The sequence below is a fragment of the Pristiophorus japonicus genome, chromosome 18, assembly GCF_044704955.1.
Source record: "Pristiophorus japonicus isolate sPriJap1 chromosome 18, sPriJap1.hap1, whole genome shotgun sequence".
Taxonomy (NCBI): domain Eukaryota; kingdom Metazoa; phylum Chordata; class Chondrichthyes; family Pristiophoridae; genus Pristiophorus; species Pristiophorus japonicus.
In genome coordinates this window covers 91,226,512-91,370,690 of record NC_091994.1, presented here as the reverse complement: position 1 = coordinate 91,370,690, position 144,179 = coordinate 91,226,512, and the positions used below count along the sequence as shown (strand labels likewise).

At 44.2% G+C, this 144,179-nt stretch overlaps 5 protein-coding genes and 1 long non-coding RNA gene across 11 annotated transcripts in view; 4 read left to right on the top strand and 2 right to left on the bottom strand.

The window, feature by feature from the left end:
* pusl1 (pseudouridine synthase like 1) overlaps positions 1-12,616 on the top strand; it is a 112,634-nt gene extending 100,018 nt beyond the window's left edge. For both annotated transcript variants that reach the window (XM_070860336.1, XM_070860335.1), the window contains 2 exons: positions 5,900-6,062; positions 8,270-12,616. In XM_070860336.1, coding sequence (XP_070716437.1) covers positions 5,900-6,062; positions 8,270-8,301 — 195 coding nt within the window. In that variant the 3' untranslated portion in view covers positions 8,302-12,616. The remainder of the gene's footprint in view (positions 1-5,899; positions 6,063-8,269) is intronic.
* Positions 12,617-27,888: 15,272 nt separating this feature from the next.
* LOC139229070 (lysophosphatidic acid receptor 6) lies at positions 27,889-28,881 on the top strand. The gene has a single exon (XM_070860727.1). The coding sequence runs from the start codon at positions 27,910-27,912 to the stop codon at positions 28,879-28,881; it is 972 nt and encodes a 323-aa protein (XP_070716828.1). The 5' UTR covers positions 27,889-27,909.
* A 9,051-nt stretch (positions 28,882-37,932) lies between these two features.
* Positions 37,933-79,006, bottom strand: ints11 (integrator complex subunit 11). The gene is made up of 18 exons (XM_070860334.1): positions 78,906-79,006; positions 75,816-75,907; positions 75,633-75,730; positions 69,381-69,454; positions 68,637-68,865; positions 67,904-68,002; positions 66,634-66,668; positions 60,685-60,823; positions 57,419-57,483; positions 53,693-53,882; positions 51,810-51,893; positions 51,613-51,702; positions 49,379-49,541; positions 46,445-46,552; positions 43,430-43,491; positions 43,192-43,334; positions 42,587-42,716; positions 37,933-38,368 (listed from the first exon to the last, which is right to left on the bottom strand). Exons 2-18 carry the CDS (start codon positions 75,841-75,843, stop codon positions 38,300-38,302), a joined length of 1,806 nt encoding a protein of 601 aa, XP_070716435.1. The 5' UTR covers positions 75,844-75,907; positions 78,906-79,006; the 3' UTR covers positions 37,933-38,299.
* A 72-nt stretch (positions 79,007-79,078) lies between these two features.
* On the top strand, positions 79,079-84,126 carry cptp (ceramide-1-phosphate transfer protein). The gene is made up of 2 exons (XM_070860974.1): positions 79,079-79,197; positions 80,732-84,126. The coding sequence occupies exons 1-2, from the start codon at positions 79,079-79,081 to the stop codon at positions 81,252-81,254; spliced, it is 642 nt and encodes a 213-aa protein (XP_070717075.1). The 3' UTR covers positions 81,255-84,126.
* An 11,729-nt stretch (positions 84,127-95,855) lies between these two features.
* On the top strand, positions 95,856-102,055 carry LOC139229293 (zinc finger protein 774-like). 5 transcript variants are annotated; one of them, XM_070860973.1, is made up of 4 exons: positions 95,893-95,930; positions 96,741-96,832; positions 97,962-98,033; positions 98,973-102,055. In XM_070860973.1, exon 4 carries the CDS (start codon positions 98,990-98,992, stop codon positions 99,932-99,934), a length of 945 nt encoding a protein of 314 aa, XP_070717074.1. In that variant the 5' UTR covers positions 95,893-95,930; positions 96,741-96,832; positions 97,962-98,033; positions 98,973-98,989; the 3' UTR covers positions 99,935-102,055. The 5 variants fall into 5 exon arrangements, with proteins under 5 accessions (XP_070717069.1, XP_070717072.1, XP_070717074.1 ...); XM_070860969.1 differs by lacking the exon at positions 95,893-95,930 and adding an exon at positions 96,100-96,595 and having other exon boundaries at positions 96,684-96,832; XM_070860971.1 differs by lacking the exon at positions 96,741-96,832 and having other exon boundaries at positions 95,871-95,930.
* A 25,621-nt stretch (positions 102,056-127,676) lies between these two features.
* Positions 127,677-132,420, bottom strand: LOC139229292 (uncharacterized). The gene is made up of 3 exons (XR_011587700.1): positions 132,391-132,420; positions 129,402-129,483; positions 127,677-127,766 (listed from the first exon to the last, which is right to left on the bottom strand). It is a non-coding gene; the product is annotated as an uncharacterized lncRNA (long non-coding RNA).
* Between the last annotated feature and the right edge of the window lie 11,759 nt (positions 132,421-144,179).

Genomic DNA, 144,179 nt, shown 5'->3' with positions numbered 1-144,179 from the left:
AAGGGATACTGCTGTGGTGTAACCAGCTACAGAGACACTGTTTCCCAGCACAGTGTCGAGCATGTGTATCGTCCACAGCAGACTGTGCTGTGAAAACTGGTTCTCGACTGTACGTCATTCTGTAATATGAAGTTGATAGCATTTGTTATGCTTTGGTTCTAACAGCTACACCTTTTACACTAAGCCTCCATGTGTCCTATATCATGCTAAGTCCATCCAAATTCAGCTTGCTTTGCTTCTGAGGCTGGGGTTGGATAATGAGTAACTAAGGCTCTTGGCCTGCGGGTTGAATCCTTCAGCAGGAACTGAGCTGCCCCTCCGATGGTGCATTTACAGTAGCCAATAGTGAGTGTAGTGAAGTGTACGGACCTTCCCCAGCAGATGCTCAGTGTTATGTGGACAGTGATTAACGTATGCTGTGATCTTGGGCAAACCACACACGCTCATCCATCAGACACTGGAGGAAAACTGCAGGCAGAAAGCTTACAGAGCCCTCTGCTGGCTGAACCTGAGAAACAGTTTGATTAAGCAGTGATTGCACAGGGCTAACTTTTCATTTTATTAAACATATATATTGGGTATTTTGGTGGTGGGTGTAATGTATGCACCTGAGAGTATGCTCACAGGTTTGTAGAGCTGTTGAGTTGTGAGTGGCTTAGCCAGTCACGTGATGTTCACAAGACTCAATAAAACCCCAACCAGTTGGGTTCAGGGGATCCACGATGAGGCAGGTGGTTGTGAGCCTGGTGGATGAACTGATAGTCAGATTGTTAAACCTTTGTTAATAAACCAACTAGTTCTTAATAGCAATGTGTTGCTATGAATTCTTATGCAAATAATCCATGAAGCAAATACATTACAGAGGGGATATCAATGGAGCCACAATGATGGGTAATGGATTGAGAGCTGGATGATACAATGGATTCATACGTTTTCACCCCTGAGCTCAGTTCCATGGGAGAAAGGCCTTCTCCGATGGCAGTAAGAACACTGGGTTAAACTTGGGCTGGCTGTCCTAACCCAGTCACTCGTACGGCATTGCTCCTCTGAGGTAGTCATCGCCTGAAGGGTCATTGTATATCACATTGTATACCGCATTGTATATCACATTGTATGTCACATTGTGTATGTCACATTGTGTATGTCACATTGTGTATGTCACATTATGTATGTCACATTGTGTAGATCACACTGTGTATATCGCATTGTATATCGCATTGTATATCACATTGTGTATATCGCATTGTGTGTATCACATTGTGTATGTCACATTGTATATATCACATTGTGTGTATCACTGTGTATATCACATTGCGTATCATATTGTGTAGCACTCCACACACAACTCTGCACAAAAACAAACTGGTGAAGAATCACCTTTCATAAAGATGGGTATTCACTGTGTACAAATATACTCAGAAAGGACGTGGAGTAGTATCCCAGAAGTCTTTACTGTGGGTTTTGCAATTGTCTTTCTTTTACACCACATTTACTGAGAACTGGGGAGCAGCGACTGCATTTCCCCTGACATCCCCTTGGTGCAATGCAAGTGCTCTTGGCTCTGAGTTGGAAGGTTGTAGATTCAAGCTCCACTCTGGCCACTTGAGTATAAAATCTAAGCTGACACTTCAGGGCAGTACTGAGGAGCTGCTGCAATGTCAGAGGTGCGTGGGTTCCTGTGAAGACGCCTCGTGTTATAGATGGTAGGTAGATTAGCTGGGACTAGTGATATGAGTCACCACAGTCTGCCAGAGCTTGCTTGATTGCCTTTGGTGGTTGGGGAGAGTTTTTTTTCTGAATTGTCAAGGTTTTTTTCTGCGTATTTGTTGGCCCTCCCAGGAGATTGTATGGCCACGGGGGTAAGGGGGTGGATTTGCCAGCACGTGTGAGCTAGCCCTTCCCTGTCCTTTCTTATGTTTATCGGTGCTGACTTTCAGATGAGATATTGGATTGTATGAAACACAAAAGGATAGTATGCAGGTACAGCAAGTGATCAGGAAGGCCAATGGTATCTTGGCCTTTATTGCAAAGGGGATGGAGTATAAAAGCAGGGAAGTCTTGCTACAGCTATACAGGTATTGGTGAGGCCACACCTGGAATACTGTGTGCAGTTTTGGTTTCCATATTTACGAAAGGATATACTTGCTTTGGAGGCAGTTCAGAGAAGGTTCACTAGGTTGATTCCAGGGATGAGGGAGTTGACTTATGAGGAAAAGTTGAGTAGGTTGGGCCTCTACTCATTGGAATTCAGAAGAATGAGAGATGATCTTATCGAAACGTATAAGATTATGAGGGGGCTTGACAAGGTGGATGCAGAGAGAATGTTTCCACTGATGGGGGAGACTAGAACTAGAGGGCATGATCTTAGAATAAAGGGCCGCCCATTTAAAACAGAGATGAGGAGAAATTTCTTCTCTCAGAGGGTTGTAAATCTGTGGAATTCGCTGCCTCAGAGAGCTGTGGAAGCTGGGACATTGAATACATTTAAGACAGAAATAGACGGTTTCTTAAACGATAAGGGGTTATGGGGAGCGGGCGGGGAAGTGGAGCTGAGTCCATGATCAAATCAGCCATGATCTTATTGAATGGCGGAGCAGGCTCGAGGGGCGATATTGCCTACTCCTGCTTCTATTTCTTATGAGGCAAAGTTTCCCTGTGCAAGTGGATGTACAAGATCCTATAACACTATTGGAGGAATCGCAGGGGGAGATTCTCTGGTGTCCTGAGCAACATTTATTACTCAACCAACACCAACAGGAACAGAGTAACTGGTCATTTATGTCATTACTGTTTGTTGGACTGTGCAGTGGCAAAATTGCCTGCAGCATTTGTCTAAATTCCAACAGTGTCCACTTTTCATTGATGTGAAAGGCTCTACATAAATGCAAGTTCATTCTTATACATTCTGCATCCGACACAAAGGTACCAATACAGAAGTGATGTTTAAATTGTGACACCTTCTAGGCCCTGAGGATCGTAGACCACACTCTGAATTTCACTTGACAGGCACATTTTTCATTTCTGTCTTGTATGTTTGGTAAATATCTGTAGTCCCAGTGTGGAGCTGAGCCACTAAATTGGGAAGGCCCCGGGCATATTTTTCTATGATAATTACCTGGACGCAATGATTTGCATCAGTGGCAAAACCTCTATCCTAATGGAAAATGTTCTTAACAGCAATAACACCCTAGACAAAGGAATTTGTATTAATATAGCACCTTTCACATCCTCAGGATTCCAGCCCCTCAGATATTCCCTCACATCCCACTCCTCAAATATTCCCTCAAATCCCGCCCCCGAGATAGCCCACTCCTCAGATATTCCCTCAGAATCTGCCGCCAAGATATTCCTTCATATCCCACCCCACATAGTTCCTCACATGTTGCCCCTCAGACATTCCCGCCCCTCAGATACTGCCTCACGTCCCACCCGTCCGATATTCCCTCACGCCCTGTGGGGGACCTCCTCATCGCAGCGTGTCTGGGAGCCGATGGACCAAACCTGAATACACCAACGCTGCACTCTCCAACACATCGAGGCCCCCACACACACACACACACACCCCCACACACACACACACCCCCACACCCCCACACACACCCCCACACACACCCCCACACACACCCCCACACACACACACACCCACACCCCCACACACACCCCCACACACACCCCCACACACACCCCCACACACACCCCCACACACACACACACACACACACCCCCACACACACACCCCCCCACACACACACACACACCCCCACACACACACACCCCCCCACACACACACCCCCCCACACACACACACACACCCCCACACACACACACACCCCCCACACACACACCCCCCCACACACACACACACACCCCCACACACACCCCCACACACACTCACACTCACACACCCACACACCCACACTCACACTCACACTCACACACACACACACTCACACTCACACTCACACCCACACCCACACCCCCACACCCTCACTCACACTCACACTCACACTCACACTCACACTCACACTCACACACCCACACCCACACCCACACACACACATTTTTGAGCACAGTCAGCACGTAGACACAGATATTTTTGAGCACAATGCAATACAAACATTTCCGTTGGATAAACCCATATGCACTGATCTTAGCTACAAGACCTAATGAACCTCCTACTCACGTGAAATTTGGTGGCCTATCTGTCGCTAAAGGTTACTAAGACAAGAAATGGAAGAGAATAGTCAGACCTGCTGTAACGTTGTGGTTTTACAGTTCACAAGAGGTTAGCCTGGCGTTGTTTTCTCTTGAATTTGTTTATTCTGTAATACTGATGCTTCATTGTTGCTCATTCAGCAGATAAATATTGGGACGGTCGAAGCCATTGTCTTTGGTCCCTGCCACAAACTCCGTTCCCCAGCCACCGATTCCATCCCTCTCCCTGCCAACTGTCTGAAGCTCAGCCAGACACTTCGCAACCTTGGCGTCCTATCTGACCCTGAGGTGAGCTCCCGATCACCACCCGATCACCAAGATCTATTTCCACCTCCAAAACATTGCCACACTTTGCCCCCTGCCTCAGCTCATCTGCTGCTGAAACCCTCATCCGTGCCTTCTAGACTTGGCTATCCCAGTGCTCTGCTGGCCGCCATGAGTGCCATTGCTGCAGTACTGCTGGCTGCTTTATTTACAAAAACTCTCATTTTCAACGGGAAGTGGGATAAACCTGCATCATTGATCCATGTCCCACTCACCCTCCACCACCTGGCCACCCCGTGGCATTCACATGGAGTCTCCTTCTGAGAATGTGTACACTTTATAGGAATTACCACCAACCTCTTTTTGTTTTTTGCTGTTTTAGTTTCCATTTCTGTTGACTTTTACAGATAACTTCATAATAACTAGAAGCTCGCACGGGACAGAGAGCTCCTACATTACATTACATGAGGGTGTGAGGGAGTATACTCGTGTCACTGCTGTTACTAGCCCAGCACTGAGTGCTTCAGTTTGCCGCTGGATGACACGTGGTGGAATGTCCCATTTAACTATTGCTGTAATCTCACCTTTTGGAGGCCTCTACCTCTCGACGTGACTATTCCAACACACTCTTGGCTGGCCTCCCACATTCTACCCTACGTAAACTAGAGGTGATCCGAAACCCGGCTGTCTGTGTCCTAATTCGCACCAAGTCCCGCTCACCCATCACCCCTGTACTCGCTGACCTACATTGGCTCCCGGTTAAGCAGCGCCTCGATTTCAAAATTCTCATCCTTATTTTCAAATCCCTCCATGGCCTCACCCCTCCCGATCTCTGTAATCTCCTCCAGCCCCACAACTCCCCCCTCCGAGATGTCTGCGCCCCTCTAATTCTGCCCTCCTGAGCATCTCTGATTGTAATCGCTCAACCATTGGTGGCCATGCCTTCTGTTGCCAAGGCCCTAAGCTCTGGAACTCCCTGCCTAAACCTCTCTAACTCTCTACCTCTCTTTCCTCCTTTAAGACGCTCCTTAAAACCTATCTCTTTTGGTCACCTGCACTAATTTTTACTTATGCGGCTCGGTGTCAAATTTTTATTCCATAATACTCATGTGAAGCATCTTGGAACGTTTCACTACGTTAAAGGTGCTATATAAATACAAGTTGTTGTTATTGGGATGAAGGGTTGCCTCGGGCTGCTCTACTCTGCTCCCTAGTGGCTGGTTACAGTACTGAAGGAAGCATTCAAACAGGCCGATGACCAGAGACAGTATCTGGTACAAGAGCCAGTGCAGCAGGCGGAAGGAAAGCTATCTTAACCAAAAAAATAAAATGGAGCTGATAATGTTCCACTGTGATGGTGTTCTTAAAATGTGAAAGCTTGTAATGGCAGAACGTTTCGTTCCACCTATTTTTGTTGCAGGTGCGGAGAATGACAGGAGCTCTGGTGGCTGTTGGTCAGGGCAAGCTAACGCCCAGGCATATAGCAGATCTGTTGGAAATGCGGGATTCTCGGGCCTATCCACAGAACATTATAGCACCACCGGGCGGCCTGTTTCTGAAGAATGTGGAATATGATGAAAAGGGTAAGAAGCTAGAAAGTCAAAACGGTGATTGTTGTGTGACTTCTTATTTTTGTACACAAGAGAAATCTTAGCACAATAAACATGTTCAGGCACACACACACATACACACACATATACATACTCACAGGCACAAACATACACACACATATACAGGCACACACACACATACAGACACACTCACACACACATATACACACATATACAGGCACAAACATACACACACATATACAGGCACACTCACACACACATACAGACACACTCACACACACATATACACACTCACAGGCACAAACATACCCACACATATACAGGCACACTCTCACAGACACACTCACACACACATATACACACTCACAGGCACAAACATACCCACACATATACAGGCACACTCTCACAGACACACTCACACACACATACACACTCACAGGCACACACACATACACATACAGGCACACACACTTGTACAGACACACTCACATGTTCAGACATAAGATATATACACAAACACTGTTACACACGATACACATGCTCACTCACGCATACATAAACATACACTGATACTCACACGTACACATTGCATCGTCATGCACATATACAGACACACACACAAACAAACACTCACATAAACACACACTTACACTCACACATACATTCACATGCACATACAAACACACACACACGCTCATAAGCACACACATAGACAGATATTCATATAGACACACATACACCACGCTCCCGGATACTCCTACAACATCACTAACTTACATTTATATAGCGCCTTTAATGTAGTAAAATGTCCCAGAGTACTTCACAGGAGCGTCACCAAACAAAATTTGACACCGAGTCACATGAGATATTGGGGTTGGTGAACGAAAGCTTGGTCAAAGAAGTAAGCCTTAAGGAGCATCTTACAGGGAGAGAGAAGTAGAGAGTTGCAGAGATTTAGGGAGGGAATTCCAGAGCTTGGGGCCTAGGCAGCTGAAGGCACAGTCACCAATGGTGGAGCGATTAAAATCGGGGATGTGCAAGAGGCCAGAATTGGAGGAGCGCAGAGATCTCGGAGGGTTGTGGGGCTGGAGGAGATTACAGAGATAGGGAGAGGCGAGGCCATGGAGGGATATGAAATCACGGATGAGGGTTTTTAAATTGAGGCGTTGTCGGACTGGGAGCCAATGTAGGTCGGCGAGCACAGGGGTGATGGATGAGCGGGACTTGGTGCGAGTTAGGACATGGGCAGCCGAGCTTTGGATGAGCTCAAGCTTATGTAGGGTGGAAGATGGGAGGCCGGCCAGGAGAGTGTTGGAATAGTCAAGTCTAGAGGTAACCAACGCATCTGGGGGAAGGAGATCAGGCTCAGCTGTGATGCCCTGTGTTCGAGTAGCTGCTGAGACCTCAGTATCTAAGCTCATAATTGAAGAATTTCTGCTTGGGCGAGGTACTAAAGGTCAGCAGGCAACTGTGGACAGGATCGCAGCAATGGTCAGTGTGAGTTTCTGTGGAACAGGACCCCAGCAATGGTCAATGTCAGTTTCTGTGGAACAGGACCCCAGCAATGGTCAATGTCAGTTTCTGTGGAACAGGACCCCAGTAAGTGTCAGTGCTGGCCGAAGAGGACAGAGAAATACTTTTTAATGGGCAAAATCTAACTGAAGCAATTTAATACAGTGAATGTTACAGAACAGTGATGGAAGCGTCAACATTCAGGTAACCGCTGCCCCGGAGTGAGGGTCTGCCATTGGTCAATGCTGGACCGTATTTGGTGCTTTCCCAAAGCAGAGGGCATTGTTGTCATGACAGGAATTATTTTATTTGCAGGTTCTCTAATTTGTTTAAGCACCATCCTACAAATTATACTGACGTTTTGAGGGTAGGGATAGCTAGGTTTAAGATGTTATATTGTGCCTTCTACATACTGGATGCAAGGTTCATATTAAGCGGTTTGCTCATAACCTCTTCAATTGAAACCGCTGATTAGACAACAAACTCAGCAGTGTTCATGTGCAAAGCATATTTGTCTTGCATGTTAAAAGAGGTTGAGCTTGCCAACAGTCCTTGCGCTGTTATGCACGCCAGATGTTACAGCTGTGAGTCTTAAACAGATGTCAATGGCTGTGTTTCTTTAGCAACCGAATCTTGAAGGCTCCCAGAGGCTTAATTGTGAATTGTCATGACAACCGTAAAAAGCTGCCTTTTGTTTTGCTTTACAGATCTTGAGGTGGAAGAAAGCAAAATTCAGTGATTGTGGACGGGTCAGCGGGTTCAGTGAAGTGTCGTGGAACAAACTTCCGGCTCCATAGTCTGTTGTAGCAAATGGCAATTAATATCAAGAATGGATCGGCTTAGTTGTGCGAAGACTTGTTTATGTTGCGTAAACACTCCTGGATGTGTCACAGATTCTGGAGAAACAACAATGTTGGATGAAGGACACTGTTTTATGAACCTTGGAGACCACCGAAAATCACAGCACAGGAGGAGGCCATTCAGCCCGTCCTGCCCATGTCGGCTCTTTGAAATCACAGTCATGTTTAGCAACCCCCTCATCTCCCATCCCCACCTCCACCCCACCCCCGCTACGTGCCTGTACCCTGTAAGCTACTCGTCCTCAAGTACCTCTTGACGTGCTATTTCCATTGTCCCAACTTCCTGGGAATCATCTTATTCTGTACAACACTGTCTCTCTGTGTTTCATCATCATAGGCAGTCCCTCTGAATCGAGGAAGACTTGCTTCCACTCTGAAAATGAGTTCTTAGGTGACTGAACAGTCCAATACGAGAACCACAGTCTCTGTCACAGGTGGGACAGATAGCCATTGAGGGAAGGGATGGGTGGGACTGGTTTGCCGCACGCTCTTTCCGCTGCCTGCACTTGGTTTCTGCATGCTCTTGACGATAAGACTCGAGGTGTGTTTATAACCCCAGGGATTAATGGATCTACAATATACATTCCCAGCTTAATTTTTAAAATCTGGATGAACAGGTAGTTAGGAACAGGATTGGAGGCTATATGGATAACTATATGGATGGTCCATGGAACCAGGAGATAGGCGAGTTACCTGTGGAACGGGTTAGAGATGAAGTGTAACCTGTAAGCTTGGATTTTGAATTTGTGCTGATTACTCTTGGTGTTGGGGAGATATTTTTGCAGCATTTGATCAACTTGAAGATAATGAGCGAGGAACAGATGCTGTTGGCCCTCGGGAGGCAAGTCTGATGAGTAGAACAAGGACAGCCCCGGGTAGAAACGGGCTGTTTATGTTCTGTCTTTGGGTGGATTAGATCAGTCCAAGAGGAAGGAGACCATGTAGGGAGTAGCTCTATATCGGGGTCAGATGTTTAAAGCAATTGCAAGCTTCAGTGAAGGAAGAAAAAACAAATGCTCTTCAGAAATTTTGGCTTACATTTAAATGGCACAACATAAGAACATAAGAAATAGGAGCAGGAGTAGGCCAAAGGGATCAGGGGGTATGGAGAGAAGGCTGGGGTGGGGTACTGAGGTGAATGATCATATTGAATGGCGGTGCAGGCTCGAAGGGCCGAATGGCCTACTCCTGCACCTATCTTCTATGTTTCTATACGGCCCCTCGAGCCAGCTCCGCCATTTAATATGATCATGGCTGATCTGATCACGGACTCAGGTCCACTTCCCTGCCTGCTCCCCATAATCCCTTAAACAACCTGGCCATCACTAGGGCACAGCCATTGCCACCAGGCATAGCCGCACCAGATGGCCTTGCAGGATGCCCTCGACCAGCTCTGGGCCTGGAAGGCCCGGTTGTAACCTGCACCACCTCAGGCCGGGCAGCAGCAGTCTGGGTTGGCTGGGTGACAGGCAGTGACAAGAGCAATGGCGGAGTGGCAGTGGTGGGATCAGGAATGCTGTAATCCTGAGAGAGGACAGCAGGTTCCTTCTCCACTGACCCAGTGCCACTCCCCCGGGGCAGCACCTCAGCATCTCCACCAATCTGCTGCAGCACAGTTTAGTGGCCTGCTGCGACACCGTGAGACCCCTGGTCGACTGTGGTGGACCCAGCGGCGATGCCAGCAGTCAGACCATGCGTGGTCTCCAGCTGAGACTGCACGAGAGCAGTCTGAGACTCCATGGCAGCACTCACTGACTGCATGACAGCACCAAGACACTGCGTGGCATCATCTTGAGACTGCACGAGAGCAGTCTGAGCTTCCAACCATTGTCTGCATTACAGCACTCAGACATTAAGTTGCTTCTGCCTGTTCTGCAATGGAAGCTGCCATGTTGCCCATGACACACGTCATGAGGTCTGAATCCGCACGGTCTCTGGGAGTCCACCATCGTCTGCAGACTGGAAATGATCGACTCCATGGTGTGCACAGAGCTCTGTGCAATGCTGGAGGTGGACTCCTCCATGCTCCTTAACCACCTCTGACAGGCTCTCGGGCACCCTTGCCATTGCACCTATCATGTCCGAGTGCATGGCCATCACCCTTTGTGTGAATGCCTCCCCATCGAGGTCCTCACCTGAGTCCTGTGCAGCAGAACTCGCACGCGAACTTGCCCTCCGGAAAGATGGCTCCCGAGATTCCCTTTCCCCCTTGACCCTGCTGCAGCCCGCTGGGCCCCGGTGCATCACCCAGTGTGACCCCTCGAATAACCCAACCTCTGACGAACGCATAGTGCCAGTCTCTGAGCTGGTGCCAGTGGGTGAGAGAAGCAGTGACACAGTGCTTGGCTCCTCCGCCTCCTGCTCTTCCTCTTCCTCCATAATCTCTGTGGGGGGGGTGGTGGGGTGCAGGATCTACATCTGCTGGCTGGTTATCTGAAAGCATAAATGGCACAAGGTTCGCATTAAGGTGAGGGCAGTGAGGCAGGTATGGAGCAAGGAATGCAGACAGGATCTGGAAAGTGATAAAGCATTCTGGTGTGGGGGGCAGGAGGATGACAAAAAGGAGAGCACATAATGATACCATTGTTGCCCCCAGTGGGGTTGACGTCTCTGCCTGTCATCTCTGCCACTCATGTCCCACAGGATTGCAGAGGTGATATAGTTGTGGAAAAGGCACCTGCAACATTGCATATTGGTAACTGCTCAAGCGCATTTGTGACCACAGTCCATTTCCTCTTACCTCACTGGCTCTTACACTGACAGACACACACTAATTGTTCCACTATAATGACACTATCGCACGGTTCGACAAAAACAGGCAGCTTTTGTTTGATGTCCTGTGGTATTTCTTGCGTGACGCTCGAGGACGCTGCGTTTTATAGACGAGCGGATTTTCTGCAGCATTGCTCGGAGTAAGTGGGAGGATATGTTGTTTGAGAGAGCCGCTGGGTTTACAGACCAGGACACTGGGGAAGTGAGCAGTTTGATGGGGTAGTAAGTAGTTTGGGTATTCAGTATTCAGGGGAAGTGGGTACTTGTGATAGAGGAATGAGTAATGGGGGATATTTGGGCCGTTTTGAATCTTTGGGTTTGGATCATGCTTGGGTGAGGACTCAGGATGGTGGCGATGAGAAGGGAGAATGCGTAACGTGGCGAAGTAAGGACATAAGAACTAGGAACAGGAGAAGGCCTTTTGGCCCCTCGAGCCTGCTCCGCCATTCAATAAGATCATGGCTGATCTGATCATGGATTCAGCTCGACCTCCCTGCCCGCTTCCCATAACCCTTGACTCCCTTATCGCTCAAAAATGTGTCTATCTCTGCCTTAAATATATTCAATGTCCCAGCCTCCACAGCTCTCTGGGGCAGAGAATTCCATAGATTTACAACCCTCTGAGAGAAGAAATTTCCCCTCATCTCAGTTTTAAATGGGCGACTCCTTATTCTAAGACTATGTCCCCTAATTTTAGTTTCCCCTATGAGTGGAAATATCCTCTCTGCATTCACCTTGTCGAGCCCCTTCATTATCTTCTAGGTTTCAATAAGATCACGTCTCATTCTTCTGAACTCCAATGAGTAGAGGCCCAACCTACTCAACCTATCCTCATAAGTCAACCCCCTCATCTCCGGAATCAACCGAGTAAACCTTCTCTGAACAGCCTCCAATGTAAGTATATCCTTCCTTAAATACGGAGACCAAAACTGGCCTCACCAATACCCTGTACAGTTGTAGCAGGACTTCTCTGCTTTTATACTCTATCGCCCTTGCAATAAAGACCAACATTCCATTGGCCTTCCTGATTACTTGCTATACCTGCATGCTAACTTTGTATTTCATGCACAAGAACCCCCAGGTCTCTCTGTACTTTTTCTCCATTTAAATTATAATTTGTTCTTCTATTATTTCTGCGAATGTGGATAATCTCACATTTTCCCACATTATACTCCATTTGCCAATTTTTGTCCACTCACTTAGCCTGTCTATAACCCTTTGCAGATTTTTTGTGTCCTCACAATTTTCTTTCCTACCCATCTTTGTATCATCAGCAAATTTGGCTACATTACACTCAGTCCCTTCATCCAAGTTATTAATATAGCATGTGGAGAGGAGTTAGTTCAAAACAGCTTCCTTACACGCTGGATCTAGATAGCTAGCACAACTGTGATGAGTTTGATAGTTACATTTTTTATCAATAAAACACAGATCATTATAACCAAAGCCTTTGTGTTTGTTTGAGAAGCTTTTAAAATCTAATTTGTATTTTGTTTTCACAAAAGAACTCATTAGTTAACAGCCTGAGGAAAGACAATATATTATAGGAACAGGAGGAGGCCATTCAGCCCCTCGAGCCTGTTACACAGAAACAGGAAGAGGCCATTCAGCCTCTCGAGCCTGTTACATAGGAGCAGGAGGAGGCCATTCAGCCCCTCGAGCCTGTCACACAGAAACAGGAAGAGGCCATTCAGCCTCTCGAGCCTGTTACACAGGAAGAGGCCATTCAGCCCTTCGAGCCTGTTCTGCCAGTCAATGAGATCATGGCTGATCTGTGACCTAACTCCCTATGCCCGCCTTTGGCCCATATCCCTTAACACCTTTGGTTAATAAAAAGCTATCAATCTCCGATTTAAATTTAACAATTGATCTAGCATCAATTGCCATTTGCGGAAGAAAGTTCCAAACTTCTACCTCCCTTTGTATGTAGAAATGTTTCCTAATTTCACTCGTGAATGATCTGGCTCTAATTTTTAGATTATGCCCCCAGTCCTAGAATCCCCAACCAGCGGGAATAGTTTCTCTCTATCTACCCGTTGGATATATTCAAAAGAGAGTTAGATGTGGCCCTTACGGCTAAGGGGATCAGGAGGTATGGAGAGAAGGCGGGAGTGGGGTACTGAAGTTGCATGATCAGCCATGGTCATATTGAATGGCGGTGCAGGCTCGAAGGGCCAAATGTCCTATTCCTGCACCTATTTTCTATGTTTGTCCCTTGTTCCCCTTAATATCCTGAAAACTTCGATCAGATCACCCTTTAACCTTCTAATTCTAGGGAATACAACCCTAATTTGAGTAATCTCTCCTGGTAACTTAACCCTTGAAGTCCGGGTATCATTCTGGTAAACCTACGCTGCACAACCTCCAAGGCCAATATATCCTTCCTACGGTGGATCAGCTTGGTTGCACCCCATCAATAGACATCATCGGCACTCAATTGACCAGAGATAAGAGTGGACATCATATCCTGGAACTCCATCCATGACATACAGTTGCAGTATGGCTGGCAGGAAGGTGTCACCAGAGGCAGATGAGAATGTAATTTCAATATGTTGAAGCAGCAGATGTGATGTCATTTGGACATCAGCGATATTTTCTCGCCTTTATGTGAGAAGCAGACCGTGTTAATTTTATCAGTATAACTTGGGTGTCCAGGGTTTCTATGCTGCACCTTTGAAAACAAACTTATTTTAAAGGACAGTTTGCAAAATTACATCTTATTTTCAACTCTCTTTAGTGGATTTTTTCTTCCTTGGAGAGTCGAGCTATCTCTGGTGTTAAGGAGGCTTTTCAACACCGGGGTTTAGGCTCTCCCAATTCTTTGCTGTCAACATATTATTTGAAACAATGGTGCTGCTATTTATGCTATTTGGAGCAAGAAGTGAAGTAGGAATGGAGGATGCCAGACATGTCAGATTATTCCAGGAAGAGGATTTCAGTCATCCATCATTACTTCCCCAACCTGTAAGACAAAGGGGGATTTGCGTGAACTTGTCTGAGGAACAGTGAGTGTGCAGACTAAGATTCACCAGGGAGGCTGTGATTGATTTGTACCACATGCTGTAAGCAAGCCCAAACCCCAGGTTTGATGTGGTATGTCAATGGCTATGAAGGTAACTTCATCCCTAGACTTTTATACCCCAGGCTCATTCCCGAGCTGCCATGGGGTATATCGGCAACATCCATCAATCTGCTGTGCACAGTATCAAGCAGGCCTGCTGTAATATTGCCAGAGCTTGCAACTTCACTACTTTCCCCACCATCATCGTCATAGGCAGTCCCTCAGAATCGAGGAAGACCTGCTTCCACTTTTAAAATGAGTCCTTAGGTGGCTGAACAGTCCAATATGTGAACCATAGTCTCTGTCACAGGTGGGACAGATAGTTGTTGCAGGAAAGGGTGGGTGGGTGGGACAGATTTGCCGCACGCTCTTTCTACTGCTTGCGCTTGATTTCTGCATGCTCTCGGCGATGAGACTCAAGGTGCTCAGCGCCCTCCCGGATGCACTTTCTCCACTTAGAGCAGACTGGTCTTTGGCCAGGGACTCCCAGGTGTCGGTGAGGATGTTGCACTTTATCAGGGAGGCTTTGAGGGTGTCCTTGTAACGTTTCCTCTGCCCACCTTTGCCTCATTTGCTGTGAAAGAGTTCTGAGTAGAGGCGCCTGCCTTGGGAGCCTCGTGTCTGGCATGCGGACAATGTGGCCTGCCCAGTGGAGCTGATCAAGTGTGGTCAGTGCTTCAATGCTGGGGATGTTGGCCTGGTCGAGGGCGCTAATGTTGGTGCATCTGTCCTCCCAGGGGATTTGTAGGATCTTGCGGCAACATCCAGCAACTTGCGGTGTCTACTGTACATGGTCCATGTCTCTGAGCCATACAGGAGGGCGTGTATTACTACAGCCCTGTAGACCATGAGCTTGGTGGTAGATTTGAGGGCCTGGTCTTCGAACACTCTTTTCCTCAGGCGGCCGAAGGTTGCACTGGCGTACCACCAACTGGCAATAGCCTGAGAGCATGTTATTTACACCTATATATCCTTGTGTGTTCCTACATACAATTATGGACTGTAGGGGCTATCACCTCATCAATGTGTTGCTGGTCTGTGACCATCTTGGTATGGTCATGTAGATCAGTCCCATTTCCCAGGCAGCAGGGGTGATGTTGCTGGAGAGCAATGCTACCCTCTGCTGTCCTGACGCGTAATCCTACAAGGGCAGTTTACCAAGGTCATGATCAAACATACCATAGGCATTTAAAAAAAAAATTGTTCCTGGGATGTGGGTGTCGCTGGCAAGGCCCGCATTTATTGCCCATCCCTAATTGCCCTTGAGAACTCCCACAGTGCTGTTAGGGAGGGAGTTCCAGGATTTTGACCCCAGCAACGATGAAGGAACGGTGATATTTCCAAGTCAGGATGGTGTGTAACTTGCAGAGGAGCTTGGAGGTGATGGTGTTCCCATGTGCCTGCTGCCCTTGTCCTCCTAGGTGGTAGAGGTCACGGGTTTGGGAGGTGCTGTCGAAGTAGCCTTGGCGAGTTGCTGCAGGGCATCTTGTAGATGGTACACACTGCAGCCACGGTGCGCCAGTGATGGAGGGAGTGAATGTTGAAGATGGTGGATGGGGTGCCAATCAAATGGGCTGCTTTTGTCCTGGATGGTGTCAAGCCTCTTGAGTGTTGTTGGAGCTGCACTCATCCAGGCAAGTGGAGAGTATTCCATCACAGTCCTGACTTGTGCCTTGTAGATGGTGGAAAGCTTTGGGGAGTCAGGAGGTGAGACACCCGCCGCAGAATACCCAGCCTCTGACCTGCTCTTCTTGTCACGGTATTTATGTGGCTGGTTCAGTTAATTTTCTGGTCAATGGTGACCCCCCAGGATGTTGATGGTGGGGGATTTGGTGATGGTAATGCCGTTGAATGTCAAGGGACGGTGGTTAGACTGTCACTTGTTGGAGATGGTCATTGCCTGGGACTTGTGTGACACAAATGTTACTTGCCACTTATCAGCCCAAGCCTGAATGTCGTCCAGGTCTTACTGCATGCATTATCTGAGGAGTTGTGAATGGCACTGAACACTGTGCAGTCATCAGCGAACATCCCCACTTCTGACCTTATGATGGAGGGAAGGTCATTGATGAAGCAACTGAAAATAGTTGGGCCTAGGATACTGCCCTGAGGAACTCCTGCCGCGATGTCCTCAGGCTGTGATGATTGACCTCCAATCACCACAACCATCTTCCCTTGTGCTAGGTATGACTCCAGCCAGTAGAGGGTTTTCCCCTGATTCCCATTGACTTCAGTTTTACTAGGGCTCCTTGATGTCACACTCGGTTAAATGCTGCCTTGATGTCAAGGGCAGTCACTCTCACCTCACATCTGTAACTCAGCTCTTTTGTCCATGTTTGGACCAAGGCTGTAATGACCTCTGGAGCCAAGTGGTCCTGGTGGAACCCAAACTGAGCATCGGTGAGCAGGTTATTGGTATGATAATGTAGACACAGATCAGGGGTGTGCTACAATATAACCTGGCCAAAGTCTCCTGCATCTTCATACCATGACGCATGCTACATGACTTTTTGCAACCTCTGTTTCAGAACAGCAAGTTTCTGCACCTCCCGTGCTACTTGGTACACTCTCGTTCACCACATCCCCCTGTGCTGGGTGCACCTGAGCTGGTGCTATTGCAAAGTTTGAGTGTGGGATGATGCACACTGCGATGGAAAACTTAACTCCAGGTTCCTGGCCCCCATCTCTGCTTCACGTGGTTCACTTAGAGAAAGAGATGAGTAGCACAAGATAAAATGGTGCCTTGCAGACAACTTTTCAAATTTAAGTTGTGCTGAATGCACTGGATTCTTTCTTCAGTGTATGTCTTGTTGCCAGTGAGTAAGTGAATAAAAGAAAAATGAGCTGCAGAAATTTAGTACAAACCTGAGCTGTACCAGGCCTCCAATTTCCCGATCGCTTGTTTCCTCTGAGACCTCTCTGTCCTTGATCTCAGTGCCATTATTTACCCACACTCTGGATTTTCAGAGATTTACTTATTTAAACCCCTAGGTCTTTATGTTGGGGTTCAGCAGTACAGGAGCATGGTCCTGGCCGTTAGAGCAGTGGGGCAGATTCTGGGTTTTAGAGAACTGGGCACTGGAAGATTGTGTTGAGAGCAAAGAACAGTGTGAGACCCAAACGGATTTACATTGCAATGGTCAGATTTTGTGAGCTGTTATAGAATGTGGCCGGAAACTTTTCCTATCAATATTAAGGAGGTGGACATCTCTTTACCGTGATGAAGTTTTCACGATTATGAAAGGAACTGATAAAGTTGATCTCGGCAAATTGTTCACTATGGTAAAAGAGAACTCAAGTTAAAAATCAGAGTTAGGAACGAGAAGCAAAATCCCCCAAAGACTTGTTACCAGGGACAATACTGAACTGGACAGTATCACTGTGGTTAAGAGGCAGTGGATATGTTCTGGGAGAAAGGATTGAGGGAGATATGTGAAGAAAAAAAGATTAGGGAAGACAAAAGTAGGTCCCTTGCAGTCGGATTCAGGTGAATTTATAATGGGGAACAAAGAAATGGCAGACCAATTGAACAAATACTTCGGTTCTGTCTTCACGAGGGAAGACACAAATAACCTTCCGAATGTACTAGGGGACAGTGGGTCTAGTGAGAAGGAGGAACTGAAGGATATTCTTATTAGGCGGGAAATTGTGTTAGGGAAATTGATGGGATTGAAGGCCGATAAATCCCTGGGGCCTGATAGTCTGCATTCCAAAGTACTTAAGGAAGTGGCTCAAGAAATAGTGGATGCATTGGTGATCATTTTCCAACAGTCTATCGACTCTGGATCAGTTCCTATGGACTGGAGGGTAGCTAATGTAACACTACTTTTTAAAAAAGGAGGGAGAGAGAAAACGGGTAATTATAGACCGGTTAGCCTGACATCAGTACTGGGGAAAATGTTGGAATCAATCATTAAGGATGAAATAACAGCGCATTTGGAAAGCAGTGACAGGATCGGTCCAAGTCAGCATGGATTTATGAAAGGGAAATCATGCTTGACGAATCTTCTGTAATTTTTTGAGGATGTAACTAGCAGAGTGGACAAGGGAGAACCAGTGGATGTGGTGTATTTGGACTTTCAAAAGGCTTTTGACAATGTCCCACACAAGAGATTGGTGTGCAAAATCAAAGCGCATGGTATTGGGGATAATGTACTGATGTGGATAGAGAACTGGTTGGCAGACAGGAAGCAGCGAGTCGGGATAAACGAGTCCTTTTCAGAATGGCAGGCAGTGACTAGTGGAGTGCCGCAGGACTCAGTGCTGGGACCCCAGCTCTTTACAATATACATTAATGATTTAGATGAAGGAATTGAGTGTAATATCTCCAAGTTTGCAGATGACACTAAACTGGGTGGCGGTGTGAGCTGTGAGGAGGACGCTAAGAGGCTGCAGGGTGACTTGGACAGGTTAGGTGAGTGGGCAAATGCATGGCAGATGCAGTATAATGTGGATAAATGTGAGGTTATCCATTTTGGGGGCAAAAACACGAAGGCAGAATATTATCTGAATGGCGGCAGATTAGGAAAAGGGGAGGTGCAACGAGACCTGGGTGTCATGGTTCATTAGCCATTGAAAGTTGGCATGCAGGTACAGCAGACGGTGAAGAAGGCAAATGATATGTTGGCCTTCGTAGCTAGGGGATTTGAGTATAGGAGCAGGGAGGTCGTACTGCAGTTGTTCAGGGCCTTGGTGAGGCCTCACCTGGAATTTTGTGTTCAGTTTTGGTCTCCTAATCTGAGGAAGGATGTTCTTGCTATTGAGGGAGTGCAGTGGAGGTTCACCAGACTGATTTCAGGGATGGCTGGACTGTCATATGAGGAGAGACTGGATCGACTGGGCCTGTATTCACTGGAGTTTAGAAGGATGAGAGGGGATCTCATAGAAACGTATAAGATTCTGACGGGACTGGACAGGTTAGATGCGAGAAGAATGTTCCCGATGTTGGGGAAGTCCAGAACCAGAGGACACAATCTTAGGATAAGGGGTAAGCCATTTAAGACTGAGATGAGGAGAAACTTCTTCACTCAGAGAGTTGTTAACCTGTGGCATTCCCTGTCGCAGAGAGTTGTTGATGCCAGTTCATTGGATATATTCAAGAGGGAGTTAGATATGGCCCTTACGGCTAAGGGGATCAAAGGGTATGGAGATAAAGCAGGAAAGGGGTACTGAGGGAGTGATCAGCCATGATCTTCTTGAATGGCACCTATTCCTATTCCTGCACCTATTTTCTATGTTTCTATGACATGAATAATGCATCAAAAAGGGCCAGTTTTAACGAACTGATGTCCTTTCCTGTTGCTAAAATTTCCCATGGTTTTTGTTGTGAGTTTTCCCACTCACATTCTCAGGCAGTCCAATTATTCAGATTGTAAAAGAGTAGCAACATCATCAGGACATAAGAATTAGGAGCAGGAGTCGGCCATTCGGCCCCTTGAGCCTGCTCCGCCATTCAGTAATATCATGGCTGATCTTCTACCTCAACTCCACTTTCCTGCACTATCCCCACATCTCTTGATTCCCTTAATATTTAAAAATCTATCAATCTCAGTCTTGAATATACTCAACGACTGAGCCTCCACAACCCTCTGGGGTAGAGAAGTCCAAAGATTCACCACCCTCTGAGTGAAGAAGTTTCTCATCTCAGTCCTAAATGGCCAACTCCTTATCCTGAGACTGTGACCTCTGGTTCTAGACTCCCCAGCCAGAGGAACCATCCTCCCTGCATCTACCCTGTCAAAACCTGATTCAGTGACTTCAAATTATGTTTTCATGGTTCTGTGATTTGTGATTCAGAATCATGATTCTGTGACACAAAATTACGTTTTCAACTGAATTACCAATAACACAACTGAAGGTCAGTAATACTCTACAATCAAAAGAGATAAACGCTTACCATCATCTTAACTGTTCTCATGAAAGCAATATTACAAGGTCACAGGGGCTTGGACCTATAAGAATCTATTGATATTGTCACCGATACAGTTTAAAACCAAGATATAAGTCGTTTAATTCTAATTGTGATAGTTGAGTAGGATTTTGTGATGAACAATCTATTTGCTTAACAGGAAATTAAGTGCACCAAACGGACTAGGTTGCTGTGGTCCAAGAGCTATTTTTATGTTGAACCTGCACTGCTGTTCGGTGGTAGTTTGTTCAGTTGCCAACTTCAAAGCGATCTGTTTTCTGCACTTTCCATCTGTTGGGGAGACAGACTGCGATGGAAATCATTTGTCACTGCTGAAATGTGCGGGGGGAAGTTGCCGTCTGAGGAGTGGAGTGAATGTACTTGAGACTTGATTCCTGCTGACTGCACGGGTCCACGATTTTCAAAACAAATTCAATTCACTGAAGTTAGTGCAAAGCCGAGGACGATCAGATCTGAAAGCAAAAAAAAACCTGTTGGCCATACTAGGTGAGTGCTATCCAATATATTGCATTTCATTGCATAGATTTATCTATAAGACCGATTTCTAGAAAGTGAAACTGTCAATGTTCTTGTATGCTGAAAAAGTCCCATTAAAGCAATTATTGAAAAGAACTGTAAGTGTTTAATGCAACTGGTCTCCATTCTGCCATGTGACAATGTCTGGTGCGATTAATCCTGGCGTTTGCTGATACATAGACACTTTCCACTTTAAAAAAACAATGAGATTTTTATGTAGCAGTTTCAATATATAAATAAACCACTTTTAGTGCGAGGAAGTTGTTTGCTCTGCTTTTTACTGCACAGATCACTAATAATCTTATATTGGCGATAAGAACGTTTATTCTGCACTAATGTGGCTTCTGGATAAATGAGTCAAAGATACAGAGTGAGCGAGTTAGTGGATCCTGACAGGATCTGGCTGGAACACATCTACAGGTTTTGCACATTATAGTTACCGGTTTATGTTCGATGAAGAATGCTGCAACCTGTAGAAACTGTGCTGACAAAATGAAAATAAATATGCAGCTGCACAGATTGCTTCACGGTATTGCAGGCCTAACATATAGGGGGCGATTTTAACCCCACTCGCTCAGCAGAAACCTGGCAGGCAGGCAATTCAAATCATCCTGGCTCCTACCTGCCCGAAAGCCGCCATGATTGCAACATCTGCAATTTGAAGCTGCTCTCCTGAGCGGGCAGCAAGGACAGGCACCCAAAGCCAACAGGGTCCTTCTTTACATACCACGGCGTGGTGGCCCCGACCTGCGAGAGACCATCAGCGGCAGGTCGGGGCCATAAAAGGAGCGGCGGCCATGGGCAGCGTGGCGGCGTACCACGGCAAGGTGCAGCGCGAGCTGGTGCAGGAGGGCGACGGCAGCGAAGAGTGACGTCATCAAGGTCCAGGTCTGTGATTGGAGCGTGGGCAGGTACAGCAGGAGCGGCGAGGTCGGGGCGAAAGAGCGGTGAGAGACTGTAGAGGGATGTGATCGGGGCCCAGAGAGGCACGAGTTCAGGGCCAGAAGAAGCGAGGGCCCAGGGGCAGCACGGGCCAGCCCACACTGCGCTATGTGTACACACTAGGTCCGTGCAGCAGAGCAGGTCTCCAGGCGTCTTGGTTAACCTTTGCCACTGGACCACGACCTAGCTCTGTCAAGCCCGTGTGGTGGCTGGTGTGCAACGGCCACCACACGCTAAAAAAATCCACGCACAGGCATCTTCCACACTTCAAGATTTAGCTTGGGACCTGGAATATTAGGTCCTTCATTGAAACACCTGTGAACTCATCCTTTTTTGGCGTGGAAGCAAGTCATCCTCGCTTCGAGGGACCGCCTTTGATGATCTTTACATATGCATGTTGCGGCCTGATGACATCATCGAGACCCGACTATAATTTTAACTCAGGCCTGAGCGGGAGATCTACCTGTCAGAACTGATGTGTGTTTTGGATTCATTCTACTATTGTCAGACTGTTTATTGCACTGATTCAACTAATCTATCGGGAGCCAGCCCGAGATCTCTGTCTCACTAACAAGTAAATGTCCATCAGCTAAATAACAGAACTCACTACATTTGCAGCAAGTTGGATGTTGGCTTCCACTTCCAAAACAGCGGCCACAGAGATGGAAGGCCAGCGTCAGTCGTTCCTTACTGTCCCCTTCAATGTAAAACTCTGGCAATTTACTTTCAGAAGTGTAACTTAAAATACTATTTGCAAATTTGTTTAACAACAGTAATTGAATCACCCTCTGTCGTCTGAATCCTAGCCCTGAATGTCCTCTGGTTCCACTCTGCCATCGTGTGCACTCCCGCCTGCCCATTGGTTGCCCCCCCCGGCTCAGGGGCAAATGTCAGTCAGGCACCCCCATGATTGGAAGCGCAAGTAGTCCTCACACCTCGGGTAGGGAGGAGAGCACACTGGCTGTGGGGCCTTGCTTCCAGAGTTAGAGAGCCAGCTGAAGGTTTTTAAATCTTTAAAAAAATACAATTGGCCTGTTTGTGAATAAGCGATTTAGCCCTGTGATTGATTTGCTGTAGGGAAACGTCAAGCGTTTACATTTTAAATGCCCCATCTCCTTGGCAACAATGGAGACTAACGGACATACCTTGTGACGTCATATGTCATAACTCCAATGGCACAGAGAGGTGAGGAGGAAGTTCTTCACTCGGAAGGTTGTGAATCTTTGGAATTCTCTGCCCCAGAGGGCTGTGGATGCTGAGTCCCTGAATATATTCAAGGCTGCGATAGATAGATTTTTGGAGTCTAGGGGGAATCAAGGGATATGGAGATCGGGTGGGAAAGTGGAGTTGAGGCCGATGATCAGCCATGATCTTATTGAATGGCAGAGCAGGCTCGAGGGGCCGTAGGGCCTACTCCTGCTCCTATTTCTTATAGAAATATAGAAAATAGCAGCCATTCGGCCCTTCGAGTCTGCACCGCCATTCAATATGATCATGGCTGATCCTCTATCTCAACACTATATTCCCGCTTTTCCCCCATACCACTTGATGCCTTTTGTTTCTAGAAATCTATGTATCTCCCTCTTAAATATATTCAGTGACTTGGCCTCCACAGCCTTCTGTGGTAGAGAATTCCACAGGTTCACCACCATCTGAGTGAAGACATTTCTCAGCTCGGTCCTAAACTTCCTACCCCGTATCCTGAGACTGTGACCCCTTGTTCTAGACTTCCCAGCCAGGGGAAACATCCTCCCCGCATCCAGTCTGTCCAACCCAGTCAGAATTTTATACGTTTCAATGAGATCCCCATTCATTCTTCTAAACTAGTGAATACAGGCCTAGTCGACCCAATCTCTCCTCATACGACAGTCCTGCCATCCCAGGAATCAATCTGGTGAACCTTTGCTGCACTCCCTCTATGGCAAGTATATCCCTTCTTAGGTAAGGAGACCAAAACTGCACACAATACTCCAGGTGCGGTCTCACCAAGGTCCTGTATAACTGTAGTAAGACAACCTTATTAAGATTCCTTATTAAGATGGAGAGTGACAAAGTTAATTCGGAAACTAGGGTCCCGAACTTAAGGAAAGGTAACTTCGACAGTATGAGGCGTGAATTGGCTAGAATAGACTGGCAAATTATACTAAAAGGGTTGACGGTGGATAAGCAATGGCAAACATTTAAAGATCACATGGATGAACTTCAGCAAATGTATATCCCTGTCTGGAGTAAAAATAAAACTGGGAAGGTGGCTCAACCATGGCTAACAAAGGAAATTAAGGATAGTGTTAAAGCCAAGGAAGAGGCATATAAATTGGCTAGAAAAAGCAACAAACCTGAGGACTGGGAGAAATTTATAATTGAACAGAGGAGGACTAAGGGTTTAATTAAGAGGGGGAAAATAGAATACAAGAGGAAGCTTGCAGGGAATATAAAAACTGACTGCAAAATATGTGAAGAGAAAAAGATTAGTGAAGACAAACGTAGGTCCCTTGCAGTCGGATTCAGGTGAATTTATATTGGGGAACAAAGAAATGGCAGACCAATTGAACCAATACTTCGGTTCTGTCTTCACGAAGGAAGATACAAATAACCTTCCGAAGGTACTAGGGGACAGTGGGTCTAGTGAGAAGGAGGAACTGAAGGATATCCTTATTAGGCGGGAAATTGTGTTAGGCAAATTGATGGGATTGAAGGCCGATAAATCCCCGGGGCTTGATAGTCTGCATCCCAGAATGCTCAAGGAAGTGGCCCTAGAATTAGTGGATGCATTGGTAATCATTTTCCAACAGTATATCGACGCGGATCAGTTCTTATGGACTGGAGGGTAGCTAATGTAACACCACTTTTTAAAAAGGGAGGGAGAGAGAAAACGGGTAACAGCTCAGTGCTGGGACCCCAGCTCTTTACAATATACATTAACGATTTGGATGAAGGAATAGAGTATAATATCTCTAAGTTTGCAGATGACACTAAACTGGGTGGCGGAGTGAGCTGTGAGGAGGATGCTAAGAGGCTGCAGGGTGACTTGGACAGGTTAGGTGAGTTGGCAAATGCATGGCAGATGCAGTATAATGTGGATAAATGTGAGGTTATCTATTTTGCGGGCAAAAACACAAAGGCAGAATATTATCTGAATAGTGGCAGACTAGGAAAAGGGGAGGTGCAACGAGACCTGGGTGTCATGGTTCATCAGTCACAAAGTGGGCACGCAGGTACAGCAGGCGGTAAAGAAGGCAAATGGTATGTTGGCCTTCATAGCTAGGGGATTTGAATATAGGAGCAGGGAGGTCTTACTGCAGTTGTACAGGGCCTTAGTGAGGCCTCACCTGAATATTGTGTTCAGTTTTGGTCTCCTAGTCTGAGGAAGGACGTTCTTGCTATTGAGGGAGTGCAGCGAAGATTCACCAGACTGATTCCAGGGATGGCTAGGCTGTCATATGAGGAGAGACTGGATCAACTGGGCCTTTATTCACTGGAATTTAGAAGGATGAGAGGGGATCTCATAGAAACATATAAGATTCTGACGGGACTGGACAGGTCAGATACGGGAAGAATGTTCCCGATGTTGGGGAAGTCCAGAACCAGGGGACATAGTCTTAGGATAAGGGGTTGGCTATTTAGGACTGAGATTAGGAGAAACTTCTTCACTCAGAGAGTTGTTAACCTGTAGAATTCCCTGTCGCACAGAGTTGTTGATGCCAGTTCAATGGATATATTCAAGAGGGAGTTAGATATGGCTCTTATGGTTAAGGGGATCAAGGGGTATGGAGAGAAAGCAGGAAAGGGGTACTGAAGGAATGATCAGCCATGATCTTATTGAATGGCGGTGCAGGCTCAAAGGGCTGAATGGCCTATTCCTGCACCTATTTTTCTATGTTTCTATGTTTCTATCCTTATTCCTGTCCTCAAATCCTCTTGCAATAAAGGCCAACATACCATTTGCCTTCCTAACTGCTTGTTGCACCTGCATGGTTTGCTTTCAATGACTGGTGTACAAAGACACCCAGGTCCCTCTGTACATCGACACTTCCCAAGCCATCACCATTTAACTAATACTTTGTCCGTATGTTTTTCCTATCAAAGTGGATAACTTCACATTTATCCACGTTATACTGCGTCTGCCATGTGTTTGCCCACTCACTCAACCTATCTAAATCGCCTTGCAGCATCTTTGCATCCTCCTCACAACTCACAATCCCACCTAGTTTTGTGTCGTCAGCAAACTTGGAAATATTACATTTGGTTCCCTCATCCAAATCATTTATATATATATTGTCAATAGCTGGGGCCCAAGCACTGATCCCTGTGGCACCCCACTAGTCACTGCCCGCCACCCTGAAAAAGTCCCGTTTATTCCTGCTCTCTGTTTCCTGTCAGTTAACCAATTTTCAATCCATGCCAATACATTACCCCCAATCCTATGTGCTTTAATTTTGCACACTAACCTCTTATGTGGCACTTTATCAAAGGCCTTCTGAAAATCCAAATACACTACATCCACTGGTTCTCCCTTATCAATTTTATCAGTTACATCTTCAAAAAACTCCAGTAGGTTTGACAAACACAATTTTCCTTTCATAAATCCATGTTGACTTTGTTTAATCCTGTTGATATTATCTAAGTGTGTCATTATCACATCCTTTATAATAGACTCCAGCATTTTCCCTACTACTGATGTCAGGCTAACCGCTCTGCAGTTCCCTGTTTTCTCTCTCCCTCCTTTTTTAAATAGTGGGGTTACATTTGCCATCCTCCAATCTGCAGGAACTAATCCATAATCTATAGAATTTTGGAAGATGACAACCAATGCATCCACTATTTCCATGGCTACCTCTTTTAGTAATCTGGGATGCTGTTTTTCAGCCCCTGGGGATTTATCGGCTTTCAGTCCCATTCGTTTCTCCAGCACTATTTTCTTACTAATTATCATTTCCTTTAATTCCTCTTGCTCACTAGACCCTTGGTTCCCTAGCATTTCTGGGACGTTATTTATGTCCTCTTCCGTGAAGACAGAACTGAAGTATTTACTATATTGTTCTGCCACTTCCTTGTTCCCCATTACAAATTCTCCTGTTTCTCTCTGTAAAGGACCTACATTTGTCTTCACTAATCTTTTTCTTTTTATGTTTATGTTCTTATATCAGAATGCGTACGCCCTTTTGTGGATCGTGTATTATGTGCCCACCCCCATGTTATTTGGGAATGAACTCTCAAATGTTCACCGTTCCCCCTCATCTTTCGGATGAGATGTTAATCTGAAGCCCTGTCTGCCTCCCAGCTGACAGATCCCACAGCACTACGCGAAGATGGTCAGGGACGTTCTCCCCGGTGTCCTGGCCAATATTTATCCCTCAGCCAACATCACTAAAATGGTGCATCTGGTCATTTATCTCATTGCTCTTTGTGGGAGCTTACTATGTGCAAATTGGCTGTTCTTTCCCAAATTACAACAATGACTGCACTTCAAAAGTACTTCATTGGCCTTAAAACGCCACAGGACGTCCTGAGTTTGTGAATGCCACTATATAAATGCAAGTCTTTCTACCCTTCTTTCAGAATAAACATCCATCTGTTTCCTAATACAGTACCTTTTTCACCCAAATTACATTCTTTGTGACTACTTTCCTGCACCTGTAAATGTTGTTCCCCGACACATCTCCCAATACTCCTGTTATTGTCTCTGTAATCTCCTCCAGCCCCACAACGCCCCCCCGCCCGAGATGTCTGCTCTCCTCTAATTCTGCCCTCTTGAGCACCTTGATTATAATCGCTCCACCATTGGTGGCTGTACCTTCTGTTGCGTAGGCCCCAAGCTCTGGAATTCCCTGCCTGAACCTCTCCGCCTCTCTACCTCTCTTTCCTCCTTCAAGACGCTCCTTAAAACCTACCTCTTTGACCAAGCTTTTAGTCACCAGCGCTAATTTCTTCTTAGGCTTGGTGTCAAATATTTTTCTCTCACTACTCCTGTGAAGCACCTTGGGATGTTTCACTACATTAAAGGTGCTATATAAATACAAGTTGTTGTTGTTTATGATGATGTATGCTTTTCTGGGGGGTGGGGGGGGGGGGAGTTCTGTATGATAAATGAAAAATTATGTTTTTGTAAAAAAGCAGCAGTTTTCACTGTGTTCCTTGTAGATAACAATTCCTCTATCAATGTTTAATTTCTGTTGTTATGTGTCCAGATCTCCTGAAGATTGCCTTACAACCCCACACCACTGAGCATATAACTGGGTCGGGGGACAACTGACAGAGGACGTAAAGATGAACAGCTCACGAGGGTTTCCCTCAGACTTGAACTGCAATTATGAGGCTCAGTTCCAGTACTATTTATTCCCGGTGGTCTACAGCATTGTGTTTGTTCTGGGCTTGATTGGAAATGTCTCTGCCTTGTGTCTACTTATCAAGAAAAGGAAGCGAGCCTCCCCATCCTACGTGTACATCACAAACCTGGCTGTGGTCGACATCATTTACATTTGCACCTTGCCCTTTCGCATCTACTACCATGTCAGAAAGAACGACTGGCCCTTCGGGGACATCACCTGCCGGATCACGGGGACCCTCTACTTTGCCAACATATACATCAGTGTCGCTTTCCTCAGCCTCATCTGCATGGACCGTTACATCGCGGTGGTCTACCCAAGGAAGTACATCAGGATGAGAAACTCAAATTGCTCGATTGTGACCTCTGCTGCGGTGTGGGTGCTTGCCCTGGCCATCATGCTCCCACTGGTCTTTGGCGGTTCCCTGAACACCACCTTCAAAAACAACACCACAGCGTGCTTTGAGAACTTTGACCCCAACACCTGGAGCAAGCGGATGGCAGCGTACAACATTTTGGCGTTCTTGTTCGGTTTCGTCATCCCATTTACCACCATCATGATATTTTACCCATTGGCAGCCAGGAAAATAGCCCAGCTTAAATGCAGCGTTTACAGGGACAAGGCCTTGACGATGATCTGGGTCATCTTGGTGATCTCGGTTGTCTGTTTTGTCCCCTACCATGTCACCCATTTACTCCATTTCCTCGCTCGCTTGGACGTTATTCGAAACTGTGCTTTCAGCAACTTTCTCTACAAGACCCGGCGAGTTACCATGGCGTTGGTCAGCTTCAACTGCTGCCTTGACCCCCTGATATATTACTTTACAACTGCTTATTTTAGGTTGAATTTTGATAGAAGAAAGAGATTGCGTCAACAGGTTTACAGCATTGCCTGGCACAGGACTGGAAGTTGATATCGATCAACACGTGTGTAAACCACATGACTCGGGGGCCTGAAGAAATGCTGCTTTTGCACTTGCGCTTGCTGGGTTTTTGATGTCTCAGTGACTGCTTTCTGCTCTTCTATCCCAGTGCACTGGTTACCCCTGAAACCGTGTAGGTGGCTGGGCATCTGTGATTGGGTCACTGGCACCCACTACAATTTTTCAAAGTCTTTCCTGCCCTTTGCAGTCACCACTATAGTCAAATGAGTCAGGCATCAGTTTCCATTGCAGCATTCTCTGGCCGCACGCTGTTATCCCAGTTAATAAAGAAAAAAAACATATCATAAATTAATTATTCATAGTCCGAATTTAAATTTCATGTGTTAGGGTGTTAGGTTTGTTATTTTTTTTTTTACCTATTTAAAAGTGAGTTAGCGTTAGATTCAGAAGTCCACGGCTTGCTAATATTCATTAAGACCAATTGCCATTTTAGATAAAATTGATCCAACGGAGTACCTATTGACCAAAGGATTTGATAGGGTAGACAGAGCGAAACTATTTTCGGTGGTCGGGCAGTCCAGAACAGGGGGACATAACCTTAAAATTAGAGCTGGGCCGTTCAGGAGTGATGTCAGGAAGCACTTCTTCACACAAAAGATAATGGAAATCTGGAACTCTCCCCCAACAAGCTGTTGAGGCTGGGGATCAATTGAAAATTTCAAAACCAAGATTGGTAGATTTTTGTTCGGCAAGGGTATTGACGGATACGGAACCAAGCTGGGTAAATGGAGTCAAGATACAGATCAGCCATGATCTAATTGAATGGCGGAACAGGCTCGAGGGGCTGAATGGCCTCCGATGTTCAATCAGTAAGGTTTCAGGGAGGAAAATGATAATAAGACAGGACTATATTTTCCTGTGTGCAAAGTGTAACAACATAGTAGGCGCATTGAAAGAAAGGCAGTTATGTACATTTTTTTCTTAAACTAGAGCAAAATACTGTGGATGCTGGAAATCTGAAACAAAAACCGAACATGCTGGAAACACTCATCAAAGATCTCCACCAATGCTGCCTGACCTGCTCAGTGCTTATGTTTTCATTATGTAAATGTATTATGTTATTATTTCTAGTCCCAGTTACCCTCAATGCCTGAAATGGCTGCAGTGAGTTCGAACTTGTCTGGAAGAGCGACCCGTGAATATATTAGCAGATTCTGCAACTCCCACCGCCCCCGGCAAATATTACCAGATTCTGGTGACAGTCCAGCAAATATGCTGATGGGGTGAGATGAAACAGGGTGGGACGAGGCTGGTGTGGAACACAAACACCGGCACGGACCAGATGGGCTGAATGGCCTGTTTCTGTGCTGTAAATACTAGGTGAAATATTTGCAGATGCTGGAGAGTTCAACTGCCAATATCCCAAGGATAACTCACTGTTGGTGAACTCTGCAAATAGGAACACATTCCATTCAACCACTTATAAATAGTAACAGGCGCCCAGGAACCCTTGCAAATAAGACATTCCTGGTGACACCCTGCAATTTTAAGATATTGCATTGAACCCTCTGCAAATAGTAACCCTCTGTAAATAGTAACAAAAGTATTAACAGGTTCCATTGCACCCTCTGCAAATATTAATACATCCCTGGTGATCGTTTGTGTTAGATCTCTAATTTTCAATGAAATGCGAACTCCGGTTGTAGGTTTAACATAACTTTTATTCTGGCAGCTGCAACAAGCTCTTGGCTTTAAGCCAGGCCTTTGTCCTTCTGAGACACATGGCAAAACATGGCTGTTTTTATACCTGGCTCAATTTACAGAAAAGAACTTGCCTTCTTTGACCTTATTGGCTCAATTGATATACTGTTAACCCCTAATTGGCTCACTGCCAAAGGTCCTGAAATGTCAAGTTGATTGATGACTTAATGCAACGTGCTCCCACTCATGTAGCAGCTCTGACTGGGAGGTCTGTGTTTTCTCACAGACTGCTTGTTTGAATTCTCTATCAGTTTGCTAATATTAACAGTGTCCTGGGGATCAACTTGAAAATATCAACACCTGCCCACCAGGGATCACCCTGCAAATATTAACACACTCCTAAGGACCATTTTAAAAGGTAGCCAATGGACTGTGGTGCTATCATTGCAGAAAGCAATTTTTCTACATCCGTAGCTACAGAAATAAAGGGTTACTAAGTCAACAAAACGGATGAAGATTGGATAGAAATCTGATTATCTCAGGGGGCACTTGTTTTTTTTAATTCATTCCTGGGATGAGGGCATCGCTGGCAAGGCCGGCATTTATTGCCCATCCCTAATGAAGGGGGTGGTGAGCCGCCTTCTTGAACTGCTGCAGTCCGTGTGGTGAAGGCAGTCCCACAGTGCTGTTAGGGAGGGAGTTCCTGGATTTTGACCCAGCAACGATGAAGGAACAGCGATATATTTCCAGGTCAGGATGGTGAGCGACTTGGAGGTGGTGGTGTTGTTCCCGTGCGCCTGCTGCCCTTGTCCTTCTAGGTGGTAGAGGTCACGGGTTTGGACGGTGCTGTTGAAGACACCTTGGCAAGTTTCTGCAGTGCATTTTATAGATGGAACACACTGTAGCCATGTTGCGTCCATGTTTAAGGCGTGTGGAGTCCCTATGGTTTGGGAACCCCAATTTGAAAACCTATGGAGGATGGATTTAAAGGAGGGAAGGAATACTTATTGGCTGGTTGCTAATTGCGAAGAGCTTATCAAAGAGTTATATGCTGTGCATTGAAGAAAATGGAGTGGTTTAATCCCATTCTGGGTCCCTGCTGTCTTGTTGATGACATGGATTGCTGCAGTAATGTCCAGGTATATGCACGGTGATTTGCTCAGCTCTACAGTGTGAAAATGTTCCACAACAAACCTTACTAATCTGACCTCCAGGTGGCTGGCATTTTGCCCCCAAAATAATTTGAGTTTAATTCTGGTCTCTTTATTTGTAATGTTAGTCTTATTTTAATTTTGTCTTCCTCGGAAATGTAGTTCTAATTTTAGTCTTTAGTTTCCAATTTTTCATTTGTATTTCAGTCTTTAGGAAAATGTTAATTAAAAATCATATATTTTTGCTTCGATATTTTCAGTGTGGTCCTTTCTGGATTTTGTGTTTCAAAAATGTAATTTGTTGTTTCACGTCTCAAAATTCATGCGGCGGCAAGAAATAATAAGAAATAAACTGGGCCTTGAATGACATCGAAGGTCTTTGATGTGTTTCAGGATGTTTTACCACTATTTTTCCACAAAAAAATGATTTGAGTTTTTAAAAACTTTTTGTTGGGCTTCTAAGCAAAGCGTATTCTCACAAGTTTTTAAAAAAAAGAGTCCCTAGACAACAGGTGGTTAAATATGCTAAATAGAACTTGTTTTCCTGAGAAACTAAACAATAAGCTATTTGTTAGTTTGTTTACAGCTCATGCCCATTGGGTCATTTAATCCCTATCTGTCTTTGAACAGAAGGAGATAAGATAGAGGCTGAGACACAGGCTGGCAAAGAGGCTTTTTAAAACAGGGTGCCGTGCAGGCAGTTAGGTTCTTAAACAGAGAACTGCAAAAGCTCGTACCAAGCCCAGAAAGTCAGAACATGCTGGAGGAACAGTTAGAAGGTATCAGGGGAGACTTTCTGCTTGTAATATCAGCACAATTCGGGCTGAATCGGCCGTACCAGTGCAAATGATCCGAGGAATTTAAACGTGAGTTACGCCCAAAACCCACTTGCGTTCATGGCCCAGAAATCGCAGCCTCCCTGGGTGCGTACGGAGTTTCTACGGACCCGGGAAGTCATCGGAAAAGCCAGTTTTTGGCGCGCAATGCGCATGTGTTGAAAACCGGCTTTTCCAATCCGTCAAGTTTCTGGCTTGACAGATCCTCCACATATCGGGAGCGAGGACATTCGCATGGGTAAGATTGCGGGATTTACCCATATCTTGCCCAGCAAATGTCCTCAAAACTCTTGCGCCTGATGAATACAGGTGCATAGCCTACTGTTACAGGTGCAAGAGTTTTAAAACACACAAAAACATTTTAAAATAAAGTTATAAAAACATCTTTTATTGTTAAAAACCCTCCCCACTACGGTAAGTTTATTTTAAAGCATAATTAAAAAAACTTTTTAAAATTGGGAAAATATATATATTTTAAATATATTAACTTTAATTTAAATTAATAAAAATATTTTGTGCATTTTTTTATATCTTTTATTAGTATTTTGGGGATATTTCTCATTCATAGTAATAGGAGTTTCGTAAGTCTGATTTGGCAGATGGAGTATAATGTTGGAAAGTGTGAGGTCATGCACTTTGGCAGAAAAAGTCAAAGAGCAAGTTATTATTTAAATGGAGAAAGATTGCAAAGTGCCGCAGTACAGCGGGACCTGGGGGTACTTGTGCATGAAACGCAAAAGGATAATATGCAGGTACAGCAAGTGATCAGGAAGGCCAAGGGGATGGAGTATAAAAGCAGGGAAGTCTTGCTACAGCTATACAGGGTATTGGTGAAGCCACACCTGGAATACTGCGCGCAGTTTTGGTTTCCATATTTACGAAAGGATACACTTGCTTTGGAGGCAGTTCAGAGAAGGTTCACTAGATTGATTCCGGGGATGAGGGGGTTGACTTATGCGGAAAGATTGAGTAGATTGGGCCTCTACTCATTGGAATTCAGAAGAATGAGAGGTGATCTTATTGAAACATATAAGGTTATGAGGTGGTTTGACAAGGTGGATGCAGAGAGGATGTTTCCACTGATGGGGGAGACTAGAACTAGGGGGCATAATCTTAGAATAAGGGGTCACCCATTTAAAACAGAGATGAGGAGAAATTTCTTCTCAGAGGGTTGTAAATCTGTTGAATTCGCTGCGGAAGCTGTGACATTGAATAAATTTAAGACAGAAATGGACAATTTCTTAAACGATAAGGGGATAAGGGATTATGGGTAGCGGGCAGGGAAGTGGTACTGAGTCCATGATCAGATCAGCCATGATCTTATTGAATGGCAGAGCAGGCTCGAGGTGCCTACTCCCGTTTCTATTTCTTATATTCTTATTACTATGAATGAGAATATACTGCACCTGATTGGCTGCCCAGAACCATGTGACTCCAGCTCCAGGCCTGCGCACATGCTGACGTGCACGCGCTGCGACGCGCAGTCAGGGGAGGCCTCAGGACCGGGATCTCGCGTGGCCGGAGCAGCTTCAGGCAGGTGGGCATCTTTTTTCTAAGATCTATTCGAATGCCTGCAGGAAGGAGAAACTGGGATTTCTGGGCCCATGATCTTTTACACTGGTTCAAGATTCAATTTGCCGAGATTAGGCCCCGCCCACAGCACTGGCCACGCCCCCATGTCAAAATTGCAAGATTCCGCCGATTGCGCTGGCGAGGGAAGGCTCTTCAACTTGTGCTCATTTTCTTCGGAACACAGGCACCAAGAAGGCATGTTTTAAAAGTTTATCCATATCAAAAAATATTAAATGTTTCAGTATAGTTTTATAAAGTAATTTTCAGTGATTTTAAATCAGGTTACTCACAGCCGGAGGATTTATTAAAAATGCTTATTCATGATAAATCCATTTTCAGCTGTATTAATAAACCTGCTCCAAGTTACCGCTTTTAAATGCATCATCAAGGAATACTTTTTAATGGAAAGAACAAAAAAGGAATGATTATGTTCTGTAATGCTGCCTGATTGCGTTGGTTCATGGAAGATTTTACATTTGTGATTATGCAAATAAATTTTAGCAGAAACTTGCCTAGCCTGTGCAATTTTAAGCACATTTTGGGCGTAATTTCCCGATTGTGCCCAAAGTGGAAACTCTACCCAGTGTTTAAGTCAAGTAAAATGACCCAATGACATGAAGCAGCATGGCGTGTACTTTATTTTGAATCATTGTGAAGACAGGTTATACTGTTTGAATTACACTGGTCTGATCACGGCTGCCATATCCGATCTCAGCTCACCAAGTATTTCCTTGGTCCATTATCGAATTGAAGAAGCATTCATCCAAAAGGCAAAAATATTTAAGTTCAGGTCACAAGAGGCTGCAACTGTAGATATAAGTCAATCTGAGTTGACTCCACCAAAGATGCTCAGACCCTTACTGGTGCCACTAAACCACAGAAGGTACCTAAGGCAGACCTGAATTTGTAACGATCCATTGTTCATTTGCAATCTATAACATCTGCTCCAGAAGTTGTAACCCAATATGGTTTTAAATCTGAGAATGTTACAATCTATATTAACGACTTGGATGAAGGGACTGAGTGTAACGTAGCCAAGTTTGCTGATGATACAAAGATGGGAGGAAAAGCAATGTGCGAGGAGGACACAAAAAACCTGCAAAAGGACATAGAGCGGCCAAGTGAGTGGGCAAAAATTTGGCAAATGGAGTATAATGTTGGATAGTGTGAGGTTATGTACTTTGCCAGAAAAAAATCGAAGAGCAAGTTATTATTTAAATAGAGAAAAATTGCAAAGTGCTGGGAGTCCTGGTGCATGAAACACAAAAGTTTAGTATACAGGTACAGCAAGTGATCAGGAAGACCAATGGAATCTTGGCCTTTATTGCAAAGGGGATGGAGTATAAAAGCAGGGAAGTCTTGCTACAGTTATACAGGGTATTGGTGAGGCCACACCTGGAATACTGTGTGCAGTTTTGGTTTCCATATTTACGAAAGGATATACTTGCTTTGGAGGAAGTTCAGAGAAGGTTCATTAGGTTGATTCCGGGGATGAGGGGGTTGACTTATGCGGAAAGGTTGAGTAGATTGGGCCTCTACTCATTGGAATTCAGAAGAATGAGAGGTGATCTTATTGAAACATATAAGGTTATGAGGTGGTTTGACAAGGTGGATGCAGAGAGGATGTTTCCACTGATAGGGGAGACTAGAACTAGAGGGCATAATCTTAGAATAAGGGGCCACCCATTTAAAACTGAGATGAGGAGGAATTTCTTCTGAGGGTTGTAAATCTGTGGAATTCGCTGCATCAGAGAGCTGTGGAAGCTGGGTCATTGAATAAATTTAAGACAGAGACAGACAGTTTCTTAACCGATAAGGGAATAAGGGGTTATGGGGAGCGGGCAGGGAAGTAGACCCGAGTCCATGATCATATTAAATGGCGGGGCAGGCTCGAGGGGCCGTATGGCCTACTCTTGCTTCTATTTCTTATGTTCTTATGTAAATAATTTTAATGTTAGCCCCACCATTTAGAATTTTAATCAGATTTTGGTTATTGTCTTTGAAATAAATGTAGTTCTACTATTATGCTAAACCTTTATAAATCGCTGGTTAGGCCTGAACAGGTGTATTGTGTCCAATTCTGGGCATCCCACTTTATAGGAAGGATGTCAAGCCCTTGGGAGAGGGTGCAGAAGAGATTTAGCAAAATGGTATCAGGAATGAGGGACTTCAGTCATGTCGAAAGATTAGAGAAGCTGTGATTGTTCTCCTTAAAGCAGAAAAGGCTAAGGGGAGATTCAATATAGATGTTCAAAATTATGAGGGGTTTTGATAGAGTAAGTAAAGAGAAGCTGTTTCCACTGGCAGGGGGATCGGTAACCAGAAGACACACATTTAAGGTAATTGACAACAGAGGGAAGATGAGAAAAGAAAAAAAATTACATTGAGTTATGAAGTGGAAAGCACTGCCTGAAAGGGCGGTGGAGGCAGGTTCAATTACCGTTCAAAAAGGAATTGGATAAATATTTGAAATGGAAATATCCGCAGGGCTATGGGGAAAGGGATTGGGACTAATTGGACAGCTCTATCAAAGAGCCAACACAGGCACAATGGGCTGAATGGCCTCCTTCTGTGCTGTGGATCCAGAGGTGAGGCCTAGTCAATCCTCGCTGGCTGAGAGCAGACGAGAACAACAAATGAATAGGATCAGCTCAGTAAACAGAGAACTGGAAAAATTACCGCTTCCACCAGGCTGAGTATCTGTTGCCAACTTTTCTCTGAAACATCGGCTTCTGCAGGCTCAGAGGCTTACTGCTGGATATATTGCAATAGCACCTCTGATGTCGCTGAAGCTTCTTGCAACTTACTATGAAACCCAGCCACTGACCTGAATGGAGTATCTGTTGCACTGGCTGTGTCAAAGGACTGTATACAAGGGGTGAAGACCCAATCATTTATAAACAGATAACCATGGGCATGCATCCTGAAATGCACCGTGACACAAAGAGAGGGCAAGCAGCAGCATCTTGACTGATGGTATCGAAACAGAGAAAGTTTCAAAGGCTCTCCCATAAACCTTACTTCCTGTTGTCACTATTTTAGGTGTCGACTGGTGCCGAATGTCCAAATTTCTGAGGGGCAAAAAACTAAAAGTTCGGGATTTTGCCAAACCTGAATCCAAGGCTTGCACTGGTGAATGTTTGCCAACGTTCACCTGGATGCGAGCAGCTTGTGTCAGGACCCTCTCCAGAGTGGAGGGTCTGCAAACATCATGGCAGCAAGTAGAAGCAGACTCAACGATGGATTCTTGCCTTTACTGGCTCCTCAAGACCTCCCCGGCGATTATGGCCTGCAGCAAAGGCTCATGAAAGCCAAAGAGCCAGCAAGAAAAGAAACAAAACAAATCAACAAAGGCCTAGAAAACATTTATCTCCAAAATCTGGGCGTGTTTTACAGCCTCCCCGGCCTGAAGGTCCACTGGGAGAGCCCTTTCCCTTCAGCTGCCCTAGGAATATTGGATACTTGACACCTAGCATGCCCACTGGCCACAAATTACAGCTGCTTCAGACTGGCGGTTCAAACACCCAGCCCGGCCTGACTGGATAATGGAACGGAGTTGAGTTCAGGACTGCTTATCACATCATTTCCCATTCCACGAAACCCCAACTGCATCCAAAATCAGGGCATAATGGACACGGATATTGGCCTTGAGGTCTCGAGGGTACAGACTTTTTTTTGTTCGTTCATTGGATGTGGGCGTCACTGACAAGGCCAGCATTTATTGCCCATCCCTAATTGCCCCTGAGAATGTTTACAAAAGCTAACCAGCCCATCGCTGCACAGCAGAGGACATCATAAAGAAACACAAAATTGTCCACAAATTCCAAACTGTACTTTTAAAATTTATTTTGAAAACACGTTTCGGTAAAATAACAACCTGAAACAAATCAGTATGTGAACCACATGCCTTCTCAATTCCCAATCCGACCCACAGAAACATTCCTGATTAGAAAAGCAAAGCGGAACCACAACACAGTACTCTTTAACATGTTGTAAGCTGCAGGTTATGTATATCTCAGCACCCCCCCTACCCCCACATTTACAATTTTCTGTAAACTATGGCATATTTAACGTAACTCCTTGGATCCTGCTATGCATATCTCTTTTAGATAAGAGGCAAATATAAAAATATCAAAAAGGTAATCTTTCGATACTGTTTTATTTTATTTGTTTCAGTAATCCTGTGGATCAGAGAGCAATAGACTGTGGCAGTCCTTTCTTCAGTAGGGTTATCAGGTAACTGCCCAATTCTTCATCCTAGAAAAATAAAAATAATGAATAGTCAAGTCAGTAAGTAGTGCTTTGGTTACTGCATAAATTCACAAGCACCATGGAGAGCTGGACCTGCTTCTGGCTGGGGCAGAGATCTCCTTGTACCAGAGGTAGGTACCTGGTTAAGCAGGGCCAATGTGGTCTCCTGGACTAGTTTTGATCACCTAAGGGGGTTAGAGAGGAATTTTCCAGACGTAATTCCCCTAAATGGGACAGTCTGGATGGATTAGACAGTGTGGATGGATTAGTCAGTCTGTCATTTTTTGCATGTTTTGTGTGTTCTAGAACAGCTCAGTTTTACAAAGTTTTATTTTCTCTGTGAATTACTAAGGCATTCGACGCAGCCTCGATGGGCCGAATGGCCTCCTTCAGTGCTGCACTATTCTATGATTTTTCTACGTTAAAAGTGCTTTGTAAATTCAAGTTATTGTTGAAACAGTTCATCATATAAAATGTAATATGTTAATTAACTGTATGTTAGTTCCACTGTGTAGGGATTCCTTTGCTGAACCGCAGCGTTAGTCAGTTGGATTCACAAATCAAATGACTTTCCCACTTGTACTTTACTCAAACTTGAGTAATGTAATGAAACGTATGAACTTACCCCAGGTTACACGTTGGTAGAAATTAACTAGATGTCACTTTCATTCTGTTGCAGATAACCATTTGATTATTTTCTAATCCTCTATCACATAAAATGAAACCCACCTCTGAGTAAGGCATCACCCACTCAGTATTTTTGGGCCCGAGTTTCCGACATGCGCTAGAACGGCGGACCTCATTTTGTGGAATGAAATGCGCGCCAAAAACTTACTTCACGATTCTCCGAGTGCAGCAGGCCTGTTCAGCAGTCAGCGCGACGCAGCACAACAGCAGGGGGGGGGGGAGGGGAGGAGGGGAGGAGGGGAGGTGGGGAGGGGGGAGGGGGGGGGGCCAAAGCACGCCGACCCAAGCCCTGGCCGACTGGGCTCCTGGAGCGGGCAGAGTGCTGATTTCCAGCCTGCAGCCCGCTCCCGGTGCTCCCAAACCGGTAAGTGAGGTAGGAACTTTTTATTTTTTATTTATTGAATGATTTTTAAAAAAAAATTTATTTATTGATTTATTTATCATTTATTATTGATGATGGTTCTTTATTTTTAAAAGTGAAGTGTTTAATGCTTTGGAAAATCCCCTAACTTCCCTCTAACTTTCCTTCTCCCCCATCTCTGGTTACCTGCGCCTAATTCTAAAGTGCACGCAAGGTTTTTCTGAGCGTACAAAAGTCGACACTTACTCCGTTCTAAGTTAGTTTGGAGTAACTTTTCGGTGCCCAAACTTGCAAAACAGGCGTAAGTGGCTGGTAACGCCCCCTTTTGAAAAAAAAACTAAAACAAAACTAAACTAACTCACTAGAACTGGAGCAAACTAAATGCCGAGAATTGCGATTTCTAAGATACTCCAAACTAAACTAGTTGCTCCAAAAAAAATAGGAGCAACTTCACCCGAAACTTGGGCCCATTGTGGGCACAAAGTGTAACATTGCCTTGCCTGATCCAGTCCAAATGCTTGCAGTTGTTAGCTGGAAAATCCCACATTCTCTCATTTATGTAAGGAAAGTTGCCCTGGGTCACACAAGGTTAGAGCACTACAGAATCTTAATTACATCATTTACACATGTCCCTGAACAGGTTAAAGACACTGTGGGAATTCACATCTAACTAAGTGAACCAAGCACTTGGACTAAAATGATGAAAAGACAAGCTGAGAAACAGCCAGCCCCAGTAATTAAATGAGTAATGTAATGAAAAGTATTAATTTACCCCTGGGTTTAATTCCCTTTTGAAATTTCAGTCACAGGTTAAAAAAAATTACATGGGTGGGGGGTAGTGGGGGAGAGATAATCACTGTAAATTAGCTCGGGTCTCTTTGGGGAAAATGAATAAGTAAATTGTCAAGTTGGAGCGAGTTCACAAACTACATAGTGAAGAGTAGCAGTCAGTCAGAATCAGAATCACAAAAACTCAAAGAAACACAATCCTGGTGGTATAATTTCAGAGGACATTTTGTAAATATAAGTAATTGGTTTAATGCTCTACCAAAAAGTGTTCAATCAGCACCAATTCCCACTGAGTTGACCAGGAGAGACAGCTCAGTCCTGCTCTTTAATCCAGCTCACAGTCTAATCAGCAGATGGAACAATCACTCACCCCAATTTAATAACATGGATACAGAGTTACCATCCATCTACCAATTTTCCTAGAGATGGTTGCTTCTTAGTTTGAGCTACGGGAGGACACTAAGTATATCCAGTCAGCTATAATCTCTTCTACCTTCATTCTAAACAATTGGTTTACGATTCCACTACACCGAGCACACAGAAGAAATCTTCCCCTCATATCCCTTAAAAAGAAGTTATCTCAATACAAAGTGCAACATCTGACGAGCTTAATTCAGAAGGTGTGTAATAAACCTCTTATCTGCACTGCGATGCTGCTTTCAAGCTCTCACACTTCCCATTAGGTATCCATGCTTTGGAAGCCAAGCTTGTAATCGCCCAATCACATTTGCTGATTTACGTGATTTTGTCTCTGACTCGGTTCCACCTTGGGCCTCCATCGTTCTGATTTGTCAATAAATGAAAAGCCAGCAAGGAAGCCAATCAGTTACAGAGTTGCTCACTGGAAGGGGCATCTGTGGGAACAGTTAACCAATGATGGGCCACTGTGGAACGAAGATAGTTATATTCCACAGCTTCTAACAAGCAGGACTCTTTGCAAATGTATTTACTGAACTAGAGGGGAGGACTGAACATTGAAAAGACTTTCTGTGCACTTGCATGCCTTTGATGCACCAATTTTAAATAAACAATACTTGCACTTATATATTTCCTCTCCTGAAGGTGTTGGGTGTTGACTTCTGCTGAGGTATAATTTACTTTTCACTTTAAGCAGGTATTCAAACTTTTAATATATTGAAGCAAATTCAGTATCCAAAACGAATGCTTGTCAGAAGCTTACAGCTTTATGAGTTAAATAGCGCTACCAAACAAAATCATCACATAATGGTTAAGTGCCAATACGACAGCCCAGTCAGGACACTTGAAAGATAAACTATCTCCATGACAAATTATGAAAATGAGATTTTGGAAATGTGAATGTCAGAGTTGCAGAAACTGGGCCTAGGCCCCTGGCAGAATAAATTATCCAAATTAACTAGTCTCCCGTGACATTGCACTCGGGTAGTCTCGGGTCTGATATTTAGCTACGAAACTGGCCTTCCCCTTTAAGGCCACTCTCAGCCACTTTTATTGAGACCTGGGGCTGGATTTTTCTCCACTATACCATCCAAAAGTGGTTGAGATGGAGGATAAATGGGACAGAGAAGCTTATCACTGCACCTCCAGACCAAAATCTAGAAACTGGTCTGAGCTAAATTATGTGTTAATTGCTGTTGGTGGGAGAAATGTGCAGATTGCTTGTAAATTCTGTCTCCAGGCCAATCTGCAAACTATCTCAGAAATTAACTTATAATACATCTCAGAATGAAATGGCTGCCTTTTAAAAATAAAGTGTTTCACAGCCCCGTGCAGTGAGAAGAAGATAAGTTATTCACAGATCTATGGACTGTACCAGAGGTTTAAAGATCCCTATTTCACTAGTTGAGGTGTTGCTCCTCAACCTTTGGCTCCCCATCTTAGCAACCACCTTCAACCTGTGGGAAGAGCAGATCAGAGGTCCTCTACTGCTGGGTGTGCTCCTGCGCTTGGCTGTCACCACCATTCATAAATGGATTGGGGGATGTGTCGATTTATCAGCAAAGGTTTCATTGCTGGCCCACGGTTCAAGCCCTGAGTGATCCTGGAGTACAGGATGTCCCGCTGTTCACTAATAGCATTCTGCAATGGTGAGCATCACAAGGGATTGGCTGTCTCCTTCAATCTAATTTCACAATTGCAATTTAAGTTGCATTTCTTTACTTGAGGATAGTAGTTTGGAGATTAGCTCATGGTGTCCTCCTCCTTCTTGGGGGACGGGCACTTTTAGATGCTTGTGACATTACCCAATTACCTGTACAAAACAGGGCACTTGAAGTGTGACAGAGATTCTCAGAGCTTTTATCTGGATACACGATGACATGTGGAATATTTTAAACAGAAGGCTAGAGGTTTGCAGGATTCTCCACTCCACATGAAAGTCCCTGACTCTCCAAAATAGGTTTACTCACCTGGTAGGTCCAGGAAACTAACACATCTTTCGTACTCTGATCATCAGACATTGCACTGATTTTAATAAGAATGGACTCCACCATCACAGAGCCATCAGGGAGGTGTTGAATGGGATAGTCTTTCAAGATGCTTCAAAAGGACAATCAAGAAAGGAAAGAATAAATAGTAACGTTACAAATTGACTGGTCGAGTTATCGCGGTACCGTTACATTTTAATGCTTTGTAAACAGTAACTATTTTAAGCCTCTCTTAGTTGAGAAGGGAGGTGACCAAGCTACGGACATTTTCACAACGCTGGGGTTGAGGATTGTTACCAGTCCAATCTTTGGCCGGCAGTCTGTATTTTTTGAGCACGCTGTTTGTTATTTTATTTTTTAATGCAAACTGAAGAGCAAAAGTCCATGGATTCAAAATAAAGTTCAGTGGCACCAGCAATTATCACAACTGGACGAACTCTCTTTCCCTACATTCGCTGACTTGTCCCTTGCCGTTGTTCCTTGTGTGGTATATATGTAACTTCACCCCTGCACTTTGTTCCAGTTGCAATAAATACACACGAAGCTAGTTATTGCCTCAGCTGGCCCAAGTATGGCAGTGTACTCACTTTTTCAGATGGTTGTATATTCGGTTTAAGGTGTCCTGTTCCGAGTGGTGGTCCTGTATCTGAACCTTGCATGTATAGCGAAGATGATGCTCACTGAGACCCAACTCTTTAACTGCCTGTTCTGGAGAAACCAGGCGTAGGCTCTGCATGTAAAAGCAATAGAAGCGAATGGCTTTCATTTTCTTTCCTTTCAACTAATCTCCAAATTTAGATAAAAAATAGATGAAACATTACTCACATTATCCTTTATAATCAGTGTACCATGCATTAGTTTCGGTTTTTTTGGATCAGGTGCTGGACCTATAGAATGAGGGGGGAAAAAAAATCATAAGACATCACAGCATACATCAGTATCAGTGACTGCCTACAAAGCTAATCACTCACATTTCACGAAAACTTGGTTCTGTTATGTTATTGTCTTACAAATCATTTGATAAATTGGTGTTTAGGTCAGTTTCAAATCTCTGCATGAAACTGTAATGAATTTTCCTTTAATGCATTGAAGTAAAATTAATTTTAACAATGTCATTTTGTGGCTTCTCAGCTGCATCTTGCCCAGACCCACTAGCCTGCTCTCTGAATACAAATGGAGTGATAGCCTCCTGCATTACTGTCCAGCACTGACCTGCTATATTACTGTCTCTGACCCCTGGTCAGTAGGGCTGGACAATCAAAATGCCAGTGAGGGGAATGGCAACTTGTGCACCCAGTGTCACCATCAGCCACTCTCATGCCAGCTAATTTACACAGTGGTGCTATTTCTATGCTACCTCAACAATGTACCTTAAACTTCACACTTCAGGATTAAAACTTCCACTGCACATGTGTGATATTTCCATTTCTCATATCTTCTACTCTTGTGGTTTGTCAGACTGTAATTGAAACTTGGTCTCGACTGGTGCAGATAATGGAAAGTTTTGTGGTAAGGACTTGCTCTCACTAGAAAATTGGTTTCCATATTTACGAAAGGATATACTTGCTTTGGAGGCAGTTCAGAGAAGGTTCACGAGGTTGATTCCGGAGATGAGGGGGTTGACTTATAAGGAAAGGTTGAGGAGGTTGGGCCTCTACTCATTGGAACTCAGAAGAATATCGAAACATATAAGATTATGAGGGGGCTTGACAAGGTGGATGCAGAGAGGATGTTTCCACTGATAGGGGAGACTAAAACATGGGGCATAATCTTAAGTTTTAAATGGGCGGCCCCTTATTCTGAGATGAGGAGGAATTTCTTCTGTCAGAGGGTTGTAAATCTGTGGAATTTGCTGCCTCAGAGAGCTGTGAAAGCTGGAACATTGAATAAATTTAAGACCGAGATAGACAGTTTCTTAACCGATAAGGGATTAAGGGGTTATGGGGAGCGGGCAGGGAAATGGTCCTGAGTCCATGATCGGATCAGCTATGATCGTATTAAATGGCGGAGCAGGCTCGAGGGCTGTATGGCCTACTCCTGCTCCTATTTCTTATGTTCTTAAATACACAAACTATTTCACTTAGGGCCTTTGCAGATATCATAGGAGATGTTAGTCCTATTAGCTACATTGGTTTTGTCCTTTGACAGTGCAGCACTCCTTCTGGTGTCAGCCTGGAATTTTGTGTTCGGGTCTCTGGGGTGGGACTTGAACCCACAACTTGCCATGACACAAGGTGAGGGTGCTACCAACTGACCCACTGCCTGATCTGAAAGCCACTGCATAAAAGGGCGGTGGGAACAGATTCAATCATATCGGTCAAAAGGGAATGGGATACATTCTTGAAAAAGAAAAATTTGCTGGGCAATGGGGAAAGAGCAGGGGGAGTGGGAGTAATTGGATAGCTCTACCTGCAGGCACAGGCACCGTGGGCCAAATGGCCTCCTTCTGTGCTGTATCATTCTATGATTCTATGAATCCAAGCCTCAGAGTTGAAAGGTCAGTGCACCAAAGTGTCACTTAGCCCTCCACCACCCTTGATTTCCTGCATTCATAGGCTTACTTTCTGTAACATTCCCTGTCGTTATAAAACGGCACATCATCCGAATCATCGTCAGCAATGCCAATGGGAGGTCGACTTCTATCGAAGACGTTTTGTATGGAATACCAACAAATCACAACTGAATATTCTTAAAGCAATTTTCCAAAAAATAAAGTCAGGCCATTAGCCACTAACTGACCTCAGTACAATTAGACCTTGGGCCTTAAAGGGACAGGCCAAGTTAAACACTGCTCTACCTTTACAGATTACTACATTGTGAATTACCTTGTATAATGTTCCTTTCCTTATTAGAGTATCATCTCATTTACTAATCAGCAACACCATGGGAGAGCTGCCTGTGGTTTAAAAGTAACACATCCTTTGAACTCTTCTGAAGATATCAAAATTAATCCATCTGCTCCTAACTTTATTGGAATAATGTTTTCATATTGTATTTATTGCTTTTAGTTGGCGTCAGCCTTGGGTCTTGCCCGAGTCAGAAGGTTGTGGGCTCAAGTCTCAAACCAGAGACATGAGCACATAATCTAGGCTGGAACTCCAATGCAGTACTGAGGACTGGCAGAGATGCCGTCTTTTGGATGAGACGTTAAACCGCTTGTCCCCTCGACAGTGGGGAGCATCTTTCCTTGACCAAACACGTGTATTTTCCAGTAGATAATACGAGATAGTGATCATATGCCCACATTGGAGTTATCTGTGGCCACCTCTAGCTGAGTTCTGTTCACTCAATACAGAGCAGTGATTAAACCTGGGGCCTCTTGGCCGACGTGGCTCAGTTCCATGCCGGCCGAAGCATTAAACAACTAAGCCATGAGCCAATCATACTTTTCATAGAATCATAGAATGGTTACAGCACGGTAGAAGGCCATTCTGCCCGTCGAGCCTGTGCCGACTCTCAGCTAATCCCACTCCCCTGCCCTTTCCCCGTAGCCCTAAAATTGTTTTCCCTTCAGATACTTATCCAACTCCTTTTTGAAAGACAAAATTGAGTCTGCCTCCACCACCCTTTCCGGCAGTGCATTGCAGATCCCAACCACTCGCTGTGTAAAAAAGTTTTTTTTTTTAATGTTGCCTTTGGTTCTTAACCAATCACCTTAAATCTGTGTCCTCTGGTTCTCAACCCTTCTGCCAATGGGAACAGTTTCTCTCCATCTACCCTGTCCAGACCCCTCGTGATTTTGAACACCTCTATCAATCTCCTATCTTATTACTTATAAATAGAACTTTTTTAAAAAAGTACGCTGTTTTCTAAATTCTAAGGAAATACCAATTCTATTACCAAGAGTTGAATCCCTCTTGAGCAAGCCGAGAGAAATGTCCACAGGAATATTGGGATTAGTGACTATTGTAACTGTCTCTCCATTGGCTGGCATGTAGCAATTAATACCTAGATAAAAAACAAATATGTACATAAGTTATTAAAAGTCTGCTTTCCACAACGTTACACTAAAAGTTTATTTAAAGTTACATTAGTGACAAAATATAGTTTACGTTAAAATTATGAGGGAAGTTTCACCTTGGTTGTGGCATGTGGGAGTACAATATGCCAAGACAGATAGGGAGGCAATAATGATATTGGGGAGGGCTTTCATCTGCAGGAGGAATGAGTGGGCATATTCCTGACTGGAGATGGGAGCGACATGTGTGGGGACAGCGACATCACATGATATTCATGACCTGATTGCTACTCAACAGGAACAAAGAGAAAGCAAGATAAAAGATAACTCTGCAACAAGCAGAAATTTGTGAGGCACAAACGCTTTCTGCTTCATTACAGCTGGCAGTGAAATGGATCAAAATTATATTTGCAGAAACAAAAGTCACTGCTCCCAGTGTGTGTTTTTTGGGTTAATTTTTGTGCTCACTGAGGTGAGGGATACCGGTATTCAAGAACAATAAATGTTTCTACTTTCGGCACAATGTGTTTATATCACACATCTCCAAGCTGGGTACAGCAAGACCAAATGCAGATTAAAAATCACGCTACCCTGCCAGAGAATTTTTCGATTCACACGCCAGCCATCCTGATGGCGTCTCAGTGAGTTACCAAGTTAGTGCCAAGCTATCCCAAATTGTGAACTGTTCTGGGCTTTGCACTCGCAAACGCTAGGTTGACACTACCCACGGTAATTTCACTTGGGATGGTTACAGCTGTCAGAGAGGACACTGTTGTCCCAGCTGCCTGGGCAGGATTCAAATCCAAGTCCCAGAGATTAAAGGGAAATGTGCTAAATCAGTGCACTAGTCGGTCAAAGCCCAATAAATATTACAAATTCTAGCTGGAGTCCATTTGGATAAAGCTCTGCATGAGAGACTGCTTGTTAAAATTGAGGCAACTTTGTGGCATGGATAAAAAGAACTGGTTGGGAGGTACAAGGCAAACATTTGGGATTAAGGGAATATTTTTGGTTTGACAGGTAGTATCCCACAGAATTGCTGCTAGGACCCCAGCTTTATGTTATGTTCTTTTAAACACTGCCCTCTTGTAATAAATGATCTAAATTTGTACATAGAAAAGAGTACAGGCAACTCTCGATTATCCGCACACGGATGCAACAGGAAACCGTTGTAATGGCATTTAAAATTCCGTGTGTGTGTGCATGCCGCTGTCTGTCGCGGCCGCCGCTGACATCGGAGTCCGTTCGGCCCGGGAAGACAACTCGCTCCGGAACCCCGGAGCTAGACAATCTCCTCCTCGAGGCCACCTGCATGCTTGCTGGTAATGTCCATACTTAACTGCCTTGTCACTGTTTGTAGCTGATTGCACAGTGTTTATTCACTGAAGTTTTAACTTTATAACGTCAACTCGCTCTAACGGAGAAATCGTTTACCCGGCATAGCCCAATCCCTGAGGGACCTGGATAATCGAACGTTGCCTGTATATCCAAGTTTCCAAATGATGCTAAGCTAGGAGGTATAGTGAAGCATGAAAAGGAGGACAGATCAATTAAGTGAATGACAGCCTAACTGTGAGCTTGTACATTTTGGACACAAGAATGGCAGATGGGAATCCAGTCTAAATGAGGAAGTACAAAGAGGTGGAGAAGAACAAAGAAATTCAGTGATCCAAGTATATAAATCATCAAGAGGGATTAAATGATCTAATGGGGTGCTGGGCTTCATCACAAGACATTTAGAATATACAAGCAAAGAAATGCCTTAAAGTATTATGTTGGCTGTCCCACCTTGACAAGGACAAACTGGTCTTGGAGAAAGTACAGCAATAATTCATCAGGATGATACTTGGGATGATGGGATTTAGCTATATCAAATAATTGGGTAAACATGGGCTCTATTGCCTTGACATGGAGAGGTTAAAGTTGATTTGACTTCAGTATTTGTACTGACGAGGGGAATAAGCGAGTGCCTCTACTCATTGGAATTCAGAAGAATGAGAGGTGATCTTATTGATACGTATAAAATTATGAGGGGGCTTGACAAGGATGCAGAGAGGATGTTTCCACTGATGGGGGAGACTAGAACTAGGGGGCATAATCTTAGAATAAGGGGCCGCCCATTTAAAACTGAGATGAGGAGAAATTTATTTTCTCAGGTTGTAAATCTGTGGAATTCACTGTGGAAGCTGGGACATTGAATAAATTTAAGACAGAGATAGACGGTTTCTTAACCGATAAAGGGAATAATGGGTTATGGGGAGCAGGCAGGGAAGTGAACCCGAGTCCATGATCGAGCCAAGATTGTATTAAATGGTGGAGCAGGCTCGAGGGGCCTTATGGCCTACTCCTGCTCCTATGTTCTTATAAACACTGCCCTCTTGTATTGGAATCTAGATCTTAAAATTTGAACAAAGCCAATATTAATTTCAGAAACAATTTCTTCATGCAAAGGGTTGTAAGAATGTGGAATGTATGGCCCCATACGCAGAACCAATTAAGATGCTTTCTAGAAAGTATCTATTAAGGGGTATGGAGAAAAGGGAGGGGAATTGGGATTAAAAAGATGAACGGCTCACAGTTAACAAACTGGGAGAGCACACTGATTCGTTGAATGCCTTGTACTGTTTCTATTTTTATATAATCCTTAACATTTGCTTCACAGGAAAAGATTAGATCTGGGTACTGTAAGGCCTTGTTAGTCTACATTTACAGAATCATAGAATGGTTACAGCACGGAAGGCGACCCTTCCCCGCAGCCCTGCAAATATAAAAAAGGATAATAAATAATACAGTACATGAGCTCTAGTGAGACGTACCGAACTCCTGCTCAATTTTCTGTTTAAGGAATCCCATTTTCTTAGCCTCTCCATGGACCAGCAGCACATTTTGTGGCTCTGCTTGACGGATAAGTTGCATGATGCCTTTGGCATCGGCGTGTGCACTGAATGACATGTATTCCACCTGCATCTTCACTTCTAGCTGGGAAGGATATGTTAGCAATAGGTAATGAGCAGTGTTAGAAATGTTGAATTGAAATGAAATGATTTTTTAAATAAAGAAACTCAAAGGAGGTGAAATTGCCCCCTTTTATAACCCCGTTAGCCTCCGGCACTCCGTCTCGGGTGCCGGGCAGCTGGCCCGGTCGCAGGCTGCCCCTGGTGGCCCAGTGGAGGCCGTGCAGCGTGCTCAGCGGGCCTCCCCTTTAAGCGTTGAAGCGCGTCAGCACTACGTGGAACATTCACGCAGCACTGCTTTCCTCGCCCTTACAGCGCCCCAGATACCGCCCCCAACGGAAGTGGAGCACGGGAGATTGTGCTCCGCTTCCTTTCCATGGTGGCAAGGGCAATTCCGTGGTGGGGATGGAACTTGCGCGCCAGGCGCTAAAATTCCCGGCCCCAGAAGATTACCCTATTGAGGGCAATTTCACCGCCACAATCTCAATTCCAAATTTAGATTTAATGCAAAAAAATCATGAAGACAAAGTATCATGTTTAAAATGCACTGAGCCATAAATCTATTTTGTAACATATATTGCAAATCCCAATGCCCAACAGTCCAGGGATCTCTAACAATAGCTCACAAGGAGTCTACATCAGCTTGACTAATGATATCAACTTACTTAGAAAAAAAGCCTCCTCAGCTAGTTTCAGCACATAAAAGCATTTGTCAGCTCACGATATACGTTTACAATGTTAAAAAAAAAAGACAAGCTGACCCAAATTACAGTGCTCACTTACTCACAGAACATAACCTTCCTCGAGTATAAATCTACAGATGGATTGGGGACAGAGATGGATATTAAAATAGCTCAAGAAACTGGTCAGAAAAACAAAATATAAGAGAATGAGATTAAAATTACAGAGAATATAAGACACTATTGATGTGAAAGGCTTTTAAAAATATATTCAAAGGAAACATTTAGTCAGTGAAACAGCCCCGAAGGAGCTCCTGCAGTAAGTCAGAAAATGGATGAGTCAGAGGAAACAACATAGAGGGAGGTGATTAGTGGGACCTGAGGCTTTTTAACAATGTACATAACTGATTCAGGGTGGGACAGAAACATTGCTGTTTAAGTTTGTTAATGATATGAAATTGGGCGGAGGGGAAGGAAGAGCGACAAATAACAGGGATTAAGCTAACCAATTACTGGAAATCTGGGTAAATTAAGGTTTGGAGTAACAACTGCCAGATGTGGGCAAACACTACTGGCGAAGGGGAACGAGCATTGGAATTTCAAGGTGAATGGTAACAGATTACAGGACACAGTACAGAAGAGTGGATAGCTCATTAAAATTATTAGCGTAGCATGCGACAGCAGTAAGACAGGCATAGCAGAACTTACAGTGCATAACCAGAGGAACAGAAAATCCCAGGCTGATAGTGTGCTTATATGAACACCAATTCTGCCCCAACCATGAGTATTGTATACACAATCAGGAAATCCTGGCTTTAGAGAGGGTGCAGAGGAGGGCTACTAAATTCAGAGATTAGGCACCTGAGCTACAAGATCAGACAAGGAAGCTGGGAATGTTACACTCGGGGAATAAAAAGGTTAGGGGCGATCTTAGTGAAATTTTTAAGACTCAAAATAAAAGTAGATAAGTCATGAGGGCTTACATATTAGAATAATGAAAGATAGCGGCGAGGAGTTGGCAGAGGCAGTAACCATTGCTGCACTGTCATCCTGCAAATGAAATTAAATCAAAGCTCCTTCTGCCAGATCAGGAGAATGTTAAAGATCCCATGGGACTTTGTGAAGAAGTTCAAGGAGTTCACCAGATGTCCTAATAAATTGCTTCCTCAATTAATACTGCCAAAAAAAACCAGATGAACTGGTCATTCTTCTCATTGCCATTTGCCGAGTCTTGCTTGCAACAGTCACTACACTGCAAAGCAATTCACTTTATGGGAACCATTTTGATAAAGTATATAAATGAATATCTTTTTGCTTTGGGACTGGCTAGGTGGACCACAATGGTCAAATTCTGGCTCTGTAACATCCCGAGTGCCTAAAAGCACTATTCATTAACGTATGCAAAGCAACACTTACAGTTTGTCGCCCCTCCATTTCAAGTTTCCGTTGTCCACTTAGGATTTTATGTCCCACCGTTCCTTGTACACAATACCCTGGCATGATGACCTGAGACAACAAGTGCACATCTTAGAGCCCAGATGATATATAGTGTAGAACTTAAGTGAGAAAAGGCATATGTTGACGTCTCGGTGTGTGGATCTGTTTGCTCTTACCATGTTTTTATCATTGCCTGCCCATTTCCTGAAAATCTGCAGAGACTGCCCAGCGTGAAGCATGCCTGGTGTAGCAAAGACAACCTGGAAAAGTCAACCTTTATTATATGACTGACTTCATGAAGTATCACATTTTTAATTTTGACGTCAAATTTCCAATATCAAAGCACTATTATGAAAATAGTTAAGTGTAGTGAGTGAACAAATCAAAATGCTAAAGTCAGCTAAAATACAATGATAGATCGTAATTAAGGACAGGTAAACATTTCTAATACAGATAATTCAGAAATTATGGCAACTGTCCATAAATGCAAATGATCAACCACAACCCCAAACTGAAGCCCAAGTTCTGGCTCTTCTCAATTTGTGTTGTTGGGTGTAGAGCAAGGTACTGAAACATGGTGAGACTTCACCGGTTTTAATTCACGATTGGGCATTTAAGCTCCAAGTAGGATTTTGTACACATGGAACCTGCAGAACAGCTTTATCAGAGTCTGACTTTCTTTCCAAAAGCACAACTGCACATTTGTGAATTCCCATGTACCAGTATAATAGCATCGGCTCCTTCGCTAGCTCAGTGTGTAAACTACTCAGCCATATAGACCAGAACGTCTCAGGCTTGGTCAATAGTGAGTGAGTGAATCTCATTAAGGTGGTAGCTGGGTCGCCACAACTGGCTTCAGTGCCAACGGCCACCAGTGTTCCTGCCCCTGCCGGAGAGTAATGTGTGGCTGTTGGGCGAGTACAGGGATGGGTTTGACAGGTATGCCCTCTGTGGTTGAATAGGGGGTCTGCCAACATTCACACATAAAAAGCGTTCACGCTAATAAGCTGCCAACGCCCATGGAACTACACCTTCAGTCACTGACTCTAGAAGAGGATAGAAGAATAAATCTGAGCGTTGGCTCAGATTTGTTCAAATAAATCGGAGCTAAACTAGCTAGAGAATCACAGAATTTTGCAGCACACAAGACTACACAATGGTCCATTGCACCAGAAAGACCTATCCACTCAGTACCATTATCTTGCTCTGTCCTCCTACCCTTTTAAATGTTGTTTCCAAATAGTTATCCACTTCCCTTTTAAAACAGTTATGTATTCTGCTTCTATCACGGTTCCTGATAGGGTATCCCCCCTCTTCACAATGCACTGCATAAAAGGATTTCTCCTAATCTCTTCCTTCATTCATTTGGTCATGATCTTAAATGAAGACCTTCTAGTTCCCAACTAAATGACCATTGGGTTAGTAAAATCAAGGCAGTAATGCTTTTCTTTCTCCTTTTCATCTTATCAAAATTCCTCATAATTTTGAGCACCTCTACCAAATCCTCCCTCAACCTTCTCACTTTTGGTGAAAAGAGCCCCAGTTTCTGTAGCCTCCATTTGAAACTAAACCTTCTCACCCCGGTAACATGGTTTCCGTACAATTTGGGTTTCAAAATGATCCCATCATAGGCAGTCCCTCGGAATCGAGGAAGACTTGCTTCCACTCCTGAAGTGAGTTCTTTGGTGGCTGAACAGTCCAATACAAGAGCCACAGACTCTGTCACAGGTGGGACAGATAGTCGCTGAGAGAAAGGGTGGGTGGGACTGGTTTGCCGCACACTCTTTCCGCTGCCTGCACTTGATTTCTGCATGTTCTAGGCGATGAGACTCGAGGTGCTCAACGCCCTCCTGGATGCACTTCCTCCACTTAGGGCGGTCTTGGGCCAGGGACTCCAAATACCTCATGAGTGACTGTAGGCATATGTAAGCTTTCATAGTTCAAAATATGAATGTAATAGATCAAACATGGGAAAGGTAAATGTTTTCAGAACCAAACATTTCTGTACACAACCAAATTAAAAAATCAAAACAACAGAGCAAAATACAACAGCACACACCATTGGTCCAGGGTTGTCAGCATAGGTCCTATCAAACGCCTTGATGTGCTTGAACTCAAACATGTTTCTCTGCACAAACGTCTTCCTAATTTTTTGATTGGTCCATGTAATGAATAATTTATAATAATGATTGGCCTTCTCTGTCAGTCCAGTGGAGAAGTAAATGGGTGCCTTCAAGTTCATTCTCTCCCTGCATGTAGAAATGACAAGCACATTCTGAAACAGTCTTTATTAGTTACTGTATTATCATGGATGATTTAGCTGTAGTAAATCATCTTCCTCAGGCTGTTAAGCTATTTTGGTAGAATCCAGAATAATGCAAACTATACATGGGTTTAATGAACTAAATGGTCTTTCCTCATTCAGTAAGCTGTGAGGATATTTCCAATCTCTGCCTGGGATTGTTGGTTGTGCTGCTAGAAACGTCTTTATAGTTGCAAATTAATTCTCGATTCATCTCAAAATCTGAGCTCCTTTTGTCATTATAGATGTAGGCCTCAGCCTTGGCTCAGTGGTAGCATTCTCACCTCCGAGTCAGAAGGTTGTAGGTTCAAGCCGCAATCCAGAGACTTCAGCACATATCTAAGTACTGAGGGAATCCTGCACTGTCGGAGGTGCTGCCTTTCAGAGGAGACGTTTGTCCAAGGCCCCATCTGCTCTCTCGGCAGGACGTAAAAGTTCTCATAGCACTATTCAAAGAAGAGCAGGTGAGCTCTTCTGGTATCCTGGGCAATGATCATCCCTCAATGAACACCACTAAAACAGTTTTGTCCATTGCTGTTTGTGGGATCTTGCTGTGCACAAATTGGCTGCAACATTTCCTATCAGTGACTGCATTTCAAAAGTACTTCAATACATGTGAAGCACTTTGGGATGTCCTGAGGTTATGAAAGGTGCTATATAAATGCAATTTATTTTTTTCTTTTGAATTTTACATCTAAGTTGGCAGGCAGCCAATCAATGAGATCTAGATCAAGAACAATTCCATGGTCGATATGGAGTCATGAAGAAGCTTGGCAGTATAAGCTTGCAACTAGAGTCTCCAACCAAAATTGTGACTCTTTGAGCTGCACAGTGGTTTCTCGCTCACCTACTGCTGTTGTACCTTCAAATAACACCTTACAAAAACAATTTTAGAACCAGCACTTAAGCTCAAACCTAAAGCCCGAAAGCCCCACCAGCGACACCCATCCCGAGAATGAATATTGTAAATTTATTTCCGTAGTTCACAACCCTGAACTTCAAAGGTTTTCTGTTACTAGTGGATCTTCCAAATGTTGGTTCATGGTGATTGGGTCAGATTTTGCTGTAGCAAGGCATCTAACAACCTCTGCCATTAGGGTATCTGGGACCTGAGTGAGCAGGGAAAGCAACAGGGTATCTCCTCAACCAATGAGATTTAAGGATTCGGAAATAAACACAGGAGAATGAGGGTGAATTAAAAGGGAGTGCATGCAATGTAAATCAGGTACAGAAAGAGAAATAAAAAAGGGGAAAGAAAGATTGGATTAGAGAAAGAGAAAAAAAAGAGACAAAAAGGAAGTAAGAATTTTAAAATAAATTTACATATCTAAAATCTCCCTGAAAAATTTAAACCCTGAAGGAATGAAACTCCACACTTGAAAAAGTTAATTTTCAGTGCCAGATGGGTCGATTGGCAGAAATTAATCATTATCCCGGTGTTAAACGGGCACTTACATTGCTAATTACTAGTGACGGGTTTAGTTTGTATCTACTGCGCAAATGCAGCAACTTCATGACATTCAATGCATTTCAATGGTGAGGCAGGCAACAAGATGCCGTTATTGCGAAGCTAACTATCGACACAAATCAGACAGCAACTTTGGAATATTCGCATTTAACCACGCAACTGCCCCTCTCCTGAAGTTGCTGTACCATTCACGCATAATGGGGAACGCCATTAATCTCACTGTTATTTTGACTGCAAATTCTGGCCCAATGCGTTTTAATGATGGGCTGTTAGGCCATCTAATGTACAATTAATATATTTAATACAATTATCATATTAATACATAATACAGCTAGTCTTCTGTGCAGTCAGTGATGGAGAAAAATTCAAAAATAAAAACACATGCAAATGAAAGAGGAAATGCTGGGCTGGGAGGAACTGTGAGGAAGCAGGGGTTGGGGAGAACCCACGGTTGGTTTGTGGGAGACAGTAGGTGCAAAAACCAGACCTGGATCTGTGAACTGGAAACACTCAGTGGGGCTGGGTCTTCCGTGCACGGAGGTGGGGGGAGATAGCATTAACATGTGGAGGCACGGAAGGCTTGACTATGGAGTTCATTAGGACTCGGTTGGAAGTCTTGGAAGCACGCAAGAGCACTGAGGTTCAGCAGAACTTCAGCAAGACCTATGGTTTGGAGTGTGCAATCATGGGAGGTCAGAGCTCCTGGGGTTTGGTAGCTCTAGAAGGGAGGATCTTGGGAGTTAGCGGCAGTACTCCTATTTTCTAAAGTGCTCTTGGACATTTTTTTATAGCTTTATATCTACCTCCTCTCATACTTTCAAGAAATTATGCATTTGAACACCTGGGGGGGGGGGGGGGGGGGGACAGAGTGCATTAGAGGCCAGAGTCAGAGGAACGCTGGGGGTTGAAGAGTTGGAGGAGGTTACAGAGATAGGGAGGGGTGAGTTTTGGATGAGCTGAAGTTTATAGAGGGTGGAGGAGGGGTGGCCGGCCAAGACAGCATCGGAACAGTCGAGTCTGGAGGTGACGTGGCATGGGTGAGGGTTTGGCAGCAGATGGACTGAGCAAGGAGGCAAAGGCAGGTGATGTTATGGAGGTGAAGTAGATTCATCTTTGTGATGGAGTGGACTGGAGTCGGAAGCTCAGTTCAGGGTCGAATGGGGCGTTGAGTTTGCAAACAGTCTGGTTCAGCCTAAAACAACGGCCGGGGAGGGGAGATGGAATCGATGGGGGGGTGGAGGGGATGGCTTTGGGCTTAACTGGAGAAAATTGTGGTTCATTCAGGACTGAATATTTGAAAAGCAGCCTGACAACAGAGAGGCAGTGGAGGGGTCGGGAGAGGAGGCGGAGTGGTAGAGGCAGTGGAGGGGTCGAGAGAGGAGGCGGAGTGGTAGAGGCAGTGGAGGGGTCGAGAGAGGAGGTGGAATGGTAGAGGCAGTGGAGGGGTCGAGAGAGGAGGCGGAGTGGTAGAGCTGGCTGTCGGCAGCATACATGTGGAAGCTGAACCTCTGGCTGTGGATGGATGATGTCGCCCAAGAAAACTTTTTTTAAAAGCTGTATCACATTTAACTAACGGCAGAGAGAACGGGAGAAGCGAAGACAGGTGAAGGGGAAGGAAAATGTTTAAAACAGTATTTTTTGCTACACGTTACATAAAATATATCATTTGAAACATAATCTGCAAGCAGTTTAAAGTTAATACTGCAGTAATAAAGTTATTGCTAACATCTGAACGGCTTTATTTGATTGAGCACCAAGGTGAATTAACTGATATGTTTTGTAGGTGACTACGCCTGCAGTGACCCAAGGGTTAAGGCAGGAAATCTGGGCAAATACAACTGACTGCCAGCTGGATTTCATAACTTTCAGAATTTTTGTAAACTTGGACAGCAAATGGTGGTCTGAATAGTTTCTCCCTCTGTAACCAACATCCGCCCACTGCCTCTCTGCCCTCACAGAAAATAATCTCCATCATCTTTAACCACGCCGTTTCTTTGAAAGCCGACAAAAATTACCAGAAGGTTTCCAGTAGGATGCAGAGCTCCTGGGCTCGTCCGAGGGCAAAGACAGGAATCAGCACCTATTGAAATGAAGGCCTGTCAAAATTCATTCGTCACAACATTCTACGTTTAGTTAAAAATTCTAAACAACCATTTTTTAAAAATAGTATTACATTCATTGACATTTTATTCACAGGGCTTCCCTGGTTGCCCTGTGGGTAAAGGTACTGTTGGGTGCAGCACTAAGCCAGACGGACCATTGCATCCCAGTTTTACTTGCCGGTCTATGCTGAGAGTTAGCTGATCTTAGTCAAACTGCTGCAGTTAGCCTCAGAAACCAGAGAAAAAGCAAAGGAGGGGGGAAAAAGCCAGGGATTCTGTTCCGAGTTGCTGACTCCTGTTGACACTAGGTTCACTAGGTAAATTCCAGAGATGAGGGGGTTGGCTTATGAAGATAGGTTGAGTAGGTTGGGCCTATACTCATTGGAGTTCAGAAGAATGAGGTGATCTTATCGAAACATATAAGATAATGAGGGGGCTCGACAAGGTGGATGCAGAGGATATTTCCACTCAGGGGAAACTAAAACTAGGGGACACAGTTTCAGAATAAGCGATCGCCCATTTAAAACTGAGATGAGGAAGAATTTCTTCTCTCAGAGGGTTGTAAATCTACGGAATTTTCAGCTGTGCAGGCTGGGTCATGGAATATATTTAAGGCGAAGATAGACAGATTTTTGAGCGATAAGGGATACGGGGAGCGGGCAGGGAAGTGGAGCGGAGTCCATGATCCGATTAGCTATGATCTTATTAAATGGCAGAGCAGGCTTGAGGAGCCAGGTGGCCTATTCCTGCTCCTATTTCTTATGTTCTTATGACATGTGGCTGAGCGCAGATGTCGGAAGAGGACAGGCTGAGGCTCAGCTGTGAGGTCGTCCTCAATGCAATAGCCTGCGCTGATGCTCATTGTCTAGACTCGCACACTGGAGGCCGGCTGGCATATGTGGAACATAGGAACAGGAGGAGGCCATTCAGCCCCTCGAGCCTGCTCCGCCATTCAATTAGATCATGGCTAATTTGTACCTCAACTCCATATCCCTACATGTGGAACCATACAGCATGAGCCAGTGCCTGTAGGAGGAGGGAAGAAAATGAGAAAATCTCAAGAAACCATTTTAAATGAATAAAAATATCAGTCACCTGACAATACTTGGGGGAGGGGGAGAAATCGATCAATGGTTGTGCACTGGAAGACGGCTTAACAACCGCATCTACAAAATGTGCATTGGAGGCAGACCTCAAAAGAATTGCTGGTCATTGTTGGAATGTTTTTACGATGATTTTAAAGTCAATCTATCCCAACATTAACCATGTCTCTATATATGAAAGGTCTAGGGAACGGGATACACATTAACCGTGACTCTATATATGAACAGGTCTAGGGAGCGGAATACACATTAACCATGGCTCTATATATGAACAGGTCTAGGGAACGGGATACACATTAACCATGGCTCTATATATGAACAGGTCTAGGGAGCGGAATACACATTAACCATGGCTCTATATATGAAAGGTCTAGGGAACGGGATACACATTAACCGTGACTCTATATATGAACAGGTCTAGGGAGCGGAATACACATTAATCATGGCTCTATATATGAACAGGTCTAGGGAACGGGATACACATTTGGCCTAAGCACTTGCTGTACGATAAACAAAGCTGGTAGCACACAGGCAAAGGCTGAAAAGATTATAAGCTCTGGCCTCAGCTAAAAGTGCAAAATACATATTGCATAAGCACAGGCCAAGGTTGTATTGTAGTAGAAGAATAGAACCAGGTCCCCTTTAACTTCAGGGCGTTCTCGAAGGTCAGGAGCAGTGCAGCCATGCGGAGGGCCTGGAGGGCGGGAGCTGGTCACTCCAGGACTTATGGAGCGTTCTCGGGGGTAGTCAGAGCCTGGGATCCAGGTTGGATTATTTGCATGTCATTCAATATAAATGAAAGACCAATTCAGTGACTGTAATAAAGCTTGTTATTATAAAAACCACTTGTGTGTAAATCATGAGTGGAGTTATTGTTGCCGGACTAACAACCCTTTGTTGCGATGGTAACCACTAAGAAATCCCCTAACAGTCACCATGCAAGTGAACAGTGGTCAGACACTCGCCCACACGGGGGAAAAGAACATGAGGGAGTGCTGGAAACTGCGGAGAAAATGATCAGGAGCTTAACCTCGCAAAGTGATTCAATCCTGCAGTGCTTTCTTCGAAACAGCAGAGTTCCACTTAGGTTTCAAATCATGAGTAAGCAAAGCAAATCCTTAAAACAATTATTTTCAATTCTGCCATGTGATAATTGTAGAAAACCTAGTCTGTGACTTTCCAATTTCCACGGTCGAGGAGAATATGCTGATCCTTTCATTTATTATTGAATTGTAAAAGATTCGCACTCACAGACAGTGGTACATGAGATTAACAGATTGGATCCTCTGCTGTGTAGATGACATGTTACTTGTAGATATATACACTCAAGCTCCTGTACAGTTACACACAGTTTTCCATACTTGGGTGGAGCCTTTTAAGCTGCATTGCTCACCTCACCCCCTCCACTTCCTTGTTCCCCATTTCCCCCCTCCTCCTCTCCCGCTCTCTCTCTTTCCCTTCCCCGCCTTGGCCCAACTGTCCCCCCCCACACTCCTGCCCTTGTTCAACCTGCTTAACTTGTCTTTCAATCCCCGGGTACAAAGCCACAGGGGATCCACTAGTACTATGTAAAAATCTTACATTGCCACGCACGTCATGTCAACCGTTTCATTATAAATACCACACAGTTAGTGGAAATTGCAGCAGCACATGGCAAGTTTGCATTGGCAGTGTCCATTTTAAATGTGGACACAGGTAGTTGTAATAGTATATATAAAAATAAGGGCAGAATGTAGAGCTTTAAAATGGGGAATGAACTGCGTCTGCACACCCTGGCTGAGGACACCAGGCTGAGCTGATCCTATCCTCACCCAACATCAGCACACAGGGCCTGCAATAGCCACTTGATCCAAGGGCACGGAGGCCAGGGATAACATTAAGGCTGTGATCAGTTAACTCGCCACAGACCAGGGACCGAGCCTGGAGACGACAGGAGAGCTGAGTTACTCACTGCCTGAATCAGTTGAGCCATCAGCAGGGCTGAATGTTAAAAGAATTCTGAAAGAACAATAGGTGGAGTATTCAGGAAAGACAGTTACTTTTGGCCTATTGCAGAGTGCAATATTTACGTCATACCTTTCCACCCCTTTCGATTGCATCATGCACTTTCTTCAGAAAGTCTCTTTCTCGGCAACGCTTTGAGTCTCGGATTGTAGTAGCATATGTAGATTCGGAGATGAATAGGTCAGGACGACATTTGTCAATCCAAGCAGCCCTAAAACAAGGAAAGGCAAGTCAGGCTTTGACAAATTGCTTTCTTTTAATTATTCAAATCATACAATCATGGAATCATGGAATGCTACAGCTCAGAAACAGGCCATTTGGCCCATCAAATCTGTTTTTCTCTACATGAGCCACAGTCTATCATAGAATCTTACAATGCAGTAGGAGGCCAATTGGTCCATCGCGCCTGTACCGGCTCTTTGAAAGAGCTATCCAATTAGTCGCACTCTCCATAGCCCTGCAATCCCACCTACCCACTCACTCCCCATATACTTTCATTTTCTTCTTTTTCCAAGAAACTATTTAATTTGTTTGCATATATGCCCTTAAAGAATCATTTTACTTATATATAAAAAACCCCAGGATTATCTGGTCATTATCACATTGCTGTTTGTGGGAGTTTTCTTGTGCGTACATTGGCATCCGTTTTTCCTGCATTACAATAGTGACTACACTCCAAAAGTATTTCATTAGCTGTAAAGCGCTTCGAGACGTCCTGTGGTTGTGAAAGGCGCTATATAAATGCAAGTCTTTCTTTTCAGGTTGTGTTATACTTGCGAGATGAATCCAGCAAGATATTCTCAAACTATCAACAAAACACAAGTGAGGTTTCACAAGCCTTTGAAATTACCTGAAAAGTTTTCATTATTTAATTCATTGATAATGAAAATAGAACTCAAATTAGGATGAGGAAAAGCACTGTCTCTCTAGCTAGATGTCTTGCTGAACTAACAATGAAACAACTGACAACATGTTAAACAATTCATTCTCCAGCTTCTTTTCAAATCATCTGGAAGAACTCAGGAAGAGATTCAGACATCCATTTAAACCATGAGAAAATACACCCTTCCAGTTGTGAGCCAGCCTGCCAATCACTCTGACAGAACTATACTGATGGATGTTGGGAAATTATACACATGCTTCAGCTGTGCCACTGCCCTGAACATAAGAACATCAGAAATAGGAGCAGGAGTAGGCCACACGGCCCCTCGAGCCTGCTCCGCCATTCAATACGATCATGGCTGATCTGAACATGGACTCAGGTCCACTTCCCTGCCCGCTCCTCATAACCCCTTAATCCCTTATCGGTTAAGAACCTGTCTATCTCTGTCTTAAATTTATTCAATGTCCCGGCTTCCACAGCTCTCTGAGGCAGCAAATTCCATAGATTTACAACCCTCTGAGAGAAGAAATTCCTCCTCATCTCAGTTTTAAATGGGCGTCCCCTCATTCTAAGATTATGCCCCCTAATTCTAGTTTCCCCTATCACTGGAAACATCCTCTCTGCATTCACCTTGTCAAGCCCCCTCAATCTTATTTGTTGCGATAAGATCACCTCTCATTCTTCTGATTTCCAATGAGTAGAGGCCTAATAACCTCCTCAACCTTTCCTCATGTCAACCCCCTCATCTCCAGAATCAACCTCGTGAACCTTCTCTGAACTGTCTCCAAAGCAAGTATATCCTTTCATAAATATGGAAACCAAAACTGCACGCGGTATTCCAGGTGTGGCCTCACCAATATTCTGTATAACTGCAGCAAGACTTCCCTGCTTTTATACTCCATCCCCTTTGCAATAAAGGCCAAGATTCCATTGGCCTTCCTGATCACTTGCTGTACCTGCATACTAAACTTGTGTGTTTCATGCACAAGTACCCCCAGGTCCCATTGTACTGCAGCACTTTGCAATCTTTCTCCATTTAAATAATAACTTGCTCTTTGATTTTTTTTCTGCCAAAGTGCATGACCTCACACTTTCCAACATTATACTCCATCTGCCAAATTTTTGCCCACTCACTTAGCCTGTCTGTGTCCTTTTGCAGATTTTTTGTGTCCGCCTCACACATTGCTTTTCCTCCCATCTTTGTATCGTCGGCAAACTTGGCTACGTTACACTCGGTCCCTTCTTCCAAGTCATTAATATAGATTGTAAATAGTTGGGGTCCCAGTACTGATCCCTGCGGCACCCCACTATTGATTGCCAACCCGAGAATGAACCATTTATCCCGACTCTCTGTTTTCTGTTAGTTAGCTAATCCTCTATCCATGCTAATATATTACCCCCAACCCCGTGAACTTTTATCTTCTGCAGTAACCTTTTATGTGGCACCTTATCAAATGCCTTCTGGAAGTCCAAATGCACCACATCCACTGGTTCCCCTTTATCCACCCTGTTTCCAACAAATTTGTCAAACATGACTTCCCCTTCATAAATCCATGCCGACTCTGCCTGACCGAATTTTGCTTTTCCAAATGTCCTGCTACTGTTTCTTTAATAATGGAGTCCAACATTTTCCCAACCACAGATGTTAGGCTAACTTGTCTATAGTTTCCTCCTTTTTTTAAATAAGGGCATTACATTTGCAGTTTTCCAATCTGCTGGGACCTCCCCAGAATCCAGGAAATTTTGGTAAATTACAACCAATGCATCCACAATCCTTGCCGCTACTTCTCTTAAGACCCTAGGATGCAAGCCATCCGGTCCAGGGGATTTATCCACCTTTAGTCCCATTATCTTACCACCTCCTTAGTGATTGTGTTAGGTTCCTCCCCCGCTATAGCCCCTTGACTATCCACTATTGGGATATTGTTAGTGTCCTCTACCGTAAAGACTGATACAAAATATTTGTTCAGAGTTTCTGCCATCTCCATGTTCCCCATTACTAATTCCCCGGTCTCGTCCTCTAAGGGACCAACATTTACTTTAGCCACTCTTTTCCTTTTTATATACCTATCTTGCTATCTGTTTTTATATTTCGTGCTAGTTTACTTTCAAAGTCTATGTTCCCTTTCTTAATCATTTTTTTAAGTCACTCTTTGCTGGCTTTTAAAAGCTTCCCAATCTTCTGTCCTCCCACTAGATTTGGCCATTTTGTATGCCCTTGTTTTTAATTGGATACCGTCCTTTATTTCTTTAGTTAGCCAAGGATGGCTATCTTTTCTTTTACACCCTTTTCTCCTCACTGGAATATATTTTTCTTGAGAGTTGTGAAATATCTCCTTAAATGTACACCACTATTCATCAACCATCCTACACTTTAATCTATTTTCCCAGTCCACTTTAGCCAACTCTGCCCTCATACCTTCATAATCTCCTTTATTTAAGCTTAGTACGCTGGTTAGAGATCCAACTTTTTCACCCTCCATCTGAATTTGAAATTCAACCATGCTATGATCACTCATTCTATAGGGATCCTTTACTAGGAGATTGTTTATTAATCCTGTCTCATCACACAGGACCAGATCTAAGATAGACTGCCCCCTGGTTGGTTCCGTTACATACTGCTCAAGGAACCCGTCCCTTATGCACTCTATGAACTCTTCCTCAAGGCTACCCTGACGAATTTGATTTGTCCAATCAATATGGAGGTTAAAATCACCCATGATTATTGCTGTTCCCTTTTTATCTGGTTTATACTCCGACCAACAGAGTTGCTACTGTTAGGAAGCCTATAGACTATGTCCACCAGTGACTTTTTCCTTATCTTTACCTAAACTGTTTCAACATCCTGATCATTTGAGCCAATATCGCTTCTCACTATTGCAGTGATTCCATCCTTTATCAATAGAGCTACCCTACCTCCTTTTCCTTTCTGTCTGTCCTTCCGGATTATCAAATACCCCATAATATTTAATTCCCAGTCCTGGTCACCTTGCAACCACGTCTCTGTGATGGCTATCAGATCATACCTATTTGTATCTATTTGTGCCGTCAACTCATCTATTTTGTTACGAATGCCATGTGCATTTAGTAAAAGTGCCTTTAAATTAGTTTTTTTTACCCTTTTTTCCTGCTTGTTTCCTCTCTCCTTCGAACTCACTTTCTTTATTTTTGTTTTCTAATTCCAGCTTTACTCCCCTCCCTACTGAATCTATTCTCAGGTTCCCATCCCCCTGCCAAGCTAGTTTAAACCCTCCCCAACAGCACTAGCAACCCTACCCCGCAAGATATTGGTCCCGGCTCTGTTGAGGTACAACCCGTCCGGCTTGTACTGGTCCCACCTCCCCAGAAGCGATCCCAATGCCTCAGGAGACTAAAGCCCTCCCGTCTCCGGCCACGCATTCATCTGCTCTATCTTTCCATTTCTGTACTCACTAGCTCATGGCACCAGGAGTAACCTGGAGATTACTACCTTTGAGGTCCTGCTTTTTAATCTCTCTCCTAGCTCCCTAAACTCTGCCTGCAGGACCTCATCCCCCTTTCTACCTATGTCATTGGTCCCGATATGGAAGCCAATAGAGTGATCGTTCTGGTGCTTATGAGAGTCACACAAGAAGCAACTACAGGATAGCAGTCATGCAAGATCTGCCATTTCTTCCCCACCTCCCCTCATCCATCTGCAGGCTTGCGAAACGAAACAGACGATAGTAATTTTATGAGTCAGTGATACGTGGGTTTCAGATCCAGCCAATGAATCTCACATCCAAATGAAAAGCAACAGTGTAACACATTAAGAGAGGCCAACTGGCTTGAAGACAAGTAATCTGTGAGCTGCTCCATATGAAACAAACCTGGGTGAGAAATGACAAAATCCGTTATGTAAGTGAGCTGCCAAACTCTGTTGTACTCCCTTTATAATACAGAACTGCATTTAATACAGAACTGCATTGAACAGAAATCTATCCCAATTACATTGAAGGGTGGATTACATAAAACCTGTAACAACTGTGCATACACAATCTTGGGCACGCATCGTTTAAATGTTCATTGCTGGCCACAGATTGGAGAAAGTCCGTAACTGTACAACTGGCTTTATGGGCAGGTTGAGTCCTTGGCTTCCCTGTGACCAAAAGGAAAGGTTGACTAGGCCAGAAGCACGTTTTTACATTGAATGCTGGTGGCTCTGGTGAAGGAGCCAAGCACAATCTCTGCAGGGGGTTTCTCTGGTCCTCCACCACCAGTAGCACGAGTTGCAGGAGCATCACCACGGTGTCTGCAACCAATGGCAGCATAGTAAAAGGGGCATAAGATCCATATACACAAGATAATGCACCCTTAGAAAGAACTGTGCTAGTGAGACACCTTCTGGATGTCTCTGGTATTACAAATTGTACCATAAACATTTTCAATAAAGTGTATACTGAAGGGTAACACTGGCCCGGAATTTCTTCCAATGGTGTAATCGGCAGGTTATGCAAAAACTTACACCAATTATGTTGGCCGGTACTTACACCAACATTTTCTGCCAACCTCATTAAGATAGATCAGAGCGTAAAAACGGCCATAAACAAGCAGAAATCAGCATAATCAGGGCCCGAATAAAACCCCTGATCTTACAGCATTTTCATTCTTTGTCCTGCTTTGTATGTAAAAATTAAAGTTTGAAGTTATTAAACTATCAATTACACACATTAAGAACAACATGTTTAAGAAAATTCAATCGTGGAAGCTTTCCAGTTTTTAGTGCAATTCATTCTGACGCCATAAATATGCACTCAAATGTACAGAAAATTCAGTGCCGGTCTCAGTGTGGAGAAATGTTTAAAATGCTTTAAAGAAATTGCTCAGCGATCTGAGCGGAAAATAGAGGACATGGGAGTTCAGCATCCAACCTCATCACTGACAAAACACAATCATCCAACACAACGTCGTGGCTCTGGAGATTGCAACCAGAGGCCGGAGACTGGTTAACAATACATTCAGCAGCCTGAAAGAAGTTATGGCAGGTTTGCAGCCCTGTGTTCTATCCATTGCTCAGCACACAGGAGAAGTAGCAATGTTGTAACGTCGAGAACCATTCGCCGGCAAACGGCAATTGAAGCAAACATCTTCTGAAGCACAAGAATGAGACACAGACTCACCCTAAATGTCGATCTGGCGTCATGTTGTAATCACCCTGCCGATTTTAAAACATAATAAATGCAATCAATCAAAGAGAGAAAAAACTCAAAGACCAACTTGCAAGAAAACGCCAGTAGATTTTTATATTTTGTTGGTGAGGTTTTTCCTCATCCTTCTAATTTAAATGAATTGAAGATTCAGTCTGTGCTTTCAGGCTAGCTTCAGTGGGACATTTCAAATGACCTCAGCACTTCCTGGGCTAGGAATGCAGGAATAGCCAGCCTAAGTTCCCCTCCCACCCCCCACCGATTGCTATCCAGTGACTCCTGTTGGAAAGTGTGAATGTGTAAACGCTGGGTGAGGATAGGGTTGGGCTTGGCTGTGATGCCCCCCCCCCTCCTCCCATGACTCAATAGCTCGCCAGCACTCAGTGTAAGCTCGCATATGGACAGTGGCTACTGCCAGCCACCAAATACTAGTAGAAGCATAATAATCACCCTGCGGAAATCAATAGCTTCAGTAAAGGTGAAAGTAAATAATAAACAGGACAAAAGTGGCTGCAGCATGTGATCATTCGGTATATCGTGTATCACAGCATGTGGACATCTCTCAGTGTATCTGGCACTATGATTCTCACTGTACATTATACAAGTATAGGTTGGGCCTCTCTGGTCCGGAAACATCCGTGGTTCGACATTAGTCCCGGTTTCCCGCGTTTACTGACTCTCAGTGTTCTGTGCTGCAGAAATGCCGCTTTACGTGGGTGGCCTCCCGGTTTCCTGCGCTTCCGCAGTCCTGGCTCTCAGTGTTCAGTGAGGTAACCGGGCCGGGCAAGGAAAGGGAAGGGCATGCAGCTGACTGAGGCGCCAAAGCTGGGTCTGAGGAAGAGGAGGGTTTATTAAAAAAAAAGAGCACCAAACCAGCACGCTATTAATAAATGTGGCTGGGAGATTTCTACACGGGGAGAGAGAGAGCGAGGCCCGAGTTTTGCAGCCTGAGCCGGAGCGTGGCGAAGGCGTTCAGGAGTCTGGGCACTATCTAAAGGTAAGCCTAGGCTAGGCATGACCTCCCATGGTTCAGAAAATTCTCTGTTTCGGCACAGGTCAGGTCCCGAGGGTGCAGGACCAACCTGTAGTTCAATGTAACGAGAGACATTACAGCACCTCAATGATGATTCGTATTCAAGGTGGCATGGCCAATAACAATCAAAATCCTTGAAGCAATTGCTTGGCACTACTCTCCTTTACTGATAAATGAATAGTGTAGTTGCTGAGGTTCAGTCATACTCACGGTATACACCACCGATTCTGAGCCCACGCGAATCTCAATCATAGCGGCACCCAGCACATGTCCAGCGTAATATGCTTTAATTTCGAGTTCATCATCAACCTAGAAGATCATTTCAAAAATACCAATCCGTATCTTCTAAGTTAGACAATTCAGGCAGACAATTCCAGTTTGCTCTCCCAAAACCGCGACCCCTACCATAGAAGGACAAGGGCAGCAGGCACATGAGAACTCCACCACCTCTAGGTTCCCCTCCAAGTCACACAGCATCCTGACTTTTCTTCATCGTCACTGGGTCAAAACTCCCTCCCTAACAGCACTGTGGGAGTACCTTCACCACACGGACTGCAGCGGTTCAAGGCAGCGGCTCACCATCACCTTCCCAAGGGCAGCTAGGGATGGGTAATAAATGTTGGCCTTGCCTGCGACGCCCACATCCCGTGAATTAATTTTAAAAAGTGTGGGACCAGGGTATACTGGCAGGCAGTATCGAATGGAAGGTCAGTGAATCATTCCGTACTTGGATCAAGGGGCAGCAGAATAGAGAAACCTTTTATTAAAAGCTAACATCGAGACACAAACTCTATACAGGCCCCATCTAAAACACCATAAGCCTGGACACCGTAGTCATTTTGGTACTGTATGTTATCTATGTATCCAGTGTATCTATTCCTCTAGTACAAGTTAATATTTTCTTACTCTTTAAACAAAGGATTGTAACCAATACATTGTCTACCTGTACTGTTTGATGCAGATGAACAGCTATAACTTTCTTCATACAGTCTTTTATCATCTGAGAAGTAAAGAAGTTGGTCTCTCCTTTCTTATCAACTGTAATCTTCCTATAATCTTCTAAAAGGATTGGACAAATGGCTTTTGTAGGGTGGGTCATGTATATAGGCCCATCGTAGCCAATCATCTCACTCATGTAAGGAAGGGCACCACAGTGGTCCAGGTGGAAATGACTGAGAAGAATAAAGATTACACAGTAAACACTTTAACAAGTGTTTTAAGACACATCAGGAAATTTAGCATTGACTTAGTAAAATGCTTGCTTTGAGATCAAGGTTGGGACATTAACAGTTCGCCTGTCACCTACATTTCTGAGGAACCCCTTTAAGATTCATCCAGTCTCTTCATTCCACAAACTCTAAATGGAAGGCGATTTTACAGGCCGTGAAAAGAAAACAGATTCTGTACGGAACTAAAGAAAATCCATTGCAGCCTTACAGTTTGAAAATAGTGCATCCTATTTTAAATCTTTTGGGGCAAAAATCATTGTTTGTGACAGGTTGTTGTTACATCAAGCAAAATACTGTTGATGGAAAACATAATAAAACAGAATACGCTGGAAACACTCAGCATGTCCGGCAGCAAATAAAAGTCTAAACTAGCACTATAGCCTGAAGCCATGCCTCCTCTATACCCCACCTCAGCTCCAATAATGTCACCAGTTATAACCTACGAGAGCAATATTTACCTGATGATGACACAGTCGAGAAATTCTGTCAGTCTTCCATTCTGAGTTATGTAAGAGAAATCGGGAAAGCGTCTCTGGAATAACAAGAAGCAGCAGTAAATCACAAACTACGGCACGGAGCTGTACGGACCCGGATAGTTCTGGTTCAGCTCCCAGTCTGCACGACAGCAGCTTGGGAGCGACAATTGGGACGTTTACAGCCGGGAAGGGGGCTATTTGGTCAATCATGTTCTGTGCTGCTACTTTGCTAATCTCACTGTCCTAGTCTCTCCCCACCATCCAGTAACCTCAAAGGTTTATCCCAGTTTCTGTAAAAAAGATGCAATGGTGCTTTCCAGCTTCTTGTGGGAAAGCATTCCATGCCCCAACAACCTACTGCATAAAGACATTCCCTCTGAACTCTCTCCTCACTCTCTTAATACAGGCGAGAAATTCGATCACTCTTCCATTCTGAGTTATGTAAAAGAAATCAGGAAAAAGTCTCTGGAATGACAGTAACAAGCAATAAATCACAAACTACTGCACAGAGCTGTTCTGGTTCAACTCCCAATCTGTGCCACGACAACAGCTGGGGAGCAATAGTTGGCCTTAAATGTTCCTATTTGACTAGGATTCCTTCCCACTGTCACTATTCCCTGATTCCTGTACGGATGGGTAAAGGGAAGGATCCTGCTTGGCTAAGATGCTCCTTAATGTCCATTTCAAAATTCTCATCCTTGTTTTCAAATCCCTCCATGGCCTCGCCCCTCCCTATCACTAATCTCTGTTGCCTTGGGAACCAACAGGAAGAGATCTCCCAGGCTGGAGGATCAAAGGTTCTGCAACCAATCGCGGTGCTCGAGGGGTGGACCCCGAGTCGGCCAGTCAGCGTGGATGAGCAAGCTGATCGATTTCCGCACACAGAGCAGGTGAACAGCCTCCCTCCAGTGTGAACTCGCTGGTGTGTCTGCAGCGTGGATGAGCAAGCGAATCCCTTCCCACAAATGGAGCAGTGATGAGTTTTGTTATCTCCTTTTACCAAATATCATGGCGGCGGTGCGGCGAATGAGGGTACGGGGCCCAGAAGAGCAGAGAGCCCAGGGACAGCACGGACCTGCCCACACTGCGATATGTGTGCACAGTAGGTCCGTGCAGCAGAGCAGGTCTCCAGTCGTCCTGGTTAACCCTTGCCACTGGATAAAGGCCTAGCTCTGTCGAGCCCGTGTGGTGGCTGTTGTGCAACAGTCACCACACGTTAAAAGAAATTCACGCACAGGCATCTTCCACCCCCTCAACTCGAGTTCAGGACTGGAACATCGGGTCCATTAGAGTACTTAAGGAGGTGGCCTTGGAAATAGCGGATGCATTGACAGTCATTTTCCAACATTCCATAGACTCTGGATCGGTTCCTATGGAGTGGAGGGTAGCCAATGTAACCCCACTTTTTACAAAAGGAGGGAAGAGAGAAAACAGGGAATTATAGACCGGTCAGCCTGACATCGGTAGTGGGTAAAATGATGGAATCAATTATTAAGGAAGTCATAGCAGCGCATTTGGAAAGAGGTGACATGATAGGACCAAATCAGCATGGATTTGTGAAAGGGAAATCATGCTTGACAAATCTTCTGGAATTTTTTGAGGATGTTTCCAGTAGAGTGGACAAGGGAGAACCAGTTGATGTGGTGTATTGGGACTTTCAGAAGGCTTTCGACAAGGTCCTACACAAGAGATTAATGTGCAAAGTTAAAGCACATGGGATTGGGGGTAGTGTGCTGACGTGGATTGAGAACTGGTTGGCAGACAGGAAGCAAAGAGTAGGAGTAAATGGGTATTTTTCAGAATGGCAGGCAGTGACTAGTGGAGTACCGCAAGGTTCTGTGCTGGGGCCCCAGATGTTTACATTGTACATTAATGATTTAGACGAGGGGATTAAATGTAGTATCTCCAAATTTGCGGATGACACTAAGTTGGGTGGCAGTGTGAGCTGCGAGGAGGATGCTATGAGGCTGCAGAGTGACTTGGATAGGTTAGGTGAGTGGGCAAATGCATGGCAGATGAAGTATAATGTGGATAAGTGTATAATGTGAGCTGTGAGATTATCCACTTTGGTGGTAAAAATAGAGAGACAGACTATTATCTGAATGGTGACAGATTAGGAAAAGGGGAGGTGCAACGAGACCTGGGTGTCACGGTACATCAGTCATTGAAGGTTGGCATGCAGGCACAGCAGGCGGTTAAGAAAGCAAACGGCATGTTGGCCTGCATAGCGAGGGGATTTGAGTACAGGGGCATGGAGGTGTTGCTACAGTTGTACAGGGCCTTGATGAGGCCACACCTGGAGTATTGCGTACAGTTTTGGTCTCCTAACTTGAGGAAGGACATTCTTGCTATTGAGGGAGTGCAGCGAAGGTTCACCAGACTGATTCCCGGGATGGCGGGACTGACATATCAAGAAAGACTGGATCAACTGGGCTTGTATTCACTGGAGTTCAGAATAATGAGAGGGGATCTCATAGAAACGTTTAAAATTCTGACGGGATTAGACAGGTTAGATGCAGGAAGAATGTTCCCAATGTTGGGGAAGTTCAGAACCAGGGGTCACAGTCTAAGGATAAGGGGGTAAGCCATTTAGGACCGAGATGAGGAGAAACTTCTTCACCCAGAGAGTGGTGAACCTGTGGAATTCTCTACCACAGAAAGTTGTTTAGGCTAATTCATTAAATATATTCAAAAAGGAGTTAGATGTAGTCCTTACTACTAGGGGGATCAAGGGGTATGGCGAGAAAGCAGGAATGGGGTACTGAAGTTGCATGTTCAGCCATGAACTCATTGAATGGCGGTGCTGGCTCGAAGGGCCGAATGGCCTACTCCTGCACCTATTTTCTATGTTCTTCATTGAAACATCTGTGAACTCTCGTGGAAACAAGTCATCCTCGTTCGAGGGACCGCCTATGAAGATGATGATGATGAATCTCCCCACCCCCCCCCCCCCCCCCCCCCCGAGATGTCTGCGCTCCTCTAATTCTGCCCTCTTGAGCATCCCTGATTATAATCACTCAACCACTGGTGGCCATGTCTTCTGCTGCCTAGGCTGCAAGATCTGGAACACCCTGCCTCAACCTCTCCGCCTCTCTTTCTTCCAAGACCTTCCTTAAAACCTACCTCTTTGATCAAGTTTTTGGTCACCTGCCCTAATTTCTACTTATGCAGCTTGGTGTCAACATTTTTCTCTCACAAGACTCCTGTGAAGCGCTGTGGGACGTTTCACTATGTTAAAGGCGCTATATAAAATACGTTGTTTTTGTTGTTGTTGTAATGCCAAATATAGGCTCACACTTGCAGACTGGCAAATTGGACGAGCTACCAGTGGCGGTGAAACTGTATTCCCAGAATGAGTCAGGAGTATCATGGGAAGCGAGAAAGCGGAAATAAAGACGGCACAAAGGTACGATGAATCTTGTGGCAGAGATGTCACAGAATTTTCGGAATCCTCATAAAAACGGCATACCAGTTTGAGATTTTACATGTTTTAGAGAAATCTTTTTTAAATGCACATTCTAAAACAAAAAGGTAATATCTCCCTATTGAGTAGCATTTCACCTGCCGGCTGACTGCTGTGCAGTAATACCTTCCCTGGTAACAGAGATAATATACAGGCAAATTTGAAATATAAAACACATACAGAATTTCAGCAGAAAGAAAAATGCTTGCTGATGGTTCCGCTGTGCTGTTAGCTGATCTCAGCCACGCCAGCAGTAGCAGGGGTCCAACAATTGCTATCACCATCCCAATAGAAAGGGGAAAAATTTGACCAAGTTCCCTCCCTCTAATTGATATCCAGAAACGCAGGCTGAAAGTGCACATGGGTGAATGTCAACTGAGGGCAAGAATCAAGCCTGGCTAATGAGCGAATACCCTCCCTATAATCATTAGGGGGTAGTGTTCTGACTTAAGTGCTCGCAACAAGAAGCCTTGCCCAGTGGAAATGCATGCTCGGAAATCCAGGCACGTGCTGTGCATCATTTGCCAACCATTCATTTAAAACCGGCTGAACTTCTGCTCCATGCTCCCGGTGGGCGAGGCTCCCCACCAGAAACACAAACTCACCAAATCACCCCTATGGTCAGGGGCCGTACGGGTAATAGAGGACCACCAGCAACTGGAACCCAGCAAGGAGGTGAGTGAAAAAAGAAAAGAAAATTGCACAGAGGGTTGTGCACATTTGTTGGTGTATTAGAAAAAATTCCATAAGAACATAAGAATTAGGAGCAGGAGTAGGTCATATGGCCCCTTGAGCCTGCTCCGCTATTCAATAAGATCATGGCCGATCTTCGACCTCAACTCCACTTTCCCGCCCGATCTCCATATCCCTTGATTCCCCTAGTCCAAAAATCTATTTATCTCAGCCTTGAATATAATCAACAACTCAGCATCCACAGTCCTCTGGGGCAGAGAATCCCAAAGATTCACAACCCTCTGAGTGAAGAAGTTCCTTCTCATCTCAGTCTTAAATGGCCGACTCCTTATCCTGAGACTGTGCCCCCTAGCTCTAGAGTCTCCAGCCCGGGGGAAACAACCTCTCAGTATCTACCCTGTCAATCCCCCTCAGAATCCTATGTTTCAATGAGATCACCTCTCATTTTTCTAAACTTCAGAGAGTATAGGCTCAATCTACTCAATCTCTCCTCGTAGGACAACCCTCGTATCCCAGGGATCAATCTAGTGAACTTTCGTTGTACCGCCTCTGGCATTTATATCCTTTCTCAGGTAAGGAAACCAAAACTGTGTACAGTACTCTGTGACAGTACTCCAGGTGTGGTCTCACCAAAGTACAACTGTAGTAAGACTTCCTTACTCTTGTACTCCAACCCCCTACCAATAAAGGCCAACATGCTATTTGCCTTCCTAATTGCTTGATGCACCTGCTTACTAACTTTTTGTGTTTCCTAAGTCTCTCTGAACACCAACATTAAAAAGATTTCACCAATTAAAAAATATTCTGTTTTTCTATTTTTCCTACTATCCCCATCTGTGACAGGGAAAAAAGATCAGAATACTGGAATACTGCAATTTTTGACTGCTTGTGATGCAGCCATGACTCAGTGTTCAGCCACAACATGGCATGTATAGTTTGGAAGTAAAAGTGCTCAGTTCAAGTCTCTAATCCTGAAGTTTGTACTTTTTACTTGCAGTTACAGCACTGACTACTGCTACACATACTCACCTATCATTGCACTGCCACCTTCAATTCCACTGATTGGTGGGAACTTTATTAAAACTTTAGGGACATAACTTGCATTTGTCACACCAACTATACATACTAAAGGGACAGCTTTCAGCAAGCCCACAATGTACTGATTTGAGATTCTGTTTTAAACTTACTCTACCTTAGAAATAAAAGCTACTTATAAAAGTATTTCACTCAGTAGCTTCCCTGACATGCTTATGCTGTGAATAACAACCACAAAGACCAGGTTTGATCCGCAGTCTAAGCTAAGATAGCTGATCTTAGCTGGGGTGCCAATTGGCGAAGAACCCAGATGTGTCTGATTTCACACCATGTACAATCCAGTCTAAATTCAGGCCAGGGGGAGGGGGCGAGTCTTATACCCACCCCCTATATCCAAAGACAGTTTTGGGAAGAGTGTATCTGCAGAAGTTCCCGGGTTACAATAGATTTTTGGACACTAAGGGAACCAAGGGATATGGGGATAGGGCAAGAAGGTGGAATTGAGGTAGAAGATCAGCCATGATCTTATTGAATGGTGGAAGCAGGCTCGAGGGGCCGAATGGCCTACTCCAGCTCCTAGTTCTTGGGCTCTCCCTCGGCCTATTGGAACACAAGTCAGCCGAGTGAACAAACACCGAGGGCCTTTCCCAGGCCTCAGTCCCCCGATACCCTGTCAGAGAGGCATAGTACTGTTTCAACTAGTGTCAGCACAGCAGCACCTTTAACACACCCGTCACACAGGCCACCTGCCTCAATTATGGAAATGACCCTGCCCCCAGTGATTTGGGACATCTCTGGCTGCAGGGGGCTGGGAACCCTGCCCCGCAGCACATCTACTGGCCGAGAACTTCAGGGCCCGCGTCTTTAGGCGAAGTGTGGAGAGAAGAGAATTGACAAGAGGAAAAATAAACTGTATGACCCAGTATTGCCTCTGATCTTAAAACACTGGCCAGGCTATTCCTGTATTTAATAATTGCTCAGCCGGTGATCAACTGCACTACTTTCTCGCATTTTTCAACTATTCAATAATGACATTTACTTACATCATCATTATATCCCATGTGCATTCCACAATCCAGCATCACGTTTTTCCCACCAATTGAGACCAGGATACAGCTACGGCCCACATCCTGGCCCGCTCCTGAAAAAGCAAGGACTTGTGATTATGTGAACTCATTGTACTAAGGAGTTCGTTCCTTAAATCGGTTTAATGTCTGAATTCTTACCCAAAGGTGTGACTTTGATTTCAGGCATTTGCAACCAGGTTTCGCTGCACTCGGTGCTTGTGAGACCTCAGTGATGAAATTAGACACTCATCCTAAATTTGGTAAAACAGATCTGTTAAACGGAAAGCAGACAACATCGACAAAATGCATCAGAAGAGATCACTTGGCTCAGCTGTTGGCTGTCTCCCATATATAGATAGGGGAGAGGAGGGGAGCAGAGAGCAGCTCTGTGTACTGGGGAGAGGGGGGTAAAGAGTACCAGTGTGTACTGAAGGCTAGAAGAATAGTGCCTCCATGTCGCTGTGATAACATTAGAATCAATTTCCAACAACAGAATAATCAGATTTACCAATGAGTTCCAATAAATATATATATCCACAATTTCTCCACAAAACAATGCCACAATTAGCACTAAACAAGCGGTGGAATCATAACTTTACATCTCTTGATGTTGCCACTTCATTTGGAGCTATCCAATCACATTCTCCTGCCCTCTTCCTATATCCTTTCACAAATGTCCTTCTCAAATACTTACTTTTTAAAAAAAAAAACGATTATAGTTTCAACCTCAATAGCTACCTGTGTGTGAAAAAGGTTCTGCTAACTTTCCCCTTCATTCTTCCAATGAAAATCCTCAATCGTGTTACCCTATGCCAATCAATGGAGATGATCTTTCACTGTTTACCTGTTAAAAATCTTTTGGAATTTTAAAAACCTCCATTAAATCTCTACTTAACCTTCTTTGTTCCAGTGAAAAAAGACTCAATTATTGAGCCTAGCTTCATAATTATAACTTTTAATTCTGGTATTTTAGTCTGATTACACCTCTGTGTAACTTAGGACATTTATTAACGGTCCTGTATAAATGAAAGTTGTTGGTAATCATTCTAGGTGAACCGTAATTCTGACGGGATTGGACAGGTTAGACACAGGAAGAATGTTCCCGTTGCTGGGGAGTTCCAGAACCAGGGGTCACAGTCTAAGGATAAGAGGTAAGCCATTTAGGACCGAGATGAGGAGAAACTTCTTCACGCAGAGAGTTGTGAGCATGTGGAATTCTGTTGAGAAGAAAGTTGTTGAGGCCAGTTCGTTAGATATATTCAAAAGGGAGTTAGATGTGGCCCTTACGGCTAAAGGGATCAAGGGGTATGGGGAGAAAGCAGGAATGGGGTACTGAAGTGCATGATCAGATTGAATGGCAGTGCAGGCTCGAAGAGCCAAATGGCCTACTCCTGCACCTATTTTCTATGTTTCTATGTTTCACTGTAACCTTTGCATGGGTAAAATGTTTTGTACAAATGAACATCCTTACTTTTATATTTAATATCCCCATGTATAAAACCCAGAATTTCATTTGCTTTTTTATTGCCTTTTCGACCTGCACTCACTTCCACCTATAAAGATCTTCAGAAGATTAATGTGTACAGTAATTACTGGACAAATAATCCAGAGGCCTGGACTAATAATCCAGAGAATATGGATTCAAATCCCACTATGGCAGTTTGAGAATTTGAATTGTGGTTACAAGAAAACGGGAAATAAACAGCTGATGTCAGTAACAATGACAGTGAAGCTGTCAGATTGTTGTAAAAACCCACTGGTTCACTAATACTGTCTCATAGGAACATAGGAAATAGGAGCAGGAATAGGCCGTTCGGCCTCGAGCCTGCTCCACCATTCAATTAGATCATGGCTGATCTGATCGTGGGCTCAGCTCCACTTCCCTGCCCGCTCCCCATAACCCTTCATTCCCATACCTTTCAAAAATCTCTATCTCCGCCTTAAATATATTCAATGACCCAGCCTCCACAGCTCTCTGAGGCAGAGAATTACAACCCTCAGAGAAGAAATTCCTCCATCTCAGTTCTAAATGGGTGACCCCTTATTCTTAAACTATGCCGCCTAGTTCTAGATTCTCCCACAAGTGGAAATATCCTTTCTGCATCTACCTTGTCGAGTCCCCTCAGTATCTTATATGTTTCAATAAGATCCCCTCGCATTCTTCTAAACTCCAATGAGTATACCTACTCAACCTTTCTTTGTCAACCCCTTCATCTCCGGAATCAACCTAGTGAACCTTCTCTGAACAGCTTCCAATGCAAGTATATCCCTCTTTAAATAAGGAGACCAAAACTGTACACAATACTCTAGGTGTGGTCTCACCAATACCCTGTACAGTTGTAGCAGGACTTCTCTGCTTTTATACTCCATCCCCTTTGCAATAAAGGCCAACATTCCATTTGCCTTCCTGATTACTTGCTGTACTTGCATATTAACTTTTTGTGTTTCATGCCCAAGAACCCCTAGGTTCCTCTGTAACTGCAGGATTTTGTAATCTCTCTCCATTTACATAATAATTAGCTTTTTTATTTTTCCTGCCAAAATGGATAACCTCACACTTCCCCACATTATACTCCATAGTCCCAATCTTTATTCATATGCAATCTACTCCTAATAATTCAAATATGTTTTCTGGACTTAAAACAAAACTGAATTTTCTAATGATTTGAAGTTAGCACCATAAATCCAACTAAGTAGCGGGAATTTCATGCTTTAAAATATTAAACTATCAATTTGAATTGTGGAGAGGTGCAGTACAGAAACAGATACTGTGCAGAGTACAGATGAGGCCTCCTTTCATTGGTATTAATGAAAAATCACAACTAAAGTCTTCAGGTTAACAGTCAGGTCATTTTAAGCAGCGCAGTTAAAAACAACTCGGTTTATTGTCTCTTTCTAAAGTTTACATCAGTTTGCACCTTATAAACAGACAGAAAGTACTATTTATGGCAGGGAGAGGATTAGAAGCAAAACAGTAACTTTGTATTATGAAGGCGACAGTGTCGGAGTTGTGGGCCGGGGCCCGGGTTATGGGCTGAGGTCTGGGCCGTGGGCCAGGGTTATGGGCTTGGGGCCGGGGCCGGGGCCGAGGCCTGGGCCCGCTCTCCTCTCCCCACATTACGCGGCACCCTTTAGCACACAGAGTCCGCTCACTGACGGTACTCGGGGTAGAAATCTAGAGGCTCCTCTCCCCACTATCCTTACAGCCACTGAGTGACCAGAGCCGCAGCTACCCTGCTTCAGGCCTACCTCACTGCCAGCCAGCGCAGCGTAACCTGGTTACCGGAGAGCCGCCTGATTGATGTGGAAAGGAACCATTAGGATGTCCCCATTCTTGCAGCCCGAGCCAGAGGCGGGGTTTCCTGTGAGGTGTGATTGGTCAATAAAGGCCCCGCCCCGCGGCGCTGGTTTCCGGTTTGAAGATGGCTGACCCAGGGAGGTTCAGTCTGGGTGAGGTCCTGGAGTCATTCAGAAACTGTCTGACGGGCAATGACGAGCTCCTGCTCGAGCACTATTTAAATGGATGGAAGGGGCTGGTGAAGTGAGTGACTTTTGAAAGAATCCCATAATCATCTTCACTTATGTGAAAGCAAAGTACAAAACTGACCTTTTGTTTGTAGTGGACAATATACTGTTAACAAGACAATAAATATTTGTTGGGGAGGGTGAGAAGATGTGTGTGATTTCTCACTCTGGTAATGTTATATCGAGATGATCTAGTTATTGTAAATTTTGGTAATTTGCCAAACACTTGTATGATAGTTTCTTCATGAATAATAGTTTTTTTTCATGTATGTGAAATACTTATCGGCCAACCTACAAACAAAAAATATTGGAAATATATAGAGAGGGCCTTTTGCATCTGAAAAGACAACTTAAGATTTTGGGGACCTATTGCTAGAATCGTGCCCTGCCCAAAACATTAACCCATTGTGTACACCTGCATCTACTATTTTAATTTGATTCCTAGCATTCACAATTTTTCTATTTAATTATATTCCTAATTCCCCTAATACTTAAAATTCAATTTATAGTTTGTGAAGTTTCAGTTTTCAGTGAGTTTAGAGTTGTGGTGTTTAATTAAGAACTAATAATGTCCTCTAGTGCAGGCATGTGCCTCAATATTGTAGATGAACAGGTATTGATTAGATGTCCTATGTTTGTACAGTCAATATATCTACCCAAGCAGGTGGCACATTTATAACAAACTTGGAGGTTTTAGTTCCCCAAATTTAAAGTTTCTCAAAACCAATCCTCTTCATTAGTAATTTATTTAGCCCAGTGTTCGACATGGCATGGTGACTGCTTATGGACATGATGGGTGTACTGCATTTTATAAATCTATTGGTTAAAACACTTACCATAACTATTTTGTGCGAAAACTCTGACTTACCGCAAAATCTGGTCCATTGTCAAATAGGTCACTATATCCAGAAAAGTAGATATGACTGGAACTCAGTTAATGGCTCAGTGAGTTTATCCTGAATGGTGCAGCTGGAAGATCTCCTGTTTGACCCCTGATTTTCTCTGGGGCAGTAGAAGCACTGCTGTTGTACTTGCTGCCCATTGGCTAGGGAGGAGCAAGCAGGGCTCCCTCTCCTGATTGCTACTGGGTAAGCAGCTGCTAGAAGTTAATAGTCTGCTGACATTAACTAGCAAGGTTCACAGCTGAATATTAGCTATTTAGGTGAGGTAGTGAAAATGCCAAACACCCAATGAACTATATCCCAACATAGGATTAGTACCTTCAGGAGAGGAATTGGATAAGAAAATTGGTGAGGGAGTAAGTGGCTATGACATGCCCCAGGTTATAATGTACTTTTTGTCAATTGGCACTCGCGCATTGTGTACATGGTTCAAGTTCACATTTTTCCACAGTAACCTCCAGCCATTAACTGAGTTCACATGGTACCTACTTTCCTGGATGTAGTGACCTGCTTGACAATTGTTCCTCATCTCAGAGTTGTTTTTTTTAAATTTTAAATTGCTTTGTTAGATCAGTGATTTACTTTCTACTTTCGAGACCAGGCATTTTGTGTTGATACTAAAATATATCTACATTTGATGCTCTTTAGGTTCATGAATAGTCTCGGATCAGCCTTTTCCTTTATTTCAAAAGATGCTGTCACCAAAATCCAAATTCTGGAGAACTACAAAAATGGTGAGAATGACCAAGAGTATCGAACCATTCAGTCAATGGTGGCGTACGAGGTAGACCAGAACCTGGTGGATGTGATGAAGCGGGGCGAGCACTGGGATTCTGGCTGCCGTACACTACTGCGGCTCCATCGTGCCCTCCGGTGGCTGCAGCTCTTTCTGGAAAAGTTGCGGGTAGCTTCTGACGACAGCAAAACTTCAGTCCTGTGTGCAGAGGCCTATAATGACTCGCTGGCAAACTACCATCCCTGGATAGTGCGCAAAGCTGCAACTGTTGCCTTTTACATGCTGCCGAGCCGCGCAGGCTTTTGTGAGATTATGAATATGGGCACAACGGAAAAGGTTGTGGCTGCCCTGGGGGAAGCTGGGCCGCTCATTTCAAAGGCCTATGACATCACGCAAGACCTATATAGTCAACACGGCTTACTTGATCTTCCGTAATTCTGCACTTTTGAAAAGCAAATGGGTTGTTCAGTGCAATGTTGGGTATTTTAATGGTCGTATCTTATTACTTCAAAATCAATTGACCCGAGTTGTTGACTTTAGATGCATAGTACTCCCTTCACCCTGTGAAACTGTTTATTTAAAGGGCTAATATTGGCCTTTCATGTCTGAGTGATTCAAATCCTGCCCAGACGGATGGGATGAGTGCCCCCTGTCTGTATGGATTCTTTGTAAAGTGAGTTTGGGAAATTTCAAACCAGTTGCTAGAGGGCAGGGACCCACGGCACAAAACTGACTTGGTCGTCTTACTCCAAAGGGGTACAGGATGACTGGTGTGGAAAGTGAAAAATGTAATTAGTGAGAGTAAGGGATGTTCCTCTAAGGTTGGGGCAGAGTAGGGGAGAGCGTCACTCTGCATTTAACCATACTAAATATAATCTGAGAATTATTGCAGACACTGCTGTCTAAATTGGAAAGTATTCTGTTCCATAAGACTACTTTTCCTTATCTCTATCGTGCACCTTTGGGGTGACCTTAGCTCATATAATGGCTGCTTCAAAAAACCTCTTTCATAATTGCCGTTTTGGCTGCCAGTGTTGTTTGCCAGGCATTGGGTGCAATATCTGCTACAGTACAAACCACCGTAGCTTTTTCAGGGAAGATTCACATTTTAACGCAGACCTGGTGATGCACATCTGTTTTATAAATGGAGTAAAACAACCTAGATGTTATTTTACCAGGATGAAAATGATGCTTTAAGAAACACACTCAACAGCATTCCATTTGCAATACCTCAATGCACAAGAGCAAGCTTTTATTCAATCTCTATTACTGACCAAGAGCACACGTAATAATCTGATTGATGTTCCCCATTTGAACACCAATCAGATTATTACAGTGCAATGAGAGAAGCTAATGCTCTATAAACTTCCCCTATTCCCTCCCCACCCACCCACCCACCCTCAATTTTCTCCACTTCTGTCCTATAGATGTTGACTGTTGCTGGTATTTGATTCCAAGGGTGTCAGCAACCTGTATCTTGTCCGACTGTCCATTCTTCATGTGTGAATATGGGTAGTGAGTCTATTTGTGCGATGCATCACAACCCAGCCTGATTCTGACATCAGTGACTTGAACATTTGCACATTTTCTAGCAGGGGTGACGACATTGATCAGCAACGCAAATCCTGGCTAACTTTTTTTTTGTTTCTATCTCTCTTGCCCGAGGGCAGCGAGGCCATGAGGCAAATTGTAGCCCCTCTGCTGAAACTGGGTAGCTCAGCGCAAGCCATGGATTGAACCTGGGCTCCTCCCAGCCCAGTGATGGTTACTGGCTGAGCGATGCAGTTATGTGAAGAGTTCGAGCATTGAGTGACTCACCTCCAGTACATTTTTTTTAGGTTCGTTATACTCTGTAAACTGATCAGTTCAAAAAGCATCTCTTCCAGTTTCAAATTATCATCTTTAAATTCAGTTGCTCTTGGCTTTGAGCAAATTTAGGTGACCTAGTCCAATTTAGATCAAGTTCTGATGAAGGGTATCTGTCCAAAACATTAATTCTCTTTACAGATGCTGACTCACTTTTTGTTTGTTCTGAGATGTGGGCGTTGCTGTCAATGCCAGCATTTATTGCCCATCCCTAATTGGATTTCCAGCATTTTCTGTTTTTTTTATTGAATATCGACTGTCCTTTTCTAGTTCTGAACTGTTTTAAGTATATTTTGTTAATCTCAGTCTCTGTGTTTGAAATAACTTGAGTGGAAACTGTTGCTTGAAACAAACAGCAAAGCCATAAGATTACTAATGTAGTAAAAAGATCCGAACCATTCAGTGAGACTCATCTCGTGTGTTGCTGTTGCAAAAGAAGTAGATTAAATTCAGAGAAACTTGAAGTTCTTGTGGAACTAGATAAGTGTGGTTTACATAACTTTTTTGCACAATATACTTTGTTCATATACTGTGTACCTTTCAACCATGTAATTTATTTTGCAAGATGGGAAACTAAAAAGGAATATACCTTTACTTTAACTCCTGGAAAGCTGTCCATATTCTGTACAGAGAGAATAAGCCATTTGATTTTTTTTTCCCTCTCCCTCTTTTGAGCTACAGTTCCACAGGCACTAACTGTTGTCCAATATATTGCTTTAAGTGGCCAATCTTCACATGAATCTGGACAGTGTCTGTTGATAAGGGGGCATAACATCCAAGCCGGATCATGGACACCCAAATGGATGAACTTTCCAGCAGGTGTCAGTGGTTACCGATCAGCGGTGATCTCCACCCCTGACCCCCATGGGCATTGAGGCCAATTTTAGTGTTCCCCGCTGCCACCACCAACTGAGCAGCAGATTTTGGATTGAACATCGGGCCTTTCTGGCCTTTGCAAGGGCCGTGCACTTAACCAACTGGGCCATTGGGAAAGATTAGTCATTTGTAACGAGAACATAAATTGGACGGTATTGCATTCAGTGAATGGCATCAGTCTATTAGCAGGTTAGGGAGAGGAAAAGACAGCCAGGATCTCTACGGCTGCTGGAAACTGCAAGTGCGGAATCTGGGTGAAAGCAAGAGCAACTCCACTGTGATGCTCCCTGTGGTCCAATAACCTGTTTATTGTCCAGGCTGATGTGTGAACAATGTTAGTGGCATTTTACCCCAGGAAGAGTCACTGTTGAGAGAAAAATAGGAAAAGGCTACAAAAAAAATTGATTTCATAATTCAATATGATCTTCTGTTAATTGGTAATCCATTTATAAACTTGTCTAACTTTCAAACACTAATAGCAGTAAAACTAATACCAGACTTTTTAAAAAACATTTCCAATGAATGTGGATGTTTGTAGTGTCAGAAATATCTTTTACATTTGATCTGTGACCTGAAATTTTTATAATTTATATACAATTTGATATCTTTGTAATTTGAGTAATTATGTTCACTGTATATAAGCATTAAATTGTGGTGTACATCATTCTGGCCTTGTGTTTGTTGTGACTGTATAAACTGTTTAGGCACATTAATATTTGGGGGAGGGGAGAAACAACCAGCTCAGCAAAATGAATTTCTCAGCAGGATGCTAACATCAAACATTATGTATATGCTCATAGTAAATTAGTAAGATCTAGCTTACTGCAAATCACTTAGCACTGAGATTGGTGTCTCATTCCTTGGGGAATTACAGACTGAAGCATGTGTTTTTTCAGCAATACCTGAATCCTGGTCCAAAGGACACTAACCTTTATGACGGGCCTCTTCAGTTCCAGCTGGCACAGGTTCCGACCAAAAATCACGATCCGTGTCCTATTTACGTCACGGGATCCTGATTTCCATTTTAAAAAGACCTATCGCCTGCAACTGGGTATAACTTTAGGCATCGGATGTTAACGGCGTGGTAAGGCTACCGACTCCATTTTTGAGGCTGTGCCGCCCTGTTAACATCGAGAAGAGACAGTGAAAGACAACCCCTGTGAGTGATTTAATGGGAACAAAGGCATTGACAGCAAAATGAAGCTGTTTTACAGGTCAACAGACCATTTTTAAATGCTTTTTGTTATATATGTAAACCTGTAAATACCTTGTGTAGCCACCAGAGGGCTCATCCCCTGGGGTCCCAAGGGATCCCACAATCCCTTACAAGCACTTGTACTTAAAGAGGCCTCACAGGTTGGAGAGGCACTCTGGAGACCTGCAATAAAAGACTAAGGGCACACTTTGAGCTCACAGTATCTAGTCAGACTCTTTATTCATACATAATACTTCTAATGGCCCAAATCTGCACTGCCTCATCAAAAAGGTCCCATTGTGCTGGTCTGGATGTACAGTTCACCTGCCTGTTTAATAGCATTCCAAAAGTCATCCCGTATGGCGAGTTGCAGAATTACAATAGAGGTGGGCAGATGTCGATGCACTAAAGACCACCTTGAAATCTTGCAATATTAACCTGAACCCTGGGAGCACTGCCACACCACGATGGCAGCATGTCTGCGGGTCGATTTTGAATGAATGAGGTTGCAAGGTGTGACTGCCTGGCAGACAATCTACCCGCTTCATCTGGCTTTCAGTGCGATTATGTGCATCTAGGATCAGGCCTCTCCAATCAGCGACAACTGAGACCCCTCCATTGATTGCATAGGACACTCCATCACTGCCTCTTAATGTGTAAAGATGATGGGATCTGATAAATGCAAACTACCATCACACTGTGAAGTTATTGGAAAGGAGGAAAAAGTTGGCAGAACCCCAGACAAAAGTCATTATATTTAAAGAGTGCAGTGTCTTAAATTACTTGTTCAAGGATTTTGACAGTTTTAATATTCACTATAATCCAAATGATTATCATGTAATTCCACATGTAACCAGTAGATGGTGGAATTGATTTGGTAAGCTCCTGGATGAAATGGAGAATCAACACCTTCCATTCATATAGTGTGTTTTATTATAGATAAAACATCCAAGTTACACCTTGCTGTGCTATAACAGTGATCTGAAGATAACTAAAGACAGAGATAATGATCTTGTGAAAAGGGAAAATTCTGTTCAGCTTTATTTGGTTGATTTGGCTGGAAGGTGAAATTAAACTATTTAATCTGAAGTGGACCCACAGGATTAGTGCTCCCAGTTCCTCTGATGGCTCAGTGAGCAAATTGAGCTATACAGACGAGGAAGACCTATGTTCAATTCATAATCTGTGCGGGGCCTGTTAGTCGTAACTGAAGGGAACTCAGCACTAGGAAGAGTAATAAAAATAAAGGGTTCTGCCCTCTAATTGTTATTCATTTATTCTTGCCAGAAGTGTGCATATATGGTGGCAATCTGAGGATAGGGTCGGGCCCAGCTGTGATGCCCTAAAGGCTGACTGGACAGATGAAGCTGCCCATTCTGACATTTAAAAATAGATTACAAGGTTGCAGAGAACTGCCAGCTTCACTGGAACTGTACACCTGGTGGTGCCTTGGGAAAAGGAAGAAAATTGGAGGAAAACAAAAATAAAATGCTACAGTTTTGGGAAAGTTACTGTTGAACTGCTTGTCCTTTTTTGTCTGGTTACTTTACATGCCAGATTGCACACAATGCAGCCTCATACTATCCGCAACCAGTACGGGCCCTGTGAGACATCATGATTGCAGTATGTGCTCACAGGTCTTTTCCTACTTGACAAAACCAGTATGATAGCTCAGACCTGTCCATACTACACCATTCCAGTATGAGAGCGAGCTGCTGAGACATCACGATTCCAGTGTGAACTGCTCAACACAGATTCACTCGCAATCTTATACCAAATTTCACCTTTGATTACTACATTAAGAACATAAGAAAGGAGGAGGATTGACCTTTGGCCCCTCGAGCCTGCTCCGCCATTCACTAAGATCATCATCCTGGCTGATCTTCTACCTCAACTCCACTTTCCTGCATTATCCCCATATCTCTTGATTCCCTTAATATTCAAAAATCTATCGATCTCTGTCTTGAATGTACACACTGACTGAGCATCCATCTATGGTACAGAATTCCAAAGATTCACCACCCGTTGAGTGAAGAAATTTCTCCTCATCTCAGTCCTAAATGGCCGACCTCTTATTCTGAGACCGTGACCCCTGGTTCTAGACTCCCCACTCAGAGGAAACATCCTCCCTGCATCCACCCTGTAAAGCCCTGGAAGAATTTTGTATGTTTCAATGAGATTACCTCTCATTCTTCTAAACTCTAGAGAATATAGGCCTAGTCTACTCAATCTCGCCCCATAGGACAATCCCCCTCCCATCCCAGGAATCAGTCTGGTGAACCTCCGTTGCACTCCCTCTATGACAAGTATATCCTTCTTTAGGTAAGGAGACCAAAACTGTACACAATATTCCAGGTGTGGTCTCACCAGGGCCATATATAATTGCAGTAAGACATTTTTACATCTTTACATGCTATGCATACCACCAATAACTCATAGTACATCAACAATACATACAAATGCCAACAGAACAACAACATAACCTAAACCAACAGGCACTTAACTGTTCTAATCATTTTATCACCATGGTTATATTGCCTTCTGAAACTCTTCCTATTCCCTAATCACAAGTGACCATTACAGATATGGTTGGATAACTCTTACACATTCGACTATTACTTTCCTGTGAAGATATCCCTGCTTTAAAATCCCCTTACAAAATATACAACCCAAACGCAGCAGAAAGTAGTTTTAAATTTTAACTCATTGTGTGTTGGTCCCACAGACAGCCAGAAAGAATAGTGAGTTACTCAGGTAATATGAAACCTCATTCCCACAGCTATCACTTCCCAGTTTCCTCAACGTCACACACACCATCCAGACTTGGACATATATCGCCCTTCCTCCATCGCCGTTGGGTCATAATCCTGGAATTCCCTCCCTCACATTATGGTGGGAGAACCATCACCACATGGTCTACAGTGGTTCAAGGAGAAGGTTCACCACCACCTTCTCCGAGCAACTAGGGATGAGCAATAAATGTGTCCTTGTCAGCACTGCCCATATCCCGAGAACAAATTATAAAACATATATCAGTAAAATAGTTTGAAGTTAGAAAACATATGCAAATTGAGAGATGTATGAGAATAGTATTGTTCATATTACTTTATTGATTGATACTCTATACAAAGTACCCCAATGGCTCAGTTGTAAAGCCTGTGCATATCTCAGCTGTGCAATCCAGGCGGTCTTGGGTTTGATTCACAGTCTGTGCTGAGTTAGCTGATCCTAGCCAAAAAGGTTGTGGAAGAACTACAACTGACCTTTGCAATCCTGGGGTAGGGTTGGGAAAATCAGCCACTGTCCCTGATCTCTATCCAGTGAGCTCTGCTGGAAAGTGCACATGTGCACTTGAGGTGAAAATCATTTGGAGCTCGGCTACGGTGCCTCCTCAGATGACATCTACAATAAGAGGCCTCAGTTTAATGTCTCATCCGAAAGATGCCACTTCTGACCATGCATCACTCCTTCAGTATGGCACTGATGTGTCGGTCTAGATTATGTGCTCAATTCCTGTAGCGGAGCTGAACCTATGGCCTTCTAATTCAGAGACAGGAATGCTGCAAATTGAGCCAAGCTGACACTTCGAGGCCCCTTCTGTTTGCTCATGTGGTTGTAAAAGATCACAGGGCACTACTCTAAGCAGAGCAATGTTCTGGTCAGCATTTAACTCTCAACCAACATTAGTGATTAACTAATCATTTATCTCACTGTTGTTTATGAGTAGTTGCTGTGCGCTTATTGGCTTTGCGTTTTCCAACATAACAACTTTTACTATACGTCAAAAGTGATGTACTTTGGAATGTCAAGATCTTGAAAAGCACTGTGTAAATGCACATTTTTTATTTGTTTGTGCATATGCACATTCTAGCAGTGGCCATGGGATAACAAGATGACCTGGATTTTCCTTCCCTTAGCCTAAGGATTCTGAGACCAATTGTAAAATCCCTACATTTATTCGGATTGAAATCAGTTACTTCATCCCAGACTAGGGATCAAACCTGGAGTCTTCCTGATCTGGTCTATACATCTTAATACCACACTGGGTGATGTATTTATCCAGTGGGCCATCCGGGGAGCTGACAATCAATTATTATTGTGCTTCTTACTCTAATTGTAAAAAGAAAAAAAGAGAGACTTGCATTTAAATATTGCCTTTCACGATCACCGGACATCTCAAAGTGCTTTACAGCTAATGAGATACTTTTGAAGTGTAGTCACTGTTGTAATGTGGAAATCACAGCAGCAAATTGTGCACAGCAGAAATGCTCTGTATGGTGTAGCTCTGTAAAGATATTTCTATAGATGTTAGCCTCCCTGACTCTGACATGAAGACCTTGTTAGTTTAGTGAACCAGAACTTGTACACTCAACAGAGGTTTTATTGAGAAGCTAAAGTCCTATCAGAGTTTAAAAATTATTACAAAACTGGAGATTGGAGAGGGGAAACACAGTACCATAAATAAAAATATTCCCAAGCTATGGAAATAACTGAACATACCAGCTTTCCTTTACCCTCCCCCCAACATTTTGATCCTCTAGGAACTATGACATTGTCATCATTCTAAACATTCTCCCTTTTATTTTCAGATACCCTAATAACTCTAGACCATATAGGGCCTTGAACACTGCTCCCAGGTGAAACAGCAGTTTACTTGTACTTCTTGTAATTTAGTACTCTGTATTCGCTGCTCACGATGCGGTCTCCTCAACAGTGAGGAGACCAAACGCAGATTGGGTGACCGCTTCCCGGAACACCTCCATTCAGCCCATAAGCATGACTCCGAGCTTCTGGTCGCATGTCACTTTAATTCTCCGCTCCACTCCCACTCTGATCTCGCCGTCCTCGAACTCCTACACTGTTCGAAGGAGGTAGGAAGCTATAGACCACTTCTGTGGCTTGGGAAAATGTTGGAGTCCATTATTAAAGGAGCAGTAGCAGGACATTTGGAAAAGCAAAATTCGGTCAGGCAGAGTCAGCATGGATTTATGAAGGGGAAGTCATGTTTGACAAATTTGCTAGAATTCTTTGAGGATGTAATGAACAGGGTGGATAAAGGGGAACCAGTGGATGTGATGTATTTGGATTTCCAGAAGGCATTTGACAAGGTGCCACATAAAAGGTTACTGCACAAGATAAAAGTTCACGGGGTTGGGGGTAATATATTAGCATGGATAGAAGATTGGCTAATGAACAGAAAACAGAGAGTAGGAATAAATGGTTCATTCTCTGGTTGGCAATCAGTAACCAGTGGGGTGCTGCAGGGATCAGTGCTGGGACCCTAACTATTTACAATCTATATTAACGACTTGAAGGAAGAGACCGAGTGTAACGTAGCCAAGTTTGCCGATGATACAAAGATGGGAGGAAAAGCAATGTGTGAGAAGAACACAAAAAATCTGCAAAAGGACATAGACAGGCTAAGTGAGTGGGCAAAAATTTGGCAGATGGAGTATAATGTTAGAAAGTGTGAGGTCATGCACTTTGGCAGAAAAAAATCAAAGAGCAAGTTATTATTTAAATGGAGAAAGATTGCAAAGTGCTGCAGTACAGGGGGACCTGGGGTTACTTGTGCATGAAACACAAAAGGTTAGTATGTAGCTACAGCAAGTGATCAGAAAGGCCAATGGAATCTTGGCCTTTATTTCAAAGAGGATAGAGTATAAAAGCAGGGAAGTCTTGCTACAGCTATACAGGGTATTGGTGAGGCTACACCTGGAATACTGCATGCAGTTTTGGTTTCCATATTTATGAAAGGATATTCTTGCTTTGGAGGCAGTTCAGAGAAGGTTCACTAGGTTGATTCCAGAGATGAGGGGTTTGACTTATGAGGAAAGGTTGAGTAGGTTGGGCCTCTACTCATTGGAATTCAGAAGAATGAGAGGTGATCTTATTGAAACGTATAAGATTATGAGGGGGCTTGACAAGGTGGATGCAGAGAGGATGTTTCCACTGAACTAGAGGGCATAATCTTAGAATAAGGGGCTGCCCATTTAAAATTGAGATGAGGAGAAATTTCTCTCAGAGGGTTGTGGATCTATGGAATTCACTGCCTCAGAGAGCTGTGGAAGCTGGGACATTGAATAAATTTAAGACAGAAATAGACAGTTTCTTAAATGATAAGGGGATAAGGGTTATGCAGAACGGGCAGGGAAGTGGACCTGAGTCCATGATCAGATCAGCCATGATCGTATTGAATAGCAGAGCAGGCTCGAGAGATCGTATGGCCTACTCCTGCTCCTATTTCTTATGTTCTTATGTTCTTTTGTTCTTATGAAGCTCAACGCAAGCTCGAGGAACAGTACCTCATCTTTCAATTAGGCACTTTACAGCCTTCTGGATTCAACATCGAGTTCAACAATTTCAGACCATAACCTTTGCACCAATTTTTTCACATGGCAGCTGATTCTGCTATACCCATTTTCCTTCTCTTCTAGACCCATCTTTTGTTTATTTACTTGTCCCATTACCATCTCCTTTTGCTTTGTATAATCATACCTTTTATTATTTAATCACTTCTGCCTTCCACCCTATCATGGATTTTCCCTTTTGTTCTTTCCTCTCCTCCCCCTTTCTCTGCCTCTGCACTTGTTTAAAATCTGTTATATCTCTAACTTTTTCCAGTTCTGATGAAAGGTAATTGACCTGTAATGTTAACTCTGCTTCTCTCTCCACAGATGCTGCTGAGTAGTTCCAGCATTTTCTGTTTGTGTTTCAGATTTCCTGTATCTGCTGTATTTTGCTTTTGTAACTCTATACCATGTTGCTTTATTTAAGCCAAGAAAACTATGAATTCTACCAATGCAGCTTTGAAGCAACCTTAACATGGATGCAGACATGTCCTGCAGGGGAGGTCTGACTGCCCTTCTGATTGTTTCCTCACTCTTTGTGGGGAAGGGCATTGCCTCCACAGTTGGTAGGGCTGAAATATGGAACTTACTATGTGTGATTGATCCTCTCGGAGCTACCCCACCTCCTTTCCCTTCTTGTCTATCTTTCCGAATCGTCAGATACCCCTGTATGTTTAATTCCCAGTCTTGGCCACCCGGCAACCACGTTTCTGTAATGGCCACCAAATCATACCCATTTGTAATGATTTGTGCCGTCAACTCATTTACTTTATTTCGATCCTCTCGGAATGAGTGATCACAGTATGGTTGAATTTGTAATACAGATTGAGGGTGAGGAAGTAGTGTCTCAAATGAGCGTACTATGCTTAAACAAAGGGGACTACAGTGGGATGAGGGCAGAGTTGGCTAAAGTAGACTGGAAACACAGACTAAACGGTGGCACAATTGAGGAACAGTGGAGGACTTTTAAGGAGCTCTTTCATAGTGCTCAACAAAAATATATTCCAGTGAAAAAGAAGGGCGGTAAGAGAAGGGATAACCAGCCATGGATAACCAAGGAAATAAAGGAGAGTATCAAATTAAAAACCAATGCGTATAAGGTGGCCAAGGTTAGTGGGAAAATAGAAGATTGGGAGAATTTTAAACGACAGCAAAGAATGACTAGAAAGCAATAAAGAAAGGAAAGATAGATTACGAAGGTAAACTTGCGCAAAACATAAAAACGGATAGTAAAAGCTTTTACAGATATATAAAATGGAAAAGAGTGACTAAAGTAAATGTTGGTCCCTTAGAAGATGAGAAGGGGGATTTAATAATGGGAAATGGGAAATGGCTGAGACCTTAAACAATTAGTTTGCTTCGGTCTTCACAGTGGAAGACACAGAAACCATGCCAGAAATTGCTGGTCACAGGAATGTGGGAAGGGAGGACCTTGAGACAATCACTATCACTAGGGGGGGTAGTGCTGGACAGGCTAATGGGACTCAAGGTAGACAAGTCCCCTGGTCCTGATGAAATGCATCCCAGGGTATTAAAAGAGATGGCAGAAGTTATAGCAGATGCATTTGTTATAATCTACCAAAATTCTCTGGACTCTGGGGAGGTACCAGCGGATTGGAAAGCAGCTAATGTAATGCCTCTGTTTAAAAAAGGGGGCAGACAAAAGGCAGGTAACTATAGGCCGGTTAGTTTAACATCTGTAGTGGGGAAAATGCTTGAAACTATCATTAAGGAAGAAATAGCAGGACATCTAGATAGGAATAGTGCAATCAAGCAGACACAGCATGGATTCATGAAGGGGAAATCATGTTTAACTAATTTATTGGAATTCTTTGAGGATATAACGAGCATGGTGGATAGAAGTATACCGATGGATGTGGTGTATTTAGATTTTCAAAAGGCATTCGATAAGGTACCACACAAAAGGTTACTGCAGAAGATAAAGGTACGCGGAGTGAGAGGAAATGTATTAGCATGGATAGAGAATTGGCTGGCTAACAGAAAGCAGAGAGTCGGGATAAATGGGTCCTTTTCGGGTTGGAAATCAGTGGTTAGTGGTGTGCCACAGGGATTGGTGCTGGGACCACAACTGTTTACAATATACATAGATGACCTGGAAGAGGGGACAGAGTGTAGTGTTAACAAAATTTGCAGATGACACAAAGATTAGTGGGAAAGCGGGTTGTGTAGAGGACACAGAGAGGCTGCAAAAAGATTTAGATAGGTTAAGTGAATGGGCTAAGCTTTGGCAGATGGAATACAATGTCAGAAAGTGTGAGGTCATCCACCTTGGGAAAAAAAACAGTAAAAGGGAATATTATTTGAATGGGGAGAAATTACAACATGCTGCGGTGCAGAGGGACCTGGAGGTCTTTGTGCATGAATCCCAAAAAGTTAGTTTGCAGGTGCAGCAGGTAATCAGGAAGGCGAATGGAATGTTGGCCTTCATTGTGAGAGGGATGGAGTACAAAAGCAGGGAGGTCCTGCTGCAAATGTACAGGGTATTGGTGAGGCCGCACCTGGAGTACTGCGTGCAGTTTTGGTCACCTTACTTAAGGAAGGATATACTAGCTTTGGAGGGGGTACAGAGACGATTCACTAGGCTGATTCCGGAGATGAGGGGGTTACCTTATGATGATAGATTGAGTAGACTGGGTCTTTACTCGTTGGAGTTCAGAAGGATGAGAGGTGATCTTATAGAAACATTTAAAATAATGAAAGGGATAGACAAAATAGAGGCAGAGAGATTGTTTCCACTGGTCGGGGAGACTAGAACTAGGGGGCACAGCCTCAAAATACAGGGGAGCCAATTTAAAACCGAGTTGAGAAGGAATTTCTTCTCCCAGAGGATTGTGAATCTGTGGAATTCTCTGCCCAAGGAAGCAGTTGAGGCTAGCTCATTGAATGTATTCAAGTCACAGATAGATAGATTTTTAACCAATAAGGGAATTAAGGGTTATGGGGAGCGGGCGGGTAAGTGGAGTTGAGTCCACGGCCAGATCAGCCATGATCTTGTTGAATGGTGGAGCAGGCTCGAGGGGCTAGATGGCCTACTCCTGTTCCTAATTCTTATATTCTTATGTTATGTTCTAAGGGCAAGGACGGACACACATCCTTATTGCACATACATTCACCAATTTGTGTAAGTATTTTTTAATAACTTGTATTTAATAGGGCATTTAGTTCTAAGTGAAAGTAATACTTCAAGGATGAACTAACATTCAATTCCTATACCTCAAAAATGAAACAGATATACTTAGTCAGCCAGTTGCTCTGTTGTTAGCACCCTCATCGCTGAGTCAGAAGGTTGTGGGTTCAAGTCCCACTCCAGGACTTGAACACATAACCTAGGCTGACACTCCTGTGCAGTACTTGTAAGATAAAACTTACCTGCATGTTGTGATAGTGTTTTAATCATGCTTTTGTTTAACTGTTATATGATAAAAGTAACTAAAAGGCGTGTAAGCTTAGCTAACCATTTTTTAGAAAAGCATGATGGTAGATTGAGCCAATATTATGTTAAAATTTTTTAACTGCTGAGACAAGCTTTATTTAGAGCTAGAGTGGTCAAGGCCTGAGTATTAATCAGTAAGATAAAGATATGCGGCGTGTTTTATTTCTTATCCTAATTTTGCAAAGCCAAGCTCAGTAATGAACTATGTGTAAACTTGTCTGTGTACAAGTTCTCAGAGGAGAAATGATTCCTTCTACTGAAGGAAGGGAGGATAATGATAGATTGTCCTATTGTACTATAGAAGGTCAAAGGCAGAAGTCTTAGAATGATGTATTGTAAGGCTTAAACAGTTTCAGATTCTTACAGCATTTGAAAGAGAGGAAAAGGGTATGAGTAGTAGCTATTGAACCCTGGAGGCAGCACACAGAGGAAGACTGGAGAAGAACTACAATCAACAGAACACAGCAAAAGACAGCACCACAGTCAACTCAGTGGGCTATCTTTGAGTTTTCAAGGAACAGACTGTCTATCACCTTGATAAGTATTATTTCTTTGTACTGGAGGTAAACTACTTAATAAAATATGTTGTGCTTATTTACAATATACCTGTACCCAACGTGGTTTGTTGTGATCACGGACAGGTCTCTTCTGACAGATCTCACAGATCTTACATACTAAGGGAGAGCTGCATTGTTGGAGGTGCCATCTTTCAGATGAGATGTTAAACGGAGGTCCCCTCTGCCCTCTCAGATGTAAAAGATCCCACGGCGCGATTTCGAAGATGAGCAGGGGAGTTATCCCCGGTATCCTGGCCAATATGTATCCCTCAACTAACATAATTAAAAAGCAGAGTATCACATTGCTGTTTGTGGGACTTTGCTGTGCGCAAATTGGCTGCCGCGTTTCCTACATTACTAACAGTGACCACACTTCAAAAAAGTACCTAATTGGCTATAAAGTGCTTTGGGACGTCCGGTGGTCGTGAAAGGCGCAATATAAATGCAAGTCTTTCTTTAATAGAAGAGGGAAAGACTGTGAGAAATAATCTATATATTGCTTTTTTTTGAATTTGTACAACCATTCCCTGAGATTAAAGGTGAAGCCACGTTATTGGGTATTGAAGAGTGAACGGAGAACGCATATATCTACATGAAGAAGAGAATGGAGAATGGCGAGATCACTTACCCAGAATGCTCAGCACGGCAGAAAGGCCCCTATCTCTGCAGCGGGCAGCAATGGGGCACTGCGCAAGACCGGAAATGGGTCGCTAGATAAAAGTGGGGGGGGCGGGGCGGCAGCCACGGTGCATTGTGGGTGAAACCTGCAGCAAGGCGACCGGACACTCTGGGAGCTGCTGCAGACAATGGCAGGTAAAGCCCTCCATCAGCACCACAGGCTGCTCAGCTTACAGCACAGTGATGGGCGTATCTTTAGAAAGACATAAATTATTTTGGTTTCCTCATCCTTAAAGCAGCAGGCTCATTATTTTGCATTATGGTATGATTTTATTATTTGTTTGCAGGTACATAGAATTTACAACATAGAAACAGGCCATTGGGCCCACTTAGCCCCGTTGATGTTTATGCTCCACACCGGCCTCTTCCCATTCTACTTCACCTAACCCCAATCAGCATCAACTTTCATTTCCTCTCTCCCTCATTTGTTTAACTAGATGCATGCACTTTGACCCTGTCCTTTTCTGGGTGTCCCACTGCAACCCATCTCTCTGGACGAGTGATCCCCATCGTGTTATTGTCCCACACCTCTGCCAGACCCATTGCAAACCAACTATTGGAGGGGTTTGTTGATGCGGTCATGGTGGATGTTGCCACCGTCTCCATAGATGGAAGATTAAAGCATCCCACAACATGCAGAGGTGGAACTTCCAATCAGACCCTGGAGCACATCATTGAGCATTGCCCTCAGAGGAAATAAGATACACTGGAAGCTTTGACCTGGATATCTGACTTGGATATTGACATTTGGTTTGCTTTGCTGCTACCATATGAACGAAGAAGAAGAAGAGGAGGGGTTTGTAAGAGAGCCTGATAGACCAGATTTCATTCTAAGTTCATCTGATTTCAGTAGGGGAGAGGTGCTAAAATTGTTTTCTGTGCTTGTAGCATTAAGGAGGGCAAAAATCAGCTCGGGTTCCCATTCCTGATTCTAGTGACTTTCAGGAAAGCATGCATTGGCTGAAGATGGGATCAAGCTTGGACATAATGCCACCTACACCACACCAACAATACTCACCTGGAGAATAGCCACTTGGGTGAGTGGCACTGATGGAATGGTTACATTTCTGGATCTTTTCTACTCTCTCTGCTGTAGATTCTCATCTCCCATGGCCAATTCCTATATGTTCTGAGTGTCCATTGTTGCCTTGAGATCCAGATAAGCTCTCGGTGGCCCTGTTTGTTTGTTAATTATCTATAAGCTAATTGAATTTATCCTGTACATCAATAGGAGCTCTCCTGAGTTTTCAAAAGCAGTAATGCATCACATCAGAACTCTATCAGTGTGTTGCAGTGCATTCCACATTACCTGCATGTTATGGGCCTTTACACATTCCAGAGTATAAGCCATACACATCAATACAAATGTATCAAATGCAAGTTGTTTGAAATGGATTTGTTTTAGTGCACTGTGTATATTTTGTAGAATTGCTGAGTCAGGATTTGCTGCTTTATACCAGGAATGTTGTGCCTTTATAACTGTGTAATATCAGGACAATTGACTGAATAAGCGAAGATTCATTTTTATTACATTTTGTGTTCTGGATTTTTTAACCAGTGTTTGAGGATCAACTATCTTCAGCTGCTTCATCAACGACCTTTCCCTTCATGAGGCCAAAGGTGGGGCTGTTCACTGATGATTGCAGTGTTCAACTCCGTTCACAATTCAAACAGCCTTCTCTAGGGTGTTTTCCACCAACTTTCTCTGAAGTTGGGTTGGATCCAGATTTGTACTCTGCTTTAGAATCCGTGCAAAGCAAAAATTGCTTCCGAACAATGCGTGAGTGGTCGCATAAACACACTCTCTGGTTTTGTGGAATGTAAAATGTTCTTTTCTATTGCAATCAACACATTTGACACCAACTGTGTGGATGCATTTCTCACAGGTAAATTTTCTTTAACCGAGACAATTCCCTGTTCTGTGGCTTTGCAACTTGTGGGCACCGCAGGATATAGTGTCTTCTAGCCACTGATGACAACATCATGATTTAGTTGGGAAGGATCCCGTTGCTTTTGTTGGGACTTTTTTTTTTGCTTGTGTTCAGCTTCTTTTAGTTTGATTGGACTTTGTGTTTCCTGTATTACTGGTGCATTAAAAGGGGCACTTTGGCTGTTCCTTGTTTGATGCCACTGGGGCAACCAAGTTTCTCCCTTACTGGTCCATAGGCCTGCTCTGTAGAAGCAAAGTGAGAGACCGTCAAATCCTCGTAAAGGAAAGGGACTGAGCAACACCAGCCGGTAATGCACTGATATCTCCTCGGTAGTTGAATTTGAATGTGTTCGCCTTTTTTTGAGTGGTAGTTGTGATGTGTAACTAATGCGTGTCAGCTGTGGCTCAGTGGGTAGCACTTTCTCCTGAGTCAGAAGGTTGTGGGTTCAAGTCCCACTCCAGGGACTTGGGCACATAAAGCTAGGCTGACACTCCAGTGCAGTGCTGAGGGAGTGCTGCACTGTCGGAGGTGCCGTCTTTCGGATGAGACGTTAAACCCTCGGCTGGACATAAAAGATCCCATGGCACTATTTTGAAGAAGAGCAGGGGAGTTATCCCCGGTGTCCTCGCCAATATTTATCCCGCAATCAACATAATGACCAGATAATGTTTTTTAGGGGTGATCTTATCGAAACATTTAAAATCATGAAAGGGATAGACAAGATAGAGGCAGAGAGGTTGTTTCCACTAGTCGGGGAGACTAGAACTAGGGGGCACAGCCTCAAAATACGGGAGAGCCAATTTAAAACCGAGTTGAGAAGGAATTTCTTCTCCCAGAGGGTTGTGAATCTGTGGAATTCTCTGCCCAGGGAAGCAGTTGAGGCTAGCTCATTGAATGTATTCAAGTCACAGATAGATTTTTAACTAATAAGGGAATTAAGGGTTATGGGGAGCGGGCGGGTAAGTGGAGCTGAGTCCATGGGCAGATCAGCCATGATCTTGTTGAATGGTGGGGCAGGCTCAAGGGGCTAGATGGCCTACTCCTGTTCCTAATTCTTATGTTTGTTCTTATTATCACATTGCTGTTTGTGGGAGCTTGCTGTGTGCAAATTGGCTGCTGCGTTTCCCACATTCCGACAGTGACTACATTCCGAAAGTACTTCATTGGCTGTAAAGCGCTTTTGAGACGTCCGGCGGTCGTGAAAGGTGCTATATAAATGCAAGTCTGTCTTTCTTTTTTATTGCAGGAGTGGCAGAAGGCCCGATGGAGACGGTGCAGCGATCCGAGCCGGAACCTGCTCCCGGGGAGGCTGCCGGAGCCGGGCCGCGCAAGCGCCCCCGCCACTACGGGCAGCGGCGTTTCATCTGCACGGAGTGCGGCAAGAGCTTCAAGCAGCACTGCGACCTGAAGCGGCACGGCCGGGTGCACACGGGGGAGCGGCCCTTCCGGTGCCCGCCCTGCGGCAAGCGCTTCAGCACCTCCTACAACCTGCTGATCCACCGGCTGGTGCACAGCGGCGAGAAGCAGTACAAGTGCCGGGCCTGTGGCCGGGAGTTCGTCCAGCTGCACCACCTGGTCACCCACCAGCGCACCCACACCGGCGAGAAGCCCTACCCGTGCCCAGTGTGTGGCAAGGCCTTCCGCCAGTCCTCCACCATGCTGGTGCACCGGCGCACCCACGGGGAGGAGCGGCCCTACCGCTGCGCCCACTGCCCCAAGGCCTTCAAGACGGCCTCCAACCTCTCCAAGCACCGGCGCATCCACGGCGGCGAGCGGCGCTTCGCCTGCGAGGTGTGTGCCCGCCGCTTCCTGCACTCCCACCACCTGGCCACCCACCGCCGCACCCACCGGGACGGCCAGCCCCCGCCCCCCCCTCCCGCCCCCTGCCCGCTCTGCGGCCTGATCTTCGGCGACCCGGCCCGGCTGCTGGCCCACCGCCGGGCCCACGCCGGCGAGCCCCCCTTCAGCTGCGAGACGTGTGGCCGCGGCTTCGGCCAGCGCTCCACCCTGGTGCGGCACCGGCGCACCCACACCGGCGAGCGGCCCTACGCCTGCCCCATCTGCGCCAAGGCCTTCCGCCAGACCTCCACCATGCAGGTGCACTACCGCACCCACTCCGACGACCGGCCCTACCGCTGCCTGCAGTGCGGCAAGGGCTTCAAGAGTGCCTCCAACCTCATCGGGCACCACCGCGTCCACAAGCGGTAGAGCGCCCGACGCCACCAGGCGGAGGTTGGTACCGCCCCACAGACCACCTGCATCAGACCACACTGCCTTCATTCACTGCAGCCAGCAAGTGAATTTAAGCCTGCGGAGATTTTACATTTGAGGCAGTAAGTCACTGGATCAAGGCATTCCTGCGCAGCATTGTGGTGACACGAATGATGTATTTTGATTTACTGGTTGTCTCGTTAAAACTCAAGTCATTGTGCTTGGGGGAATTTAAAAGTCTTGTATCAAACCTATCCTACTACAGTCTTGTGACGTTTCCCCGGTAACGAACTTGACGAATTGGACTCGCTGAAGTCGAACGCACAATTTTCAAATACCTACAGACTTTGTGATTTGATGCAGTTTGTATTTGCGTGTCTTGTTTTCAAAATCTATGAAGTCCCGGTTACTATTTTTCAGGATCTGAAAAAGGTTCTTTGCTGTTTGAAATAGTTGTCTGATGGAACATCCCATGAGACCGACTATGGGAATTGAAAGAAGCAAAGAGGTTGCTTAAATCTCAAAAGACAGGTTGATATTCCTGTAAGTGAAGAGAAACATTGTATTTAAAAATCATTTGCAAAGGATTCGATTAGCTCATAGGGTTACAATCCTTTATTACTGTATCTATTTGTCGATCTAGATAAAAAATGTGCTATTGTCTATGTAAAAGTCACCTTCTTGATTATGTTGTTATTTGTGTAATAATTTCACTTCCTATTGTAAGCACGATCTGTTGTGGTGATGTATCGCTTTTGAAAACTGAAGTGAGATCTTGTGGTGCCATAAGATAATGTAGGGCCTAGAAACAATGAGCGAGCAGTGTTCACTGTTTAGCTGCATGTTAGCAAAGGCTTGCCTCAATCTCAAGGAATGGAAAGACCCTCGTGATTGGGACTTGAGCATGAGGGTGATCCATGAGATGAGAGCCCAATTAATGTATGAATTAAACCTAAAACCATAATTACTATGGTTTTTTAAAAGCGTTTTGCGGAATGGAAATGCTGCTGGCTTTCCTAGCCCCGCGGTGCTGAAATTCTAGCGGTGTCCGAGCTGCAGTCGGCTATCTCAGCACAAACCAGGGATTAAACCTGGGGCTTTCCTCGGCTGGCATTCTAAAGTCTTGCAGGGCCCATTTAGGAGGAGATGCTGTCCACTGGGAACCCCCATGACGAACATTTTACTACAGTGATGTGGAGAGTTGAAGTGTTGGCATAACATAGACCCTCCCCTGGATATTTCTTGTCTCTTATGGTGAAGGAGGTTGAGCACTTTGCCCAGTGTTTGAGAGCAAGAGGCCAGGATGAGGCAGGCAGTGTGTTGCTGCTCCCAACATACTGCAGCCAAACATCTTGGAACAGGCGTTTCAGGCCCATGGACACTCTCCTCTCCTCCCTCTCCCTCTTCCTCAAGACAGGAATGAGTAGCGGTCAGCCACAGGGAGGGAATCCGGGCACTCCATTGCCTGGGTGGATGTCCTTCAATCTACAACAAAGTGCCCAAGATCTCAGAAGGGAAATGAGGACATTTAATAATTAAATGTAAATGTTCCAGGCACCTGCTGTGCTGCAAGTGCTAATCCTCAGGTGAGCTTGTGTCGGGTTGGTGTCTTCAGTCACGGACGGAGACTGCTATTGGACACTAGGTAGGAATGTTGCCCGAGGACAAGAGACACTTGTAGTAAATTAGCCCCAAAACCCGAGACATCTTTTAATGCAAGGCCCTGTTTGGCACTCGACTTTGTGACGTGTAGTTATGCCAGGACCAGGAAACGATGCCGGTTTTGCTGAGTGCAGTGTGAAGCAGATGAAGACGGAGCTCCCTGACTCATTGTTCAGGCCGGGCTGCTGTCGCACAAGGACCGACCCAGTGAGAATCATCGCTTCTCGGTGAGTGAACCTGGTGCGGTTTTCAGAAAATGATTTTCCGGAGATGGCGATGCTTTCGATTTAGAAGAACTGCCTCCTTCGAGGACGATTATTTTCCTTCTAACTATAGTGTGTGGCTCCTTTTTTTTTTCCCCTCCCAGAGAAACCCGAGCAGTGTTCATCCAAGTTGTGCAGCACTGAGGCCAGACCTTTGTATAATATTCCAGCAATTAAACAAGATGTAAATCTTTCCCAAGTGTGTGTCTGAGTGCGTTTTGCTTCTTCTAATCCAAGTTGAGGGATGCAATCTCGGGTGTTGCGTTGGCTTTGGCTCCGTGGCAGCACTCTCGCTCCTGAGTCAGGGGTTCAAGCCTTGCTCCAGAGACTTGAGCAAGTAATCCAGGCTGATACTTACAGCACTGCCTCATGACTGATCATTGGATCTCTCGGATGAGTTTGGGGAGAGGGTCTAATTGAATAGCACAGGTACGATGGGCTGAAAGGCCTCCTGTGCTGCATCACTCTGGTTCTATGAATTTGCCCCCTCCTGCTCCAAGGTTGCTGACCTCTGCAGGCATGACAATAGAGGTGCCACAATTGGGCTCAGTCTTTGGATTGGGGATAAGATTTCCACACACAATTGCTTTTGTAGTTACTGTTGCTGAAATTAGTGAATATGGGGTGCCAAGACTGGGTTTTAATAGCCTGGTAGTTGTGAGGAGGAAGGGAAGACTGCAATGAGTCTTGATTTGAATCCAGGGAGCCCCATCTTACGTCTAACCTTAAAGACTCTATTATATCTTTTTCAGATGGTCTGAAAGAGGCAGCGAGAGGCTTTGAGCCTTTCCAGTAGGGATAGGAGCCTGAGAGAGAGGATGTCAGCAAAGGAATAGTTTAATGGAGCTCAGTAAGATTGGAAGCAGACAGGGAGGGGAAATAGATGACACACGAAAAGGTAAGAACTGAGAGGCCTAGTAAATCTTGGCACTTGGTATATCCAATCACAGCAATCAGCAAGGCAAAGAGAATGGTGACCCACCTCGACTGGATATAGGTCTGGACAGTAAAACCGGGATTAGAGAAAACGGTTTGCAATATTAGTCTCTGATGAGCCTTGGGCTCAGCCCCTGCCTTGAATGGAGAAATTTTAAATCCAGGACATTATGAAATAATTAGAATAGGTTAGTTGCCCTTTTAGGAGCTAAAAGCAAATGATCTGTCATGGCCGTGGCTTTGTTGTGGTTATCAAGATTGAGCATTTACAGCACCAAGCGCTCGCAGGTCAGGTATAATAGTCAAGATACAAAGAAACGTTCCCTCTACCAAGGCTCTGCAATATACTACAGCCCCAGGCTTCGAGGAGCATTTTTCCCACTTCTCATACCAACTACCTTAGACTTGTGAGTAACATTGCCAATTAGTTCCAAATTAAGGTCGTTTTGTACTGCAGGCCCACGCCCATTAGAAGCTGGATCGAGACGGCTCAAACTCATTTCACATAGGAGCCTATGGCCAGCAGACAGGAGACTTCCATTCCATTGGTATGGTCTGGATTGGAGTCCACATCCCAGAGGTGTAAAGGCCACTTTCCAACCCACTCGATCACCCAGTCACTTCTGCATATTGCTGTCTTGCCAGGGAAGTGCTATGAAAAGTTTATCACTGAGGCCTGCATACAATCAATCGGCTGCCATCGTGGGTATAAAATAAATAGCCATCACCATTTGAAGGCAAAATCACTCTTCTTCCATCCCAACGGGTGAATGAAGATCTTTAGAGAAAGTGAGAAAGTTTCCTTTACTCTTTATGAAGACACGCCTACTCCTTTTTAAGCTGCGACTACCCTGAACACGATTTCCTGTGCGGCCTATGTAGTGGAATTAGAATTTCCCATTGAAAGCCACAGAACCGATGATTGACTTGCTATCGACAATGCAGCTATTTTCTGTACGCGTTGAATATTCCTGTTGAGCATTTGCATTAACTTTCCATTTTTTTTTGGATGTGGGTAGAAGAGTATACTGGTGCTAAATTACTGTACAGCTTCTGTACTGAGTAACATTTGAAAACTTTCAACTCCTACTCTCATATATTTTCAGTAATATAAAAATTTTTCCCATAATTTAAGTGGGCCACAGATGTACTAGATGTTAATCATAATTATCTGTTTAAGCCAATTTTTTTAATTACAAGTGAATGGCACGGTATTGCTCATAGTGAATCGGAGGATACCCAATTTCATGACAGCAGCATTATACCGTGTATAATGTTTTACTCGGCTGCCTATGACCTAACTCGCACCAAGTCACGATCATCCATCACCCCTGTGCTTGCTGACCTACATTGGCTCCTGGTTAAGCAACGCCTCAATTTCAAAACTCTCATCCTTGTTCTCAAATCCCTCCATGGCCTTGCCCCTCCCTATCTCTGTAATCTATTTCAGCCCCACAAGATGTCTGCGCTCCTCTAATTCTGCCCTCTTGAGCATCCCTGATTATAATCGCTCAACCATTGATGGCGCGTTGCCTACATTACAACAGTGACTATACTTCTTCAAAAGTACTTCATTGGCTGTAAAGTGCTTTGGGATACCTTGAGAGTTGTGAAAATCGCTATATAAATGCAAGTCTTTATTTCTATAGTGGGCTAGATTTTTAACTTGCCACCTGTGCGTAAAACTGATCTTTCAATAAAAGTGAAAATTGGGTCATTTCTATAACAGACGGCTGTTCTGCATCGCCAATGTGTTTCCTCTCATAATTCACTATACTCTTCAAAATAGTTACCAGTTCTAATAATGGCTTCTCTGGATGTTGCAGTGGTTAGTTCTTTTCCATCATTGAGCTGGGTGGGGAGTGGGAATGGCCAGCCTTGCTTTCAGTCATGGAAAACAATCCTGGTATATTTGCTCTAAAAGTGTTGTTCGTTAGATTCAGAAGGGAGGCAGCCTTACATAAGAAATAGGAGCAGGAGTAGGCCATTCAGCCCTTTGAGCCTGCTCCGCCAATCAATGGCTGATCTTCTACCTCAACCCCACCTTCCCGCACTCTCCCTATATCACTTGGTTTCCCCCAGTATCCAAAAATCTTTGCCTTGAATCTACTCAACAACTGAGCATCCATAGCCCTCTAGAGTAGAGAATTCCAAAGATTCACCACCCTTTGAAGAAATTTCTCCTCATCTCAGTCCAAAATGGTCAACCCCTTTATTCTGAGATTGTGACCATTATTTCTAAACTCCCCAGCCAGCGGAAACATCCCCCCAGCATCTAACCTGTCAAGCCCCTTAAGCATTTTATATGTTTCAATTAGATTTAATTCAGTCCCAGCAGCTTTAAAGGACTAGTAGCTCTCCTTAAGGCTATGCTGGTTTTGTTGTGGACAGAATTGGCTTCCAGTAAAAGACCTGAATTGTTGATTGAATGCTGGAGACCATGTGGCAGAAGGCCCTACAATAAAGGGGATAGTGCGGGAAGGTGGAGTTGAGGTAGAAGATCAGCCATTGATTGGCGGAGCAGGCTCGAAGGGCTGAATGGCCTGCTCCTGCTCCTATTTCTTATGTAAGGCTGCCTCCCTTCTGAATCTAACAAACAACACTTTTAGAGCAAATATACCAGGATTTTTTTCCATGACTGAAAGCAAGGCTGGCCATTCCCACTCCCCACCCAGCTCAATGATGGAAAAGGACTGACGACTGCAACATCCAGAGAAGCCATTATTAGAACTGGTAACTATTTTGAAGAATGTAGTGAATTCTGAGAGGAAACACATTGGCGATGCAAAACGGCTGCCTGTTATAGCAACAACCCAATTTTCACTTTTATTGAAAGATCAGCCTGCCTTGAAAATGGGGACTGAGCATAGAACATTACATAAGAAATAGGAGCAGGAGCAGGAGCAGGAGTAGGCCATAAGGCCCCTTGAGCCTGCTCCATCATTCAATAAGATCATGACTGATCTGATCATGGACTCAGCTCCACGTCCGCACCCCCTCCCCATAACCCCTCTTTCCTCCCACCCCCCCCCCCCAATCGTTCAAGAAACTGTCTATTTCTGTCTTAAATTTATTTAATGTCCCAGCTTCCACAGCTCTCTGAGGCAGCGAATTCCACAGATTCACAACCCTCTGAGGAAGAAATTTCTCCTCATCTCTGATCTAAATGGGCGGCCCCTTATTCTAAGATCATGCCCTCTAGTTCTAGTCTCACCCACCAGTGGAAACATCTTCCCTGCATCCACCTTGTCAAGCCCCCCCATAACCTTGTACGCTTCCATAAGATCACCTCTCATTCTTCTGAATTCCAATGAGTAGAGGCCCAACCTACTCAACCTTTCCTCATGTCAACCCCCTCATCCCTGGAATCAACCTAGTGAACCTTCTTTGAACTGTCTGCAAAGCAAGTATATCCTTTTGTAAATATGGAAACCAAAACTGTACGCAGTATTCCAGGTGTGGCCTCACCAATACCCTGTACAACTGTAACAAGACTTCCTTGCTTTTATACTCCATCCCCTTTGCAATAAAGGCGAAGATTCCATTGGCCTTCATGACCACTTGCTGTACCTGCATACTATCTATTGTATATGCAGGCATTCTGCTAATGACTCCACGAGGCAGAGGTATGGTATTTAAACTGTGAAGACTGTAGTCCTTTATTGCAGCTCCTAGAGTGAGGACACCGAGGTGAGCTCCCCTTTATACTGGGTTACCTGCAGTGTGCAGGTGGCCCTTAGGTCTCCAGCAGCAGCACCCTCTGGTGTACAGGTAAGGTGTTTTCAGGGTGAAGGTACATTCAGTGTTGCAGTACATCATAACATTGTTGACATGCATACATAATACTATCCTTTTGTGTTTCATGCACAAGTACCCACAGGTCCCGCTGTACTGCAGCACTTTGCAATCTTTCTCCATTTAAATAATAACTTGCTCTTTGATTTTTTTCTGACAAAGTGCATGACCTCACACTTTCCAACATTATACTCCATCTGCCAAATTCTTGCCCACTCATTTAGCCTGTCTATGTCCTCCTGCAGCCTCTTTATGTCCTCCTCACACATTGCCCTTCCTCCCATCTTTGTATCATCACACTCAGTCCCCTCTTCCAAGTCGTTAATATAGATTTTAAATAGTTGGGGTCCCAGCATTGATCCCTGCGGCACCCCACTCGTTACTGATTGCCAACCAGAGAATGAACCATTTATCCAACCAATCTTCTATCCATGCTAATATATTACCCCCAACCACGTAACTTTTATCTTGTGCAGTAACCTTTTGAGTGGCACCTTGTCAGATGCCTTCTGGAAGTCCAAATACACCAAATCCACTGGTTCCCCTTTATCCACCCTGTTCGTTACATCCTCAAAGAATTGCAGCAAATTTGTCAAACATGACTTCCCCTTCATAAATCCATGCTGATTCTGCCTGACCAAATTTTGCTTTTCCAAATGTCCTGTTACTGCTTCTTTAATAATGGACTCCAACATTTTCCCAACCATCTGAGAGGGGAGCGACCTGTCAAAAGCCCAGCGGGAGATAGAGAGCCAGCGGCAGTTGGTGAGAGGGGAGCGACCTGTCAAAAGCCCAGCGGGAGATAGAGAGCCAGCGGCAGTTGGTGAGAGGGGAGCGACCTGTCAAAAGCCCAGCGGGAGATCGAGAGCCAGCGGCAGTTGGTGAGAGGGGAGCGACCTGTCAAAAGCCCAGCGGGAGATCGAGAGCCAGCGGCAGTTGGTGAGAGGGGAGCGACCTGTCAAAAGCCCAGCGGGAGATCGAGAGCCAGCGGCAGTTGGTGAGAGGGGAGCGACCTGTCAAAAGCCCAGCGGGAGATCGAGAGCCAGCGGCAGTTGGTGAGAGGGGAGCGACCTGTCAAAAGCCCAGCGGGAGATCGAGAGCCAGCGTACCGGTGCAGCTACAGCGGGAGAGAAAGCAAAATAGAAGTAGAAAGTAATCAAAAAGTGACGTCACAGCCAATGGGGTAAGTGATTGGCTGGTGATTGGTGAGTAGCTTTTCTTTTATTTTTTATATCAGTAAGTGAACTATAACATTGTTATTACCAATTTAAGTGTATCTAAGGTTAAGACATGGCAGGAGAGCTCGGTCATGTGATATGCTCCTCCTGTACCATGTGGGAACTCGGGGACACTTCCGGTGTCCCTGACGACTACGTGTGTGGGAAGTGTATCCGCCTCGAGCTCTTGACGGTCCGCGTTGCGGAATTGGAGCTGAAGGTGGATTCACTCTGGAGCATCCACGATGCTGAGAATGACGTGAGTATCACGTGTAGTGAGTTGGTCTTACCGCAGGAGAAGGGTCCACAGCCAGATAGGGAATGGAAGACCAACAGGAAGAGCAGTGCAAGAAAGATAGTGCAGGAGTCCCCTGTGGTCATCCCCCTGCAAAACAGATACACTGCTTTGAGTACTGTTGGGGAGGATGACTCATCAGGGGAGGGCAGCAGCAGCCAAGTTCATGGCACCGTAGGTGGCTCTGCTGCAAAGGAGGGCAGGAAAAAGAGTGGGCGAGCGATAGTGATAGGGGATTCGATGGTGAGGGGAATAGATAGGCGTTTCTGCGGACGCAACCGAGACTCCAGGATGGTATGTTGCCTCCCTGGTGCAAGGGTCAAGGATGTCTCGGAGCGGGTGCAGGACATTCTGAAATGGGAGGGAGAACAGCCAGTTGTCGTGGTGCACATTGGTACCAACGACATAGGTAAAAAAAGGGATGAGGTCCTACGAAAAGAATTTAAGGAGCTAGGAGCTAAATTAAAAAGTAGGACCTCAAAAGTAGTAATCTCGGGATTGCTACCAGTGCCACGTGCTAGTCAGAGTAGGAATCGCAGGATAGCGCAGATGAATACATGGCTTGAGCAGTGGTGCAGCAGGGAGGGATTCAAATTCTTGGGGCATTGGAACCGGTTCTGGGGGAGGTGGGACCAGTACAAACCGGACGGTCTGCACCTGGGCAGTTCCGGAACCAATGTCCTAGGGGGAGTGTTTGCTAGTGCTGTTGGGGAGGAGTTAAACTAATATTGAAGGGGGATGGGAACCTATACAGGGAGACAGAGGGAGACAAAAAGGAGGCAAAAGCAAAAGACAGAAAGGAGATGAGGAAAAGTGGAGGGCAGAGAAACCCAAGGCAAAGAACAAAAAGGGCCACTGTTCAGCAAAATTCTAAAAGGACAAAGGATGTTAAAAAAACAAGCCTGAAGGCTTTGTGTCTTAATGCAAGGAGTATCCGCAATAAGGTGGATGAATTAATTGTGCAAATAGATGTTAACAAATATGATGTGATTGGGATTACGGAGACGTGGCTCCAGGATGATCAGGGCTGGGAACTCAACATCCAGGGGTATTCAACATTCAGGAAGGATAGAATAAAAGGAAAAGGAGGTGGGGTAGCATTGCTGGTTAAAGAGGAGATTAATGCAATAGTTAGGAAAGACATTAGCTTGGATGATGTGGAATCTATATGGGTGGAGCTGCAGAACACTAAAGGGCAAAAATCGTTAGTGGGAGTTGTGTACAGACCTCCAAACAGTAGTAGTGATGTTGGGGAGGGCATCAAACAGGAAATTAGGAGTGCATGCAATAAAGGTGCAGCAGTTATAATGGGTGACTTTAATATGCACATAGATTGGGCTAGCCAAACTGGAAGCAATACGGTGGAGGAGGATTTCCTGGAATGCATAAGGGATGGTTTTCTAGACCAATATGTCGAGGAACCAACTAGGGGGGAGGCCATCTTAGACTGGGTGTTGTGTAATGAGAGAGGATTAATTAGCAATCTCATTGTGTGAGGCCCCTTGGGGAAGAGTGACCATAATATGGTGGAATTCTGCATTAGGATGGAGAATGAAACAGTTAATTCAGAGACCATGGTCCAGAACTTAAAGAAGGGTAACTTTGAAGGTATGAGGCATGAATTGGCTAAGATAGATTGGCTAATGATACTTAAGGGGTTGACTGTGGATGGGCAATGGCAGACATTTAGAGAACGCATGGATGAATTACAACAATTGTACATTCCTGTCTGGCGTAAAAATAAAAAAGGGAAGGTGGCTCAACCGTGGCTATCTAGGGAAATCAGGGATAGTATTAAAGCCAAGGAAGTGGCATACAAATTGGCCAGAAATAGCAGCGAACCTGGGGACTGGGAGAAATTTAGAACTCAGCAGAGGAGGACAAAGGGTTTGATTAGGGTAGGGAAAATGGAGTACGAGAAGAAGCTTGCAGGGAACATTAAGGCGGATTGCAAAAGTTTCTATAGGTATGTAAAGAGAAAGAGGTTAGTAAAGACAAACGTAGGTCCCCTGCAGTCAGAATCAGGGGAAGTCATAACGGGGAACAAAGAAATGGCAGACCAATTGAACAAGTACTTTGGTTCAGTATTCACTAAGGAGGACACAAACAACCTTCCGGATATAAAAGTGGTCAGAGGGTCTATTAAGGAGGAGGAACTGAGGGAAATCTTTATTAGTCGGGAAATTGTGTTGGGGAAATTGATGGGATTGAAGGCCGATAAATCCCCAGGGCCTGATGGACTGCATCCCAGAGTACTTAAGGAGGTGGCCTTGGAAATAGCGGATGCATTGACAGTCATTTTCCAACATTCCATTGACTCTGGATCAGTTCCTATCGAGTGGAGGGTAGCCAATGTAACCCCACTTTTTAAAAAAGGAGGGAGAGAGAAAGCAGGGAATTATAGACCGGTCAGCCTGACCTCAGTAGTGGGTAAAATGATGGAATCAATTATTAAGGATGTCATAGCAGCGCATTTGGAAAATGGTGACATGATAGGTCCAAGTCAGCATGGATTTGTAAAAGGGAGATCATGCTTGACAAATCTTCTGGAATTTTTTGAGGATGTTTCCAATAAAGTGGACAAAGGAGTACCAGTTGATGTGGTATATTTGGACTTTCAGAAGGCTTTCGACAAGGTCCCACACAGGAGATTAATGTGCAAAGTTAAAGCACATGGGATTGGGGGTAGTGTGCTGACGTGGATTGAGAACTGGTTGTCAGACAGGAAGCAAAGAGTAGGAGTAAATGGGTACTTTTCGGAATGGCAGGCAGTGACTAGTGGGGTACCGCAGGGTTCTGTGCTGGGGCCCCAGCTGTTTACATTATACATTAATGATTTAGACGAAGGGATTAAATGTAGTATCTCCAAATTTGCGGATGACACTAAGTTGGGTGGCAGTGTGAGCTGCGAGGAGGATGCTATGAGGCTACAGAGTGACTTGGATAGGTTAGGTGAGTGGGCAAATGCGTGGCAGATGAAGTATAATGTGGATAAATGTGAGGTTATCCACTTTGGTGGTAAAAACAGAGAGACAGACTATTATCTGAATGGTGACAGATTAGGAAAAGGGAAGGTGCAACGAGACCTGGGTGTCATGGTACATCAGTCATTGAAGGTTGGCATGCAGGTACAGCAGGCGGTTAAGAAAGCAAATGGCATGTTGGCCTTCATAGCGAGGGGATTTGAGTACAGGGGCAGGGAGGTGTTGCTACAGTTGTACAGGGCCTTGGTGAGGCCACACCTGGAGTATTGTGTACAGTTTTGGTCTCCTAACTTGAGGAAGGACATACTTGCTGTTGAGGGAGTGCAGCGAAGATTCACCAGACTGATTCCCGGGATGGTGGGACTGACCTATCAAGAAAGACTGAATCAACTGGGCTTGTATTCACTGGAGTTCAGAAGAGTGAGAGGGGACCTCATAGAAACGTTTAAAATTCTGACGGGTTTGGACAGGTTGGATGCAGGAAGAATGTTCCCAATGTTGGGGAAGTCCAGAACCAGGGGTCACAGTCTAAGGATAAGGAGTAAGCCATTTAGGACCGAGATAAGGAGAAACTTCTTCACCCAGAGAGTGGTGAACCTGTGGAATTCTCTACCACAGGAAGTAGTTGAGGCCAATTCACTAAATATATTCAAAAGGGAGTTAGATGAAGTCCTTACTACTCGGGGGATCAAGGGGTATGGCGTGAAAGCAGGAAGTGGGTACTGAAGTTTCATGTTCAGCCATGAACTCGTTGAATGGCGGTGCAGGCTGGAAGGGCTGAATGGCCTGCTCCTGCACCTATTTTCTATGTTTCTATGTTTCTATCTAGAACATTGGTCAGCACTCCAGGCACATTATAGGGCTCACCCCTACTTTGCATAGAAATGGAGCCATTAATGAGCCTCTCACTATATGTGCTGATAGTGTGAGTGGCAATGAGGGACTTCAGTTACGTGGATGGACTGGAGAAGCTGGGGTTGTTCTCCTTGGAGCAGAGAAGATTGAGAGGAGATTTGATGGAGGTGTTCAGATTCATGGAGGGTCTGGACAGTGTGGATTGAGGGAGGCTGTTGCCATTGGCAGAAGGGTCGAGAACCAGAGGACACAGATTTAAGATGATTGGCAAAAGACCCAAAGGCAACATTCAAAACATTTTACGCAGCGAGTGGTTAGGATCCGGAATGCACTGTCTAAAAGGGTGGTGGAGGCAGACTCAATCGTGGCTTTCAAAAGGGAATTGGATGAGTACCTGAAAGAAAAAGACTTGCAGGGCTTCGGAGAAAGGGCGGGGAAGTGGGACTAGCTGATAGGTTCTTGTAGCGAGCCGGCATGGGCTCAAGGGGCTGAATGGCCTTATTCCATGCTGTAGCCATTCTATGTAGCACCATGCATATTGGGCACTGTCTCCCTGATAATGCAATGTGTCCGCTCCTGATGTGCTTCAATGCTTCGGGTGCTGTTCACCATCAGCCCCGGAGAGAAAAGCAAGCTGCATAAGAGTAAAGGAGGTGAGGGACTCACTTGCAATTGACCCTATGCTTTCTTTATTAGTTTATGAAGGAACATTTTCCCTGCTCTTCCAGTAGTTGTGATCTCTATGGTCAGATTGATTATTTTAATCCAGAATTACCCACAATTTATTTGGAGATTGTAATTGAATTTGAAGTATTTTATCTCATGTGAACCCAGCATACCACAGACACTCCATTTTCTGATAGGTAAACCAGTATGTAGTATATGTAAATGTTCCCCGTACCTACGCACACGCACATACCCCTTGATGGTTTTGAATTATGAAGAAGTACTAACCGAGATCACTTGTTACAGGAAGACTAATATTCATCATGATGATTACAATCAGATTATTGTTCAGGGTATACTGATATGAATATCACCTGAAATATCACATGCAAAATACCAGCTCACAAGATAAGTGTGTATTACAAAGGCTATTTGGCCCATCTTCCCTCATCCAGCCAGAAAGACCCTATAATTGAATGGTTTCTTGAATAATCCCAGGCTTTTTGACTCCACTTGGAAGTCCATTCCACATCCTGATGGCTCTTTGTGCAGAATTAGTTGTACTTGAAGCCATTCTAAATTTGCCTCTTCCTAGTTTGAACCTGCCTCTGTATTCCATGATCCATCAGAGTCAGTCCTATGTTGATTTATGGGGGAGCCCCCACCCCCACTTTAGTGAAACTAGGCAGAATTTTGAGTGGAAATGTCAGCTTTGGTTACATTTCAATCGGTTTGAATCTGTCTACCTCCCGGTTAATTGGGCAAAAGAATATTTCTGAGCAGACATGCAACCTGCTGTGAATCAGTGGGTAGCACTCTCTCACCTCTGAGTCAGAAGGTTGTGGGTTGAAGTCCCACTCCAGGGACTTGAGTACAAAAATCTAGGCCGACACTCCATTGCCGCTGCACTGTCAGAGGTGCCATCTTTCAGATGAGATGTTAAATCGAGGCCCCGCCTGCGTGCTCAGGTGGACCTAAAAGATCTCGTGGCACTATTTCGAAGAAGAGCAGGGAAGTTATCCCCGGTGTCCTAGTCAATATTTATCCCTCAAATCAACATAACAATACCAGATTATCTGGTCATTATCACATTGCTGTTTGTGGGAGCTTGCTGTGTGCAAATTGGCTGCCGCATTTCCTACATTACAACAGTGACTACACTCCAAAAGTACCTTAATTGGCTGTGAAGCACTTTGAGATGTCTGGTGGTCGTGAAAGGCGCTATATAAATCCAATTCTTTCTGCCAATTAAACCAGTTTTTGGACAATGGATGCAAACTATCGCAAATTGTTAATCTCACTATCGCAAATTGTTAATCTCACTATTGCAGGGCGGTGCTCACTGCTCTCACCACCCTGAATACAAAGGTGGGTGATGAATCAGAGCACGGTTTTGCTTAACTCTGGATGGACTATAGGAAAAGAACAGAAAACAGCTATTTGAACCATCAAGAGACTACTGAATTTATTAAATAGACTATTGAAGAGACATAAAAGCTGATTAAGGAGCAAGATCATTTATATATCCATTTTATTGGGAAATTTTTAAAAGCCAGCAAAGAACAACTAAAAAAAATGATAGAGAGGGAAGATAGATTATGGCAGTAAACTAGCATGAAATATAAAAACAGATAGTAAGAGTTTCTACAGGTACATAAAAAGGAAAAGAGTGGCTAAAGTAAATGTTGGTCCCTTAGAGGCAGAGACTGGGGAATTAATAATGGAGAACAGGAATAATGGCAGAGACATTGAACAAATATTTTGTATCGGTCTTCACGGTAGAAGACACTAAAACCATCCCAATAGTGGATAATCAAGAGGCTATAGGGAGGGAGAAACGTAATACAATCGCTATCACTAATGGTACTTGGTAAAATAATGGGACTAAAGGTGGACAAGTCCCCTGGACCTGATGGCTTACATCCTAGAGTTTTAAAAGAAGTGGCTGCAGAGGTAGTAGATGCATTGGTTGTAATTTACCAAAATTCCCTGGATTCTGGAGTGGTCCTAGCAGATTGGAAAACTGCAAATGTAACACCCCTATTTAATAAAGGTGGCAGTCAGAAAGCAGGAAACTATAGACCAGTTAGCCTAATATCAGTCATTGGGAAAATGCTGGAGTCCATTATTAAGGAAGCAGTAGCGGGACATTTGGAAAAGCATGATTCAATTAAGCAGAGTCAGCATGGTTTTATGAAAGGGAAATCATGTTTGACAAATTTGCTGGAGTTCTTTGAGGATGTAACAAGCAGGGTGGATAAGGGGGAACCAGTGGATAGGATGTATTTGGATTTCCAGAAAGCATTTGACAAGGTGCCACATAAAAGGTTACTGCACAAGATAAAAGTTCACTGGGTAAGGGGTAATATATTAGCATGGATAGAGGATTGGCTAACTAACAGAAAACAGAGAGTCGGGATAAATGGGTCATTTTCCGGTTAGCAAACAATGACTAGTGAGGAGCCGCAGGGATCAGTGCTGTGTCCTCAACCATTTACAATCTATATTAATGACTTGGATGAAGGGACCGAGTGTAATGTAGCCAAGTTTGTTGATGATACAATGATGGATGGGAAAGCAAATTGTGAGGAAGGCACAAAAAAATCTGCAAAGGGATATAGACAGGCTAAGTGAGTGGGCAAAAATTTGGCAGATGGGGTATAATATGGGAAAATGTGAGGTTATCCACTTTGGCAGAAATAATAGAAAAGCAAATTATAATTTAAATGGAGAAAAATTGCAAAGTGCTGCAGTACAGAGGGACCTGGAGGTCCTTTTGCATGAAACAAAAAAGTTAGGATGCAGACACAGCAAGTAATCAGGAAGGCAAATGGAATGTTGGCCTTTATTGCAAGGGGGATAGAGTATAAAAGCAGAGAAGTCCTGCTACAACTGTACAGGGTATTGGTGAGGCCACACCTGGAGTACTGCTTACAGTTTTGGTCTCCGTATTTAAGGAAGGATATACTTGCATTGGAGGCTGTTCAGAGAAGGTTCACTAGGTTGATTCCGGAGATGAGGGGGTTGATTTATGAAGATAGGTTGAGTAGGTTGGGCCTATATATATTGGAGTTCAGAAGAATGAGAGGTGATCTTATTGAAACACAAGATAATGAGGGGCTCGACAAGGTGAATGCAGAGAGGATATTTCCACTCATAGGGGAAACTAAAACTAGGGGACATAGTCTTAGAATAAGGGGCCACCCATTTAAAACTGAGATGAGGAGGAATTTCCTCTGAGGGTTGTGAGTCTATGGAATTCTCTGCCTCAAAGAGCTGTGGAGGCTAGGTCATTTTAATATATTTAAGGCGGAGATAGACAAATTTTTGAGCGATTTAAGGGAGTAAAGGGTTATGGGGAGTGGGCAAGGAAGTGGAGCTGAGTCCATGATCAGATCAGCCATGATCTTATTGAATAGTGGAGCAGGCTCGAGTGGCCAAATGGCCTACTCTTGCTCCTATTTCTTATGTGCGAATGTACTAAATGCTCATTTATGTAATGATGATAACTGAGAATATAACCTTTGGAGTATTAGAATTGGAGCTGAATAATGTAAAACTTCCCAGAGTCGGTAAGGGTGTTATTTCCTTGATGTGGAATAGCTGTGCTTCAATTCTATCTTGGCAGATATTGTCCCTCTTTGGCCACATTTGGTCTGAGAATTGAGGCTTGTTCTTAAACCCGGGCTTTTGCCTGGCCGATTGAAATAGGTTGTTTATCATGGTGCTACAGACCTCTGCAGTTCTACCATCTACAGGCACTTTGTTAATCTCCTTGGGAACAGTACAAAATTCCATCAAAGCTTTCTGCTGTTGGTCATTGTATTTTTGGATTGTTATTTGTTGTGGATTATTGGGCTTTACAAAATCCAGCAAATACAATTTAAATTTTTTCCGCATGAATGGGATGGTCACGGCAACATTTGTGGCAGCTGGGAAGGGTCAGAGGGCGCATTGCGAAGCAGTGTTTTGATTGGTTGCAAATTTGGTTTCAATTTTTCCTTTAGCCAAAATGTCAGGATGCTTGTGGACCAATGATTTTCTATTTGCATTTGATGACTGTAGTGTCATTGAAACTACAATGGCTGGAAAACATGAAGGAGTAGATTTTGGCTTGGGCCTGTTTTTGGCAAGCACAACAAACTATTTACATATTTAAGGGGCCTAACGTGAACACCTAAATAAAAGGCCTGAGAAATGTAGGAGTGGCTCCAACACTTGCGTAGTTTGGACACAGGTGTCACACTGCCAAATTGGTATGCATTGTGCCCGTTTAGCACCCAATGAAACCAATTTGTACTTCAAATAGTTCAAAATGAATTCTTTAATCTAATGCCTCTCTTTCTGATGAATCTAGCTTTAGCCAGTTAATTAGACTGTAGTGACTTGGCCAAGGTTATGAGTTTCCCGACCATCAGAATTTCAGCAGCTGTTGTAATTCTCACGCTGTCAAATTTTCAAATGACACTGAAAACCCCACATTTACTCAGTTAGCTTTGTGGTTGTTACGATAGTTAAAGTTTGGTTTCTGTGATCCAATGCATGACGTTTGCAGACATTGCTGTGCTGACTGAGCCTTGCACTTGAACTCCCACGTCTTCTGCCCACATTTGTGGACCTGATGCCCCTCCCCCGTGCTTCCCCCACACTCCGAACAAGAGGCGCAAAGTAAAACTACTATTGGAGTGAAGTCTAGAAGTGCCTTTTGGTGTCAGCCAGTGGCTCAGTGGGTAGCACCCTCGCTTCGGAGTCAGAAGGTTGTGGATTTAAATCCCACTCCAGAGACTTGTGCACAAAAATCTAGGCTGATACTCCAGTGCAGTACTGAGGGAGTGCTGCACTGTCGGAGGTGCGTCTTTCAGATGAGACGTTAAACTGAGGCCCTCTCAGATGGACCGTAAAAGATCCCATCGCACCATTTCAAAGCAGAGCAGGGGAGTTATCCCTGGTGTCCTGGCCAATATTTATCCCTCAATCAACATCACAAAAACAGATTATTTGGCATTTTCACGTTGCTGTTTGTGGGAGCGTGCTGTGCACAAATTGGCTGCTGCGTTTCCCACATTACAACAGTGACTTTCCCACATTACAACAGTGACTACACTTCAAAAGTACTTAATTGGCTGTAAAGCACTTTGGGGTGTCTGGTGGTCGTGAAAGACGCTATGTAAATGCAAGTCTTTCTTTTGTAACACCATATTGTCATTTGTTTAATAATCAACACTGCAGTTTGCGAGATGTTTTTAACACATTTTATTTCTTAAACATTTTTATATTACAAAAATATAATGCAACTGACAAGGCACAAACTGAACTGGGAAATTATAGACAACTCAAATTACTTCAGTATTAATAGAGCTGCCATGCGCTAGTTTCTTGGTAAATTTAAAGTGCTTCGTTTAACAAAGTAAAATCACATAAAACTAGTGAAGAGTGCAGAATTCCCTTTCTGTAATATCATATTGCCATTTATCTTTGTACATTATTTTACACATTATTCAAACCTTTCTTAAAATATCACAGCAATAGATTCTGCACAGTATATACAATGAAACATCAACCAGCAGCTTCGGATCACTAATGCTGGCGGAGTTTGTGATTACACTCTGATTAACTGAGGGTTGGGGGCAGTCAATGTTTTGAGCGAGGGGAAGAACAAAAGCAGTTCCAACACCAATCCCTGCAGCACCTACTAGCCACCGCCTGCTAATTTACTGCATCCCTTTACTGTCTTGTCTTTCAGCCATCTCTCAATCCATCCCACCCTTTGCTGTCCACCTTTCGGTCAAATCTCGATCCATTTTTAATGTCCTCAGCTCAAGAACTTTTTCCTTTTATTAATATTGTTTCTTTACCCTTTTTCTGCATGCACAAGTAAATACTCTTAAATACTGAAGCAAAGTATTTATTAAATAATTCTGCAATTTCCCTATCGATTACAATCTCACCATGCCCAGAGCCTCATCCCCTCCTTTCTTTTCTAGCCTAAACTACTCATCCTGGGAACCACAACCCTTGATAAAGCCTCTTTTTGCTCCCTGGAATATTTCCAGACTACTACACTTTTCTGACGCTTCAGTATTTCCCATTGTTGCTCCACTGTGTTACTAGTTAACTTTATCCCCCAGTTTATCCAGGTCAGAACTCCCTTATCCAGCCCCAGTACTGTTGTCAAGGCTAACACATGAACCAAGCCCAAATCTGTGAGGTAATAGAAGCTGAGTGGTGTTAATGGAACTGTACCCCAGCAAGGAGCTTCAGGAGGGAATGAGAGAGAGAAAATGATGAAAAAGATTTTCTTTAAAAAAAGCTTTACATTAGCGATCCTAAAACAGCGAAGTCAATAAATTCTATGTTGATGTCGTTATTAAAAAGTCTGCAGAAAATGTAGAATACTTCCTTATGAGATCCTAAAACAAATCTTCATTTGAACGTTAGTTATACAAATCAGCAGATGAACTCACTAAAACATCAGCCCAAAGTTTGTTTCATTATGAAACTGACAAATGGAAAGTGGCAATTGTCTCCTGCCAGGGCAAGGTGGTTAAATCGTAGAAATTGGAAAAAAAACGCAACGCTTGTGATTGGTTTGCGAACATCCAATTGTCCTGCCACCAATGCTAGGAAAGGGATGAACTTCTGGCTTTCTGCTTACAATACCCAGCATGGTCCAGAAATAGGCTCCGTCGAAAAACCTTGTGAATAGGAATACTTAAACGATTAATGGTTGAAAGCAAGAAACTATAGGCACTTTAAAAAGGATGACTGTCTCCATTAATATTATGGATGGAGAAATGCCCTTTGAATGTCTTAAGAGGCCGTAAGCTGATATCGCACACAGTAATTTCTAGGTTTATATAAACAAGACACAACCCGAGGCAAGTACTTGATATAATCCCATTGGAGAACACAGAGTGAGCTGGTAATGGAGGGAGGTAGGAATAAGTGGAAAACATAAGTTGCCATAATCTTCCATAACAGGAATTTGGCTAGAGTGGGAATTCAGAGGTGAGCAGGAGTAAGTAAGGAGAAAGACTTGCATTTCTATAGCGCCAATGAAGTACCGTTGCAATGTGGGCAACATGGCAGCCAATTTGCGCACAGCAAGCTCCCACAAACAGAAATGTGATCATTTCCAGATAATTTATTTTAGTGATGTTGGTTGAAGGATAAATATTGGCCAGGACACCAATGTCTTTGGTAAGAACTCTCCTGCTCTTTGAAATAGTGCCATGGGATTTTTACGTCCACATGAGCGGGCAGTCCGGACCTCGGTTTAACGTCTCATCCCAAAGACGAGAAGTTCAGAACATTGGGGGCTTTTGGGTTGTTTTTTTTAAACAACTTTCAATCTAAATTTGTGCAACTGATAGTGAATTGGCAGTTAGCAGGTGATCACTGGTTACCAGCTTGATGGAAACCAACTGTGTGGTTGGGCTGACTGAGCAGCGGAAAGTGGGCTGTGATTTAATTTGACAGGGGTATATAAAGAGAGGTAGTAGCAGGGACACGCCAGTTCGAGAGAAGAGGCGATGTGCGGTTCCTGTAGGATATGGAAGTTTCAAGTTGCAAATATTACCCGTAAAACTTTGCTGTAATCACTGACGTGGATATTACAACAGACTTTGCACTAAACACAAGCAACAAATACACACGCTGAATTTCCTGTCAAGATGAATGTTACAAAGCAAAATACAAATTAAACTCTCCAACAAATATATTGGAGCTTCGAACAGAGCGGACATGTTATGCAGCATGTACCAATGACATGCCTAACTACGATCAAATAAAATATTAAAAATCCGCGAAACAGATTTGTTTAAAAAAAATTATCTGTTAACACTATATCCCTGAATCCAACTAAAACTATGGGATACGAGTCCCTCAAGTCACTGTGTGTAGCAAGGTTGGAAATGTGTTTGTGAAGATTTTCTCTGTTCGCTCTTTCCAGCGAAATTGGAAACCCGTTGTTAAAACCTTTGACGGACACAGTTGCCATTGCTGACTTGCACACTAATAGTCTCCTCACTGATCTGGTGAGCAGAGGAATTCGTACTCCTATCTCGTCTAGTCTAAGATGCAATAAATGCTCAGCATTGTTACCCTGCCCCTACAGAGCATTTTAATGAAAAATGTAGTGTGAAAATTCCCCTGACCAGTATCATTTTGCAGTTTACATCATTTATTATTTGCACACAAAGCTCCATTAGATTGGACGTGTCACCACAAATCCATCATCTCTATGTTCTTCTTATTCTTTTGCAGACTCAATAATTCTAGTTTTATTTTCTACAGTCATTAACTTAATGGGATGGGTTTGCCTCAAGTACTTGTTTTGTGTGGCGCAATATGTAGAGCCTGCAGTAAGCTCCCCACCAAGCTATTCCAGCGGTTTGCAGCACACAAGGCCACTCAGCCCACTGTGTCAGCACTGCCTCGCTCCCTCCTCATAACATTACAACTCTTTTGGAGTTAACAATAGACATTAAATCATAAACATTAAATTGTGCCCCCCGATCTGGGGGACACTCCAAACATTTCCCAAGGCCGTTTTTTTTTGTATTTTTGTAGGGTTTTTTTTTTAGGGCATTAAAATTCCATATTTTACAAGTCCTCATAGCGTTACATCCAACTTCTCTGCAATCAGCTGGAATTTCAAGCACGCGCGATAATTTTTGGGTAAACAATCTGGTGCAGCAGGACATCCTGTGATGTGACCTGAATCTCTACAATGTACTGTCATTTTCAGAGAAAGCCCCGGAAGCAGTGACGATGTCGGTCTCAGTGGTCATCTGCACAAGCCCCAGGTTATAGAACCTTTCCTCCATTTCCTGAAAACCATTTGAATGTGTTTTCTTGGCTTTTAGTTCATCCCCCCCCCTCCTCCTCTCCTCCTCTCCTCTCCCTTTTCTATTCTCTCTAGCTCCTGAGTTTTCCCACCTTGCTGCATTTTAGTGATTCTGTTGTTGCACTCAACAACATCAGGCTGTTGAACCAGGAAATGGAACACTTTCCCATCTTAACCACCCCGTAATCGGCAGCGAGCACTCCCAGACCGATACAGCCGAGTAATCTGCCCAACAATATGCCCCAGACGCAGCATCCCCGCTCAACATATCTCCATGTGCCACATCAGGCATTAATCTACTGGCTATCGGTGCTGAATTCGGGGCAGTGTTGGGCTGGAAGCCGATACTCATTAGGAACTGACAGGACGGGGACCAGATTTAATTTGCATAGAACCCTGATCAGCCGGCAGCCTTTCGCATCAGGAGTGCGGCGTGGTTTCAAACTCCGAGCCCCAAGGGCCGGTGTGTTAGCCCACTGCCGCGCTCGGTACTCTTACTTTGCTTTCTTTGTCAGTTCGCCTTTGAAACCGACCGCAGTTTTAGCGCATGCGCAGCCTAACATGGAAATCTTAAAAGTTATGGTCTGTCATTCACTGCTCCCCCACAGGCTGTGCTGTGACCTCCCCTCCCACTCACTCAGAGTCGGCAGTGAGATCACTGACCTAAAACTTCCCTCTGAACAAATATTGCCGTTAGCAACCCTATAAAAAGTTACACCTTTTCAAATGAGTTGCAACTGAGATCTGAGCAATGGCTACTGATAAACAGCCGTTCTGGCACTGAAAGATTCACTTTATATTGTTAGATTTTAAAATTAATTCAAAGTTACGTTTTAAAAAAAAGTTTGTTCATGATATTTCAGCTTCTCCCTTAACCCAGGTTACTGATTTCCAAGATGTTTGTCGAGTCAGGGTTAGCGCCTGCCGATGAGCAGGATGATACGAAGCCTTCCGTTCTCCCTGCACCCTCCCTCATGCTTTAACTATAGATATTGATCATGAAGCAAGCTATTTCTTATCGAAATGGCGGTTCTGAGTAGGGCGTTTGTGCCACTGATTCAGAGAATTCAATAATGGCTGGCGGTGCATATATTTTCAAAATCTTGCAGAATATACTGATAACTCTGCAGAAAACAGGAAAAACATGAGAATGCCAGACTGCATTCTCACAGATTCCCCGAGCTTCTACCATCTACCCCTATTACTTATCCTGCACGACAAGGCTAACATAGACAGCAGATTCCCCTACACTGAATGCCCGAAGCCATTCTAGTTTCTCAAGAGGTTTTATGTACGCACAGCGCCTGCCTGTGGGGTGGAGGAAGCGCTGTCTCGGGAGGAACATTTAGCCTCTTGTAAATTCGGTCACCCAGGGGAAAGTAGGGACAGAAGCAAAATACTGCTGGAAATCTGAAATAAAACCACAAAATGTTGGAAATACTCAGCAGGTCAGGCGGCACCTGTGGAGAGGGAAATGGAGTTAACGGTTCAGTTGGATGACGAAAGGTTAACTCTGTTTCTCTCTCTCCACAGATGCTGCTTGACTTGAGTATTTCCTGCTTTTCCTGTTTTTATTTATTGTTGAGGAGTGACAGATCTGTGAGGATAACCACGAGAGAGAGCACCGCACTCTTCAGACCAACGTGGAGCAAATCATATAATATAATGATCCAGTACAGAAGGAGGTCATTTGGCCCATCGTGTCTGTACCAGCTCTTTGTTAGTCCTGCTCCCCAAACTCATCCAAAAGACAGCACCTCCAATGATGCTGCACTCCCGCCACACTGAAGTATCAACCTGGATTATGTGCTCAAGTCTCTGGAGTCGAGGGTTATGGGGAGCGGGCGGGGAAGTGGAGCTGAGTCCATGATCAGATCAGCCATGATCTTATTGAATGGCGGAGCAGGCTTGAGAGGCCAAATGGCCTACTCCTGCTCCTAGTTCTTATGTTCTTATGGAGTGAGGCTTAAATCCCTGGCCACCTGACTCAGGAGCGAGAGTGCTACCACTGAGACAAGGCTAACATAATACCTCAGATTGCAAGCCTTAATTTAGTTTAGCGGAAGCAAAAGTACTCGGGTAAAGTGCCCGAGACCTCCGATGGGAAATGGGGACATGTAATAATAAGTGTAAATATTCAAGGCACCTGCTCGGCTGAAATGCTGCTCCTCAGTGGGCTCCTCCTCTGTCGCGTTGGTGCCTTCAGTCTATTAGGCATGATAGCTCACGAGGCAGGAGACACTTGTAGTAAATTAGCCCCTATCTGTGAGTTTCACATTGAAACAGTGTTACTAAAATTTACTTTGCCAGTGTAACTAATTGCTGCACGGCCAAAAGCAGACTGCTGCAATAAACTATTTCTCCACTGTCCATTTACTAAGTTAAGCTGTGTAACCCAAGGGAAGGATTCAGACTCTCCAGGCCATAACCTTGAACATAAACAGCATGCCCATGAGAACATTATTCCTTGAGGAACAGATGGTTATCAAGTCACTTTTTATCCTTCATTTCTACACTGAAAAATAAATCACACAGAAAGCTCATCCTTTTGAATACTGAAATAGTATTCAAGCTGCCAAATAAGAAATACAAATAATTCTACAAGTTTGCATTTCTCAGGTTCTCTGGCACGCCTCAGAAATGTATCGAAGTATATTGGCACATAATGTGCAGTACTCTGAGTAAAGCCTATTTACAATGAGGTCTGAGGGAAAGTGACACTTCACCATTTCTGTATGGCTGTCTTTCATTAATGATCAATGAACTGATTTCTTCTTGTGTCTATTTCAGTTCAGTGATTTGTAAACTTGAAATCAGTTAAAGACCCCTCCATTCTGCTGACTGGTCAATTTTTTACTTGTATTGATGTGATATCCTTGAATTCTTCCTGGACCGGAGGCTTTGTGTCTTGTCTGATTCTAATACATAGACCTGTAATTACAATACAGTAAAATTCCATGTTAAATACGAGCTGTGACTATCAATTTACTATCGATGAAGGGGTTACCTAAATAGGTGTGCTTTCTCTTTTCTAATCGGTCTGTAACTTTATTTTCTTCTCATTCAATTAAAACTGCGGTGGAGAGGTGCAGAATACGGGCGCAAAATGTTGCACTGCTGAACACCTTTCAAACTAGGTCGGAAAAGGCACGAGTGACACAAATATATACCTGCTGCCTGCTCACACAACTGTTATCCTTCCCGGTAGCAGCATTGAAGGCATTTACCTTCACCATTACAGTGCACCTTGCCAGCGTTTGCTGAGGCTTCACGCAGAATGTACACTTTTTTTAGCAGCTTGGCTTCAGTTTAAAATCACAAGCAAGGCATGACATGGCAGTCTCTTATACAACACCTATGTAATACCCTGAGTTTGCTTAATTGTGCTTAAAGGTTAAACTTTTCATCGAGGAATTTCAGGCTCACCCCCTCATTCCCCCTCCCCCCTCATCCCCCCTCCCCCTCCCCCCTCATCCCCCCTCCCCCTCCCCCTCCCCCTCCCCCTCCCCCCCCTCCCTCCCCCCCTCCCCTCCCCCCCCCTCCCCCCCCTCCCCCCCCCTCCCCCCCCTCCCCCCCCTCCCCCCCCTCCTCTCCCCTCCCCCCCCTCCTCTCCCCTCCCCCCCCTCCTCTCCCCTCCCCTCCCTCATCTCCCCCCCCCTCCCTCATCTCCCCCCCCCCCCTCATCTCCCCCCTCATCTCCCCCCTCTCATCCCCCTCTCATTCCCCTCAAATACTTCCCAGGTTTATAATGCTAATGAATGGAATTGCAATATGCAGGAACTGGAGATCTGGGCATCACATGCAGCAGCTAGCATACAACAGTGTCAGCTGTGGCTCAGTGGGTATCACACTTGCCTCTGAGTCAGAAGGTTGTGGGGTCAATTCCCACTCCAGGGACTTGAGTACAACAATCTAGGCTGACACTCCCACTGCAGTACTGAGGGTGTGCTGCACAGTCGGAGGTGCTGTCTCTCAGATGAGTTGTTAAACCAAAGCCCCGTCTGCTCTCTCAGGTGGATGTAAAAGATCCCATGGCGCTATTTCAAAGACGAACAGGGGAGTTATCCCCAGTGTCCTGGCCAATATTTATCCCTCAATCAACATAACAAAAATAGTTTATCTGGTCATTATCACATTGCTGTTGTGGGAGCTTGCTTGTGCGTAAATTTCCCAACAGTGACTACACTCCAAAATTGGCTATAAAGCGCTTTGAGATGCCCGGTGGTTGTGAAAGGCGCTATATAAATCCAAGTCTTTCTTTAACAGAAGTATGCTATCAAGCATTGGAGGCCAGCCTTCGGGTGAATTACAAATAATTGCAATGCAGATCCTAACTCTATGATGTCTTTAATTAGAACATCACTTTGAAATTCATTGATTGATTGACTAATTATCAAAGTAAAGGTTGGAGAATAGGTTTGATTTCATCTCGTATCCAATGAAGTGCTTCCAGGGCAGGAAGTGTTTCACACACTCTCTCTCAATTGACTTCAATTTGTTGATGCCAAACAGATAAAGACAAATAGTGAAAAGAATGATGTCTGTCAAAGCAACTATTTACTCACCTCGCTTTTCCCCTCCGAAGCGTATTATTTTTTTCTTGATCAAGACAATGACTAAAAGCACAGCTGCCACAATGATGACGCTGATGAGAAATTTGTTTTCTACTGTGAAGGCTAAAGAGAGAAGACAATGTGATACTGAAGTGATCTACATTAAAACAAATTAAACATCCCCAAACTTTCATTATTGTTTACTGCCATTTTGAACACCACTGAGGCAACAACAACTTGCATTTTGCCTGGCGCCTTTAACGTAGTAAACCATCCCAAGGCACTTTACAGGAGCCTTAAGGAGATATTAGGACAAGTGACCAAGAGCTTGGCCAAAGAGGTAGGTTTTAAGGAGCATTTTAAAAAGGAGAGAGAGGTGGAGAGGTTTAGGGAGGGAATTTCTGAATTTGGGGCCGAGGCAACTGAAGGCACGGCCACCCATGGTGGGATGGAGGAAATTGGGGATGCTCAAGAGTCCAGAATTGGGGGGGATGCTCAAGAGTCCAGAATTGGAGGAATGCAGAGTTGTTGGAGCACAACTGTGAATTCCTATATATGACCTGAAAGACATCTCTCGTTGCTTAGTGAGTAAATGTGGTGGCAGTGAATCATAGAAAACAATAGCTCCCAGGTTCCTACACGTGCCTGTGCGTTTCTTGCTCTTGATCACTATCCAATGGACTTTCCTTGTAATACTAGAAGCAACACAGCCAAGCTGCTCCCAAGCCCTGTATATAATAGCCTACCTGTCTTTCGGATGAGATGTTAAACTGACACCCTGTCTGCCGCCTTAAGTGGCCGTAAAAGCTCCCATGATATTCTTTGAAGTAGAGCAGGGGAGTTCTCCCTGGTGCCCTGGCCAATACTTAAACCCCAACGAACATCATTAAATACAGATTATCTGGTCATTGTCACACTGCTATTTGTGCACCTCGAGTCTCAACGGCGAGAGCACGCAGAAAAATCAAGCGCAGACAGTAGAAAAAGCATGCAGCAAACCAGTCCCACCCACCCCTTCCCTCAATGACTATCTGTCCCACCTGTGACAGAGTCTGTGGCTCTCGTATTGGACTGTTCAGCCACCAAAGAACTCACTTCAGGAGTGGAAGCAAGTCTTCCTCGATTCCGAGGGACGGCCTATGATGATGATGATGATGCTATTTGTGGGAGCTTGCTGTGCACAAATTGGCTGCCGCATTTCCTACATTTCAACAGTGACTACATTTCAAAAGTACTTCATTGGGACGCTTTGGGACGTCCCGAGGTTGTGAAAGGCGCTATATAAATGCAAGTCTTTTTGTGTGGGGACAGAATCAGACATGACTGATGTTGATCCCAGAGGTATTCGGTCAGCTTGCATCCCCGCTTCAGACTCTTGCGTGAAGCTGGGCCATTTGTGGAACCCCCATGTAAACATCTGGCAAAGTTACTGTGGCACAGAGCTAACAATAAAGATGGAGACCATTCAAAATCAGAAAAACAATATAGAAATCAAATATTTTCTTCAACATTTCAAAAGCAGCGGGTCCATATGGCTAATGAGGCAGAATATGCAGTGAAATACAAGTTTAAGCACAAGTCAGTCATTTGCATTTACCTGATTTGCCTGCTGTTGTTATTGAAGTAGGCATTGTTACAGAGGTAGTGACCGTTCTTCCTTCAGTAGTGGTGGTCTTTATAGGAGAGATGGACACACATTCTGCATTCTCTGTTCTCGATCCATTCTTGCGTACATGTTGTCCTTTTGCTGCACAGCTATATAAAAAGTCCATTGTTGCAATCGTCAAACAACCTGCTTTGTGTGGGACTAAGCACAACTGCCCTTTCACAGAGCCAGCACAGGCATGATGGGCCAAACGGCCTCCTTCTGTGCTGTACGTTTCTACGATTCTTCTATGATGTCTCTGTGTTAAAAAAGGTGGCGCTGCTGATGAATCAATGCATTACTTTACAAATCTGGAATGAGCCGTGACCATTGGGTGGCTCGGCAATGACAAGCTCATCACATGACTGTAACATGGGGGTGGGGAACATTGAAATAACACGAGCAATTGGTCAAAACTCACACACTGTCACTTGCCAATTATTGCCGAGCAGCTATATACAGCATTGAAGTGAACGTGAATGTTATGAATATTTGACTTGTTGGGAGCTATTGTTTGCACTCGGGTGCAAATGTGCCACAAACCTCGATTGTAGTAATCCGATATTCCTGGTTTAAAAAGGTACATGCTTCCTAAAAAGGGTACATTGATCTTCCATTATTCTCAGCAGCAACTCCAAACTGTTTCAGTACCAATTTCAGCAGTTTCATACTGCAGACACGACAGGGCAGATTTTCCTGTCCTGTGTGACTGGGGGAAACAGGTGGAAAAAGGGGCAGAGACCCATAATGCCCCCTTTACGTTATATGGGGATTTTCAGGGTTTCAGCAGGCACGAGCAAAGGGCAGCCATGCAAATGAGGCGCAAGGCCCCACACAGGCATCTCCTGCCTCATTTTTCTTCTGTTAGGCTGGGCGAGCAGCCAAACAACTGGCTGCAGGCCCTGTGTCTTGTCCTCCCCCACCTCCTCCCATGCTAGCACGGACACGATAGGCCGAAATGGCCTCCTTCCGTGCTGTAAATTTTTATGATTCTATGATCTGACAGGGGCAGGTAGGAAGGCACTTGAAATGCTCACAGGTTGGTGGAGCTGTTGAGATGGGAGTGGCTTAGCCAGTCAGGTGATATTCACAAGACTGAATAAAACCCCAGCCCGTTGGATTCGGGGGATCCAGGATCAGGCAGAGGGTTGTGAGGCTGGTGGATAAATTGGTAATGTGCAGTGTGATTGTTAAACTTTTCGCTAATAAGCCAACTAGTTCTTAGTAGCAATGTGTTGCTATGATTTCTTAAGCAAAGAACCCAAGAAGCAAATACATTACAGCACTGAAGGCCTTTAAAGGTAAGTATCACTTCCCCCCTACCAGATACCCAGTCGACCCTCAGGACTGGAGGCCCTCTGGCTACTGTTTTTGGACAGGAGGCAGAAGGCCTCCAGGCTGGCGGCCATGACTGCTGCAGCAGTGGATGAATTTCCATCTCTGAATCTGGGCACAGGCCACAGCTCAGGAGCAGACCTACACATGGAATCCTGCTTATTAACCCAGAGACAGCAAATGGATCTGCTGTTCCTCCAGGTCAGGTTATGCTGGATTACTTGCTGCACAAGCTTTCGCTCCAGTTCACGTGGTGTGGGAGTGCTTGTTTATGGGGACTGACCTTTGTGCTGGGCAAGAGGAAAGTGGGACTCTGGGACCCAGAATCCCGACACTTACATCACATAGAGATTGCACCACTTTAAAGCAAACACACATCAGTTACAAAGTTATACAAGAGTTTCACGTACTCTGTCCAAGATATGCATGGTTCATTGCCTTGTTTATCTGAATAAAATCCTGGTCGACATGGCTCACAGCTATTGGAGTCTCCTGTGAATGGAAATAAGATAAAAGTGACAACACAGTTAATCACAAAGCGGTCATATTCACGACTGTATGCAGATGATTATTCTGCTTCCAGTAAACTGATTCACACCCATTCTTATCTCACGATGAACTTCAGTGTGCAACTGAAGACAACAGAGGGATTATTCATTCTGTTCAATTGTATGTGTTAAAACTTCATCTACAGCAAGGGGATTTTATTTACATGAAAACTTAACAAGCAGGTACAGCAAGCATTAGAAAAGCAAATGGTACGTTGGCCTTTATTACAAGAGAATTTGAGTGTAAGAGTAAAGAAGTCTTACTGCAATTATTTAGAGCCCTGGTGAGACCACACCTGGAGTATTGTGTACAGTTTTGGTCTCCTTACCTAAGGAAGGATATACTTGCCATAGAGGGCGTGCACCGAGGGTTCACCAGACTGATTCCTAGGATGGGGGATTGTCCTATGAGGAAAGATTGAGTAGACGAGGCCCATATTCTCTAGAGTTTAGAAGAATGAGAGGCGATCTCATTGAAACATCGAAAATTCTTACATGGCTTGACAGGGTAGATGCAGGGAGGATGTTTCCCCTGACTTGGGAACCTAGAACCAGGCGTCACAGTCTCAGAATAAGGGGTCGACCATTTAGGACTGAGATGAGGAGAAGTTTCTTCACTCAGAGGGTGATGAATCTTTGGAATTCTCTAGCCCAAAGGGCTATGAATGCTCAGTCATTGAGTATACTCAAAACAGAGACCAATAGATTTTTGGATATTAAGGCAATCGAGGGATATGGGGATAGTGCAGGAAGATGGAGTTGAAGTTGAAGATCAGCCATGATCTTATTGAATGACGGAGCAGGTTCAAGGGGCTGAATGGCCCAGTCCTGCTCCTAATCCTTATGTTCTTATGTAAGCTTAAAGCACGAGTCTCACTACTTTTTCACTTCTTTCATAAAAGCAGTTACACAGATTTATATTCACTGTAACATCATTGTGCCTTCCTCCACCACTTTTGCTGATTTGTGTGAACAATTCTGTATAAAGCGATATCATTTCATTGGAGAAAAATACTTGGCAAACTGTTGCTTGTTCATTTGCAAGCATGTGATGCGATGGTATAAATCCCTTTCACTTAACATCATGATAAAATTGATACATGAGCCTGTCGCTCACCAAGCAACATCTTTGGCCCCAATGCTTTTTAATGTCCTTTTAACAGTCAGTGTTGGAGAGAGACAGCTTTTCAGTTTACAGGCAATGTCGCTAGTTAGTTACCTGTTAGACAGAGTCCCTTGCATTTGAGATGTTTCCATCCCAGACATAAGCACAAACTGTATTTGCTGTTTTAGTTTATTATATGTGTACTCCTGTCTGCGTATAATAATCCAATTATTGATGATCATCCAAAGACATCCTGAATGGGAATAGTTGGATATGGGAACATTCGCATTCATTATGTCATTGAAACAAGAGTTTCACATTGTCACATCAGGGAGGGGTTTACAGAAAGGCCTATTCTCATGCTGCCTCCAGTGAATAAGGAGTAACTATGAGACACTTCTTGCATACAGATAACTTTTCACTATATTTAGAATTGTCTAACAATTCACACTTCTCATCTAAGTATCTGAACTGTACCTAAATTGTACTCAATGGAAGAGGTAGAGGCTTTGATTCTTGTGGTTACCTTGCAAGTGCTGGAGATAGAATTAGGTCAATTTCTGGTTTCAATGAAACCAACAATTTCAATGTTTTCAACTGAAGTTTATCTTAATTTAGGCCCATATTCTCAAAACTTCACCTAAGCTGCTTAAAATCTGCCTGGAAACAGCTGGATTTTCTGTTAGTGAAGTGCTATAAAAAATGTCGAAAAAGCTACTGTTGGTATATGAAAATATAGAGAATGGGCAGTAAAGGTGCATCTGTGACCAGACAGGTCATGGGGCCTACTTGCAGGAGTGACCAGTGACACTGAGCCCGAGAGATTATCTACCAAAGACCCATAAAATTTGTACCAGTGGTCCACAGCTATCTGTGCACTCGTGATCCAAGTTTCTCTGGTGATCTATGGGGCTAGGCCTCCAAGAGGTTGTGTTGGTCCAAAGCCCGCCTTACTGCTGAGATACAGCGAAGTCCGCAGTGGGAATGGAAAAAGGAGAGTTGGTAGCAACAGCATGGCAGTGGGTGCTTGGGAGAAAATGGTTGACATACAAGGGATATCATGCTAAGAGTGGAAGCAAGTCTTCCTCGATTCCGAGGGACTGCCTATGATGATGATTGACAAAGCTTGCCAAGTGTCTCAGACTCCTACACTGTTCCAGTGAAGCTCATGCAAGCTCGAGGAACAGCACCTCGTTTTCCATTTAGGCACTTTACAGCCTTCTGGACTCGACATCGAGTTCAACAATTTCAGACCTTAACCTCTGCCCATATTTTGCTCTGATGTATTTTTTCTCTCTCTTTGTTTCCCATAGCAGCTGGTAATTATCCTGCCATTCACACCCTATCTAAACTTCTGTCATTACAATCTCAAGTCGGCCCATCGGTCTCTCAAATCTCTCCTGCCTTCCACCCTATGACAGACCTTCCCTTTTGTTCTTTCCTGCCCTCCCCCTTTCAGTGCTCCTTAACAATCTGTTCATTTCAAACATTCGCCAGTTCTGACGAAGGGTCATCAACCCGAAACAACAACTTTGTTTCTCTCCATAGATGCTGCCTGACCCGCTGAGATTTACAGCATTTTCTGTTTTTATTTCAGATTCCAGCATCCGCAGTATTTTGCTTTCGTGACGCCATGTCTCCTTGCCTGATTAATGCCGATACGACAGGAGACCCATGGCCTGGTAATGCCGATGCTTCGTATTGTGTTTTTTATTTGCAGTTTGTTAAATGTTAATAGTTTCATACCTAGTTTCTGTTCGCCTTTGTCACATAATTTGATACATTTTTTCGAGTTGTTAACTAACGAATAGCCGGTGCAGAACTTGCACTCAGCATTAGATTTGTGGTCACATTTCTTTTTATATTCGAGGCCATTTTCTGTATCGAAAAAAGAAAACATTTTCATAAAACGAGCTGTTATTACAAAAGGAACAGGGGGGGGGGGGAAATACATTTTTATACGTTTACCATATTACTGTATGTGACTTTAAAACTATCAAAACACACTGCAGCACATTCTCATTAGCTACCTACAAACTTCTTCATTGAAAAAACAAATGTCAAACTCGTAGCTCCTCCCAACACAAATCAAGTGAGGGCTGCTGTTTTTTTCACCTGGGGAAATATGAAATTAGTTGAGGGTTTCCCAATCCAGGTGTTGACTCTTTTAAATGTTGGCAATTGCCATTTAAAAGTCAAGCACCCCCCATAAAACCTATAAATTAACAAAAAAGTTTGAAGGAACCTTTAATAAATTAAATTTGTGTCAGCTGTGGCTCAGTGGGCAGCATTCTCGCCTCTGAGTCAGAAGGTTGTGGGTTCAAGTCCCACTCCAGGAACATGAGCACAAAAAATCTAGGCCAACACTCCAATGCAGTGCTGAGGGAGTGCTGCACTGTCGGAAATGCCGTCTTTTGGATGAGACATTAAACTGAGGCCGCGTCTGCTCTCTCAGGTGGACGTAAAAGATGCCATGGCACTATTTCGAAGAAGAGTAGGGGAGTTATCCCCGCTGTCCTGGCCAATGTTTATCCCTCAATCAACATATCAAAAAAACCCAGACTATCTGGTCATTATCACATTGCTGTTTGTGGGAGCTTGCTGTGCACAAATTGGCTGCCGCATTTCCTACATTACAAGAGTGACTACACTTCAAAAGTACCTTATTGGCTGTAAAGCGCTTTGAGATGTCTGGTGGTCGTGAAAGGCGCTATATAAAAAATCCAGTTCTTTCTTTCTAAAATTAAAAATCTATTTCCAGGGGTGATAATGCACTCTAGTCCCTCCTGTGCCCACCGGTCGCAGAAGGTCTCAAGCCTGTGGGCACCACGTGTTCCATCTCCAGGGACACCCAGGCGAGAAATTAACGAAGGAAGAGAGGCAAGCAGTCGGGCTGAACGACCACCCATTGCCCGGACCCGTTGATGGCTCCCTTCACTTCAGATGCTGATGGCTGTGAAACCGAGGTCTAATTGCCTCCAGTTTAACAGTCTTACTCACAACATTTTTTAAAAGTAGAACAATAATCAAGTGCCCCCTGATTAAAGGGGGGGCACTAAAATCGACAAACTTAAACAAATTAAACTTTAGACAGTAAACTTGAATCAATTTACTATTTGGTTGCCGGGGGTGATGATGCACTCCAGTCCCTCCAGCGCCCACCCCTCGCGGGAGGCCGCGAGCATACCGGTGGACACCGCGTGCTCCATCTCCAGGGACACCCTGGCTCGCCAGTCTTACTCATTATATAACTATGAATGTCAGCTGGGACCTTTCCTTGACAATTTTCACGCCCTTGCTCTCCTATCTTCCCCGTTTCTCCTCCTCCTCCTCTTCTTCACAGCTGAACCAACATATGTCCTGTACTTTCTCACCTAGCTCCCAAACCACAAGGGTGGCAGTTGTTCCCTCATTATTGAGATTTGGACTATAGCATCATTTAAAACATCATTATTTTAAGTATTTGGAACAGCAAGAATATAACACCTTTATATAGCACCTTTAATGTAGTAAAACGTCGTAAAGCACTTCACCGAGCCAAATAAGGAAAAATTAGGGCAGATAATCAAAAGCTTGGTCAAGAGGTGGATTTTAAGGAGCATCTTAAAGGAGAGGAGAGAGGTAGAGAGTCGGGAATTCCAGAGCTTAGAGCCTTGGCAGCAGAAGGCATAGCCACCATTGGTTGAGTGATTATATTCAGTAATGGTCAGGAGGGCAGAATTTGAGGAGGGCGGATATCTCGGGGGTTTGTGGGGCTGGAGGAGATTATAGAGATAGGGAGGGGCGAGGCCATGGAGGGATTGGAAAACATAAAAGGATACAGAGAAGGAGCAGGAAAATGGGATTAGCGTAGAAAGCTGCAGTTGAAGAACAGGCACTGGCACAATAAAAGGAATACCCTCTTTCTATGCTGGAAATTCTATGAGAACTGAACTCTGGACACAAAGTAGTGCATGTTCTTTTGTTGACTGAATGATGAAGGCAATAAACATTTAAGTGTAGAAACCCAATAGTAGTCAATGGACTCACCTTTCAAACAGGTTTTGCATGGAGCACAGGAGCGATAGTTGTTCCACACTTGAGCAAACGTTTTGTCAGGGCAAACTTTACATTTTGCAGGATCATTGAAATTTGTACACCGGCTCGACAAATACGTTCCTATTAAAAAAGAATATGCTGGTAACACTTTCTGTCAGACTTGGAGAATAAAAGATTATTATATTGGAAAGCTATAATCTGAATTGGTGGATCATTTGATTAACCAGCATTTGAAGTGTTTCGAAATTCTGACCATAACAACAGGAGTACGCGATTCAGCCCCTAGGGCATGCTCCGCCATTCAGTTAGAGCATGGCTGATCTGTATCTTAACTTCATCTATCCGCCTTAGCTCTGTGATATCCTTACTGAACCAAAATAAAATCAGAATCAGGAACAATATCACAGATCACCACTTGATACCAGGAATAAAGAACTCTGCTGGAAGAATGCATCATCGGGTTGGAGGTAAAGATTATAAGCTAACATTATTTCTGATATTTGTGTCTAGCAAATACCCTATTCCTTATTTAATTCGCCCACTTTTAATCTGCAGGACCACACAATTGTATTAACAGTAATAAAAGGTTAGATTTATTTTTGTCAATCGTTTTCTGTTAGTGTTTTTGAATTGACTAAGTATTAGGGAGGAACCGGCCTGCTGCAGTGCTAGGCATGCTTAAAGACCATTCCCTCCTTGGTCACAGAATCAAAACACTGTCGGAGTTGCCGTCTTTTGGATAAGACGTTAAACCGAGGCCCTGTCTGCTCTCTCAGGTGGACGTAAAAGATCCCACGGCACTGTTTCAAAGAAGAGCAGGGGAGTTCTCCCGGTGTCCTGGCCAATATTTATCTCTCAATCAACATCACTAAAACAGATTAGCTGGTCATTATCACATTGCTGTTTGTGGGAGCTTACTGTGCGCAAATTGGCTGCTGCGTTTCCTACATTACAACAGTGACAACGCTTCAAAAAAAGTACGTCATTGGCTGTATAGCGCTTTGGGACATCCGGTGGTCATGAAAGGTAAAAAAAAAATCCGATTTTACTCATTTACTCCCATGACATACATATCATTATGGACACCTAACCAGGCAATGACAGTGACTGTTATGGAGCCAGATCATGTGTATTATCTGAGCCAATTGGTTTTACCATGTGCCAAAACATCATACTGCCCATAACTAGAACTGGCTCCATTTTAAAATGTTTACTTCAGTGGAATTTACTATGATGCCATTCATATGCTTCCTGTGCAAGTGACTCAGTTACCTTTCATATATTTTCCACAGTGCAAAGTCTTTGGATCGCCCACTTTGCTTCACATCTACACGTTTGCTTTCTACTCCTAGTAAGAGACTATTTATCTTCAGCACATCTTTTCAGTCATCCCATGCACCAACCTTTCTGGTACTGCAGCCCACACGCCATTCAGTTCTTCATGCAGCTATTGGTTACCTTACCTACTGCAGTACCGTATTTGGTTTCTAACTGCTTTTGGTCCTTGAAGCAAGCCATAAATGACTGGTTGGTATTTTGTGCAGCCAATTTTTTAAAAAAAGGGACTGTTTCCACCATAATTTAGATTTCTCCTTTAATGACTGAAAGCACAACAATATTGCAAGAGAGTCACTCGAGCAATTGCTTACTGTCCAGGTTGTTAGACTATCCAAATCAAATCCAAATAACAGCCTGTTACAAGGTCTTAATTCTTGAAGTAAAAAGAAAGCTAGGCACCAGACTTAGTACATTTACATGTAGTGGGTGACAATGTGTTTCTTACATTGACATATCTACGCCACACCATAGTGTCATGCAAAACATTCTGTCAAATCCTCCCAGTGAAAGAAAAGACTTGCATTTATATAGCGCCTTTCATAACCACCAGATATCCCAAGTGTTTTACAACCAATGAAGTATTTTTTGAAGTGTAGTCACTGTTGTAATGTAGGAAATATGGCAGCCAATTTGCGCGCAGCAAGCTCCTACAAACAGCAGTGTGATAATGACCAGACAATCTGTTTTTGCCAGGACACTGGGAATAATTCTCCTATTCTTCTTCAAAATGGTGCTACGGGATCTTTTACGTCCACCTGAGAGAGCAGACGGAGCCTCGGTTTAACGTCTCATCCGAAAGACTCCCTCAGCACTGCACTGGAGTGTCAGCCTAGATTTTTGTGCTCAAGTCCTGGAGTGGGACTTAAACCCAGAAATCTTCTGACTCAGGCAAGAGTGCTACCCACTGAGCCACATCGGACACGTGAAATGTTAATACTCCTGGCTGATGTGGAGTAAACATGTTGAAACAACACATGAAGCATTGCGCAACTTGTTGATGCACCCAAAGATGCACAGATGCTGGTAATGCTCTCAACCCCTGATTCCAATGACTTTTACCAAGCCCTGGTGAATAGTTTCCTCTGCGAGTAAAGATTCAGCCTTAATCTTACTAGAAAGTGCACATAAATGCAGCCATTCATGCTCTGTTTTATTGTGTGTGGTTGCGGTATCAGTGAAACAATGTTTTTGCTTAACCAGATGATAGGACTGAGACTAAAGCTGCTTGGGCCGGCTGCATCCCTAATTGAGGATTTCTTTATTAGTGCGATTTACACTTGGGAAAAATAAAAGTTCCGGCCATAAATGTACCACATGGAAAGTCTGCAGCTTCAACTGGGAACTCCAATGACTATGATGTTTTGGATTTAACCTGATTCCTCAATAGGAGTTGATGCAAGCAAAGTGTAGGCTTCTGAGTGGACAACTGTGGGAGTACCTTCACCACATGGACTGCAGCGGTTCAAGAAGGTGGCTCACCACCATCTTCTCCAGGGGCAATTAGGGATGGGCAACAAATGCCGGCCTTGCCAGTGACGCCCACATCCTGGAACTAATTTTTAAAAACTCAGTGACCTTTCTTGAGAATGAAATTTCCTCTTTTTATTTTTAAACCATTGTCCTTTCTGTCTCTCTGTTTGGTGTGGCTGCACCACGCACCACCCCCCAGCTCTCAAGTTGGGTGACCTACTCTCAGTCTCTTCCAATGCTGCTCTGGACCTAGTTACTTGCAGATGTGTGAGAGACACTTGGCGTGGATTTTCGAAGCTGCTCTCCTTTCTGTGAAGCGCTGCCTGAACTCTTTCAGCAGCTCCAACAATAACATGGCTGAGACCCAGAGCACAATATGTGAGGAATCACAATTGTAAACTTGTGTCCTCCTATCCCATGGCTCAGCAGGCTGGGCGCCCAAAGTCACCTTGCTGATTATATTAATGCATGCACTTTACCTGACATTGTGGAGATTATTTATAGGTTAGACAGTTGATCGTACAAATATTGCCAATCACACATCATCATTTCACAGTTATGGACAGTAGTTGCATTTATTATTTCGAACTTATAGTCTAAAGTTTGCTGTATTGGTCTCATCTTTATGTTCCCTCTAATAAAGGTAACTTGTGCCCCAGCACAATTTAGAAGGTGTTTACTAAAATGCCAGCTGAAAAATAAGAATTAAACATAGAAACATAGAAAATAGGTGCAGGAGTAGGCCATTTAGCCCTTCGAGCCTGCACCACCATTCAATAAGATCACGGCTAATCATTCACCTCAGTACCCCTTTCCTGCTTTCTTTCCATACCCCTTGATCCCTTTAGCCATAAGGGCCATATCCAACTCCCTCATGAATATATCTAACGAACTGGCATCAACAACTCTCTGCAGAAGAGAATTCCACAGGTTAACAACTCTCTGAGTGAAGAAGTTTCTCCTCATCTCAGTCCTAAATGGCTTACCCCTTATCCTTAGACTGTGACCCCTGGTTCTGGACACCCCCAACATCAGGAACATTCTTCCTGCATCTAACCTGTCCGGTCCCGTCAGACAGGCCCAGTCGATCCAGTCTCTCCTCATATGTCAGTCCTGCCATCCCAGGAATCAGTCTGGTGAACCTTCACTGCACTCTCTCAATAGCAAGAACGCCAAATATTTTCGTTTGTGGATTAATTTAACAAATTTATAAATGCATTGTTTGTAAACATATTTATTCATTGCTGAAAAGTGCACAACGAAAAATGCTGGGGATGGTGTGACACAAACATACCTAATTGTATGGATTATGCGTCACCATCGCCACATTTATTGGTCTTGAAAGCCATTTTACAATCGTCATCAAAGTCTTGCTAAAGGTCTTTGGATAACATTGAACACAGGCAGGCCTTTACACACAGACCCCTATCACCAACTGCATGTGATATCATCCAGTTAAAATATCATGCCACCCGTTCAACCGCCTGGGTTTCAAGACACCGTTTGAAGTAACCATGGACTTTAAATCATTACACAGAGATAACTAGAAAAGATGACATCAATCATTCCCGTTCGCGGTATCTATCTTCACATCTCTGTCCACTCACTCTTTTCACATACATTTCCTTTCCATCTCACTCACACAGACTGACGGAGATGAGTAGAAAGATTTCCTCAGGAGAGTACAGAAATTAAGTAATCTTGGTCAGACTCATCTCGTTTTCTTTCAGTTAGGGGACCGAGACAGAATCAATAACCTATGAACAATTCTGAGAAAGAAATAGACTCAATGGAACAAGATGTCCTCCCAACACTTTCTGCCCAGAGCTGCTCTTCCTGGTCTTTCTGTGTCATTCAGATCTGCACTGCACTGCACTTCTTGTTATTGAAATTCCCCCTCCCACTTCAGGTTCCATGCCTTCTGCCTCAAAACCTCCTTCCTCATTCATCTGAAGTCAGCCCAGGTCCACAAGCCCCTCCTTCCACTCCATGGCCACTCTGACCTTGAGCTCGGTGGTGGCTGCTGCACATCCATCCCCCCCCCACCCCCACACGCCGTCTCCGTCTCCTTCCCTCTCACAGCCGGCAGAGTTACTGCAAGAAAGTGCAGCCTACCTTTCACCGGAGCTCAGAGTTCGGGGATACCTTGGGATAGTTTCCACACACCCCTCTTTCTCTCACAATGAAGCCAAGAGGGGCGGAGGGTGGCGACAGGACAGCGGCCATACAAGAAGCGGTAGGAGTTGCCATGAAGTGGGTGGAAATGGAGCTGTACAAGTGGGCGGGGATTGTTTGAACCGAGTGGGCAGGAAGGCTGACAGTTCAATTTAAAATATCAAAAGATGCCAGCTATTAATTTTTACCATGCCTGTATCAGGATTGAAATGATAGCGTGACAAATTTACATAAATAGTTTCCAGTATTAATTGGAAGTTATTATGGTAAAAAAAATTGATAGAATTGTGGGCAGACATAACATTTAAAATCTATTATGAGATCTATTGATAACAATGAATTGAAAGACGTGAATATCTGTACTTTCACTGCACCATTGCTTCATTCAGCATTATCTTGTGAGGTAATACCTCAGTGAGTGTAAGATTGATAAAAGGTCAGTGGGTTCACAAGGTCAGCAGCTAGTCGGATGACCATTCAACCCATCTTACTTCATTCATTCAGAAAGTCTCTGAAACCCCGCCCATTGCAGCATACAACTGTTTCTTCAGTGATTCCGAGATCTTTGCCTGCACTATGATGTCCAAAAGTCCATCCCATGTATTAATCATGCTGTGTGTGAAGACCTTCCTGCCTCCAGTCCTACATTTGTCTCTTACTAGTTTGAACTTGTGGACCCAGTTCACCTCTTGCAGTTTAGTTACAAATGATTATCTGACATTTGCTTTTTCATGCCATTCACTACCTTATGTACCCCCAGCAGATCACTTCTTTCCACAGCTGAAAAGCCCATGTTTCTTCATGACCTTTGTACATGGGATTGGTCTTTCGGCTCTTCTCTGCACTGCCCCCAGTGCTGGAATGTCTCCCTTGTGTCTCAGTGACCAGAACTGGACACGTTACTCAGTGGGCAGTGTAACCAGAGCACTATACACTTTGATTGCATCTTCCTCTAACTTTTCTAGCTGCATAGTGCAAACATCCTATTATCTTTGATGATTCTTGCTCTACATTGGGTCCACTAAGACTCCTAGTTCTCTCTCAATGCCATTCTCAGCTAGTTCAGCACCACTCCTGGACAACACCTGTCACTTATTGCCTCTTCTTATCTGCAATATGTTACAATTGTCTACATCCAATTTAATCTGCCAATGCTCTGCCCACGTATACTGTATGTTGTCCAGCTCATTCTGTCATTTCTGAACTGCCTCCTCTAATTCTATTGCCCTCGCTAGTTTGGCACATCAACAAATTAGACGAACTTTCAATGAGTTTCTTAATCCAAGTTATTGATGTGAATTAGCAGCCCCAGCCCTCCCAACATCAATCCTTGCCCCCACTAAGTACTTGGGTAGTTAGTAACCTAGCACATGAGACAACCCATTGCCCACACCCCAACATAACTCCTCCAACAAGTGCCCATTGGGCTAATTTTTTTATGCATTCCGAAGATTTACCGCATATCCCCACAACATTGAGCTTAACTCTTAAATTTTAATGCAGAACTTTGTCGAATGCCCTTTTGGAATTTTAGGTACACCAGTTTTTATGACTTCCCACAGTCCAATTACATAAGAACATAAGAAATAGGAGCAGGAGTATGCTATTCGGCCCCTCGATCATGGACTCAGCTCCACTTCCCCACCCGCTCCCCATAACCCCTTATCGCTCAAAAATCTGTCTTTATCCTTTTATCGCTCAAAAATCTGTCTATCTCCACCTTAAATATATTCAATGACCCAGCCTCCACAGCTCTCCATAGATTTACAACCGTCTGAGAGAAGAAATTTCTCCTCATCTCAGTTTTAAATGGGCGGCCCTTTATTCTGAGACTATATCCCCTAGTTTTAGTTTCCCCTAATGAGTGGAAACATTCTCTCTGCATCCACCTTGTCGAGCCTCCCTCCTCCTTAGGTTGCCATCTCTAAGAAGTGGCGGAGGCTGGTCAGGGAAGACCTTCTCCTTTGAACCCTCGTTGACCACTGTAGGGCAACCCCATCGTTTGATAGAAAACGCCACTTTCTCTCTCCAAACATTGCAGAAAGTATACTGGTATTCCTGACGGAAAAAGATCTTGATGATCTTCCAGTCCGAACTGCCTCTTGGATTCAGTTATTTCCGTCTGCCTCAATAACCTTCCTGGCTAAAATTCTGGAAATGGTGATAGAAAATAACCCAATGCTAACACACAATCCTCCAGCAGACAGTGGCGTTTTGTACAAAGTCAAGAGACCCACACTCCACCATGCGGGCAATCCGCGGGGACTTTCCTGTTTTAAGGAAATTTGATAGAATTTGATAATTACGGAAGTTACGGATTACGTTTCGAATGTTCCAAGTCAAACTTCTGAGACCTTATAACCGAATGTGAAATCATGCAACACATTTATTTCAAGTCACTGGTTATAAATATTTTATAACAGCTTTAACGGTTCTAACAGAACGCGGAGCGCACGAGCAGTTCGGAAATCCCACCAAGTTTATCCCCGTGTTTATTATAGAATTGTACTCCTGAAATGTTCGCCCCGAGACCTCCCGCTCGCCACCAGTCCCGTACTTTGCACACTTTGAATGAATTCTCATAACGCTTGGACTGAAGCCGGTTGAATAACAGCGAGTCAGAAACTGCAGGATCCCCACGATCCGCTACACGCCAGGTAACTGACCAAAGCTATCCAGCAGACCTGCCCAAAGCACCGATTTAATCCCGTTTGCTCGCCCTGAGTTTCGAAACCCACCTTGCCCGGAGCCCCCAGGCACTGTCCCGGGAGACACGCCTGTCGAGTGACTCGAGACTGAGCCAAGTGGCGGGGAGGGGAATGTTGAAAGACATCGGTTCCAAACCCAGCGAGAGCGGCACATTCAAAGCCTGTCCCCAGGGTGTGAGGTACTTACCGGGAGGGCACCGGGGACAGCAGCCCCGCTCACTGCCGATCGCCCACATGTACCCGTTATTTCCATTACAAGATAGCGTTGTACCAGAACAGTCGATGAAGAACATCGTTAATAGCGACAGATAATAGCTAAACCCAGCAGCCATGTTACTTTATGATGCCCAGGAAGATGACAGGTCACTCAGCCCCAGCACCCCCGAAGCCTGCTTTTTATACAGAGTGCAGGGGATTCCCCCTCCCACCCTCCTTCTCGGTGGAAAATTTTCTTTGTAAGTCGTCTCAAAGCGCTTTACAGCCACTGAAGTACTTTTGGAGTGTTGCAATATAGGAAACGCGGCAGCCAATTTGCGCACAACAAGCTCCCACAAACAGCAATGTGGTAATGACCAGGTAATCTGGTTTTTTTTGTTATGTTGATTGAGGGATAAATATTGGCCAGGACACCTCTTCTTCGAAATAGTGCCTTGGAATCTTTGATGTCCACCTAAAAGGGCAGACCAGGTCTCGGTTTACGTCTCATCCGAAAGACAGCACCTCCGACAGTGCAGCGCTCCCTCAGCACTGTACTGGAGTGTCAGTCAATTTGCTTTGACCAATCAATATGAAAGTTAAAATCACCCATGATTATTGCCGTTCCTTTATTACAAGCCTCCCTTATTTCTTGATTTATACTGCGTCCAACTGTGTAGCTACTGTTAGGGAGCTTATAGACTACGCCCAGCAGTGACTTTTCCCCCTTATTATTGAATAAGCTGGGGCGAGTGGTAATCAAACTGTACTGTGCTCGGGTCAGACTGCACCTTGATAATTGTGTCCAGTTCTGGTCATTGAGACAAACAGGAGACATTCAACATGCTGGAGGCAAAGGTCTGAAAGGGGAGTGTTTGAGAGGTGGGGCGTGATTTTCAACTTTCACCCTCGACAGGTTTGAAGTGGGCGGAGTGATTGTGTCTCTCACTGGAAGACATTTGTGGGAGGTATAAGCTATTCATGATGGGTGAGCTCTGCAAATCGTGCTAGTCATTGGACAGCTCGCCCACTTGGAGGGGGTGGGGGAGACAATTTGGGCAGGAGCATTGTCATTTAAAGCTGGCCTGCTCCTCTTAAAGGAAAGGTGTAGTGTGCATTCTGGAACTCAACTGAAGATGGTATTTTCAAAATTGGCAGTGAATAACCATTGCCATTGCCCACCCCTGGTTCTCAGACAGTGCTTCAGAGGTACACATAAGAACATAAGAAATAGGAGCAGGAGTAGGCCATACGGCCCCTTGAACCTGCTCCGCCATTCAATAAGATCATGGCCGATCTGATCATGGATTCAGCTCCACTTCCCCGCCTGTTCCCCATAACCCCTTATTACCTTATCGTTTAAGAAACTGTCTATTTCTGTCTTATATTTATTTAATGTCCCAGCTTCCACAGCTCTCTGAGGCAACGAATTCCACAGAATCACAACCCTCTGAGAGAAGAAATGTCTCCTCATCTCAGTTCTAAATGGGCTGCCCCTTATTCTAAGATCATACCCTCTAGTTCTAGTCTCCCCCACTAGTGGAAACATCCTCTCTGCATCCACCTTGTCAAGCCCCCTCATATTCTTATATGTTTCGATAAGATCACCTC

Excerpts from the sequence above, each read along its gene's own strand:
- LOC139229070 (XM_070860727.1), top strand. The coding sequence starts at position 27,910 with ATGAACAGCTCACGAGGGTTTCCCTCAGACTTGAACTGCAATTATGAG.
- cptp (XM_070860974.1), top strand. The coding sequence starts at position 79,079 with ATGGCTGACCCAGGGAGGTTCAGTCTGGGTGAGGTCCTGGAGTCATTC. Across the intron at positions 79,198-80,731 it reads GGATGGAAGGGGCTGGTGAA|GTTCATGAATAGTCTCGGAT; the intron begins GTGAGTGACTTT and ends GATGCTCTTTAG.
- ints11 (XM_070860334.1), bottom strand. The coding sequence starts at position 75,843 with ATGCCTGAAATCAAAGTCACACCTTTGG. Across the intron at positions 60,824-66,633 it reads ACGCCAGATCGACATTTAGG|GGCTGCTTGGATTGACAAAT; the intron begins GTGAGTCTGTGT and ends TCCTTGTTTTAG. Across the intron at positions 43,492-46,444 it reads CAAGAGGGATTCAACTCTTG|GTCCAGCACCTGATCCAAAA; the intron begins GTAATAGAATTG and ends CTCATTCTATAG.